Source organism: Danio rerio, chromosome 20 (assembly GCF_049306965.1).
Source record: "Danio rerio strain Tuebingen ecotype United States chromosome 20, GRCz12tu, whole genome shotgun sequence".
Taxonomy (NCBI): domain Eukaryota; kingdom Metazoa; phylum Chordata; class Actinopteri; order Cypriniformes; family Danionidae; genus Danio; species Danio rerio.
The window spans coordinates 38,227,501-38,345,931 of NC_133195.1; the positions used below are offsets into that span (position 1 = coordinate 38,227,501).

At 34.5% G+C, this 118,431-nt stretch overlaps 4 protein-coding genes and 2 long non-coding RNA genes across 18 annotated transcripts in view; 3 read left to right on the top strand and 3 right to left on the bottom strand.

Annotated features, from left to right (window-relative positions):
- snap25a (synaptosome associated protein 25a) overlaps positions 1-18,882 on the top strand; it is a 42,727-nt gene extending 23,845 nt beyond the window's left edge. The window contains exons 4-8 of one of the 3 annotated variants that reach the window (XM_073932144.1): positions 7,248-7,296; positions 9,234-9,684; positions 14,516-14,635; positions 15,566-15,710; positions 17,350-18,882. In XM_073932144.1, coding sequence (XP_073788245.1) covers positions 9,593-9,684; positions 14,516-14,635; positions 15,566-15,710; positions 17,350-17,418 — 426 coding nt within the window. In that variant the 5' untranslated portion in view covers positions 7,248-7,296; positions 9,234-9,592 and the 3' untranslated portion in view covers positions 17,419-18,882. 3 annotated transcript variants of the gene reach the window in all.
- An 11,611-nt stretch (positions 18,883-30,493) lies between these two features.
- Positions 30,494-48,477, bottom strand: sccpdhb (saccharopine dehydrogenase b). Its single transcript, NM_001005574.1, is given in 12 exon segments — positions 30,494-30,748; positions 32,681-32,762; positions 32,845-32,956; positions 33,073-33,129; positions 35,491-35,610; positions 38,463-38,580; positions 38,739-38,869; positions 40,981-41,030; positions 43,247-43,376; positions 44,800-44,880; positions 45,081-45,190; positions 48,075-48,477. Coding segments are annotated over 12 exon segments (1,290 nt in total). The 5' UTR covers positions 48,274-48,477; the 3' UTR covers positions 30,494-30,648.
- On the top strand, positions 48,059-54,535 carry LOC110438184 (uncharacterized). Its single transcript, XR_002456236.2, has 2 exons — positions 48,059-48,517; positions 54,076-54,535. It is a non-coding gene; the product is annotated as an uncharacterized lncRNA (long non-coding RNA).
- cnstb (consortin, connexin sorting protein b) lies at positions 48,075-81,738 on the bottom strand. 3 transcript variants are annotated; one of them, XM_073932905.1, is made up of 10 exons: positions 81,556-81,710; positions 78,397-78,630; positions 76,945-77,054; positions 74,027-74,057; positions 72,243-72,329; positions 70,913-71,030; positions 63,299-63,320; positions 62,959-63,213; positions 57,254-57,383; positions 48,075-48,481 (listed from the first exon to the last, which is right to left on the bottom strand). In XM_073932905.1, exons 2-10 carry the CDS (start codon positions 78,626-78,628, stop codon positions 48,420-48,422), a joined length of 1,047 nt encoding a protein of 348 aa, XP_073789006.1. In that variant the 5' UTR covers positions 78,629-78,630; positions 81,556-81,710; the 3' UTR covers positions 48,075-48,419.
- Positions 81,602-110,185, top strand: LOC137488670 (uncharacterized). 7 transcript variants are annotated; one of them, XR_012395958.1, is made up of 9 exons: positions 81,602-81,837; positions 82,144-82,327; positions 83,916-83,990; positions 84,148-84,322; positions 99,884-100,169; positions 104,869-105,023; positions 109,644-109,754; positions 109,846-109,907; positions 110,064-110,185. It is a non-coding gene; the product is annotated as an uncharacterized lncRNA (long non-coding RNA). The 7 variants fall into 7 exon arrangements; XR_012395955.1 differs by lacking the exon at positions 109,846-109,907 and having other exon boundaries at positions 82,144-82,319; XR_012395957.1 differs by lacking the exon at positions 109,846-109,907 and having other exon boundaries at positions 82,144-82,319; positions 110,147-110,185.
- kif26bb (kinesin family member 26Bb) lies at positions 83,732-116,144 on the bottom strand. 3 transcript variants are annotated; one of them, XM_002665745.7, is made up of 15 exons: positions 115,702-116,144; positions 115,229-115,561; positions 112,461-112,832; positions 104,237-104,394; positions 103,982-104,153; positions 97,681-97,866; positions 97,285-97,378; positions 94,462-94,724; positions 91,359-91,533; positions 91,023-91,167; positions 90,060-90,219; positions 87,079-89,737; positions 86,835-87,004; positions 84,127-84,277; positions 83,732-84,006 (listed from the first exon to the last, which is right to left on the bottom strand). In XM_002665745.7, exons 1-15 carry the CDS (start codon positions 115,750-115,752, stop codon positions 83,807-83,809), a joined length of 5,289 nt encoding a protein of 1,762 aa, XP_002665791.3. In that variant the 5' UTR covers positions 115,753-116,144; the 3' UTR covers positions 83,732-83,806. The 3 variants fall into 3 exon arrangements, with proteins under 3 accessions (XP_002665791.3, XP_073789627.1, XP_073789626.1); XM_073933526.1 differs by lacking the exons at positions 86,835-87,004; positions 87,079-89,737; positions 90,060-90,219; positions 91,023-91,167; positions 91,359-91,533; XM_073933525.1 differs by lacking the exons at positions 97,681-97,866; positions 103,982-104,153; positions 104,237-104,394; ... (1 more) ...; positions 115,229-115,561; positions 115,702-116,144 and adding an exon at positions 97,469-97,568.
- Positions 116,145-118,431: the final 2,287 nt, after the last annotated feature.

Genomic DNA, 118,431 nt, shown 5'->3' on the forward strand with positions numbered 1-118,431 from the left:
CAGACAGACAGACAGACAGACAGACAGACAGACAGACAGACAGACAGACAGATAGATAGATAGATAGATAGATAGATAGATAGATAGATAGATAGATAGATAGATAGATAGATAGATAGATAGATAGATAGATAGATAGATTATAATTATTTATAACTGCATGCAGATGTCTTTTAAGTTACAATTGTGTAATATATGATCTGCATTATTTTTGTATAAACCATTTCAATGTTTAGGGTAAGTAAGATAATTGACCAAAAGAGAGAGTAGAGGCTTTTTTAATTGTTACAATAGACCTCCATTTCATTTAAATGTGTTTCTTGAATATTTTAAGCAGCTACTTGTTTTTCAACTCTGAGATTTGAGCTCAAGGCTAAAATGTTGAGCACTAAATCCCATATTCAGACTTTAGGATCCTTCAGATTGTTTTTTCTGATCATGTGACACTAAAGGAGTAATGTAACTGTCACAGAAATAAATTAAATGTTAAAATATATAATTCTGCAGAAAATCTGTATAGATAGAGTAGGGCTGAAAAATATCGGAAAAATCTGATATTGCAATATTTTATTTTTCTCTTGATTTATATTGCGATATTAATACAGTTTCACCAGATGGTTTGAATAGCTCTATTTGGCAGTTTTATGTGGAGTCTAGCCAGCATTTATGTATAGAAATGTAATAATCACAATGCAAAAAAAATGCTTTTCTTACTTTGCTTTGTCTCATTTCAAGTCTGAATATTTAAAAATTATAAGATCAAGTAAAAATATTGTTTATTTTTTACCTTCAGAAGGAATACTGTAAGTTTTAGGAGTAGGAGTTTTTCCTTAAAACGAGCACAATTTTTTCTGCAAATGGGTTCAGTAAACTAATAATAATAATAATAATAATAATAATAATAGTTCCTTACATTTATATAGTGCTTTTCTGGGCACTCAAAGCGCTTTACACAATGGGGGGGATCTCCTCATCCACCACCAGTGTGCAGCATCCACCTGGATGACGCAACGGCAGCCAATTTGCGCCAGACCACACACCAGCTGATTGGTGGAGAGGAGACAGTGATGAAGCCAATTGAATATGGGGATGGTTAGGAGGCCATGATTGACAGAGGCCAGTGGGCAGATTTGGCCAGGATGCAGGGGTTAAACCCCTACTCTTTTCGAAGGACATCCTGGGATTTTTAACGACCACAGAGAGTCGAGACCTCGGTTTAACGTCTCATCCGAAAGACGGTGCTCACTGAGCAGTATAGCGTCCCCGTCACTATACTGGGGCATTAGGACCCACACAGACCGCAGGTTGGGCGCCCCCTGCTGGCCTCACTAACACCACTTCCGGAAGCAACCTAGCTTTCCCATGTGGTCTCCCATCCAGGAACTGACCGGGCGCAGCTCTGCTTAGCTTCAGTGGGCAACCATGTGAGAGTTGCAGAGAGCTAGCTGCCGGCTAAACTAATCTTATTTTTGCTTTGAAATTTAGGTTTTTGGACTAGAAATAAGGTAAAAATGATAAGTTAAAATTTTATTTTGTTGCATAAATTGTACAAATAATTAAATGCAATTCATCTGTTACACCTACAAACATCATAATTAATAATAAAACCCAAATGTTTAAAATTTTCTTGAAATTCTTAGTCACAGCCCTTAAAAACACATGCAAATTATAAACTTTTACTCTATTATGCAGTGATTCTAATAACATGTGTTTTGTAGCTCCTGGTCAACTATGATTCCGACTCAACATTTCAGTTCTTGCTATGTGTGTTGCAGATGCGCACATTGCGATATCAATGCTGAAACTATATATTGTGCAGCCCTAATATGGAGGCAGAAAATATTAGAAAGCATAGTAATACTTCACAATATTACTGTTTTACTGTAAACTCTGGTTTAATACATGTAACCTAAATGTGCTAAAGATATTTTGACTACTTTAAAAATAACTGAATAAAGATATTATAGACTAAAATTACACTAGATGAACTGAATGCAATACTGTGGTCATACTGAAAACAAATAGAAGAAACAGATCAATACGAGGAAAACGATAAACCTAGTATCAAATTTGATACATTCTAATGTCTTATGTTCTGTCGTGAAAGCTTTATTCTGAGTTTAAGCTGGCCTTGATTAATCCGGATGTTAAAGAGAGACAGAGGAAAGGTGTGCACTGTAAATCTGAGGGGAAGAACTGATGAATTCTCCGCAGCATATCTCAAGGTCATATTGATATCCACAGCCCATATCTCTGCACAGAGCACCACCTATGTCCATTACTGGCAGATCAGGGGAGTGATAAGTCGCCTTTGAATTGACATGTTGCCTGAAGACTGACAGACTGATAGACGCAAGAAAACTGGAGAGGGAGGGTGCACATAGATCAAGAATAATCCGTCACTGCTGACACAATCCGTCTAAGATAGTACTGATGTCAGCCCATATCAGCCATTTCATGTTTCAGTAAGACTAATCAAATGTTCTCTCAGCACTTATAGACGATCAGCAGTATCCCTGCGTTAGGCCAAAACGGAGGTAAATCACATTCATTATTTATACCAGTAGAAGCATTGAGTCTGTTCCAGGCCTTTTACTGCTGCGTGGAAATTCAGCGGTTTATGGCACAAACAAATTAATCCCCGAGGATCCATTTAGGGCACATTGTGATCCCATCCGGAAAGAGGGAGGGTGCTGCTTCATGTCCTGCTGATTTATACACCACCAAGCCTTACGATTATCCCGAATATCGATATTCCGTTCCCTTGAAAGTGTTGAAGCCGCACTTCCTGAAATATGTCACAGCTGCCTGTTATTTTCCAAACTTCAGGCAAAGCAGCACTGAAACTCACCTTGCTGATCATTAGGTGTGCAGAAAATCATATTTTATGAAGTTGGATGCCACTATTTGGCTATCTATGAATCAAATATAAGTCCTAATTCCTCTGATCCCTGGCCAAAGTCATTACTTTTTGATTATAACTTTGCGTTCACTGACAGTCAATTAATTGGCAATTAAATTATGTTGATTTTGAGGCACAGTCCCGAAGTTGCTTTAGACAACTATCAAGCCAAGAAGAATTTTAAAAGCTCAAAACCTGATCATCTAGAAATCTGTCAACAAGCGCCATTGCTCTACACAGATTATCTTTGTTTTCTCCATTACCAAGACAAGCCATGATAGAAAGGAGTGCTGGAGAATATTTTTGTTTGTTACAGCAGTTGCCAATTCAATTCTGCATGTAAATGTGGCTCACATCAATAAACATATCATGATGATGTTAAGTCTTCCTGCATATAGGCATAGGCCGGTACAAGATTCTGGTGGTATGATAACCTTGGATAAAAATATCACTGACACATGGTATTGTGTTTACTACACTAAAAAAAAGTTATTTTTTAATGTCTGTGTAAAAACAACAACTTTTTGTTGGATATAAAGTAAACCGATTTAAGTAAAAACAACTGGTTCTTCAAATGTTTGCTGAATTGTGGACTGACCAGTAGCTTTTGATGTGGATGCTCATTTTCTGCTGGATATACTGTTGTCCTAAATAAATAAAGACAATAGTCTTTTACAACACTTAACAGAAAAAAAACTTGCATATACTGTAATTAGGGCCAGATTAACCAATGGGCATTATGGGCACAGGTGCAGGGGTCCATGCACACTTGGGGCCCCTGCAAGGGGGGGGGGATGCAGATTTTGGAGAGTCTATTTAGGCTAAGTGCAAATAGTGCACCTCAATGGAATAAGCTAGTTGAATGATTCCCGCTCATCACCGTTTGATTGACAGAGACAACATAACTAAAGAGCGCAATAGATAGCAGCGTGAGTGGCTTAGTTCGTAAAGCACATGGCAACATGTTTTGACGCGATCAATTATGAATCTGGTTCGAATACAGCGTCTGATGAACACATTTTTATTTTTTCCCCACTACATATCAGATATTTCCTACTCTTCATCTCGAGGAAGACAAGTACGAATCATTCACAAGTGTTTGTATTATGGAGGAATCAGATTCATAGAACTGGATTGGAGAGGTGTTATTTCCAAATCATACGTTTGTAGAAGTTATACATTTAAAATACCCTTAAATATAAATTTCAGTACTGCTTCAGTGAACCTGAACAAGTATATTAAAAGCCATTAATTTTCACTAGTTGTTTTAGCTTTTTTTTTTATCAAAGTGTGCTTTAATTGCTTTAAAAAAAAGTTAAATCTATGTAGACTAGAAATATATGTACTGTTTATCATTTATTTTAAAAATGCGGGCAATACATTACAGATTAATTCTATTTAAAAAAATATTATATTAATCTCATTTTTAATTCAACTATAGGGGTGTGGCTAGGTAAGGGGCCTACAAGACATTGTGCCCAGGTGCCTCTGAATTCTTAATCCGGGCCTGCATGTACTGCAAGAACGGTATAACAGAACATTTTTTCCAAACCATGGGAAACCTTGAGACCGGTTATCGTCCCATACCTACAACTGTATATCCTTTTTAATGAGACTTAACTATCGCACAGTCTATCAGTACTGTAAGATTCCACAGTATGAACGTTTGACAAGAAACAACTAATAAGGACTATAAAAATATGTAAAAAAGGGATAGTTCACCCAAAAATAAGAATCTTTAACCCTTCAGGTTATCTATGATTTTTTTCATATAACATTAAAGGAGGTTTTTAGCTGAAACTTTCATCTGACAATTTATTTAGTCCAGGGGTGCCCAAACTTTTTCTTATGAAGGGCAAAAAACCAAACTTAATTAAGGGTGGTGGGTCGAAGCTAAATATTCCAAATTGTATTACAATAAAGTTGCCATGGTAACTTCCTAATTTAATATTTAGAAATATATCAATAAAATACTTTAACCTTATTAACAATTATATACATTGTACATTACAAGTAATTAAGTCTTAATTACAAACTTGTGTGTGCAAAATAAGTAAAGTATTTTCTAAAGCTTTTACTGGGGCACAGTTGATTTTTACTGCACACGTTTCTTTTTTTGCACCGTCTTCCTGTGCTGCCCCCTTCAAGATGCTGCACTGAGCAATCGCCCGTACTGCCCATGCCTTAATCCGCCACTGAGCTCAGCAATTAAACAATTAAACTAAAGATTATTTAAAATTAGACGATTTCTGATTGAGAGATACACTACAACCTTCCCCATTATTCGTCCATTTCTTCAAAGGTTACCATAGGCAAACTTTGGCCTGCAGGCCCTAGTCTGGGCATCTCTTATTTAGTGAATGGCTACTGGCACTTTGACAGTCAAAACAACATATAGAAGCATGAACAGAAAAACAAACTATACCCTTGGCTCCAGATAATTCACTGAGATCTTATTAAATAAAAGATTGGTCTGTGGAAGAAACGCTCACTAAGCGCCTTTATGACAGTCTGGAATGTCAGTTACCTGTCACATAATGATGTATGGGTTGGTGCTGATGCTGCTTATTTGCAACTTTTTTACATGTAGATTGCTAATGCAGAATAATCAAGAGTACAATTTAAGACCACATAAGAAAGCTCACTGTCCGTGACTGTGAATTAAAGGATATTTTTTGTGCCATATGTTTAGTTGACTCTCAAATGCACTGTCATCGACATGCATTTTACAAATCATCAAGAAGCACAGTTTTAACTTAAATCTTCTTTAATGTTCTTCTGAAAAAAATGTAATCTACAACTTGCACGGCCTGAGATTGAGGAAAAGTTCAACCAGAAATTAAAACTTTGCTGTCAATTTACTCCAAGTGTTGGATGAGATCTAGGATGCCAGTGACCAAATAACAATGCACATGGAATGCTCAATGATGTTTCTCATTAAAGACCAGCGCAGCGGAAGCTGATTTACAACACAGACCTTTGCAGAGCACTATTAAACAATAAACCCGTCATGGAGGAAGCAAGATATGAATAAGAATCTCAGAGACTATCTGCACTGGCCTTCACACCTTTGTGCAAATGCCTAATAATTTAAACAAGGGTTTGGGAGCAGATCTGCTCTGTATGTGTGGCGCCTCACTTTAAAAGCTTTGATGAAATGCCAGATGATTTGTCGTCATATTATTGGACAAACCAAATAGAGTTTAATGGAAAGTCATCACTCGTTCTTAGTATCACCTTCAACAGGATCATAGTTTTGTTGTATTGCCTAAAAATTTGGTTAAAATACAACATTAATATAAGCTGTTTAAACAAAAAAGCTGATTCATTGCTGTTTTTTCAGTAGAATACCTCACTGATGCAGAATTAAGCAGTTGAAGTGTTAGTATGCCCTACGCCTTCAGTGGTTAATACGGAATATTATCAAGCTGCACAAATCCTTTGTGTACGTAAAACAAATATAACGACTTCATACAACAGTTTCTTCTCCTTAGTGTCAGTATATTGTGCATGTTCACTAGTACAGAGCATTGATGTATACTACTCCAGGATGCCGCTGCATGACTTCCTCTGTTTGAAACAAAGTGTACATCAGCAGGCAACCAATTGTAACACATATACCAGGGGTTCTTAAACTCGGTCCTGGAGGGCTGGTGTCCTGCAGATTTTAGCTCCAACTTGCCTCAACACACCTGCAAGGATGTTTCTAGAAAACTTAGTAATGGGGTTGGGGTTGAAGCTAAAATCTGCAGGACATCAGAACCCCAGAATCGAGGTTGAGAACCCCTGACATGTAGTATTCTCCTTAACATGCGCAATACACAGATAAGGTCTGTTTTGAAGATGTTTTTTTTTTTTTCGGGAACTTTGCTGTCTATGGAGGGAGCTCTCGGATTTCACCTAATACTTCTTGATTTGTGTTGTAAAGACAAACGAAGGCCTAGGGGTTTTAAAATGATTTGGTTTAAAATGTGGTTGACTTTATTTTCATTTTTTGGTGAACTAACTCTTCATGGGGTAAACTGTCTTAGGCTACAAAAGCTCGGAAAAGACTAATAGAAAAGAATAGATTCTGTCTCAGATTAGTGTAGAGAGTGCGTTTACAAAAGATATTGATCAGAGCTGTGTGCTCCACAGTAATTAGCATCTGTAGAGTAGAGCATTATACAGTTTGAAATGTCATCAGTAGATCCTAAAAAGACTGACAACTTTGCTCTGTAGAACTGCCTCTGAAATGAGCTGTGTTTTGTGTGCTGACTCTCACCTTTTTTTTTTATTGTCCACTTGTTTTCCATGCATTTACCCTTCACTTCCACCATTCTTCACCGTGGCTCTTGATCGATAGAGTAAAGATGCTGGTATCAGGACTTTGGTTATGCTGGATGAGCAGGGAGGTAAGTGTGGACGCATTTTAGATGATGATGATGATGAAACAAATGTCAGACATTCTTGGCACATAAAACTTAATAAACTGTGTGCATGCATGTAAGCTTTTCAAATGATTTAAATGTTTTAGAAATACATTTGTTTTGATTAGTCAGACATCATAATAACATATCTGATTTTTGTTCATTCAGTTGACCCACAAAGCTATTTACTTCTCTTCAATGTAACTGTAATTCCTTCTGCTTTTTTTCTGAAGTATTTCTAAACCTTTCACCTTTTTGCAAACACGTTTCTTCTTTAATTTAATGTTGTTTTAAATCTATTGCTTTAGCAAAGACACAGGACTGGCCACTGCAATGCTTGCATTTTGTTAAATATATATATATTTAGTGTTTTAGGCCAGCTTGTACCAATAAACTTTTAAGGAAACAATAAAACAACGATCGATTTAGCTGGTAATGACAAATGACACTCTTCCCCATACACTGCACTAATACTCCATTTGTATAATCCCTGGCACAATGCTAATATTATAGGAAACAGATATTACCTATTGTAACAGGGCCATTTAAGTCAGTAAAAAAGCCAACGAATATACAATGACGAGCTGCAACCAGCTTGCCTGTAAGTTTAAAGCACACCTTGGCTTAGTGTGATTAAAAAAATTACATAATTGGCCTTGCTTTAAGCATTAGCCTTTTAAAAGCCCTCTGATTGGCTCCCATGTGCAAGAGCCCCCCTGTTTGCTGCCAGTAATTAGTCTTTTCAGAAGGAGAATGAGATTTCACTCCTTCATCCACTCAAACTGCCGCCTAAAGCCTATTTAAATGAAACTCTCAGCCCAGTGGTGACACTAAGCTAGCCTTATCAAGGAACGAGCTATGTCAAAAGTTCAACTTTTTTAAATCTAAAGAATTCTGACACACAAAATTAAAATGCGTCTTTAAGTTAAGTGTCTTCCAATGCCAGGGATTAAACAAATGTAACTGATGTGGTAAGCTTGTTTTCCTCTCGAACCATTCCCAGTTTGCCTCTTTTTTTTCCCTGTGACTGATATACCTAAACGTCTCAACAATTTCGAACACACCCTGTCTGCACGAAAAAACACGCCAGACTGCATCACCACGGGTCACCCACACCTCAGCCATATCATCCCCTTACCACACAGAGACAAACAAAAACCATAAGCTGCACCCTCGTCTATTGTACCGAGGTGAAAAGGAGGCAGTCCGCTTCCAGCAAATGAGTCAGCTGAGCCTTGAGAGAGATCAGGGCAGCGTTTTATGCTGCCCCAAGGTCTAATTAAAGAGACACTGTCGCCCTCCTCCAGTGGGAGACTCTCTCTGCTATCGCCCACTGGGATCAAATTCAAGCTAGAACTGCCTGTGTCCACTGTGACTTCATCCCCTTGATGAAGTTTTCCAAATGTTATATGTAAAAGTCAACATTATTGCAATTCACAACCCATTTTACTTCCGTAATGTGACGTATTTTAAGTGACAAAAGATAGTGATGTGTTAAATTGTTGGGGAATTTCGGAAAATAGTGGTATTAAAATCAGAAATAAGATATGAAGTTTAAAACATTCTTCGCTACTGGTTAACATTATCTAATAGCCTTTGTGGCCTTCATTTAGTTATTCATTTAGATTAAAAGTCAATTTAGAATTTTAATAATTAATATTTTAATATTAAAACAAAAATGTGCATTAAGAAAGTAAATAGGGTCTGCTTTGATTTCATGTTGACTTTGGTGCATTTTGAAATAATTAATGCTATATTTGAACTATTTCCTAACTCTTCTTTGCTCATGTAGGTTCATTCTAATGCATGCGTCCCCTTCTAGATGCACATTCCAGTTCAGCAGTACTCATTTCTCATATATTTCTGTAAAACAAGAACCAGTAAAATTCATTCCACTGCTGTCATCCCTTTGTCCTGACCAGAACAACTCGATCGTGTTGAAGATGGCATGAACCATATCAACCAAGACATGAAGGAGGCCGAGAAAAATTTAAAAGATTTAGGGAAATGCTGTGGCCTTTTCATATGTCCATGTAACAAGTAGGTACTGACCATGTGGCAGAAGGGTCTTACGTATGTGGTGGCGTCCGTTTTTTTCCCCTTCCTTTTTTTTTTTTTTTTGAGTTTCCTTTCGTCACAGTGACTGTCTGAAGTTTTGTCTTCTCTTCTTTGTCCTCTCTTTCCTCCCTCCCTCCTTTATTTTTCTGACACCTGCTCTCGTTCTGTGGGGGATAAATTACTTGTTGTTTAATCAGAGCAACTGGAACGCATCGAGGAGGGAATGGACCAAATCAATAAGGACATGAAGGATGCAGAAAAGAATTTGAACGATCTAGGAAAATTCTGTGGTCTTTGTTCCTGTCCATGTAACAAGTAGGTGCTGCTTGCCTTGCCTGCCTGCCTGCCTAAAAATTAAACATATTCAAGAGGCCTGTAGCCCTAGTCAGGCGTGCCCAGGGTGGCTCGTCAAGTACACTACCCATGATGCAAAGCACAGACAGTGAGCATGAGGCATGGTCACACATGCTCACAGACGTAACCCAGTTACCTTTGTTAGATTATGAATGAAATATATAATAAAATAAGGCATGCTGCACAACCCAAGGCCACCTTCTCTTAAAATCAAGAAGCCAAACAACTAAAACTGCATGGATGTGCCAAAGTTAAGTTCTAAGTCACTACAAATAGTTACAAAAAGTAGGTTTTAACATACTGTATAAGAGACATTCTACCAGAAACGTAAATTTTTACTTATAAAAATGTGACAGGGGCTGACTTTTAGCTTGTCGTCATCCTCAAAAAGTAAAAAAAAAAAAACAGGCCTAAAATCATACAATTCAATGATAGAACACATCCTTGATCACTGTCAGCTTCTCCTCCATCAAATGATATCATTTCCCAGTCAAAGCCTTAAAGGTGTTTTGCACGTATTATATGTTCAATTTAATGCAAATGTTACAGGACTGAAAGAAATATGGAGACAATTGTAAATGTATTTGTATTATATATTAGTATTTATTTGTAGAATTTATTTAATTTCATGTTTTAATCAATGGATGTGAATAACAACTTAAACTTGCAATTTCTGAAGTTTTTCTTTATAAATAATAACAAAACTATTAAAGCTGTAGGTTCAATTGGGTTGAGGACAAGGACAGGGTTTGATTTGTAAAGTGTTTTTAATAAAGAAAAAAAATCTGAGAATCAAATGAATGACATATTCCTTAACAGAACAATTCACAGTAATCAACCATCAGTCCATTTTAGAAATCTTTGGGATGAAATACTTTTTATTCACTGTATTTATGTTTTCATTTTAGGGACAGATAATGTACATTTCTGGTAGAATGTCCCATAAATTACTCCAATGTATTTTAACTTTGTTTTTATCCAGCCCATAGGAAGGATACACTTATCTTTTTGAGTCGTTTGCGGGCTAATGCGCCAATTAAAAGCAAACAACTACTGTCTAATGCTTTGTGTTGGCATTGTTACAAACTGTAGACCGTTATTTCACATTTAAAATGGCGTTTTGGCCCTATTTTATGTAGTATACGGCGGAACGATGTAACGATAGTTAACTGCTTTTGTCAGCGCGAGCGATTTTATTTCTTATACAACTATAACAGTGAATAATATTGTTGAACATCAAAGGGTAAGTTTAAAGACATAATACAACTTACCAAGGTGCATCTTCCGAGTCATGTTAATCAGCGTTTTACTTGCTGGAGGATGTCAATAAACAAACAAACAGCACGTCACGTGACGTGGAATCAAACTAACCTCAGCCCCTAACATCATGCCGCTAACTGCAATACCCCATTATAAAATATAAACAGGAATTCTAAAACAGTCCCGTAGCCAGCCTGGTGAATGGGATGGTTCTTTTTTCTTTAAAAAAACTGGACCTTTTTTAGCTATAAAACTCATTTTTGTTTAATTATGCGATTTAAATACTGTATTTTAGTTACATTTTAAGCACTTTTAGCTGAATTAGCTTGTCGGATAGTCAGCATAACCACACATTTTGATATAGGCTACCAAATATATTTCCTAAAAATTTAGAATAAAACAAATGTGAAAAATACTTATTTTTAAAAAACTAATTATCGTTAGAAAAAAATAGGAATTTGTAGCCTATTTTCATTAGGCAAATAACAAATTAACCAGCACTTTCAACTTTTTCTCAGTTTATGTTTAAAAAATAATTAAAACATAATGAATGATGATAATAATAAGAATGCAGAGCTACATACATTTTGTAGCCTCTCTTGTTTTAAAAAAAAAGCACATTTAAAAAGTCATGGATAACAACAATAGCCAAAATATTCAAATCAGTTTTAATTTGGGCCACTTTTGGTGCATCACACCTTTTTATTTTTTTATTATAATTTTTTTTTTCAAGAGTAAGGCTAAGGTCCAAGGTTCAGAATAAAAATTACTTGTAAAATGTTTTCTCTAGTTTAAACAATACAGTATCAAAATATTACTTAACTGAGGTCAGAATGTATGTTTTCTGGATGTTGGACTCATGAAAAATAATTGTTTGTATTGGCCAAAACTGATTAGCTGAAGTCACATCGAAGTGACAGCCAACAGAGGATTTCGCTTGATCTTAAAGCCTTTTTCAATTAGTTATTTTTACAATTTATAATGGCATAATAGTCAAAATAGAACAAATGAGCTCATGTATGGGACAAAATTCTGGAACTTTTTCACTGAGGGGTGGGTCTTCCAAACCATCTGAACCCTCCCTGGCTACAGGCCTGTAAAATGCATTTAAAAATATGTTGCTTGGTCAAAAACGACTCAAAACGATAGGGTTATTCAAATTAATATAGCAAGTTACTATAACACTAGCCTATCTAAAAATGTCAAGCAATATTTTTACAACTTTGAATGCACATCCATCAATGTTACCTGTATGACTGCAATAGCATGTCCCTGAATGCCAAATGCATGCATCTCTTGCTAATAATGTTGCTATTTGTTAAGAACAATATTGTATAGCAATGCTGATGACCTACTCCTATTGAAAGTTATTCAGACCATTTAACAGTTTCACGCCTGTCTCGCTCATACTGAGTTTGGCAAAGAACAGGACGCACAGTCCAGTCTGTAGCCACAGTAAAGTGAGAGAGGGCCAGTGCTTTTGCTGGTTCCCCAAGGGAGCAGACGAGATCTAGGTCAGATAGAGAAAGATACAGTGAAGAAATTCACATTTCTATGTGACTGCCGGTCAGAAAGTCCCAGACAGATATAGAGGTGCAAATTAACCCATGCATTAAAGGATGAGGAATTCTTGGGTCAAATTCTGTGAATACTATTAACTCAGTTCATAATTTAAAATTAGACCATTTTTAAAAACAAACTATATTTACAGTTAAAGTCAGAAAATAATTTTTGACTAGATGTTTTTCAAGACACTTCAATACAGCTTAAAGTGACATTTAAAGGCTTAACTAATTAGGTTAACTAGGCATGATAGGGTAATTAGGCAATTTATTGCACAATGATGGATTGTTTTGTAGAAAAAAATTATAGCTTAAAGAGGCTAATAATTTTGACCTTAAAATGTTTTTTTTTTTTTTTTTTAAACTGCTTTTATTCTAGCCGAAATAAAACAAATAAGACTTTTTCCAGAAGAAAAAATATTATCAGACATACTGTAAAACATTACCTTGCTCTGGTAAACATCAATTAGGAAATACTTAAGAAAAGAAAATTCAAAGGGGGGCTTCAGCTGTATATTTTATCTATAAGATTATAAAATTATTTTAAATAACATTTACATTTCCAATAGATTCTTTTATAGCTTGAATGCAGCATATTCTTGCTTCTAGGCTCCAACTATCAATATTTTACAGCCATTGTTTGCCAGTTTGAGTATTAACTGCTCCTTCACTTTAGATAAAGCTCAACATGCTGTTTAGAGAGAGAGCGGAGGGAAGGCAGCCGGGGGAATTGTAGCTTTAGTCCGTCTCTATAAATAATACTGCAGTGGGAGGCTTGGCCATCTCTCTTCAGATAAATCAAGAAATATTAGGACTAAAATCTATATCAGTAGCCCACAGCCAGAACATCAGTTGAATACATTAGTCTTCTTTATGCTAAATATGCAATCTAGATTTATATTGAATATTTATTTGATTTTTATTAAGGAAAAGGTGCCATATTGATTGACTGTTAAATACCATTTTAATTTCACTAAAAGGTTCTTCAATTGCATTATTGTCAAAATCCTTATTGGTTCTTCTTAACACTTTTATTTTTAAGAGATTGCTACTACTGCATTATTTAATAATAATGTTACTTTCAATATATACTTACACATTATAAATTCAAACCATAATGTGCTGTGAACTAACATGAATAATTAGGATTTATTCATATTAACAAAGATTAATGAATGCTTTAAAAAAGATTGCTTGTTATGTTATCGTTATTGTAAATTATTGCAATTATTGTTTTTCTATTCTTCAACTCTGTCCTCCGAATAATCAGAAGATCCCACTAGCATGTCTACAACAATAATTAGCAATAATCCATAATAGGTTGTTGTCATATTTGATAAGATTGCATATAATTGCCATGCGTAAGAGGCTATAATTTGCAATAATTGATAGTTTGATTCATTTGTGGCTCTGGGCTAATTATCAAAGCAACACTGATTTGTCATTGTCGTTTCTTGAATTATAATATATCATTTGAACACATATTTAAGGGTTAGAAACACAGGTGAGAGGTAGCCAGTGAAAGTTCAACATAGGATGCGCTTCTCTTCCTCCAGTTTCTTTTCTGTTGAAGTTATTTACACTTGTCTCCACAAATGTGGCAGTCCTGTTATTACATGTTTGTCTGTCGCCAAGGCCTGTGCTTTTTGTTATTTGTCATCATTTGAGACGGGGGACAGCTCATGTCCCATGGGGCGTCAGAGGTGACCTCCCAGTCCCATATCTCTCTGTTTTAGAAATGGCTGTCCACCTCTATTTATGTCCCCCATTTTCAGAAAGGTATCAGCGTCAAGTACATGTATGTTATATGTAAGCAGGATAAAGCATTGCTAATTACAAAAGCCCCTATAGGAGAATGAGCCCATCCCTGTTCTGCTTGCCTGGTAATCCATGTTTGTTGTTGATCTGTGGGCACAGATATGGAAGTGTCCGGTTACTGTAGAGCTCATGCTTCCCCTGACTCTGTGCAGAATGAAGAGTGGCGCCAGCAAGGCTTGGGGAAACAACCAGGATGGAGTGGTTGCCAGCCAGCCTGCCCGCGTTGTGGATGAGCGTGAACAGATGGCCATCAGCGGAGGCTTCATCCGCAGGTGAGACGCACAGGTTTCCAGAACACTCGGTTAAAAGGGTTAGCCGGAATAACAGAGCGCTTTGATTGGGTTGTTGAGGACTGGGCGGCATGCCGATATCTATCATAGTGATGACATTAAGTATATGGCTAACATGAAAATATGCAGAACAGATGCAAATTTAAATTCTTTAAATTTGGAATTCACTAATGATGAGATAGGTGGATCATTTCGCTGAAATAGGCACATTTTACAGCTGCCCTAGAGTTGAGTTTTACCCTTTTTGAATTAATTCACAGAATCTCCGGGTCTAGCGAAAGCACTTTTAGCTTAGCTTAGCATAGATCATTGAATCGGTTTAGACCAAGGGTGCTCAATCCTGTTCCTGGAGATCTACCTTCCTGCAGATTTCAGTTGCTACCCATATCAAACACACCTGCCTGTAGTGTTCAGGTCCTAATTAATTGGTGCAGGTGTGTTTGATATAGGTAGCAACTGAAATCTGCAGGAAGGTAGATCTCCAGGAACAGGATTGAGCACCCCTGGTTTAGACCATTAGCATCTCGCTCAAAGATGATCATAGAGTTTTGAGGATATTCCTATTTAAAGCTTGACTCGTCTATATAAGACCAACAGAAAATGAAAAGTTGCCATTTTCTATGGTTAATGACTATTCTCTCATTCTGGCGTAATAATCCAGGAACATTGCTGCCGTACCATGGCTGCAGCAGGCGCAAAGACATTACGCAGCTCTTGAAAATCAGGTAAATTACGTCAACATAACCAACATGACTACTTTAAGCGTAAGCTGGTCACGTTGGAAGGTACCTAGCTTTGGAGTATCTTCAAGCACTGGGGAATGCCATTGCGCCTGCTGCAGCCATCATTGGCTCATGTATTCGAGAACTGATTTTGATTTAAACTGACAGTCCACCATGCTTGTGTGTGCAGGGTAACAGACGACGCCAGGGAAAATGAGATGGATGAGAACTTAGAGCAGGTGGGAGGCATCATTGGTAACTTGCGCCACATGGCCCTTGATATGGGCAACGAGATCGATACCCAGAACCGCCAGATCGACAGGATCATGGAGAAGGTATGGATTGGCTCTCAAGGCCTGTTTATTTATTTGTTGGATTTTCCACTAAAAACCAACAATAAAAAATAAAGTGCTTTAACAAAATGAGTGATGACTTGAATATCTGTTTTCAACCCATATTACTTCCATGACATAAATTATTGGGAATTACTACATTACCAATAAATATTTTATATATAATCTTATGTGTACTGTGAATTTTACATATAATTCATATCATATTAACTTCATTAACTGCATGGACAAATAGATTATAATTATTGATAATAATTATTGATAAATTAAATACAGTACATTATGAGTTAATGTTAGCTTTTAAATTTTCAAAAATATATATTTTACATTTACAAAGCACTTGTTGAGATATTTCACTTGTCGTATTGGATTAAAATCTTTTTCATAATTCCAAATAAAAAGTAGGAAAAAAAAACACTATTAAAAGTAATTTGGATTTCATAAGTATTATTTTATTTCTCCTTGCTAATAAAGCACTATTTGAACTATGTCTCCTTCTGAGTTCTTATATTGACTGTAAGAAACTAATATGTTTAATAGGTTTCAAAAGGGAATTATTAAATGTGTATTTATACATTTTACTTTATATTACATTTTTTATACAATATATGGTTTAATTACACAAGTACTGTATATTTTATATGTAGAATATGTGTTTTTCGTAACACTTTACAATAAGGCTGTTTGATAATGAACAATCCATTTATAACAGTATTTATTCATGTTTTTAATGCTAGTTCTTGTTAACTCACAGCGCATTTTCTAATATTATTACTATAATACATTTTATACATATACCTATATTCACTCACTGGCCACTTTATTAGGTACACCAGTCCAACTGCTTGCTAAAATTTCTTATCAGCCAAACACATGGCTGCAGCTTAATGCATTTAGGCATGTAGACATGGTCAAGACGATCTGCTGCAGTTTAAACCAACAATCAAATTGGGGAAGGCAGATGATTTTAAGTTGACCTGGGTTGTTGGTGCCAGACGGGCTGGTCTGAGTATTTCCAAAACTGCTGATCTACTAGAATACTAGTTAAAACTAAGATGTGCAGAAGAGCATCTCTTAACGCACAACATGTTGAACCTTGTTGAACCACAAATGGCCTCCACAGTCATTAGATCTCAATCCAATAGAGCACCTTTGGGATGTGGTGGAATGGGTGAACGCATCATAGATGTGCAGCCAACAAATCTACAGCAACTGCGTGATGCTATCATGTCAACATGGGCCAAAATCTCTGAGGAATATTTCCAGTACCTTGTTGACTCTATGCCATGAAGGATTAAGGCAGTTCTGAAGGCAAAAGTGAGTCCAACTCGGTACTAGTAAAGTGTACCTAATAAAGTGGCCAGTGAGTGCATATTACCTATAAGCAAAACTTTAGATACATTAATGCATTATAAGTATATTAGTTCATGCTAGTAAATACATTAACTAATGAAACCCTTATAGTAAAAGTATGATAAAAGTATTCCTTGGAACAACATGCACTGATAAGGAGAATGTTCACTAATAAATTAAACAGGGTCCGACTTGATTTCAAGCAGATAATAACTGTTAATTTAAGGAATGCACATTTGCTAATAAAGCGCTCTTTGCACAATTTCAGGCTGATTCCAACAAGACCAGGATTGATGAAGCCAACCAGAGGGCCACAAAGATGCTGGGCAGTGGCTAAACCTCTGCTCTGCCTGCTTTTACCAACTGTGCAGTTTGTCAAAAGGCAATGCGCTTATCATGGTATTTACCTTCTAGGTTTGCACACATGCACATATCACCCGGCCCCCATTGTAAATGTCGTTCTATGTGTCGTCTGTCAGCTTTTTCAATGATTGTCCTCGTAAAATGATTTCTTATACTCTGTATCATTCTTTCCAAAGGTTGTATATAGTGCTGACTCGATGGCTCTTGCTCACTTGTGAAGTTTTTATTCTCTTTATTGCCTGTATACATATATGTATGTATGTATACATATATCCGCTTGTATGTGTATACATCTAGCCTATGTGTATATACATATATATAAATATATATCTCACATTTTTGCTGGAGGAACTATATAGGAATGCTATACAAGCTGTCTTTCCTTTTCAGTATATCTCAGTATCGTCTTGGTAAAACTGTGTCACTCCACTCGGCTACTGTCATGCTCCTTATTTTGATGTTGTCATGACTATGAAGAATGGGAAAAAAGATTTTGCAACCGATACTAATACGACGAGCACTTACAATCAATGTCTTTGGTTCATATCCCTCATCACGACCATAATCAGTTACTGTTTAGACAATGTGCAACTAGATTCTGTAGCTGTAGTAGTAAAAACATTGCATTCCAAGTGATGTGAATTGTGCGTTATGCATGACAAATGGTAGATCTTAGCGTCTTATAAATAAAAACTTGTTTTAAAAAAAGATGACCAAAAAAAACAACAAAGAAACACACAATAAATCATGGCAGTAGCAAAATTGACAAAAGCATGCTCAGTATTAGGACACAGTGGAACGTTCCATATTACTGCAAGTTTGCAATAGTGCCACCATTTCAGTCGATATATATATTTACAGACTGTGACTTTTGTTGTAAAATAATGCAAAGTGACTTAAAGAAGCCGTGCGAAGGGATGGAAACAAAGCTGGAGTGGTGGTCCTGCAAAAACGACTTGTTTTCTAAAAATGAATATGCAGTTTGGTGTAGAAAATGGTGTTCTGAAAGGTGGGGACTGGTTGTTTACTGTATCATAGGTTTTGGATGCTCTGAAAAAAAAGAAATAAATCATTTGCAATGTAAAGCAAAGACGCATATTTCTGAGAGACCTTACTTTTATAAGAAGACTGTATCCTGTTAGTTTACTTTCCCCGTGTGGTTTGTTATTGGTAAAAAATGATAATAATCCATAACAAAAAAAAGTTTTTTTTTTTTTGTTGCTTCTGTACTTAGAGCTATGCACACCAAATCACTAAGATGTTGAATAGTTATTATAAGAAGTCAAATAAATACCTTACCTGAATGACACATAGGTTAAACTGTGAGATTGATGTCCTCAACGCATGTAATATTAAAACTCCCTCTGTATCCTGTCAGTCTGTGAAGTGGTTGACATTTTGTAGCTAGCTGAATTGATTAAAAGTAATAAACCCCTAATCGCTGTGGGTTTTCATTATTGTCTCAAGCTAACTTCATTGTCGCTTGATAGAGCTGATTTCTGGGAATTGAGTTAGCTATTGTTTCACTTTTTTTTTCTGATCACATCAACTCATAATATCTTGCTGTTTCTTGTAAGCATGTATTGCAGTTTTGTAAACTGGACCATTAAATGTTCAAGCTCTTTAAAGCAGGATGGATTCTGATTGGCTGACAAAGCTATTATCATTCATTACCTTAAAAAAACAAAACTAATCAATTACTGTATCACTGAACCAAGCCACTGTTTCACAGTTGGATAAGAAACGGAGAGAGAACATCAACAATCTACTGAAGTTGGAAAACAAAATAGGAACTCATTAGGTTCAATTGGAATCATTAATAACTTTTGGACAGAAAAAGCGGAGAAACTGGACAAAAATCAGTCCTTCTAGTGTGCATTCATTCTTAAACAGAAAGGTTTTAAAAGGTTTTCTTTAGTGAACATCTAAAAGTGTGAAGAACATTTTATTCATCTAAAAAGCTCCATTTACCACGTAGAACTGAATACACTGATGGGCTACGCAAAAATCATTTACCAAATCAAAATTGGACAATAACGAATCCAATTCGTTCTGTGATAATGGCAACCTGTCACGTTAGTTCTCAGTGCCAGGTCTCTGTGTAGTAAATAGTTCATGTGGAATTACCACACGTTTACTCAAAACTCACCTCATGACTTCAAAAGTTTGAAATGAATCTCTCTGTGTCCGTCTGTGAGATGATTCTGTAGCCATGTGTCTATTAGTCAATGAAATCAATCAATGAAAGCACTAAAAACTTCTGTTTATAATACAATGCTTTAGTGATTTCCTGGGTTTCTTCTTCATGGCTGTTAGGAGTTTAAGAGTGAAAGCGCCCTCTAGCCAAAGGAGATTTACGACCGATCACACAATAAATACCCTTGATGAAACCGTTTTTACCTAATATTTACCCTTGATAAACCATTCTGTATGGGGAGATGTTGTTAAAATTTTAGATTTTAGATTGAGAAGATCATCACCTTAAACTGTTTTGTTTTGACTGCACATAATTATTAAGCATGAATTTGCTGTAGTGATAAAATTACCATTTCAGCCTTATTTAGTTCCATTATTGAGTGGAACAAAAACACAACATGTTAATACCAGACACACAACATCATAAGATGTTAATATTAGGTTAGATTTAAGTCGTCAGATGTCAGATGACAAAAATTCAATGTCTAGCCAGTGTCTAAGGACAATGTTATTTTAACATCCAAAAACAGCACCAAATAATGTTGACATTTGGTTGAATTTTAGGTTTTGTTGGAAAGTGGCCAATATCCAACATCTTAAACCAACGTAGGGCTGGACGGTATGGCGAAAATGTATATCATGATACATTTCTTAATTTCGGTCGATACGATACAATTACCGTATCGATATGGACAATATTAAAAAGCCAGGAAAAAACTGGCAAGACCACACACAATGGATGTCTGTACCCACAAATTTCTGAAAACTGAATTTGCTAAGTCTATAATAACAACCAGGCTCTTATAACTTTTTCTTTTTTAAATAAAAATAATACAAATGATGATATATGTTATTATACATATGATAAAATATATATGCAACCTTCTATCGAAATACCAGAAATGAGTTTAAAACTCATATCACCGTTATTGAAAAAAAACTACCGCGATATATATTATATCGAACTATTGTCCAGCCCTAAACCAACATTATATTGATGTCAAATACTGACATTTATTCATCAGGTATGGCAACCAAAATCCAACGTCTGATAGACGTCATAGTGGTAACATCAACACAACATCAAGCTATAACATCATTACACGTTGATATCTGATTGATTTTAGGTTGGACATTAGATATTGATGTCGGCCTGATGTTGGGTTTTGATGGGTTCCGATGGTTTTTATTTGCAAACAAAATGCAACGACCCAGTGACATTGGGTCAATCTGACGTTATGTTGACATCTTGTGCCTGCTGAGCGTAACACAAAACCAGCAAGATGTGTGAAGTTTATACCAAAACTTCTTCAGAAGCCTAATAAGAGTAATTATCACAGTACCAAAACCTTTCATCATAAATGTTTTTTAAGATTCCTAAATAAATAGTTCACTCAACCGTTTGCATTCATATTTTTTAAATCTCGTTATAACTAACATTTTAATAATCTAAAAACTAAATTTCAATAAATTAAGTTATAAATAAAATCAAAAGGTTTGAAAGGTCACCTGTTTTTAATTTTGCCAACAAAAATGTCCTTTACACTTAAGTCAGTAGGTTATACAATATTTCATAGACAACCTTGGAAGTCAGGAATTGCTTTTATTTGTTTTTAAGTTATTACAAATTATATATTTATATAATAGCTTTATTTCACAGGCTATAATAATAGCTATTACAGTTATTAACACAAGATTTTCACATACTGGCAATAAAAAAGCAATTAATAAATAAAAGTTTGTGCAAATAGCTTCTTTAAGAACTAATGTAGTACAAATTCAGAGCTGATTAAAAATCATCTCATGCAAAAGATAATGAGATGTAAAACAATGGGTGCTCCATTTATTTATTCAAAATAGGCCTCGCTTCAAATCATTTTTAGAGTTGCAATAATTAAACAATGGAGATAACAGGACTCCGGCTCATCTCTTGATCAACACACACTTGCTGTATGAGACATTTAGAGAAGGTGTTGCAATATCAGGCAACACCAAGCCACAATAAATAATCATTAGCATAAAAATATCCACACTGCGGGGAGAGAAAGCTGGACAGACTTTCTGTTTACACACCATTTTCAAAGCAGAGCCGTCTCACAGAAAAGAACAAATTATGCGAATGAGATATTATATGTGTGTTGTTGTGTCAAAATATTGCCTCTGCTGCTGGATTTCTATAGGCCTGAGTGTTTGTAAACAAACCTGAATGATCTTATATGTGATGATGTCGGTTACTGCATGTTGGCAGGAATAAATGCTCTGTGCGTCACGTTTATTTGCAATCTGTGAGTGCATGGGCAGATGTGCGAGACAGAAGCGCTGCATCTTCCTCAGTGAAATGCAACCCTTCAGCTTAATAAAATGGAGTGCTGTGAGCTGCATTCCCTCCCGAGGAAAAACAAATGTGATTTTCTCTCATTTTGGCCTCGAGTGTGAGGCTGGCTGATGAACGAGGAGCTGTTGTGTGCGTTTCTGCTGACCCAGAGGTAATTAAAGATACTGGAGATTTACGACAAAGATGCAACCTCTCTCAGCCGCAAGTTTAACTTGAGACACAGCAGAATGCCTTCGCAGACCGGCTGTTGCTTCACGCCATCCTAAACTAAATCTGCAATGGTGTCCCATTTCTAAAAGTATTTAAATTGGTGTCAAATAACATCATTAATATGTACCTAAATAGTTTAATTTTCCAATTGATAACCTAATGCTTTTTTCATGAATGATAGTTAATAGTGCTTATATTGAAATGAAAGTTGAAGCTCTTTTTGGTTTAATGTTAAGAATGTCTGTTTTTTTTTACTAAGAAATAAAAATAATGTGAGAATGATAGTTAATTAATAATTGATAATTTGTATCAAGAAATAAAATAGCGTCATAAAAATATTAAATATTAAAAGTGAATATCTTTTCAGCAACAAAATTTATTATGCAACTGTTTTTAACATTAATTTAACCGTAACATTAACTATAATAACATAAAGACATGAAAGAAATTAACATTAAAAAGTTTATTGGACATAAATTAAGCTTATAAAATAATGGCTCCTGGAAATGTATCTTTGCAAATGCATCACAGAAGTGAATGACAGATTTGAATCTGCTGAGCTTTAAATATAAAAATAATATTAAAAATATCCCTGCAAACACAGAACATTCAATCATTAATTTTCTTTTCGACTTAGTGCCTTTATTATTCAGGGGTTGCCACAGCGGAATGAATACCAAATTATCCAGCATATGTTTTACGCAGAAGATGCCCTTCCAGCTGCAACCCATCACTGGGAAGCATCTATACACACTCATTCACACACATACACTATGGACAATTTAGCCAACCCAAATCACCAATAGGGGAATTACCAACCTAAATCACACATTACATCACATGGGATCAACCATGCATACCGGTTGCAATAAAAAAGACCAGTTGCAATAGCAAACATGTCGTGTTGTGCAGTAGGATGCCAAAATCGACTTAAGTTTTACTGTACACCACACTGCTTTTAATGCAAACTGCAGACGTCTTTGGCTAACAGCCATCATAAGAGCTAAATGGAGTGAAGACCTTATTAAAATTGCTCGACTCTGCAGTTCTTATTTCATATCAGGTAAGTTCCTGCTGTGCTGAATCATACACATTACTCATTTTTGATAGCAGCAATGATTTCAGCAAACACAGGTAAATATGGTGAAATAAACTGCGGACACTGAATGCTAAGAATGAAATTTAAAAGTGTAAGTTCACATACCCTGCCATACAGGTGCAGTTCGCTGTGAGAATGCAGTTGTTTTGCTTGTTGATGATTAACCAAGCCTTGTACAGTTGCGTCTTCTTTCCCTGTCTTTGGCCAGTCAGAACCTCGATTTTTACTTCTACAAAGTTTTGAATCTGGTAATCATGGAACATTATTTCTTGCACATGACAAAAAATTGTAGGCATCCAAAAACTTGCTGGCCTTAAACTTCTCTTGTAAAATCAATTAGAGTTTCAATAAGATAGTTGTATATTTCAGGCTGGATGCTTGGTCATTTTGTCTTAGGGGAGCGTGGGGCACACAGTAGCGCAGGAATAAATGTAACATGGAGTTTTAAGGTATTTGCTCAGGGTTAACCATGGAATGCTTCCGAGGTTTTCACCACAGTGTTAGCAGACATCTTCCTGCCAATTATTGAAAACTTTCGGCGAAATTTGGATGAGAAACACAGGAGAAACTATTTTTACACCATAAAAGTATTTTTATATATAGTCGATATTTTTACTGTCTTCTAGGCTAAAAGATGAAACTATTTTGAAAGGTGTAAGAAACACCATGAACATCGTTTTGAGGAAAACATGACACAGCGGGGTTAGTTGTAACAGGGCGTTACAATTAAGCCACACACTGATGGACACCAATTAAACAAACAAAATATTTTTTTAATTTTGAGTGTAAAGTTGGGAACTTTTGATATAAAAGTTTTTTTAATAGAAAATATTTCAATAGAAAAAAATATACTTTATTGCTAATAATGCAAATACATTATATATATAAATGGATAATAATATATATGTATATATATATATATATATATATATATATATATATATATATATATATATATATATATATATATATATATATATATATATATATATAGAGATAATGGATAATAATGCAAATAGATTCAAATGTGTTTACCCAATAAACAAATAATACATAAACATATTGTGCTATGTAGAATAAAAAATTAGCCAAATTACTAAGGAAATATAGGTACTATTTAAAGTTAACTGAATTTAAATTAATTGTGTGAAATCTGTCTTTAAATGCATGTGTTACAACTAACCCCCTGTATAACTTGCCCCGCGGTTGGGGTAAATAGTAACATTTTTACTTCTGGCACTTTTACTGCACAGAAAACATGGTCCAGCGATCATAATTCCAGTGCTCATTTGTAGGAGAGGCTTTTGTTTGGTTGGTAAAAAAAATGGTTTGACAAACGCCATTACTTTGTTCATTATTTGGCCAAAACCAAAAAGTATTACTTTTGTGCCCCGCTCTCCCCTATCCAATTTCCTTTGGGAGGGTGCTATCGCAAATAGACCAGACGAACGTCGCTCACTTTAAGGTTAATATTGCAGAATAACTGTGCTTATGATTGGTTGACAAGCTGTTATTATACGCTGAAAGCATCAAGTAAATAATATATATAACATGTAAGAAATAACTTATCTCTAATACAAAAACAAACTCTGTATCGCATCGGATGTCATTCCATCGCTGTACATGCTAGCACTCCCGTTTTTTTTCTTCAACCTCGATGCGTGCGCATTCTGAATGTTTACGAACCGGTAATTTGCCTATAGCGCATGTCTTTGGACTGTGGGAGAAACCAGAGCACTCAGAGGAAACCCACACAAACACGGGGAGAACATGCAAACTCCACACAGAAATGCCAACTGACCCAGCCGGAACTCAAACCAGTGACCTTCTTGCTGTGAGGCGACAATGCTAACCAATGAGCCACCGTGTCTCCCCACTTTTATTTTTGTAAAATGGAAATAATTCCTTGTTAATCAACATATAATGTCCTTGCAAATTAAAAAAAAATGTTGATACAGATTATTGATTGTCATATTTCGGAATTCTTGCCTAAAAAGTCCCTATAGTCTCGACTACAACATCAAAAATGAATGCTTTCCGTGTCCTTCTCCCCACTGCCCTCAGCGCTCATTCTGTCTCTCAGCTGTTTGTGTCCCACTGAACCAACATGTTCCCTTCTTGTCACATTAAGTCGACACGTCACGCCTTTGCTGTGTCTTTGAGTGAGTCTGACTGAAGTTCACATCCTCATCTTCTTCTCAGTCACCCTCCCCATCTCACTTTCTCCAGCACCTCCCTCCCTGCCCGTGGCGGTAACCGATGCTGCATCATGCGGTGGTGCGCTTCCCCCCGCCCTGTGTCCTGCGACCACAGAACAAGCCCACTATTAAGTAGTCAGCAGAGTTCAAATCATACGGCAGATCTTGCACTTGCGCCCGGCGCTCTCAGCAACACATTAGCGCGGCTTCACCGGATCTGTCCATATCTTTGACACGTTCCTGTGGCGAGCCGAAAGCAATCACACACTGTCCAAACCCTCCAGATCACGCACACACACACATATACTGACCGGTTGAAGCGCTCCACCGGACTACAGACTACAGAGAGGGAGGATGAGATGAAGGGAGATGTTTGGGCAAAATGAGGCTCGAGAAGGGAGGGTGACTTACATAAGGCTTTTGCGGTAGAGGCACACGGTGGAAAGCCGTTTTAACATTTAAAGTCGAAATGAAATCAAAATGTAATCTTATTTTTAATATATTGCTTGTTATAAAAGATGTGTAAAAATTTCCAGTGAATTGTGACTGATACTTTTTTATTATTTGATACTAGCCATTATTGGACACTTATAGCTTAAATAGTAATTACATAAGAACTCATAATATAGTTTGATTTATACTCTACTCTTATTGATTAGTTACAAATTCTTATTCAAATAGACAGTGTGTTTATTAAATAGTAGGCTAGTACTTCTTTTTAAAAGTTACTTGTAAGATTTTTTATTTTAGTATTGTTTTATTGACTAGTTCTTCTGAGTTCTGACACAACACGTTACACAAGGACCATTAAGAATGTAATAAATAAGAACTAGTAACTAGTTGAAAACACTAGTTTGAGTAATAAAAGCAGAATAAATATGTTTGAATACCTAATAAAAAAGTAGTGGTCTCTATCTGTTAAGCCAGTAGTAGCCTATAGGCAAGGCAAGGTAAACTTTATTTATAGAGCACAGTTTTACACAACCATAGTTGATCAAAAGCGCTTTACAATAAAATAAAAAATATATAAACTAAAATACAGATGTGAAATAACATGCATGCATGCATCATTTAAAGGCAAGGAAATAAAATTAAGTCTTTAAATTAATTTTAAAAGCATCTAATGATGGAGAAATCCTAATGTTCAGAAGGAGACTGTTTCAAAGCCTTGGGGCTGCCGCACAGAAAGCCCGCTCACCTTTTGATTTGCAGCCTAGATTATATGTTAAATTGGCTTGCCATAGATGTTCTAAAACATGGCATGAGAAACGACTAGTTCCTCTGGAGGACTGGAAAGAGGGAGGGAGAAGAATACGGAGTACAGAAGACTGATGAGGGTTTATGTACAATGTGCACAGTCGGTCGGCGAGAAAGGCCTCAGGACTGGATTGTAGGCTTGGTGGAAAGCAAGGAAAGCAGGAATGGGAATGGCTTTTGAAAGATAAAAATGTGGCAAAGAGCAAAAGAGAGTGGGAGAAATGTGGATGAGGATGCGACGGGAAAATGGGAATATCAAAATACAGCAAAGATAATGTGAATCAAATAAAGACAGGAGTTTCCGATGAACAAGCATCAATGGGATCATCATTTTGAAAGTTTCAAGCAACAAAGTGTTTTCTTGGTAGTTTATTTGGTGAACGATGTATACATTTCATCCTGTGTCATGTCATGTCCTCAAAAGGCTATTCATTCAGTCCCCATGTGCACCTGTAGTGTAATTAAAGGATTTATTTCCCCAAACCATTCACCATTAAATGAATGGTGACTTTTTTTTAAGACTCTAAAATCTCCTTCATTTCATGTAAAGGTTAGACAGAAATCTCTTCCATTTCATGTTAAATTTCTCAGTGATCCCTAAAACTTTTCCTAAAATTTCTTGTAGGGTTTTGAATGGCAGAAGTGTAACTAAATAATGACAGACTTTTTATTTTGGGCTGAACTAACCAATTAAAAACCATAATGTCACAATCACCAGAGATCCAGGCTTGCAGATCGCTGGTAAGTGATGTTTTGTAAACAAATTTCGGGAGGAGCATGCGCAGAAGTTTCAGTATCGAATATGTCATTGACAATTATCCCATCATCAAATCAGTTCTTGAGCAACCCCTATATATACCAAAGCTGTCTTACCTGCAGCATCTCACGACTTTAGCATCCCTCCCCCACCCCGTCACCTCACCTCTTGCATTACATTCCCGGGGGGAGCGTTCTGGGGCCGGACTAGATACTTCGCTCGACTCCCAACTCCTCTTTGTTTCCTGATAAGGGGAATAACTTGAGTTGGGGTGTCTCCTCGAGCTCAGAGCCATCCCCCCAGACAGCATGCCAAATATGCTTTATACTTAAACGAATGCAAGTGTGAACTCGTGAAAAATGCGCCACCACACCTTATGAACTAAAAATCCCGTCATGCACCTCACACACACCTGTATTCGGAACTCCGATGATTACACACACACACAGCTGGTAGCTGATCTAAAACTTATTACTGATATTTATATACTGATTACATGGACTATTTATTCAGCTCACATTCACACACACTTTGATGAGTCTGGTTGTTTGATCACTGTTAGCATTACGAAATGGTTTCCTTGTCTTACCATGTTTTTGACCTTTGTTTTATTTTATTGTTTATGCTGGTATGAGGCTTCATGAAACACTGAAACAGTCAAAGCTTCTCTACAGTGGCACTTTTTGGTCATTGTTTATGTATTGCTCTAGAACAGCTTCAGCAAAGAAACAGTAGGTAGAATTTAGGTTTCAAGTGATTTAGTGAAGCGGTGAGAGTTCCAGACTAACATGCTGAGATAATTGGTTCGAATCCAGGGTGATGCAGCTATAGATGTTAGCTTTAAATGCACTGTTCTTGTAACTTGTTTCGTTTTAACATTGATCTCACATCAAAATGATCACTTTGTGAAAAAAATTGTCTTGTTTTGGTCATAAAATGTAACAGTTACTCTGAGCACATGCACGATCCATTATTTACGACCCTGTCAGTCAAATGCAGGGTTGCCTGGTCTGGAAACATTTCTGAAATGACCGATGCATTGAATTGTTTTGGTCACACAACCTAGTGTTTCACGCAACTGTGTGTTTCAAATCACCTTAGTCACGTGAATGTGTTTCGAATCACCTCACGTGACCTGGGTAATTCGTATCATGCTTCGATGCAGTTTTTCGTAACACTTGCGCTTCGAGATCTCGACACTGTGTTGAAACGTCAGTTTCACATCAGCCATCCCTACTGTTATGCCGTCTGTCGTAAGCATTCGCCTGTTATTTTGACCAGGCTCTTAGGATTGCCCTCATGCTTCAGTTTGTACCTGCTTGAACATTGCCTGCCTGACTAATCTTGTATATTAAACTGCACATGGATCATCTCTGTGGATCCTCATCTAACACATAAAGATAAAACTGTATTCTCAGATATTCATGGAATAAATTTCATTTTAAGTATTCTTTAATAACATACACTTTTTAATAAAGTTAAACTTGTTAAACGCACACTTTTAATTTACTTTTAAAGCATCAATGTCAAATGATTGGTCTAAACATTTTAAATAAAATCTGTACATTATTTCCATTGTGTACGAGTGTTGTCTTTTTGGCTAACAAAATGCAGTACTGAGATCATCTTCCAGGAAGCGACATGACTTTTACTTGGCAAATAACAGCGCAAACGTGAGCAAATTGATAAAGACTCACGTGGCCTATTTGACTTCAAACTTAAAATGCTTTTTAAAATGGCAGCATTTGCAATTTAACAATACATTTCTTTAAAGGATCTTTGAGATACTTGTAGGACAGTTCAGCTGAACATAAAGAAGCAGTTGAACATGAATTAAAAAAACACTGGAAATCGAAACCCATTGACATTCATAGTATGAAAAACAAACATAAACAAAACCAGTGGTTACCAGTTTTTAACATTTTTCAGCATATCTTCTTGAGTGTTCAGAACAAATAAACATAATGACTTGTTTGTTTGAAAGGATCAAATAATGATGGAATTAAATTTTTTGGCTTAACTATCCCTTTAAAAGTTTGTTAGGCAATGCAGATCAAATATCACCCGAAACTTCTGTTTTTCTTTTTTATGCCACCATGTTATTTTCTCTAACAATTTACATGAGTTTAATCCATGTATTCCACGTCTTTATATTTGTAACACACTTAGTTGCCAACTCTTCAGTCAAGCGTGACAATACACATTAAATTCTCCTGATTAGCTGCGAGACAGTGAAAGCAGCTGAAGCTGAGTCATAACCATCTTCTGCCAGCCTAGAGCGCGTCAACATTCACCCGCTGCGACCCTCAGACACGTTGCTTCTTTTCCTTTAAAACGTAAATCCACTGCCTTTTTAAATCTCCCCCAAACAACGTCTACACCAAATGACCTTTCCTGTCATCTCCAAATAAAATAAATAATCGGCAGATATAAAAATGGGAAAAGGAGACCTCTAGTGGGTGAATCCCGTCAAAAGGCAGAGAGAGATAAATTAAAAGGATTTCCAAAAACTGAAAATTGTCATAATTTACTCAGCCTTTACTTATTCACTTGAGTTTCTTTATTCTGTTGAATACAAAAGAAGATATTTTGAAGAATGTTGAAAACCTGTAAACACTGACTTCCATAGTAGGCCTATTTCTTCCTACTACAATGCAAGATGGTTCTCGGTTCAAAGTATCTTGAGGGTGAGTGAATTTTTTTTTATTTTTGTATCTTATTAACTCAAAAATATAACTAAATATAAATAGTTATATAAATATAACTTTAAAAGTTAGTTTTCAGGAACATAAAAAGTTTGTCACCATTTACTAACCCTCAAGTTGATCCAAAACTAAAAGAATAATCAAAATATGGCAGAATCTATACACCTAAAATGTACTTCTGGTCTTACTTTTCCTGCTAGTTCTTTCCCTGCTTGAAAGATATTCATTATTACAATATTTCAGTAAAAAGAAGTTGGTTCTAGAACAAATTTTCTCATGTTTTACAATCACCACCAATTTCTCCTCATGTTTATTTAATACAACATCATTGAAGCATTTAAAGTGCGACACAAACAGCATGCCTACAACACACATTGACTAAATTATTTTGGTTCATTATACACCGGCCATAAGCTGTGCTGAGTGAATCTGAGTACTCATGATTATTTACTGTGGGTTCTTGATTGAAAACTGGATGCCATGTTTGTTGAGACGCTCAATTAGGGTGCTTCTTGCAAACACTGAGCCTGGAGTGAACACACCACCTCTATCAGGACAAACAAACAACCATAGGTAAGAAAGGGTTTATTCCTAATTGTTGCTCAAATAACATTTAGTATGCATAACGGAGAGTTGAAATAATTTTTACACATTTACATGTTATTTTGTATGAAAGTTTAGAGAAAAAAAAAATCAAACATCAGTATTTGGATTCAACCATAGCAATTTTATGAAATAATCCTATCGCATACACTACCTGACAAAAGTCTTGTCGCCTATCCAAGTTTTAGCAACAAATAATAATTTGACATCTAGTTGATCATTTGGTATCAGAAGTGGCAAAAGCCTCTAGATTACGCTTATTTTACCAAAATAAAATATGATCATGCCTTGATTTTTAATTATTTAATTAGGACAGTAAGGTCTGACTTTGCTTAGGGAAAATTCTTGTCACTTAACAAAAATAATGTACAGTATAGAATATAAAGTAATTGTGCAGTGGAAAAAGAATTAATATTGTGCTTGACCCCCTTGAGCTTGGAGGACTGCATCCATACAGCTCTGCAATGACTGCAATAGTGTACATGTCTGGTGACTGCAGATCTTTCGCACACCCACATACTGAATGTAACCCCAAACCATGATTTTTTCCTTCACTAAACTTGACTGATTTCTATGATATTCTTGGGTCCATGCAGGTTCCAATAGGTCTACTGCAGTATTAGTGATGATTGGGATGCAGCTAAACAGATAATTCAAAGGAAAAATCTATCTTCTGCCACTTTTCCAAACGAGTAACTAGAAGTCAAGCTATTATTTGTTGCTCTTACAACTGGGATAGACGACAAGATTTTTGTCAGGTAGCGAATATTGATGTTCATCTTTTCTTTATCTTTATTTCTATAGCGCTTTTACAAAGTAGATTGTGTCAAAGCAGCTTAACATAGAAGATTATAGTAATTTGAAACAGTAAGTAAATAAAACAATATAGAAAATGTTAAAATATGACCAATGGGATCCATTTTTATTAATACTAAAATAAAAAAATCAATTGTACTAGAAATTTAACAGCTTTAATAAAATTATAAAAATGATAAAAAAAAAACATTAAAAATGATATAGTGGGTAAGATTATTCAATGAATATTTAATATTTCAATATACTTTCTAACTACTGTTTATGCTTACCAAGGCTGCATTTTGTATTTAAAAACAGAAAATATCATAAAATATTATTACAACTCAAAATAACTTCTATTTTAATATATGAAAGCTGAATACTCAGCAGCTATTAGTTCAGTTTTCAGTGACATGGTCAATACTGAAAACAGTTGTGCTACTTAATATTTTTGTGTAAAATGTGCTACATTTTTTCAGGGTTCTTGATTAATGGAAAATACTAAATGAAGCTCAATTCCTTTGTAACCGTATAAATGTCTTTACTGTCACTTTCATCAGTTAAATGCATTCTTGCTGAATAAAAGTATAATAAAATACGAATAAAAGACAAATTCTTTTATAATGCATTTGCAATAATAACTTTGTTCATGAAAAAATATATGTAAACTACAAAAATATTACAAGCCTGTTCCAATAGAGTTGGCTTTAAGAACCAAAGTGATTCAAGATACTAGTATTCAGCTTAGAGTGCAATTAAAAACTTAACTAGGTTAAATAGGCAAGTAAGGGTAACTAGGTATATCGTTATAATGATTGTTTGTTCTGTAGACAATAAAAAACATGTTTTAATTTTGACCTTAAAATGGTTATAAAAATAATTTAAAAACTGCTTTGATTCTAGCCGAAATAAAACAAATAAAACTTTCTCTTGAAGAAAAAATATTATACAAAATTCCCTGCTCTATTAAATATCACTTGAGAAATTTTTGAAAAAAAGAAAAGAAAAAATACTAAAAAACTAAAAGGGCTAATAATTTTGACTTCAACTGTATATTATATATTGAGTCTACATTACTCACTTGTTAGGGAGACAGTGTGGTTCATTCAGCAGTGTAATAGCAGCCTGCACCATGGCAATCGGTGTTGCGATGTATCCTGGCTCTGCAAATTACAGCAGCAGTGCGATATCTGAGTATTTGGGGAGAATATTTTGAGTCAAATCTAATGGAGAATGGGTCATTACCTGGTCCTGTTACTTCGGTGCTTATTGTGGAATCTGGCTTGCCCTGAGAGGGGTCCTGTCCTGAACTGTAGCCCTCCCCCCAAAACCTCATACTGAAGGAGGTCCCATCCATCTGAAAGTAGACAACAAGGGCAGGAAAACATTAAATATGACTTCCACAAAAAAGCCGAGGTCAGTGTGTGATGCAGTGGGTATTGTGTTTTGAGAATTTCAATGCATTTATTGTACCTGCTTTTTTGATGGTCCACTCTTGGAGAACAAACCAAAGGAGAAAAATTCTGGAAACTAATGAAGAAAAATATTGTTGATACTCATGAGTTTATTTATAGCACTTCACTGTAAAAAGTGATTGGTGGCTTTACGTAAAGAAGGGAATAAACTTGTTGCTTTAGATGACGCTGACTTCACTTTTAAAAAAGTCAATAAACCTGTTATAACTTTGAATTTTTAATTATGCACATAGTTAATTAATTGAGACAACTAAACAGCTTAAAAGCAATGGGTTTCCTCACTTTTTAAAGAAAAGTCAACCAATCATTTTAAAATCAGAGGGTTCACTCACTTTAAAAAAAAGTCAACTAATTACTTTGAAAGCAATGAGTTTACCCACTTTTTAAAGAAAAGTCAACTAATTGCTTTAAAAGTCAACCAATCACTTTAAAAGCAATGATTACTCACTTTAAGAAAAGTCAACTAATCGCAATAAAATCAGTGGGCTCTATTTTAATGATCTAGGCATAAAGTCCAAAGCGCAAAACCACTAAGGGTGTGTCCGAATCTACTTTTGCTATTTTAAAGATGGAAAAATACACTCTGCGCTGTGGCACAAGGTCTAACAGGGTTGAGCTTATTCTCTTAATGTGTTCTGGGTGTGTTTTGAGAATAAACCAATCAGAGTTTCATCTCACATTCCCTTTAAGAGTCAGTTGCATAGCGCCATGGCGCATTACCTATTACATGGTGGATTTTGTAAGTGGAAAAACTGAACGCTTCACTAGTAAGAAAACAGTTAAACAGCATCTGCACGAGAGGATAAAAAAACAACCCTCCTCCAATCGGCCTTTACTTTTACTTTCACTTTCTCTTTCTCGCGTATAAGGAAACGTGCTGTATGCACAGACATCCATTGACCTACATAATTAATTTTGTTTGTTAAGCGCAAAGATTTGTCTCAAAACTATTTCTAAATTCAGTTTTAATTTCCAGCAAACTAATAAATGAGCAATAATAACAAAGTGTTGTCAAAAAACTGAGTTATATCCAAACACACATGCTATGCCCCATATGGTCTAAAACCTGACAGGTGGGCAAATCTTTTTTTTTAATAAAACAAACATAAATATGCATATAATAAATAATACTACAAATAATAATAACATTATACAAAAGCAAGTTGTCATGAATAAACTAAAAATGCCTCCTGAGATGAAGAAGGCATGAAGTCGGTGGTTTTTATATTTATGTAGAAAATAATAATTTAAAAAATATTTTAATCCTTTAATTCTTTTTCATTTGTAAAGATATTTCTGTATTGCTGTACATTCTGTGTGTTTTAAGCAATGTGTAAGGTAGGCGCACAATCAACGCGCTCTGCCCTGGACTTTAGACCTGCTTTCTGCAGGTCTATTTTAGTTCCTCAAAATAGCAACACGCCAATAATGTGCCTTAACACACCTCCATTCTAGACTGAAACACCCATAAGTCCACAAAGTGGCACAAATCGATTTGCTATTTAAACAACAGGGCAGAAAACTGGAAAATTAAGGTTGCGTTGGTCTGAAAATAGCAACACGTTGTGCAAACACGTGTTTCCCCTTATTGCGCCGGAGTTATGATAGATAGGGCCCAATGAGTTTACCAACTTTTTAAAGAAAAGTCAACTGGTCGCTTTAAAAACAAAGGGTCTATTCGCTTTTTAAAAGAAAAGTGAACTAATTGCTTTAAAATCAAAGAGTTTACTCAATTTAGGAAAAGTCAACTAATCACCTTAAGTCAACTAATCACTTTAAAATTAAAGGGTTCACTCACTTTAAGAAAAGTCAACTAATCGCTTTAAAATCAAAAGGTTTACTTACTTTAAGAAAAGTCAACCAATCGCTTTAAAGCAAAGACATTACTCACTGTAAGAAAAGTCAACTAATAATTTTAAAAGCAATGAGTTTACCAACTTTTTAAAGAAAAGTCAACTGGTCACTTTAAAAGCAAAGGATCTACTCACTTTTTAAAGGAAAAGTGAACTAACAGCTCTAAAAGCAATGTGTTTACACTCTTAAATTAATCACTTTAAAAGCAACAGATCTACTCACTTTTTTTAAAGAAAAGTAAACTAATCGCTTTAAAAGCAAAGTGTTTACAGCAATTAACTGACTTTTCTTAGATATGGATTTCAACTCAACCAGTTTACTCACTTTTAAAGTAAAGTCAACCAATTGCTTTTTCAAGATTGATGACCAACACATTTTTTTGCTGACATAAAATTAGCTTTTAATGGCGAATTTGGATAAACTATCAAAATATGAGGAAGTGTTCTATTGGCAAGAGAAAAAGGAACAAACTACATGTGTACAAACAAACTACAAATGATCCTAGAACAGGGTTTTGAAATTTTTATTTATTTATTTTTTATTTCTTAAAATGGTATCATACCTGAGTCAGCAATCCTCTGCCGAGACTAAATTTGACCATTAACCAGAACATGATGCCTGCAAAGAGGGTCTTCACCACAGAAAAAAGCCCACCAATACCCACGTATGCCATGTACTGAACCTGAGGAAGAAATACCATAGAGAAAACTAATTTAACCTTCAAGCCAACAGCCATCTGATTCAATTAAATGAAAGTACACAAACAAAGCAGGTTAAACACTAAACTACACACATTTACGAAGGTTACATTATTAAATAAAATTAACATTTACTCATCATTTACTCATACTCAAGTTCCAAACCTTCATGAGCTTTATGAACTTTATGAACACAAATCAATGGCTGTTTACAACATGCTTCAAAATATCTTCTTTTGTGTTCAACAAGTATAAAAGAAGTGTTGGGGAGTAAATGATGACAGAATTTTGGGTGACCTATGCCTTTAACACATATTCCTGAGGCCAGAGCAAGACATCAATGAAAACTCCAGCCCGTCTGATGGCATCACCCTGTTGACCCTCATGACATCACCCTGTGCACTGTGGACACTGCTATGGAGATGAAAGAGCAGGACGGTGAATCACAAAGGCTGTGAATCATCTCCTGCTCTTTCCATGCGGGCTTTCAGAGCACTATCACTGTAATCACGCTTACACAAGACAAGAGCCCAGAGAAATGTCATTACAACTGGTAAACGGCGTAATTGTGTTTGGAAAGCAAGGCGAAGAAAATGTCAAAGACCGTCTTTTATAAGAGGATGCAGATGGGTTGGAAATAAGCCATTAGATCTTCACTGAAATAACACTTTTGGACACTGAATGCTGTTATTTTTTTGTTGAGAAACTGGTTTAAAATTGTTCTACTCACAAGACATTTTGACTTGTTTTATTCAAATTACTATAATTTACTATGAAAGAAAAACTTTTAATTTTAACGGCACCTATTTTAACCATTTTTTAAAATTTAATATAAATCTTTTGTATCTCAGGAACTTGTCTGTAAAGTTTAGCTCAAAATACCCATCGGATTATTCATTATACCTTTTTAAATCCGGGACATTCGAGCTGTTACCACATTGTAGCTGTTTTTGTTGCCTGTGCCTTTAATGCGAATGAGTTGGTTTTCCCTGCCCACCGTTCCCATGTGCGTGTCAGAGCCGTAGCCTTCATGTAGATAAACAACACGATGACAGACAAGAATAAAGCAGATCTCCCTTATTACAGTAAGAACTTTCCCAACGGTTATTTGTTATATTTGTTGTGGGGTCAATGCAAGCCTTTCTGCAATGATGAGTCACACACAATATCATTATAAAGATTGCTTGTGTGCATAAGCGCACACCCAGACTCACACACGTTTAGCTTTGCATTTTTGTACGGAAAATGTGACTGGATACACGTTAATATCCACTGCAGTATGGATATCCGTTATAATAATATACAAAATTAACCTGATTCAAGTCCACAAAGCACGACTGAAGCGTGTTCTTTTATAATGGCACTGACTGTGGCTGTGGTGATGAATTATGTATCTATTTTATCATTTCCCTTTATTACGAACATGCACTGTTTTAAAAACATGTTAAACTTGTAAAACTCACTCTTGATTACATTTGAACAGAGCTGAACAGATCTTTTAATTCGTTACCTTTTGCACGTCCTGTCTTATGGATATGATTATACGCGTTACTAAGGAGATATGTTGATATGCGCCTGTCAATCAATTCAGTTGGCGGGAAAACCACATTCCTATGTCACGTTGCGGTGGGCCTCAAAATGGGAGCGATTTGGATCCTATTTTAACGTCAAAGATTTATTGTGTTCATATCACCCCAATATGACTGTGGACACACTATACCTACACACAGTTCAGTCCAAAAAAGTACAAAAGATGATTTTCATCATAGGTGGCCTTTAATTAAAAGTTATAATTGATAAAGCTATAAGTATATTAAAATACATGCAATAACATTGTTTTTACTCAATTTATTATATCTTTTCATTTTGAATAATATACAATATATGTATAAATATATATAAAAATATATATAAAAACACATCAAATTTAAATAGACTGCGCACCCAAAAATGAAAATTACCTCATCATTTAGTGTCCCTCAAGTGGTTTTAAGCCTTTGTTGATTAGAAAAAAATATTTTGTAAAATGCTGGTAGCTGGCACCCATTGACTTCCATTGTCATTTTGTTCCATCTTTGGAAGTCTATGGGTGCCAGCAGCCAACATACTTCAAAATATCTTCTTTTGTGTTCAACAGAAGAAAGAATTTTAATTTTAGGGGTAAACAGCTTTAAATTTAAATGTCTATGTTAATGTTTCTTTGTGAAGGTTGTGTAACAATGGCAGAATTTTCATTTTTGGGTGACTTATCCATTTCAATAATTTACATTTTGAAGGAAAATCAGAAGTTCACAGAACAAATCATTTATGTAGAATTGTAAGGAGTCTCTTAAGTTCTGTGTTCATTCATTAATTATTTTCTTTTCGGTTTAGTTCCTCTATTAATCTGGGGTCGCCACAGTGGAATAAACCGCCAACTTACCCAGCATATGTTTTACAGAGCAGAAGTCCATAGACATGCGCTATAGATGAAATGGGTAAGCTAAATTGTGCGTAGTGTGTGTGAATGAGAGTGTATGGGTGTTTCTCAATGATGGGTTGCAGCTGGAAGGGCATCTGCTGTGTAAAACATATGCTGGAAAAGTTAGTGGTTCATTCAGCTGTGGCGACCCCTTATTAATAAAGGCACCAAGCCGAAGGAAAATGAAGAAATGAATTTTATAATTGTTTTTTCTTAGCTGAAATGAATATCTACACAACAAACAATATAACAAAACAAACAAAATAAATATAATCATAATAATCTTAATAATTATATCAACAAATGCACCAATTAATCGACTCAAATCACAAGTGTGTCAAACGTGTGTGAATTACTGTCAATCTACAAACTCACAGGACTGTGTTTTTGTTCCTCATGCATGAAGCGCTGGGTCCGTCGCACCACAGACGGATCTGAGCCCATGAAAGGGATGGCATACTGCTCAATCTCCTTACTGAAGAATACAGCTCCCCTGGGGTAACACCGAAATAGCAAGCAAATTAACACCAGTACAGATTTCTATCCTTACAACCATTCTCCTCCGCTCCTCTGGGAGTCAGCAGCTATATAAAGCACACGAACCATAGTATTAATAGAAGGAAATGTTATTTTTGAAAAACTCAAAATCACCTCTTTTTAATGCGAGCACCGACAGCTGGCAGAGGTTTATGCCCAAACTTCTTCCTTATTCTTCTGAGGTTGCCACTGTCAGCAAAGCCAAAGATGGCCGACTGCCATGTTGCATCATGGGCACATCCTCCCTGATGAAGAAGACAAGACAGCAGAATAAAAGCCAAGATGTCGACTGCTTTATTGAGGACATGCAATGCGACACAACCTGCCAGTCAAGTCTTCATGACCCTTTAAAACAGCAGGAAAGACAGGGATGGAACCCTAATGGACATTGACAAAATTGATTTAACACCATATATAACACATTGCACAAACCCTGTTTAATTAAAAAAAAAATCTACATTTCCCGCCAATGTTTGTTTGTTTTTAATTAAACAAATCACTGTTGAGTGGTGATACGGTAGCTCAGTGTTTAGCACTGTCGCCTCACAGCAAGAAGGTCGCTGGTTTGAGCCCAGCTGGGTCAGTTGGCATTTCTATGTGGAGTATGCATGTTCTTCCCGTGTTCATGTGGGTTTCCTCTGGGTGCTCCAGTTTCCCCCAGTCCAAAGACATGCGCCAAAAGTGAATTGGGTAAACTAAGTTGTCCGTAGTGTATGAGTGTGTGAATGAGTGTGTATGGATGTTTCCCAGTACTGGTTAGCAGCTGGAAGGGCATCCCCTCTGTTAAACATATGCTAGATAAGTTGGCAGTTCATTCCACTGTGGATGAATAAAGGGACTAAGCTGAAGGAAAATGAATGAATGAATGAATGAATGAATGAATGAATGAATGAATGAATGAATGAATGAATGAATGAATGAATGAAATCATTGTTGACTCTACTTTTGAGCATGTTTTACCTATGAATGATCAGTGTCGTACTGTTAGAGAACATAGAGAAAAGTCATTTAAACCAAAGTAATAGCCAACTGATTCAATTCAATGAAGGACAAATGTACAAACAAAGCAGGTTAAAAACTGAACTGCACACATTTGTGATGGTTTCTATTGATCATTAGTTATGGCTAAACTGCCCACTTGTATTTGATGTTGATGCTGCTCTTTTTGACCACATTTTTCACTCAACATTGAAAGTTCTTATAATTAGCTGCGTGGCCATTACCCTTCAAAGTGGACAAATTGAAATTTTGAATCGAATATATAATTGAAGGCAAACTTATTTGCCCTTCCGTGAAACCTTTACTATTTTTTAAACATTTTTTTAAGAGATGTTTAACAGATCAAATATTTTTTGCGCTATTTCCTATAGTATTTTTATTCTGGAGAAAGCCTCGTTTTCTTTATGTTGACTGGAATAAAAGCAGCTTTTGAAAACAAACCAGATTTTTAGGTCAATGTTTTTAGCCCCTTCAACTGGGTATAGAACAAATCACTATCATCCAATGACATGCTTAAATAACCTAATGTGACTAGTTAACCTAGGTAAGCCTTTAAAATGTACCTTAAGCTGAATACTAGTATGTAGTAAAATACTAGAACTAATATCTAGTAAAATAACTACCAAAATATTATGTACTGTCATCATGGCAAAGAGTTATTAGAAACTAGTGTAACACTTTATTTTAAGGCACAATTCACAGTATTAACAAACCATTAAATAACACTACTAGCTTCATTGTTTGTTTGCTTGTTTATTGATTGCCATATCAGCAACTTATGGCTATTTCGTGGCAAGATTAATATAAATAAAATATTATATGATAATAACAACTTCATGTTTAAATAAGAGATGATACACCAACAAATGTATAAATAGAAATAAATACATAAAATTCATAACAAATGTATAGTAAAAGTTAAATATGATCTTTCAATTCAATATTTGATAAAAACCTTAAAATGCTTCCAGATGATACCTTTTTATAAACATGCATCAAAGTGTTTTTATTATAAAAAATATTGTGTAATAGTACATAATCTTTCACATTCGAATAAAAAACTAATTAATTTTAACATATTATTTCTTAAAGACAAATTTTGTTTTGCTTATGAACAAGACAAAATCTAAGTAAGAAAGGCATTTTTGCAATGCAGAAATTCTTAGTTTAATCCTTTGGGATATGAGACTTCATTGCATTATTCATTCATTAGCAGCTGCAACTGTGGATTCCCAGAGTTTAATATTAGCACTGCTTTATTCCTACATCTAACCAAAGCTTTGAATTTTTAACAACAGTCAGTCAAATTCTTCTGGAACGTTAATATGGATCTGAAACGTGGTGAATTATGGCTCACCTCGGGTCCAGTGCTGATGGTTAAAAAGCTCTCCACAGCGGTGAGAGTTCCTGTGAAAGCCAGACAGAGGAGAAGTCATGCATCTGCTGCTCTACAGGCACATTTGCCCACAGCAGCACTTCAAAGAGCAGCGACAGACATGCACATCCTGAATGAGCTGAGCAGCTTTGCCTGTGTCACTGATACATCCCACTAATTGGGATGGGATTAAAGAAACTGACTGCACAAGGGTTCGTGTGATGCAAAGGTCAAAGGCCATTCACAGGGCAAATATCACAGTGACATATGTCTGCTTTAACATTAGGACACAAATACACATTAAACCTTTAAACATCTGTTTTTTTTTTTGTAATAGATGGGTGTTTCGTTGTATTGTACATCAGAAGGCATATATAATGTTGTGACATGACGTCGTATTTAATAATATGATTAATATACTATTTGTTTCATAGCAATTTGTAATATAAAATATAGTTATGTAATATGTATAATAAAGAAATACAGTTGAAGTTAGAATTATTAGCCCCCCTGTTTATTTTTTGGCCAATTTCTGTTTAACGGAGAAAATATTTTTTCAACACATTTCTAAACATAGTTTTAATAACTCATCTCTAATAACTAATTTATTTTATCTTTTCTATGATGATAGTAAATAATATTTGACTAGATATTTTTCATGACACTTCTATACAGCTTAAAGTAACATTTAAAGGCTTAACTAGGTTAAATAGGTTAACTAGGCAGGTTAGGGTAATTAGGCAAGTTATTGTATAATGATTGTTTGTTCTGTTGACTATTGAAGAATAAAAATTGCTTAAAGGGGCTAATAATTTTGACATTAAAATGGCTTTAAAAAAATAAAAACTGTTTATATTCTAAAATAAAAGACTTTCTCCAGAAGAAAATATATTATCAGACATACTGTGAAAATTTCCTTGCTCTGTTAAACATCATTTGGGAATTATTTAAAAATAAATAAATAAATTCAAAGGGGGGCTAATAATTCTGACTTCAACTGTATATATAATTGATTGTCCATAGCTATATTTATGTTTTAAATGAATTATAAAACCTTGACTTTTTAACTGCATTTGATGTTGATTTATTTTTTTATTTTTTTTGCAGATGAATACCTTTTAAGACCTTTTTTAAGTCTCTTTGTAGACATTTTAAGATCTCATCACCAATTTAGGTTTCAATCGGGAACATTGCCGACATTTTGACTTAAGTTGGGGAAAAGGAATATATTTTTTTTTATTTTTGTCTCTTTTTTGTTCATTAAACAATTGTATTGGTATTGCTTAAGGTGAAATATTAACAGAACTTCTTCTGTTGAGTGCGATATGTTTTGCATACTAATGAAACATTTTTGCAGAAGTAGATGAAACTGATTGTCTAAAATTAACTTAATCGCTGCAGCGAAACTTCCAGTGAGCACAGAATATTTACAGTTGAGAAAGGCTTAGGCTTTTAATATTGTGCAGACAATTCATACAAAAAGAGGATGTATGTATGTGTGCGGCCAATAGAGGACTGCAGAATAATTGACAAGTGATGAATTTCACAAAACTCCACCTGTTAATATCAGCTGCCTATAAAGGCTATAGTCAGGAAATGAAAACTGTTGCGCACCTCCTAAATGTAACCTTTGCATTGCATTGAGGATAACAGAATTCTGTAAATCAAATTATTTATTTGTATCCAATAAATTGCTAATATGTTAAACCTTAAAGAAAAACTCCTGACTTTTTTTATTGAACACTTAATTATTCCAATTATGATTGATTATTCCAATGCTTACAGTATATTTAATAAATATTGATTGCAATAAACTAATCCTAAACTAAAACTGTATTCATCTACTAAATAAAAACGCTAATCCAACAGGTGGCGCCTTTATAACAGCAGGAATAATAGTGTTTCCCTGGTTACTGCAGTAAACAAAGCAGCAGCAGGATTTTATTGATTTCATAAACCACACAGCATCCGAATATTCAAAAGTTTAATTCAGGCAAACTTTGGCATACTGATGCAGGATTTATTACCTTGTAAAATAGCATTTTAGACTTTATAAGGGCCTTAAATTTCTCTAAATTAATTTATCAACTTTGAAGGATTTTCAAGACCCACTGGACACCCTGTAATAATACATAATACAATCACATTTTACTAATACAATTTAATTATATGTTTTTTTTATAAATAGAATTATAATGAAAAATTATATTTGTACCGATAATAAAACATTGACAGACGCGCAACCCACCTTGAAAGTGATTCCGTGTATAAATGATGCCCATGTCTGCAGGTATTGAATCAAACCCACAGCTTCCAATGACATACACACCGTTCTCCTCAGCTTTACTGTGGTACATCAGTTGTATCCCCTCTAAAAACTACAAAAATCAATAACAATTTCCCTAAATTAAGCAGCACAACTGAAACACTGAAAAAAAAGTTTCTTGAACACAATGATTTCTGCAGGATAGGGTTGTTCCGATACCGATACTAGTATCAGAAATACTCGCAGATACCGATGCCATAACTTTTGCAGTATCGCTGTGTAGTTCCGATTATTGAAACCATAAACTGATCCGACACCATCTTTTTAAATGAGACATACAGTATGATCGCTTGCTTTGCTTAACACTGCAAACCCGGTGTTAGTTCTTCTTTGAAGAAGAATAGGGTCACGCACTATATTATTCATACTCATTTTTTTCATTTCATTACTTTGTTGCACTGATTTTTATACAGTTATACTATAAAACTTATAATATATAGATTAGATTTTTTTACAGTTTAGTTTTTGATTTGTGGTTGAACTTGATGCAGTGAAACACAGTGAATAAGATTACTATTGAATGTCTGATAATAAAAATACTTTACTGTATGTATTTGTTTTATTACTGAATAAATTTAAGCACAAGCACAATTTAAATAAATTATATTAATTTATACACCATCGTTTCTACAAATACACACTTATGTATCGGTTCAGTACTCTGTATTGGCCAATTGACCTTATTCTTCAATGTGGAAGTGCGCTGGTTTTTGCAATTAATTTAGAACTTTCAATTAAGTTTCCTATGGGAGAAATGACTAGGAATAATAAACTGCAGAATACGGTCAAACTACTTGCTCAACAAACAAGTGTTTGCATGGCTATACAGACAAAATAGAATAATATAATAAGTAAATATCATTTTGCAACATCAAGAAGCATAAAAAGCTGTTTTTAACATCAAAAAATGAATGGAAGTGAATGAGCCAGAAGTCTCGAGCCAAAAAGATTCAAATGGCTGCGCCTGTTCAAACACGAAGAATAAGGTGAATACCTTGAGCTCAGGTATGACAATTAGTATCGTGAAGGAAAAAAGGTAGCGGAACATCCCTACTGAAGGACAGTGGTTGCTGAAAATTCACTTTTACCATTACTAATTACATACTTCATTACATTTTAAATACATTAAAATAGAAAACAAATTTTGTTGACAAAATGTTTAAGAACATTGGGTTACACTTTATTTTAAGGTGTCTTTGTTACAATGTAACTGGTCATTTAACTACTGAGTAACATCAGTTCAATTACATGTACTCATTACATAATAAGGGATAAGTTTAGGTTTACCAAACATTGCAATTAAGAATCGAACATTGCAGATTTTGCTATGATTTTAAAATAAAATAAGCTGAGTTTTGGTAAAAAACAAAACGTTAAAAATCCAAATAATCCAACCAACACCAAATCATCAAACTGTATTTTGTCAAAAGCAGATTATAGAGCTAAAACAGGGTTTAGTGAATAACAATGGCTACCTGCGGTTCTCCACAGATGTCAATGCAGTGAGCCCCATTCTCAATACAGGCTTTCACCACCGGCTCCCCGTAGAAGCGATACTGTTGAGAAAACGTATCTGAGCCTCATATACTTCCATATATGCAATATGGCATTTTTCAGTCAACAGTTAACCCTCACAATAACACAGCTCCAATTATCATTTTCTGCATTCAGCCATAATGGCACTGCAGTATGAATGCACAGATGTGTAAACTGACCTCTTCCTGTCCTTTTTTTACAATAGACTTTATTGACTTACTGGTCCCACACAGTTGAGCACAATGACAGCTTGTTTGCACATGATGGCCAGTGACTCTGCCTCGGCTACATCTGCAACAATAACCTCCACAGACTTCAGTTCGGGTTTACCTGCACACAAATAAAGAGATGTCAGAGATAAATGATTTCTCTCCTTTAACAGAGCAAACTGCTGCAGTTTTTTTCACTTAGCTGCTGGTTATTGCAGAGTTCAAGTAAAATTTAAAGACCTTCATGAATGAAATTTAAGACCTGTATGATAATGTTTTCATAATACAGAAAATTAGATTTGGACTAGCAAAAAAAGAACAATAACAACAACGACAACAATAAAAGCAACACACATTCTAATGTGCTGTTAAAAATATCACTGTATATTTGAGGTTGTTTTACATAGAACATGTATTTCTTTTAATATTATATAAGACCTAACACAATACTTCAATGAATTTAAGACTTAAGACATTAAGAAGTTTTTATAATTATTCTTTTTACATTTTTAGGCCCCACAAAAACTGAGTAATGCACATATTTATTTATTTGAATTGTATTTATTTTATTGTAAATAGATATTGTTCGCTGCATCCTTTTACTCTGCGACCTTTTGCACAGTTTTCAAATCCTGGAATATGAGTACAGGCAATTTCAGATGAGGATTGAATTGCCCAAACATTATGCCTTTAATCAACAATATTCTCAATCCCTGTAATCCCATCAGATAATCTCAACTGACAAAATCCTCTGAAGCTCATCTAATACCATGAACTGACTGTTTCATGTCTGCTCATAATAACAGTATGGATATATTAGTGTACACTTAATACAAGTTATGACCCATCTTAAATAACATATGTACATAGTAATTCTGTTTGGCCTAGTAATGAAGTACTGTGGTGTAGCATTGCATTAAAGTAAAAATGTAGTCTTGCCTTATCGTCACCTTAGAATTATAAGGTTCTTTCTGACTTCTTTGTCAAAATTGAGTTATTGACATATTCGTATTAAATAACAACTAATTTACATTATGGGATTTCTACATGATGTTTTCTCATAAGTTTTTACCATTTTAAGACTTTTTATTGAAAAAACAGATGTTACACATACTGTTTGCTATGGAATGCAAAACCTTTAAAGTTCAATATCTCAAAATCATTCAGAATGCAGATAGAACCCTACAATTCCAATATATATGCATTATTTAAAGCTTATTTAAATTTCTAATACATGTAAAACTCAATTAAATACAGAAGTTAAAATGGGGGTGACGCGGTGGCACAGTAGGTAGTACTGTCGCCTCACAGCAAGAAGGCTGCTGGTTCGAGCCTCGGCTGGGTTAGTTGGCATTTCTGTGTGGAGTTTGCATGTTCTCCCCGTGTTCCGTGGGTTTCCTCAGAGTGTTTCGTTTTCCCCCACAAGTTTAAAGACATATGGTACAGGTGAATTGGGTAAGCTAAAAAATTGTCTGTAGTGTGTGTGTGTGTGTGTGTGTGTGTGTGTGTGTGTGTGTGTGTGTGTGTGTGTGTGTTTGTTTGTTTCCCAATGATGGGTTGCAGCTGGAAGGGCATCCGCTGTGTAAAACATGCTGGATAAGTTGGCGGTTCATTCCGCTGTGACGACCACAGATGAATAAAGGAACTAAGCCGCAAAGAAAATTAATGAAATGGTATCTCAGAAAACTTTATTTAAACATTAAATCATTTTAAAAAGTTGTATTATTTAAATATTTTTGATAATAAAATAATGTACAGTAATATAATAAAAGTATAGTAAAGCTCAATGAGATACCATTTATTTTATATATATTACATTTTGTGTTTTATCTTTATTTAGATTAGGGGAGAGTGGAGACAGTTGCAACACTCCTTGCATTTCCTCCAGTTAATCAGATTTTTCTGGAATCTCAAAAATTTAATATAATAAACCCACATCTCTTGGACACCCACTCCCATTGCTATAATATGTGTACATATGATAATATATGCAGAATTTAAACTTAAACAGACAAAGTCAAACATTGCAACTGACCCCGAGCAGTAGGACAGTTGCAACAACCCACAGGGACAGTTGCAACACTCATTGAAATGTAATAATTCTTTTTTAAAACATCAGGTTGAATTTTTTATTTACTAAATGTAAATGATTTAAAACGTCAAATTGGCCATATAAACACAGATTATTAAAATAACATGCAACAACCAATTATCAGGCATAGAAACACTCAAACTCTACACTGAACCTTTACTAGACTACTTCTTTGAACTTTGAAATGCGTTAGTTAATCAAGGAAATCATTTTTTTAAATTAAATTACATTAAAACTGTGATAAAATATAATATGTACATTGTTATGGCAAACTTTAAAAATTTATTTTGTAATTGAGGACCCAATTGTCAACCCTGATTAAACTGTCTATGCTGAGATACAATAGCTTTAATGCTTGATAGCTATTCCTATTTAAAGCTAAGAAAACAGTGACTTAAATTACACAAATGAATAATGTTTCAAAAAAAACAGTTTAGACAGTTTAAGAAATTTTCTGAACATATATATATATATATATATATATATATATATATATATATATATATATATATATATATATATATATTTTTTTTTTTTTTTTTTTTTTTTTTTTACCTAAAATTAGTTTTATACTAAAGGAATGGTCACATTAAGCTGATTTCAGGAGGGTCTGAGGATTGAAGAATATGTAGTAGTTATGAACATCATCACTAGCTCATTCCTGAATGGAGGAATAAGTCTTGTTGCAACTGCCCCCACTCTCCACTACTATATGCTGTAGCTATATATTGAATGTGTTTTTTTTTTTTTAATCCTTACTTATATGTACAAAACTGATGTTTTGTGGCACTAATTTTAAACACAGTAAGCCTTTTTGTCCTATTCAATTCGTTAATGTTTTAAATTGTTATGGACACTGAGTAAGCTGATAAGTTCCTGTCAAACGCAAATGTAAACAGTGTGAAAGACGTACTCAGAGCGTCAGCTGCCTGACTGAGGGTTTTTTCCAGTCGGTGTCGACTTCGTCCCGCTACAGCCCACTGTAAAGTCCCGCCTGGACCCTCTTCAATGATCCGCGCGACCTCCTCCACCACGAACTGTCCGGTGAAGCCGCTCGCCCCGAAAACTATGAGGTGATACGGTCTCTTGCTGGACGTTTTGAGCGCCGCCATTGTGTCTGAGATCCGAGTGACGTGACGAGGTTGGGACGATCACTTCTGCTGCACCTCCAGGGTCAGTCACTGCAGTATCAGTGCAGAAATACTGCTGAAGACAGTTTTTGATCAGATTGTGTTTCTGATAAACTGCAGATCGGCCATCAACCGTTTGTGGTGCAAAATCCAGGAACTGACACACGTTGAAGTAGAGCGACATCTTGCGCTGGAAAGACGATATTACAGATAATGATGCAAGCAGGTGGATACTCAGATATTGTGACCACATATTTTAACAATGTAACATATTTTATACATAAAAGTACGGAAAAAAATATTTAAATTCACCTGACCAAACAATAAACGCCGGTTGAATGTCAATTAATAAAATAGCTTCCTTTTATTAAATTAAATCAGTAAAATGCTGTCAACTTAAAAGTTAGACTGAATGTTTCTATTTATTTACATTTATTTTAAAATATTAATATTATTATTTTTAATACAAGTTACTTCATATGCATTCATCTGATTTAACCACAACAGCACTAACCTTCCCACATAAAAAACACTATAGTAATTTGTAGAAAACAGTTTGGTTTTTGTAATGTTTGTGCTTTATTGAACCATATTATTGTAAAGTACTTGAACTAAATGTTGTGGTAATTCTATAATTGCTATGATAATATAATAAAATCTAATATAACATAAATATAATACAATATAGGTAATAGACAAATTACATAATAATGTACAGTAAGTTTTGTACAATTATATATATCAATATATATATATATATATATATATATATATATATATATATATATATATATATATATATATATATATATATATATATTTATATATATATATATATATATATATATATATATATATATATATATATATATATATATATATATATATATATATATATATATAGCTGAAGTCAGAATTATTAGCCCCCCTGTTTATTTTTTCCCCAATTTCTGTTTAATGGAGAGCAGATTTTTTTTATACATTTTATCATAATAGTTTTAATAACTCATTTCTTATAACTGATTTATTTTATCTTTCCCATGATGACAGTAAATAACATTTTACTAGATATGTTTCAAGACACTTCTATACAGCTTAAAGTGACTTTTAAAGGCTTAACTAGGTTAAATAGGTAAACAAGGCAGGTTAGGGTAATTAGGCAAGTTATTGTATAATGATGGTTTGTTCTGTAGACAGTCGATAAAAAATACTATATAAAATGAATCAGAAAAAAATTAAAACTGCTTTTATTCTAGCCGAAATAATACAAGACTTTCTCCAGAAGAAAAAATATTAGCAGACATAATGTGAAAATTTCCTTGCTCTGTTAAACATCATTTTAAAAAGAAACAAAATTCAAAGGGGGGCTAATAATTCTGACTTCCACTGTATTAGGGTAGCAACATAGATAATATTGCATGTGAAACAGCCACTAAAATACTCACACATTTGTGGAACAGGAGGGACTATTTTATTTTAATAGTCTGTGGAGTTCTTTATGGTTGCAAAACTGTGTAGAATTCGCACCTTTTATTGTAGCCTATTGCACATTTCTAACGCTTCAGTTCAAATGCACATCTAAATCGGTTCATTTCTGTTCCTCTTAATATGATTTAGTAGCTACAACAATCCTGGCAATCTTTAAAAGAATTCCCAAAGTAAAATTTTAACTTACTTTGGATTGTTACCTGATAGGACTGATTAAAAAACAATAGATGAAAACCCCAAAATAGCAACAGGAAACATTGAAACTATTTTTTGACCACTTCATATAACCTAATTTTGTTGGCAAACATGCTCTTTTGTAACAAATTTCATTAGGTATAATTTGTACAGTTATTTTAATGTATTTTTGTTGGCCAGTTATCTACAAAATAAACAAAAGGAATAAATAAATATTAGGTGAAGTGACATGCAAATAATACTTTTTGGCCTTGAAGGAATTATGAATTAAATTTAAGTAGGCCTATTATAATATAAAATATAGCATAATTTGATTTATGTTATGACTTATAGTATTCAAATACTACTTGGTATGGCAAGGTAGCTGGTATAGTATCGTAAGATTATTAATGGTATCGCGACAACCCTATATATATATATATATATATATATATATATATATATATATATATATACTAAATTACATCACAGTTTACTGCAAGTATTTTACATGATTTATTACAGTTTATCAGTTAATACTACAGTATGCTGATGCATTTATCTACAAAGAGTTATAGACTAGAATAGATACAATATAATATACTTTACTATAATGTGGTTCTAAAACACTATAACTCATTTACTGTAAATTATTATATAATTTTTTCATGTGGGTTGATTTCGTGAGTGCACAAATAAAATAACTCTAAATTACTTTTAATTATATAATAAACTTTTTCACAAGAGTTCATTCCTTAAAACTGAATTAGTCTGATTTAAAAAAAATATAACAGTCAGCTTTCTGTTCATAATGACACTTCCATATTCAATGTGTTTTTAGACTTTTATGGCATGTTTTTGTGATGATTCACATTTTGGAAAAAACTAATTAAACATTGTGAATTAACTATACACCTATTTCAAGCATTGTTCATTTAGCATTGCGGTAATGGTTGTTAAATGATCAAGAAGGAGCACTGTGTGGCAATTCCATTTCATTTCGGGTCATTTTCCTTTCATACAGAGGAGTGATCGACATTTAAAGGTTGAGCTGCAGAATAAACCTACTTTCTAAATATATTTGAAGAGTTTATTTGCAAAAAAAAAAAAAAAATACATTTGTTTTGTAATTTTTCAATATCATGTTGTTTTTGTTGTGCATTGAAGAGTAAGATATTGATTATTTAGGAAAACCACTAATTATGAGTTTTATTTTGTTACTTTCAGAAATCATGGTTTTATAGTTGCAAAAATCTTGATTTCTGACAAATTCTAGAAACAGTGGTATCTGTTTTTGTAAATAACTCTGATATTAAATATTTAAATTGACTCTTATATATACAGTTGCAATCAGAATTATCCTACCCCCTTATTCAATTTTTTTCTTTTTTAAATATTTTCCGATTTATGTTTAACAGATCAAGGAAATTTTCGCAGTATGTCTGATAATATTTTTTCTTCTGAAGAAAGTTTTATTTGCCTTATTTCGGCTAGAATAAAAGCAGCTTTAAAATTTTTTAAAAACAATATCAAGGTCATAATTATCAGCCCCTTTAAGCTATATTTTGTTTTCCATAGTCTAATTACCCTAACCTGCCCTGTTAACCTAATTAACCTAGTTAAGCCTTTAAATGTCACTTTAAGCTGTAAAAAGGAGTCTTGAAAAATATCTAGTAAAATATTATTTACTGTCATCATGGCAAAGATAAAATAAATCCGTTATAAGAAATTAGTTATTAAAACTATTTTGTTTAGAAATGTGTTGAAAAATCTTGTCTTCGTTAAATAATAATTGGGGAAAAAAAATACACAGCGGGGCTAATTATTCAGGGGTAATTCTGATTGCAAATGTATATGTATAATTTTCAGTCAAAATTCAGCAGATATCATGTACTAGTTGGGAAGAAAAAGCAGAAAAACGCAGATTCTGATTCTGACGCATAAGCAACATTAATATTAAAATATTTAAATTTTCAATAATTAATTTTCTATATCTAAAACAAGTGATTGCTTCTGTCTTTTACAAGATTACACAATTTTCATATTTATTCTAGCGAACCATAAAAAATAAAAAAATAAAAAAGTCCATTGCCATATTTGCACTTCTTCAGTCTATTCATTATGTGCTTTATACAGTAAACTCATCATAACGCATCTACTTAAGATAACACTGCTAAATGCTGTAAACCCATTTTTTGCTTATTATTTTTTATACTCTATGAATTTCAGTGGTTACAGCACCAATATACTGTAAAGTGCCAAGTCAAAATATCTTAAAAAATAAAAATATCATATAAACATTAACAAGGTATGTAGTGTCCTGAACTGGCCTCAAAGGCAGTTTTCAATGCGAGTAGTTATTGTTACGAGGAATGGCAGTGGTATATTAGGATCATCTGCAATGGCCTATTTACACCAAGTATATTAACTAGCTAAAATGATAAAGGTTTAGTAAAAATATTATTCAAATGTAAGAGCTTACAACACGACTATCACAAAAATCTGATAAACAATAAAACACTGACACTCAAACAGAATCCACCCTGCTCTAAAAAGCTTGAACATTTAAAGAGGCAAATAGCAAAACTGAGTGCATGTTTACGATAAACAAATCATTGTTGTGCATTGATACAGATAGTTATTGTTTTAGTTAACATTCACTGAAGGCCTTAACCCTCGGGTATTGCTCATTTCTGGTCAAAACTGACCAAAGACAATATAATAATTATATTTCTATGAATATTTAGTTTTTTAGTCAATATTGTGATGTTTTTATTTTAATATTTCATATATTTATGGGAATTCATGCAACAAAATAATGAACCCTTTATTCAATCATTTTCTTTTCGACTTAGTCCCTTTATTATTCTGGGGCCACCACAGCAGAATGAACCGCCAACTTTTCCAGCATATGTATTCAGTAGTTATTGGGGAGTTTTGTTCTTTATGTTTAGCATTTAGATGCATATTTCTTTAAAGATCATCAAAGATCATTTATTTTTCTGATTATTTATGATATGAAGTATCATTATTTCCATAGTGTTTTCAGTCATATCAGAAGACAAAGAAAGCTTTTGTTACTCATAATCTAGTTTAAACACCAAAAATCAGTCAGAATTGAGCTGAAAATAACAAACATGTGATTTAGTCTGTTTCTAAAACTGTGCGTGTTTACTTGTCCTAATGCCCTCGTAAAAAGTGAAGGGGACACTGTACTGTCAGTGAGTGCTGTCTTTTGGATGAGATGTTAATCCAAGGTCTTGACTCTCTGTGGTCATTAAAAAACCCTATGTTACATTTCGTAAAAAGTAGGGGTGTAACCCCTGTGTCCTGGCCAAAATCCCTCTATCGGCCTTTACCCATGATGGCCTCCCAATCATCCCCATCCACCAAATTGGCTCTATCACTGTCTCTCCACTCCCCCAATAGCTGGTGTGTGGTGAGCGCACTGGCACTGTTGTCCTGTGGCTGCCGTCGCATCATCCAACTGGATGCTGCACACTGGTGGTGGTGAGGAGAGACTCGCTCATGATTGTGAAGCACTTTGGGTTTATGGCCATACATGATAAATGCACTATATAAATACACTACTTACTTACTGATATTCATTAGGTTGTGGGAAAAAAAACAGTTAATGAATCATATCAAAAAAGTTTGTGTTGTTGTTGTTTTTAGAGGTAGGGCTAAAATTAAAGGAGAAAGTATTCAGTTTGTAATTTATAACAATCATTATATCATTACTTTTAATAGGAAATCCACATAAAACATGGAAGTGTGTGTCTGTGTAGTGTGAAAGTTTCACCCTTTCACTATTGTATACTTGTTTGTGTATTGTAGCCGAATTTTAGATTAAACCTTTCAAAAAATGTCCAGTATTTTAGTATTTGAGTGTGTGTGTGTGTGTGTGTGTGTGTGTGTGTGTGTGTGTGTGTGTGTGTGTGTGTGTGTGTGTGTGTGTGTGTGTGTGTGTGTGTGTGTGTGTTTGTGTGTGTGTGTGTGTGTGTCTGTGTCTGTGCAAGTGTGTGCGCGCTGAGTTTTGTACAAAACCACTCAAGTAATTATTTAGAATTCAAAACTTTTTTTTGCATTTTTGTTTCATTTCATTGTCAGTGTTTCCTCTAGGATTTTTTCCAGCTGTGGTGGCAGGCCTTTTACACAGATCTACCAACTACCTATGGCATTTTTTCAATGACAAATGTAGCGAACGCTGTATTACAAGTTGAGATCGCATTTATGTAATACGAGCATGCCAATCTTTTTGCTTGTGCTCCAATTTTCCTTCTTTGTGCACAAAACTTCTTGCACGGCCTTAAATATACGCTGCTCAAGCACAAATTTTCTTGTGCACTCTCAAATAAATGCGACTAAAGTACAATTTAGTGCGTTTATGTGACAAGTATGTCTACAAAATGTATTAGATTTGCTAGGAATATGTAGGTCTCTATTAGACCTACAAAATGGTATTGATGCATCCTAAAGTAAAGTGAAGCAGCCATAAACTCCATGTCATTGTATGCAGAACAATAGACCCTTATCTTTAAATAAAGTATAATTTTGGACACTGTGTTCATCATAACTAAAAGCTGTGTTTTGTTTGCTAGCCTCACGCATCATGGATCCCTGTCAGTCAGTCGAATGTAACCTTAAAGGGTTAAACAAATAACGCACAGCACTACTATGATTCTAGAAAAGTTTGCTTTGTTATAATTCACTTATATTTAATATGTTTTTGCGCGGTTATAACCTGCTATTTAAAACAACTGCAACAACTGAAGGTTTTGAATGATAAGCTGTAGCCGTGTAGCCGTGGTGGGATTGAATGTTGGTGTGACACCCCGCCATAGAAGAATAAATGTAGCGGAAACCATCATTTTGTTTCTTTTGAATGAACAACACCCGAAGGTTAAAACACAGATTTTGGCATCAATATTAAACACATTACACAAATGTAATAATGCATTAGGAAGCCCTGTGTGATTTGTAATGACTCTCTAAAGAAACATTTAATAAGGCCAGTCTGGTATTGTGCATTAGTGCATATTTTTTTCAACAGAAATACTGTTATCATCGGAAAATTAGTATAGAAAGTCAGAGTTCCACTTAAGTTAGCTTGAAGCAGCTGCTATGAAGCACCAGAAGTGAACCACTGTGTAAGAGCAGCCACTGTTTGTCGTACAGGTCCAAAGTAAAAGTCCATGTTCTGAGAGAAGTCGATGCACACATTCGAGTACGCTTCTCCAAGCAGACAATAGAGAGCCGTCCCACCCAGACTGACCACCACCGTAACCACACACATGAGGAGAAGGATGAGGCAGGACGCTCTGGCCGACTCTTCTGTGTGCATGAGATGAGAAAAATTTGCTTACAGTAGATATTTCAATCGTTTGTGCAAATATATATCAGTATAAAACAGTTGAAGTCAGAATAATTAGGCTCCCTAATTTATTAGCCCCTCGTTTATTTATTTCCTCAGTTTCTGTTTAAATGAGAGATTTTATCAACACATTTCTAATCATAATAGTTTTAATAACTCATTTTTAATAACTGATTTATTTGATCTTTGCAATGCTGACAGCGCATGATATTTTACTAGATATTTTTCAAGACACTTCTATACAGCTTAAAGTGACATTTAAAAGCTGAACTAGGTTAATAAAGTTAACTAAGCAAGTTAGGGTAATTAGGCAAGTCATTGTATAACGATGGTTTGTTCCGTAGACTATCGAAAAAAAAAGCTTAAAGGGGCTTGACCTTAAAATGGTTTATAAAAAAAATAAAAACTGCTTTTATTCTAGCTGAAATAAAACAAATAAAACTTTCTCCAGAAGAAAGATTTTTTATCAGACATACTGTGAAAATTACCATGCTCTGTTAAACATAATTTGGGATATATTTTAAAAAGAAAAAAAGGGGGGGCTAATAATTTTGACATCAACTGGACAGTAAAAAGAGAGAATTTGAATATATTTTATATTTATAATTTATTTATAAATTATAATTTACATTTTAAGAGAGAGATCATTGTACATTCATACAGTGCTCTCCATTAATATAGAGAGGAAGAACTATGAGGTTACTCTGTGGGCCAATCGGCTGTTAGCATTACACTGGTTCCCTCGATAAAATCCCCATATATTTTCCAATAGCCTTTTCTGTTATTGCAAATAACTGTGCTGTGCTATTGCTATGTTCAAAGACAGTTCATTATACTTAAAAAGTTTAATCCATTAAGATAATCTTCACATATTGGGAGTGTAACTGATGTGTTTTATGCCTTCGAATAAAATGTGAATGTATTTAGAGTTATTACAGACCTTATTTAATCAGTTTACCTGAAATTCTGTTAAAAAAAACTTTACTAATGGAACCAGAAGTGCTAAAATACTAATTTGCTTACAGGTTTTTGCATACAAATTCTGTTTAGCTACTAAATGTTTGTCTATTGTTTAGCCTTTTGGTTTTTTCCTCGAAGCATTAGGAGTTGAACGAGAGTTGAAGCTTTTTTCTTGAAAGCCTTTCAAGCAATTTGTGGTGTTGAAGATGAGACTTTCTGACCCAATAACTTACATTTTTAGAACTATTCTTTGGGACAGACAGACACACAACCTTTTCCATTCTGAATCATTACACTTCCCATGGGCCGGAGTTTCTTCCTTACTCCTCTAGTGGTGGTCATTTTCAGCGTTTTTGTTATTTTCCTAAAGGGATTGTTCACTCCAATTTTTTCCCCATCAGTAATATAGCAGGAAAAACAAATCCTATGTAAATCAGTGGATACCGATTTACTACATTCTTCAAAATATCTTCTTTTGTGTTTAAGAGAAAAAAATTACAATATAAGTTAAACTAGTATGGAGCACGTCACGGGTGAGTAAATAATGACAACATTTATATTTTTGGGTGAAATATGCCTTGCTTTTAAAGCCATTTCATATTATATGAAGCCCAAGAAGCTTGCCATATATCATTTTACCCGAGTGTTTCTTCATATTTATAGCCTTGTAAAACAGCAGGTCAAGGTTGAACAATTTTCTGTTCCAAGTCAACCAGATTTAAAATACCAATGGGAAATACTTAAACATATATTGCTTACGTATATGAACTCATAGGGGTGCCATAATATTTTGTATTGAATTAGGTTTAATTGCTATATTTAATATTTTGTAATAATGTAATTTACTAATTTTGTTCAAAGGTTTAACATTTAAGAAATATTTTCATCAACTTTTCATATTTACCAAGGGAGCCAATATTAGCAGAGGACCCGGCATAAAGGCTTTAAAATGTGGTGAAATCTTACCTTGTTCAAAGGTATTGTCTGGCTCTCTGAAGCGGACTTTGCGTTTGCTTGAGTCTTTTTCTGAATCGCCGACTTCCTTTATGCAGATTTTCTTCTTTAAAATAGACACTAAGCCATTTGAAGGAAACATCTACAGAAAAATCAGAAAGACCGTATGAAAGAGGCTGTACTAAATCGATCATTTGTAGTAAACATATCTAGAAAATAATGTAATACCACTCATTTACCACAAGAGGTCGGTAAGTACAACACCATAATGAAATAATAGGAATATTCCACTCCCGATTCAATTCATTATGCTATGCTAAGCTAAAAGTGACCCTGCCAGAAAAAGAAATTTGCTGAATGGATTAATACATATTTTGAGGCAACTGTTTATCTCTAGGGGACTTGTAAAATGAGCCAAAAAGTGGACTGTTCCTTTAAGTGTGAACTGAACATAACATTACCAGACACTTGACTGCATGTTTCCAGTAAAAGAAAAGCATATTATGGTTTAAATATATACAGGCCCTACATTTTATTAGGCGTCTTTATTAGTTTGTAGTCATGTTGTATTGTAAAACACGTTTACTGCTGTTGAACTGGCATACAGGTTAAATGGATGAGTAAGATTTGAAGTTTGTTTCAACAGTGTAAAACAAAATACAAGAAAGACTTACAGATGTATCACATGCAGGCATTTTTAAATATAAGTACAATTGAAGTGATTTCCTTGTTTCCACGTTCCATATAATAAATATTTGAACTAATATATATAGCAAAAACAATAAACTATGCAAAATTACACGCAATTAACACTTAACCTAACCCACATCCTCATACAGCTTTAAAATAACTCAGTATACAAATGTGTTGTTTCACACTGTAACAAGGATACAAAATAGTGCACTGCATCAAATTAATCAAATATATTTGTATGATGATGTTGCAAGTTAGCTCATTTAGTAGAAATATGCAAACATTTGTAAAATGAGTACAGTAGAGTACAGTTAAAAATAATTTTTAGTAGATTATTGTATGTTCTTATAGGATTAATAAAAGAAGCATGCTCTCTGTTATGACTCTAGAACACTCTGTAACATACAGTGGATCTCAAACTTGATTCCCGGAGGGCCGCAGCTCCAACTCTAATCAAACACAGCTGACCCAACTAATCAAGACTGTTCAAATCTACTTGAGACTATTAAGCAGGTTTGAGTTGGAGGTGGTTGGAGCTAAACTATCCAGAGCTGTGGCCATCTAGGAATTGAGTTTGAGACCACTGCTTTATAACATTCCATTTTTTTTAAATCAATGCATCAAAAATCTATAAGAAAATTTGAATACCTACATTGATATACATATCCTCTATTCTCTTTTCTAAACATTTATATCAAAAAGTTACTTGGATTTTTTTACACTTTACACTATTTTACCCCTTTTTAAATATTAAAAATAAGTCTTTTGTGTCTCTAGAATGTGTCTGTAAAGTTTCAGCTCAAAACACCCACCATATTTATTATACCTTTCAGAATATTTGATTTTTCTGCTCTAAACGCAATTTGCTGTTTTTGTGGCCTGTGCCTTTAATGTTAGTTCTTCCCGCCCACCGTTCCCACATGCCTGTCAGTGTACCTCAATCTCCGTCTTGGCTGTGTCAGATAAACAGCACAGTGACAGACATGAAGAAAGCAGATCTCACGTAACATTTGTGAGAAATACTACAATAAGAACTTTCCCAATGATTATTTGATGTATTTGTTGAGGAGTTAATTCAAGTCTTTGGATAATTCACACACAATATTGTTTCATTGTTTTTGCAGGCAAAATGTGACAGGATACACGTTAATATCCACGGCTGTATGGATATCTGTTATGTTAATGAACAAAATAAACCTGATTTAATGTCCACAAACCGGGATTGAAGCATCTTCTTTTATAATTGTTCAGACACGCGGCTGTGGTGATAAAGTAAGGCTGAAGTAAATCGCTGTAATTCATTACAAACATGCACTGTTTTAAAAAAAACGTTGTGAACTTGTTAAACTCATTCTTGATCACTTTTGTTGATTGATGATCAGAGAGCTGAACAGATCTTTTAATCCCAGTTGCTTTGCGCACATCCTGTCTTGTTGATACAACGGAAACAGATTAATACGCGGCTGTCAATCAATTCGGTGGGCGGGAAAACCGCACTCCTACATTGTGTTCCAGTGAACCTCAAAATGGCAGGGATTTGGATCCTATTTTAACGTCATGAAATTAAAAAAGAGACTTATTGTCTTTAGATCACTCTAATATGACTGTGGACACACTATACCTACACAGTTCTGTACAAAAAGCTTACAAAAGTTGATTTTCATCATAGGTGCCATTTAAAATACTTAAGATGAGTATAAAACTATTTCTCTTTTAATTGCCCAATTCATTTTGCCCAATTCAAGTCTTTCATAATACACTTAAGTATTATGTATTTTAATAATATAATGCTATCTATATTTTGAAGTCCACAATTACTTTAATTGAAAACATACTTAAAACAATAGTTCACCCAAAAATAAAAATGCAGTTATCATTTCAGGCCCATAGCCAGCCAGGTAAAAGAGGTGGTTCTTTTTTCCCAAAAAGTCAACCTTTTTGCGCCCTCCTATAGGCTGCTATTTAATTATGAGATTTAAATACTGCATTTTAGTGACATTTTAAGCTTCTACTTTAGCGAAATAGATTGTCGGACGGTCATCATAACAAAAAAAGTACATTTGAAAATTCATGTATAACAACAATAGCCAAAATAGTATTCAAATTAATTTTAATATCGTCTCCTTTGGTGCGTCACACTTTTTCATGGGTCATTTTTTGTTCCAAGATTTAGATAAAAATTACTTATACAATATTTTCTCTATTTAAAAGCAATAGTCTAGTGAAAGATTACTTCACTTCATTAGATTGTATGTTTACTTGCACAGCTGGATTTCATGAAAAATAATTGTTGCATTGGCCAAAACTGATTAGCTGAAGTCACACCAAAGTGACAGCCAACAGAGGATTCCACTTGGTCCTAAAGCCTTTTTCGATGGATTATTTTCACTATTTATGATGGCAGAGCAGTCAAAATAGGACTTACAGTCAAAGTGAAGGTGGTCCAAAACGTTATACAACCCACTTATTTTCATTGTACTGTCAAACTAAGGTTCAGTGCAACAACATGAGAGCTAATAAAAATGGCAGGATTTCTCATTTAAGAGAACGTTCCCTATAAAGTTTATCCTTAAATGCTAGTTTTTATAATATCCCAGCCTATTTCTAATTTGGTAAAAACAAATCAGAGGCCCAAACAAAAGTGCTGAGAGTCTTCAAAACACTGTAAAATAACTGTCTGCAACTAAAGTCTGAGGGGCATCTTATTTGACTCAAAATATCTCTTTTAGTGAGTAGCATGCAATAGAAAGTGTTTCTATTTTTGGAGCTGTGATGTGCCAGCAGTTTCTTTTTTGTTGTTGTTTTAGTGGTGGAACACCCTTGCTGAGTTTTTGGCTAATGGAGGTGCATACTTTTGTCTAATTGTTGCTGTACACCAAGTAAACAAACAAATCTTGCAATCGTAATTCTGTGTTTGTTGACTGAAGGACTCTCTGAAAGTGTGCGTGTGTGTGTGTGTGTGTGTGTGTGTGTGTGTGTGTGTGTGTGTGTGTGTGTGTGTGTGTGCGTGTGTGTGTGTGTGTGTGTGTTTGGCAGTGCTGGAGAAGGTTCATGCAGTCGGGTTGTTATTTAAGACAACCACACCCAACAGCTTTGGGAAACCATACACTCCCCAAACGATGCTTTTTTTAAATTCCTGCATCTGGCTGCCATAACACAGCGATGACATCACACTATCTGCTTTCCATAAAGCAAAGAAACCCTGCGGCTAAGAGATGTGGTCTGAGAGTTGGAAGAAAGCCTTGACTGACCTTTCACAAAGTCATAAAAAAATCCATTTGGGGACATGAATTAATACATCACTGCACTACGGAACACAATCCATTCAGAGAGCGACTGCTTTGCGGCAGGGATGGGTAAAAATGCATTATAGATATATAACAGATATTAGTCAATCATCTTTCATATATATTCTGTATCCCAAGACTTTTGAAGTGTGTTTTTTCTAAGAGCAAATCGGGGGAAGCAGGGCAAAATGATGTATAGAGGAAAAAGGAAGACAAAATGATATATAATAATGTCAATCGACAGATGTTTCTATATACTTTTTCTGTATGCAGAGCAGAAATGATTATATCAGGATTTCTGCAGATTTCACCAAGTCAAATTTAAGCCTTTTTAAGACCTTTTTCTTAATATTATGAATTAAATTTCAGACTTAGACCACAAGCGCTGAGGTTAGAAAAGATTTTTACTGGGTCCATCAAAAACAAATCAAATTTATTAATTTCTTAGCCACATATTTTAAATAATGTGTCAAAACAAGCAAACTTTAGTTGTGAGCATACTCATTTATTTCAACATAACTTCTTTTAAAATTAACGAGTTTTAAAAACCATAATAAAACTAAATGTGTGCACAATAGTCTGTATAGGTTAGTGTCCTCACCAGAAAATACATGGAGAACCTTTTAAAAATGATATTGTAATATAATCAGGAAGATAAACAAACCATATTGGTAAATTGAGTTAACAAATAACACCTTTGGTTGAGTGGTAATGTGCTGATTGTGTAGCTGTACATGGACATAGGAAATTAAGACCTGTTTAAAATTATTTAAAACCAACAACACAATATTTCAGTAAATTTGAGACTTTTTAAAACCCTTCATTATACAGTGCATCTGGAAAGTATTCATAGCGCTTCACTTTTTCCATAATTGTTTATGTTGCAGTCTTATTCTGAACACAAATTTTGTCACAGTTTCGGAGCACACTAGCAAATAGACATCTTAAAAACTAACAATACTGATACTAACATCTAAATAACTTTAATTTCATGGGACCTTTAATGTTAGTTAAAGTGCAGAAAGTCAAAATTTACAATATTTATCTTGCTAGCACACATTGTAGTGTTTTGCTGGTTTATTTAGTGTATTCTTACTTAAAGTAACTTCTGAACAGACATTTTAGAAGTTACTATAAGTCAAACGATAAAGACTATGCATCTAATTTTACTTTACTTTTAGGTTATATATGTAGATAGAAACACAAATGTCATGAGAAAAGTGTCTTGTTGTTAACACTTACTACGTCTATAGGTGCTCTAGATCTGCAGATTATACATTCACAATGGTATGAACCGTTATAGGCATGCTGAAATGTATATTTATCTGATTTTTTATTAATATTTAAGAGACAGAGAAACCTATTTCTTACTATTAAAGTGCTGAGCCCTCCCCTATACAGTACATCTTGTTTTAACGTCCTTCAAAGGGGATCAAGCAATAATTAGGAAAGTCAACCCCCCCCAAATCCCCCTGTAATTCGCACCCTGGTTCTAATGCACTCATAAACCTAATATATAGTGTTTACTGATGTTTAATTAGAAATATCAATAACCAATTTAATCAATAATTAGATCGTAAGAGCTTGTGAATAGGAATGGAATCAGGACATCTGAATCATTACCCAGCTCTGGTTTGTTTGAGACTGCAGCAGACGGATGGTGTCTCAGCATGCTTGTTTTTTCTCAAGGCAGATGGTAATAAGAGAGAGATTAACATGGCTCCTGTGGTGGCGTACCTCTTCTACCTGAATGAGGTTGTCCAACTCGTCCACAGGAGTCTGGAGCTCCGTATCCTCCTGTAGCTCCTCATTCCAGCACTCGTCCTCCTCGAGACCTTCATCCTCCTCTTCCTCCTCCTCACTGAACTCGCCATCATCTTCTGGCTCGCATTCAGCCTCCAGTGAGATCTGGTTCACTGAAGCTTGCTCTTGTTTTGATTTGCTTTCAGTCTCATGGGTTGGGCTAGTTTGCAGTTTTACGGCCTCCATGTTCTGCAACAACAGACACTTCGATCACACTCACAGAAAGAGAAAATAAAATGCATCAGAGGAGAATAAGGAAGTTGTAATGTTTTACCTTTTGCACAGAGAGGTTTGGTCTGAAAGAAAGATTTGTCAGATTATTAATGGAGAGATGGATTTTCGTTTTGTTTTGTTTTTTACAATTCTGTATGTACACAGAAGGCAAATTTTTTTTAACATAACAGTGTTAATAATACATTTCTAATAGCTCATTTATTTTGTCTTCCCTATTATGACAGTAAATAATATTTAGCTTTTTTTGCAAGACACTAGGATTTAGCTTAAAATTCTAAATTAAGTAATTCAGCTAGTCCAATTAAGTTAATTAGAGTGGCAGTGATTTGTTCTGTATCTAATCCCAAAAATTATAATTTCTTCATTTATGCATTTTTTTTTGGCTTAGTCCCTTTATTAATCAGGGGTCACCACAGCAGAATGAACCGCCAACTTATCCAGCATATGTTTTACCCAGCGGATGCCCTTCCAGTTGCGAAACAACACTGGGAAATACCCATACACAATCATGTATTTTGGTGCATTTAAACAAAATTGATTAAAACAGATATATTTATTAAAATAGAATTTTAGTCACAGAACATCTTCAGAAACAGAAAGATAATACATTTAAACTCATATGAAAAACTGCAAAAACAACAACTAAAAACTAACCCATTTCAACAAAATTGTATATATTTTTTGTTTCTTTTGATTTTACCTCTTTTTTTATTTTTATTTAATATTTTCACAAATATAATATTGTAAATTTAAAAGAGAGATTGTGCGGGGTATACTCACATATGCTGAGCACTGTGTATAATAATATATATATATATATATATATATATATATATATATATATATATATATATATATATATATATATATATATATATATATATATATTATACACAGTGCTCAGCATATGTGAGTATACCCCGCACAATCTCTCTTATATATATATATATATATATATATATATATATATATATATATATATATATATATATATATATATATATATATATATATATATATATATATAAATTTCAAGTAAAAAGAAACCTCATTTAGCTAAAAAAAAATTCACGTAAAAAAAAAAAACAAGTAAAAAAGATCCGATTTATGTCATTGTTCTTCCCAATAGTTTTAACTTGATGACACAAGGTGAGGTATTGAACATTTTAAGTAGGAAAAAAACTTATAATAATAATAATTATAAATATAGCTGCAAGCAGCAATTAACGGGGGTCAAGCAGTTTAGCAGGGTAAGGTCATATAGCAGTTAGGACGCCTGTAAGTAGTTTATTCGACAACGAAATATACGATTAGAGTGTTAAAGTTTATAGATGGAGCTAACAAATATTTGATTAAACACTCCAGAGAAGCAACTTCGATTTTTACATATTGACAAATTTTTAATGAACATTTCGAGTGACCGCTTTTATGTCAAAGTGACCAGTATAAGCAGCCCTATGATATAATGTGTACATCGAGTCATGGCACTTTAGACAAAGACACGACATGTCAAATTTTAAGTTAATCAGATAAATGGTTAATCAGATACAGTGATTTTACAATGTATAGCGCCATCATGTGGCCATTGTCTACGAGTTTTATGCTATGAGCTTAGACTGAAATATTTTAAGCATATGTGTAACAAGTTTGGTGAAGATATTTTAATTCATTCATGAGTTATGGCTATTTTAGCTCTTCTTAATAAAAATGACAAAAGAGCAGTGAATAAGCTATTAATGATCTCCTACTGCCATCTAGTGGCCACAGTGTAATTTATTTATGTGATTACAGCCATTTAGGTGTGCATAAACATATCCCTTCTATAATTGAGCATGTTCTAACTATATAAAATTAAAATTTTGTATTTTATTAAAATAATTAAAAATCTACAGAGTAAAAAGTGTGACAAGCTTTGACTAAATTTGATCTTAAATGCATTAACTGTGTTCATGCCATGTCAGTTTGGGATTCAGAATGCATTACATTACATTACATTCTTTGCTATAGAGCAGTAAAATAAACAATAAGTGGTCTGTTACTGCCATCTAGAAGCCACAGTTGTGATTTTCTTTACATATGTTTTAAAACAAGGTGTTTAATCATAGAACCAGTTTTACCTATTAGAATTTTTATGAAGAGGTTAACTGGGACCAAATTAGATGTTTAATGCATAACAGTGTTTACATCAGGTCAAAATATGATTCAGAATGATCCTAAATGCAATTTCCCTGACTTTAAACTCAAAAAATGTAAAACAACAAAGGTATGCAAATGTTTTGAACAATAAATAAATGGTCTTGTTGTGACATCTAGTGGTTAGAAATGGTAGGTGACAGTTGAAAGTCTGTTATAGTAGCTAAAATGATAGAATATTGAAAATGTGTTTTTGAGACCTTTAAACATCCAAGATGGACAAAAAAAACAAACTTGTAAATCATTTCAGTGATAAGTGTGTAAATGAAGCACATTTACTTCATTTTTAAGCCATTTTAGCATGTTTTTAGAACCATTTCCACTATAATAGCGCCACCTATAGCCCGATCTCCACAAAATTTTTCATGTTTATTCACATTGATATGCCACATCTGCTCACTAATTTCTGTGATGTTTTCGGTTTTCCTTATTGGTTTACAGACATGTAGGTTCATGTAGACACGCCCCTTTTGTTAATGAGCCAGTTACAGCTATCTAAAATGGAAAGTTCAACTTTTTTTTGATAATTATTGATCTACTCAGTCCAAAGGTTCATACAACACTGGTTTCGTTGCGATTGAGTTAAAAACCAGGGACTAGTTCGCAAAAGTAGGTTTTGTTTATATTGATGGTTTTTTAATGAACAGTTTGAGTGACAGCAGTGGTTTTAGTCTCAAACTGTTCAGTATGAGCAGACCTATCATATGATATGTAGATTAAGTGTTTTTTCTGAAATAGTGTGTAAATGAAGCAAATTTACTTTATTTTTAAGCGATTTAGCATTATTTAAAGACTATTTTTGCTATTATAGCGCCACCTATGGTTTGATCTTCACAAAATTTAGCAAGTTTCATCTCGTTGACATGCCACATGTGCTCACCAATTTCTGTGTTGTTTTGGGCTTTCCTTATTGGTTTACAGGCATGTAGGTTCGTGTGGACACGCCCCTTTTGTAAATTAGCCTGTTACAGCTAGCCAAAGTAAAAAGTTCAACATTTTTTTGATAATTATTGATCTACATAGTCCAGAGATTCTAACAACACTGGTTTCGTTGCGATTGAGTGAAAAACCAGGGACTAGTTTGCAAAAGTAGGTTTTGTTTATATTGATGAATATTTAACGAACGGTGTAAGTGACAGCAGTGGTTTGAGTGTCAAACTGTTCGGTATGAGCAGGCCTATCATATGATATGTATTTTGTGTGGTTGCGCAAAAGGTTGTGTGATACACAACCCATTACACACTAAAAATACGTAAAATCGCCCCCTAGTGGCCGATTTTTTTCAAAATTCTTACAGACCTCTAGGACCATGAGTCGAACATGCCCAGCGAGTTTCGTTTCGATCACTCATCGTTAACCTTGTTAAATGGCTGCTCAATTTTAATTGGCCAATGGCGGCCATGTTTTTTGAGATATGCCAATGTCCTTATAGTATGTTATGACAACTTGGTCAAAGACACTGCATGCCAAATTTCAAGCTGATTGGACTAATGGCTGTAAGGTTAGAGTAATTTTTATGTTTTTTTAGCTTTATAGCGCCACCATGTGGCCAAAGTCTGCGGGTTTTGCAGTGTCACCTCAAATTGAACATATGCATGAGTGTATTAAGTTTGGTGATGATATCTCATTTCGTTCAAAAGTTATAGCTCCAATTAGCATTTAGCTTCAATTAGCATCGAACATTGTTGTGTACTGTTTCGAGTGAGAATAAAAATGTCAACTTTTTTTTGATAATTATTGATATTCAGTGTCCAGAGAACATTTGAGAGCTGGTTTGGTTTAGATTGAGTGTAAAACCTAGGACTAGTTCGCAAAAGTAGGTTTCGGACAAATCGCGATGTAGCGGGAAAACGGTGCGTCGTAGAGCAAAAAGTTCAGCTGTGCACTTTTGTTGGGGCTAACCCAAGGAATGAAAAAATGTAAAGTTTTTGAGTCTACGACAAACGGTGAACGTATAGCGGTCAAAAATGTCCAAAATCTTGGTTTTTGGCGCCATAGCGCCACCTATGGTCCGATTTGGTTGATCTTTGGTGAGAACGTAGTGTACCGGAGTACTACCATCTGGCCAAGTTTCAGCTCTCTCGGCCTTACGGTTTGGTCTGGGCAATAGTGACTTCGGCAGAATAATAATAATAATAATAATAATAATAATAAAAATTTTAACAAAAACAATAGGGTTTCAGCGCTTCGCGCTTGACCCCCTAAATATAGCTGCGAGCAGCAATTAACGGGGGTCAAGCAGTTTAGCAGGGTAAGGTTATATAGCAGTTAGGACGCCTGTAAGTAGTTTATTCGACAACGAAATATACGATTAGAGTGTTAAAGTTTATAGATTGAGCTAACAAATGTTTGATTAAACACTCCAGAGAAGCAACTTCGATTTTTACATATTGACAAAATTTTAATGAACATTTCGAGTGACCGCTTTTATGTCAAAGTGACCAGTATAAGCAGCCCTATGATATAATGTGTAGATCGAGTCATGGCACCTTAGACAAAGACACGACATGTCAAATTTTAAGTTAATCAGATAAATGGTTACTCAGATACAGTGATTTTACAATGTATAGCGCCACCATGTGGCCAATGTCTACGAGTTTTATGCTATGACCTTAGACTGACCTCTTGCATATGTGTAACAAGTTTGGTGAAGATATTTTAATTCCTTCATGATTTATGGCTATTTTAGCTCTTCTCAATAAAAATGACAAAGGAGCAGTGAATAAGCTATTAGTGATCTCCTACTGCCATCTAGTGGCCACGGTGTAATTTATTTATGTGATTACAGCCATTTAGGTGTGCATAAACATATCCCTTCTATAATTGAGCATGTTCTAACTATATAAAATGAAAAATTTGTATTTTATTAAAATAATTAAAAATCTACAGAGTAAAAAGTGTGACAAGCTTTAACTAAATTTGATCTTAAATGGATTAACTGTGTTCATGCCATGTCAGTTTGGGATTCAGAATGCATTACATTACATTACATTCTTTGCTATAGAGCAGTAAAATAAACAATAAGTGGTCTGTTACTGCCATCTAGAAGCCACAGTTGTGATTTTCTTTACATATGTTTTAAAACAAGGTGTTTAATTATAGAACCAGTTTTATCTATTAGAATTATTATGAAGAGGTTAACTGGGACCAAATTAGATGTTTAATGCATAACAGTGTTTACATCAGGTCAAAATATGATTCAGAATGATCCTAAATGCAATTTCCCTGACTTTAAAGTCAAAAAATGTAAAACAACAAAGGTATGCAAATGTTATGAACAATAAATAAGTGGTCTTGTTGTGACATCTAGTGGTTAGAAATGGTTGGTGACAGTTAAAAGTCTGTGTTATAGTGGTTAAAATGATAGAATATTGAAAATGTGTTTTTGATACCTTTAAACATCCAAGATGGACAAAAAAATAACTTATAAATCATTTCAGTGATAAGTGTGTAAATGAAGCACATTTACTTCATTTTTAAGCCATTTTAGCATGTTTTTAGAACCACTTCCACTATTATAGCGCCACCTATTGCCCAATCTCCACAAGATTTTGCATGTTTATTCACATTAATATGCCACATCTGCTCACCAGTTTCTGTGATGTTTTGGGTTTTCCTTATTGGTTTACAGGCATGTAGGTTCGTGTAGACACGCCCCTTTTGTAAATGAGCCTGTTACAACTATCTAAAATGGAAAGTTCAACTTTTTTTTGATAATTATTGATCTACTCAGTCCAGAGATTCATACAACACTGGTTTCGTTGCGATTGAGTTAAAAACCAGGGACTAGTTCGCAAAAGTAGGTTTTGTTTATATTGATGGTTTTTTAATGAACAATTTGAGTAACAGCAGTGGTTTTAGTCTCAAACTGTTCAGTATGAGCAGACCTATCATATGATATGTAGATTAAGTGTTTTTTGTGAAATAGTATGTAAATGAAGCAAATTTACCTTATTTTCAAGCGATATAGCATTATTTAAAGACTATTTTTGCTATTATAGCGCCACCTATGGTTTGATCTTCACAAAATTTTGCAAGTTACATCTCGTTGACATGCCACATGGGCTCACCAATTTCTGTGTTGTTTTGGGCTTTCCTTATTGGTTTACAGGCATGTAGGTTCGTGTGGACAAGCCCCTTTTGTAAATTAGCCTGTTACAGCTAGCCAAAGTGAAAAGTTCAACTTTTTTTTGATAATTATTGATCTACACAGTCCAGAGATTCTAACAACACTGGTTTTGTCACGATTGAGTGAAAAACCAGGGACTAGTTCGCAAAAGTAGGTTTTTCCTATATTGAGGAATATTTAACGAACGGTGTAAGTGACAGCAGTGGTTTGAGTGTCAAACTGTTCGGTATGAGCAGGCCTATCATATGATATGTATTTTGTGTGGTTGCGCAAAAGGTTGTGTGATACACAACTCATTACACACTAAAAATACGTAAAATCGCCCCCTAGTGGCCGATTTCTTTCAAAATTCTTACAGACCTCTAGGACTGTGAGTCGAACATGCCCAGCGAGTTTCGTTCCGATCACTCATCGTTAACCTTGGTAAATGGCTGCTCAATTTTAATTGGCCAATGGCGGCCATGTTTTTTGAGATATGCCAATGTCCTTATAGTATGTTATGACAACTTGTTCAAAGACACTGCATGCCAAATTTCAAGCTGATCGGACTAGTGGCTGTAAGGTTAGAGTAATTTTTATGTTTTTTTAGCTTTATAGCGCCACCATCTGGCCAAAGTCTGCAGGTTTTGCAGTGTCACCTCAAATTAAACTTATGCATGTGTGTACCAAGTTTGGTGATGATATCTCATTTTGTTCAAAAGTTATAGCTCCAATTAGCATTTAGCTTCATTTAGCATCGAACATTGTTGTGTACTGTTTCGAGTGAGAATAAAAATGTCAACTTTTTTTTGATAATTATTGATATTCAGTGTCCAGAGAACATTTGAGAGCTGGTTTGGTTTAGATGGAGTGTAAAACCTAGGACTAGTTCGCAAAAGTAGGTTTCGGACAAATCGCGATGTAGCGGGAAAACGGTGCGTCGTAGAGCAAAAAGTGCAGCTGTGCACTTTTGTTGGGGCTAACCCAAGGATTGGAAAAATGTAAAGTTTTTGAGTCTACGACAAACGGTGAACGTATAGCGGTCAAAAATGTCCAAAATCTTGGTTTTTGGCGCCATAGCGCCACCTATGGTCCGATTTGGTTGATCTTTGGTGAGAATGTAGTGTACCGGAGTACTACCATCTGGCCAAGTTTCAGCTCTCTCGGCCTTACGGTTTGGTCTGGGCAATAGTGACTTCGGCAGAATAATAATAATAATAATAATAATAATAAAAATTTTAACAAAAACAATAGGGTTTCAGCGCTTCGCGCTTGACCCCCTAATGATAACAATAATAACAACAACAACAATAATAAAAGTATTATTTTCTGTTGGTTTGGATGGGGCCTCACCTCTTGTGCGTTCTGCAGATGTGACTCAACACTTCCATTCGCTCTCTCTCTTTCTCAGCTCCATTAGTGACTAACGGAGAGTTACTTTCAGTTTTATCACTCATTTTCCTCTGAGCCTCTGAAACCAAACACACGCATTTAAATGTTTACCCAGTGTGTCTCCTTTTCTCTATTCATCCGTTACATATAGTTGAAATCAGAATTTTTTGCTCTCCTGAATTATTAGCCCACCTGTTTATTTTTCCAACTTCTTTTTAACAAAAAAAATTTTTCAACACATTTCTGAACATAATAGTTTTAATAACTCATTCCTAATAACTGATTTATTTAATCTAGTTTCCATGATGACAGTAAATAATATTTTACTAGATATTTTTTAGGATACTAGTATTCAGCTTAAAGTGACATTTAAAGGCTTAACTAGGTTAATTAGGTTAACTAGGCAGGTTAGGGTAATTAGGCAAATCATTGTATAACAGTGGTTTATTCTGTAGATAATGGAAAAAAATATTGCTTGAGAGGGCTAATAATATTGACCCTAAAATAATTTTTAAAAAATTAAAAACTGCTTTTATTCTAGTCGATATAAAACAAATAAGACATTCTCCAGAAAAAAGAACATTATAGGAAATACTGTGAAAAAATTCCTTGCCTTGTTAATCATCACTTGGGAAATATTTGAAAAAGAAACAAGAAATTCACAGGAAGTCCTATAAGTTTGACTTCAACTCTATACTGTATATAATAGGTCTTAAATTTAATTCCAGGAGGGCCGAAGCTCTGCACAGTTTTGCTCTAACCCTTATCAAACACAGCTGATCCAACTAATCAAGGTGTGCAAGACTAGAGACTATTAAGCAGGTGTAAGTTGGAGGTGATTGGAGCTAAACTATGCAGAGCTGCGGCCATCCAGCAATTGAGTTTAAGACCTATGCTGTATATGCTCACAGAATACATGAAGGCTATATAATAATGCATATCACTTTCTGCAAAAATGTTCTAACAAGTCTTGCTCTCTGTGACGTTCTTGATGTTTCACTTTCACAGTGAGCTCAGATAAGAAGGGAGAGTCTGACCTCTGGACTTCAGTGATATGGTGAAGTTACAGAGACTGAGTTGGGAAATGAGTACATTTCCTCAGATCAAACCGTACAGCTGCTGTTTACTTACACAGGATGAGACTAGTTATTTAACATACAACAGTACTGGCCCACTAGGCTCATCCTCAAAAGATAAAACAATACTTTCAGGAAATCCTCTTGCATGAACAATGCAGCCTCGTTAAAACCTTGTTTTTTTATTATCAAGCATTATCATCTGACATTCTTACCCCATTTCTCTTGTACGGAGGCCAGATTAGAGAGCAGTCTTTCATGATATAGTTTTTCCAGATGAAGAAACTCCACTGCCCACTTATCTGAGATGGTCAAGGGTTAAAGAAATGCATGCTTAAAAATATGTTCTATAAAAATATGCTTTATAGCCAAAATATTCTTACCTAAGCTACAAATAGGTTTTTCTTCCCTTTTCTGGACACATGTGTGAGTGATAAGTCTTGAGTGGTCAATTCTACATAGTTTATGTATAACCTGATTGTGTCAATTTTCAAATTGGTAACTATTTATTTTAATTCACTTCATACAATTTGTTGTTTATGTATTCATGTGTGTGTATAGTACATACAGGACCACTTTAATGTTTGACATATTTTATTTGATTATTTATTTATTTGTTTATTTTAGAATTTAGTACTTTCATTCAACAAGCATGCATACAAAGATATAATAAAGACTTGTCTATGTTATTTGTAATGGATGTTGAGCACTAAAATAAAGAAAAAGTAACATATAACATGTAAAAATGTAAATGTATTAGCATTTTTATATTAGAAATCTTCTAAAATGTTATGTTTAAATATGACAATATGTCATTAAATGTACTCATTTGCTTATATTTCTAGCAGAAAAACAAATATGCAAGTCAGGACATAGGATGAAGTCAAGTTTATTAATTCATTCATTTTCTTTTCGGCTTAGTCCCTTTATTAATCTGGGGTCGCCACAGCGGAATGAATCGCCAAATTATCCAGCATTTATTTTACACAGCAGATGCCTTTCCAGCTGCAACCCATCATTGGGAAACATCCATACACACCATTCACACAAATACACTAGGGACATTTTAGCCTATAATTCACCTGTACCACATTTTTTGGACATGTGGGGGAAACCGGAGCAACCAGAGGAAACCCACGCAAACACGGGGAGAACATGCAAACTCCACACAGAAAAGCCAACCTACTCAAATCAGCGACCTTCTTGCTGTGAGGCAAACGTGCAACCCACTGCGCCATTATGCAGCCAAAGTCATGTTAAGGTTTTAGTTATTATTTCATTGTTTTGACATATTAAAGTCAATGCTTTTTTTTACAGAGGGGCATTTTGGGAATCAGAAAATACAGTGTAGAGCAAAAATAAATACATTTTCACAGTATTCAGTAGAAAAAAATGTTGTATATAATCAGGAAACCTACATATGAACACATCCCTCTGTATAAAGCTTAAGAATGTATGGCTTAGTGAAAGAAAAATTAAGAAAAATATCATTAAAAAATTGTTGTTAAAATTTACAGACATTGATAAAGTGTTATAGAATAAACATTTTACTGTGTAATTTGTCTGTTTTCTTTACATTAGACTAAAAAAAACACTTTATGAAAAGTCACAATTGACAGGTGCATGAAAAAAGCACTTCACATTGAGACAGAAAACAAAGTAATAATAATATTTCACTATTACACTGTTTTACTGTCCTCTTGATCAATTAAACCTAGTACCCAATACCAAAACTTAATTTAAAAAGAAAGATCATATAATTATCAGAGGTGAAACACCTTTCCGCTTTTCTCAAAACGACTTCAAAATCTATCAACATCCTTCCTTTAGCACAACACCCTAGAAAGTCAACATGAAAAGACACACCCTAATGAGCTCCCTCATGATTACGCGTGCCCTCGTCAACATGACAACATCATCAACAGGGACCATTTATTGATATTAAAGGAAAGACAAAGAGGAAACAGACAGAAATCAAGTGTAATATACAAAAGGATACAGTCCTCTTCAAGGAAGTAGCCCTCTGCTATCTGTTATAAAAGAAAAACAAATATTAAGCTTACCAATTCCTGGATTGTCATTTCTATCTCCCAAAGACGATTTACATGCCTCTCAATCTCCGCTAATAGAACTCAGATTAAGAAAAACTGAACTAAAGACTAACGCTCATGAGGAGTTTTAATGCCAGTGAGTGTGGATGAGAACTGAAATAACTGCTTTATCTTTGCTTATCTAATGCAGTTGCTTAATGTAGGAAAATGAATCGTTTACTCCTGTATTGTTGATTTTATCTAACTAAAATAATCTCATTTAGGGGAAATTCTCTCTTCCTATTTATAACTCTACTGGGAGATTATGAAAACAACTCCAGTGAGAACATTTCGCTAGTTTGTCTTGTTGACAGATCTGATTATAAATGTGCATGGTGTTTAGTCCAAAAGTTTTAGAGTTTTTTTACATGCAGTCAAAATTTGAAGAAAAAAATGACTACTTTTTTAGTAATACATGTACTGTATCCTGTTTAAGCAAAAGTTTTAGAGTAAGTTAAGAGGAAAAAGGGGTTTAAAGAATATGATCACTTAAAGGGGACCTATTACTTAAAAATCATAGGAAATAAATCTGAAAAAATAAAGAATTGTGTTGTTTGAACTCATTTTAAATAAGTAGTTTAACAAGCAGCAAAAGTCATTTTGAGTGCATTTTCATGGATTAACACAACAGCTTTGCCAGCAATCTTTTCCTCAACCCTGACTTATTCTGATTACATACCCCTATGTACAATTCAGGAGAGAGCAAAATCCGTCCCAGGAGCTATGTTTTTTTTGCTTTCTCGAATCCACCAGAGGCCGCAGTGTACGCATTTTTTAGATCTCAAATTCTCTTACGAGTGCCTTTCGCGCCTGCTGTTCTTATGTAAATCCATCAGAAGTCACATGTCGACAGACTGATTTACTGACTGACCAACCGACCAATCCCCTGACCCCCCTTTCCCTAAACCCAACCAATAGTGTTTTAAAATGTACTGATTGACCCGCTCACCACCTTCCCTAAACCCAACCTGTGTTTTAAAAAGCAATCCAGAAAAAGAAAAGCCCTGTGGTTTTATCACGTTTTCAAATTTTACCACATTTTTTAGCTTTTGTTTTTGTCTTCCCTGATTTCTGGAACTGTTCTTCGCCGGACCCAAACCCCATTGATGCAGTCAACTCCGCTCTGCGTCTCAAGTCCACCGACGTACATGTCAAGCTACCGGAAAAAAAAACTAGTAACAGTGGAAAAGACGTCCATACAGAGGTAAGTGGTCAGCTGGTAAGCGCGAGAGCATCATTATACCACCCCGTATCGTTCATTTTAAAGACGAAATGCAGCCATACGTAGCTTTGGCTACACAATTCGCAATCTCCAGAAAAGTGTATAGGGCTACGTTTTCATTATGAGCCTACACTGTAAAAGTGCATGGTTTCACACATTTCATTCACGTTGTCCCAACACAAACTGATTAAGTTGACTTAACACTTTTAACAAATTTATATGGATCGACCATAAAAAAATTACGTTGTCCCATTGAAATCTCAAGAATTGTGTTGTTTAAACAAATTTTAAATTAGTTTAAATGAACAAAAAAAAATTTTTGAGTGTATGTTGGTCTTTTTACTAAAGAAGGTTGAAGTGTGACATAAAATACCTTCGTAAATAAGTACAAGATAAATTCACATACACTGTAAAAAATGCTGGTTTCCACAAAAATCCATCACATTGTCCCAACACAAGTAAATTAAGCTAAAACTTAATTGTCTTTACAAATTTAAGTGGACTGAACATAAAACAAAAATCTCAAGAATTGTGTTGTTTCAACTAAGGGTGCTTTCACATCTGTAGTTCGCTTCATTTGGTCCAGACCAAGGGTAATAAATGATACATTGTTGCATCTTCTGTCGTCTTTGGGTCGTTTTCACACCACACTGCTGGCTTTGGTCCAAACCAGTTGAAACGAACCAAAATGCAGTCATCTGACAAAATCCACATCTCTCATTAGCCAGATGTTGTTGAAGATATTTCGTAAACTGCTTATTGATTGGTCAGAATTCACGTGCGGGAAAATGCCAGTGAACTCCCACAGGTAAACAAAACCTTTTACTCTGGAGGGACGACTGCGCTGACTGATTGTATCCCTGCTTTAGACAAACTATACATTACGAAAATGAAGCGCGGCCGCAGCTGGAAAACAGTGTTTAATGCATCGCTCGTCACTTCAGGAGGAGACGTGAATTAATTTAGCTGAAATACGACATGGTCATCTTGCTGAAATATTACCAACGATCTATCAGGTAATATTTTCCCCTCTCTCTCTCTCTCTCTGTTGGTACAGCGCTGTCAACAAATTTTTTTCCTCCATATCCCATAATGCACAGCGCATCGGCCTACGGCAGCTGAATTAGTCCAAAACGCGCAGTACTTTTTGCGGTTGGACCTGTTTTAGTACGGATCATATTCTCACCACAAACTAACCGCTCCAGGGTTCGTTTGAAAACGTACCGAGACCACCTCTTCAAGCAGGTCTCGGTACGCTTATTTTGTCCGCTTTTGGTGCGCACTAGAGTACGATTGCTGCATTCTCACCTGCCCAAACGAACCGTACCAAAAGGGGAAACAAACTCTAGTGCGATTCAATCGAACTAAATAAGGCAGGTGTGAAAGCATCCTAAGTTATAGTTTGAACTATGAAATATTATTTTTTGAGTGTATCACACAATGAAATACCATCTGAACGAAACATATATGCTTCCTTCAAACTGAAATCATGGTGAAATATGTTGTGGAGTCAACTTTGCAGGGCACTTACGGTCAAAATAGAACAAACTTCTGAATTGAAAAGAGAAACATTAATTAATATTAACTCGTTCAAAGCACACACACCTGGTGTAAGGAATGTGGAAGGAGCATGTGATCATTGTGTTCAACCAGAGCATGCAGTGAAGCCAGAAGAGAAGGACTTGGTCCAGGTGCCAAAATCCCAGGGAGACCCTCTGAACAGAAAGAGAGAGATCACCGAATGAGAAAAGTCACAAGCACTGCAGAATTATTACTTCAGCACATTATTAAAGCAGGTGGATTTTGACCATCACTGTAAAATAAAAGATGTGTTTTTGTGTGTGTACTTGTTTATGTGGTTTACGAGGACAAAAGAATTTGTAATGAGATGGGTATGACCTTGGTGTTACATTGTTAAGGTGGTTTACGAGGACATGTCTGGTGTCCTCGTAATTCTAAAAGCATAAAAAACATATTTAACAGAGTCTTTTCACAATCAAATTTGCCACAGGGTTTTGTGAGGGTTGGGTTTAGAGGTGAGGCCATATAAGGTAAGGTAAGGCCATGTAATAATAAGTGGCTTTTACAGTATAATATAAATGATGCCCAAGGAAAGTATCATAAACCATATACTGTATACAAGTGTGTGTTTACTAAAATAGGATTACTAAGTTACACAAAATTACTTGTTTTAGGACACTTTAGGTAAGTTTATTCTGTTTTGGGAAAGTTAATTTGGAAATGTAATTGATTACAGATTTCCCTATTTAAAATGTAACCAGTAGTGTAAATTCTTTCAATTACTTTATTAATGTAACTTATTATATTTGATTACTTTTTACATTTTAATGAGTTTTCAACTGTTAACCTAACAGTAGTACTTAGTACTGTCAGACATTCCTATATAATATTATAGTAATATTAATATCTTTTAAAACACACCCACCATAAAATTGTAATTTGGAAAATACATACTTAAATTATTGATAGGATTGATGGGTATTATTCTATTATTATACTATACAGTATACTGTTATTATATTACTATAGACTAAGGGTGCTGTAAATAAAGATGAGATTCCAATATTTAACATATCCTAGGTTTTATAGTAAAATGCTTAGATGTCTCTTTAACATTTTCATATATAACTGCCATTTGATTTCCTAAGTAATCATGCTTTTCTCAGTACATATACATATACTACTATATGATATAAACATATACTATATATACTATACTATATAAACATATATTTACTATACTATACTATATAAACTATATATACTAGACTATATAAACATATATTTTTTAATTTATGTAATGCCATTACATGTAACTATTTACTCTAAAACATGTACATTACAAGTAACTATTTACTCTACTAACCATAACTTTCTGGTCCACATCTCATTCCAAACTTGAAAAATGTTAATTAATATTTTAAACAAGTATAATTCATCAGTGTACTCTTAAATATTGTGTTAAATTGAATTTTAATATACATTTTTGTCTGAATTAAAGTTTTTATTTATTTATCAAGAGAAGAAAAAGCTTACTATGATCTCCAGAGCAGCTCTGGCTCTTATTATTTGCTGGACATCTCTCTTCTGGGTTTATGTTCTTGAGCTCATGTGTATCATCCTCCGCGTTCATAACTTCTGTTTCTGGCAGTTTGTTCTGATTCTCATCAGAGACTGTCAGGTAAGAGATGATCATGTCCTCTGATGCTTTGTTGATTCCACTTGTCTCTTTCCATCTCACCGATTTCCTGCTTTCGGACTCCCCCATAACTGTGATGTGATGACAAAGAAGATAGACCATAATCAAAATGAAACCATATCTATCTTGAAAATGTTTTTTTAAATTCTTCACCCTTCTGTTGCTTACGCATGTCATATCAGCCATCAAAGAAAGAATTCAGAGAGGAAACACTAGAAGGACAGGTTTTGTGTTGCTAAACCTTTTTTTAAGGCAGATTTTTGGGCCTTACTTGAGTTGGTTTGTTTTTTCCTGACAAAATATATAGTAAATTTTTGTTAAACATATTTTCTAACTTCTAAGTAATTCAAGAAATATGTATAATGTATAAATATTCAATAAATATATATATTTATCAATATAAGAAAATACATTGCCAAGACAGTAAGTCATTATTTAATCAAAAAATTGTTTAGATGCACTGCATTCTAAAACTTCTAACAAAATAGAGTAACATAAATCTGAACGTTTGATAGACTGTCCTCTAGTGGTACATCCCAATGCAATTTCTTATAAAATAACAGGGCAAATATATTGTTACATGACTTTATGTACAATGCCCAGCATAAACAAGTACAACCCAATTTCATTCATTCATTTTCCATCGGCTTAGTCCCTTTATTCATCAGGGGTCGCCACAGCGGAATGAACCGCCAACTTATCAAGGATACGTTTTACACAGCGGATGCCCTTCCAGCCGCGTCCTAGTAGTTAGTTTATTCAATTCACCTATAGCGCATGTCTTTGGACTGTCAGGGAAACCGGAGCACCCGGAGGAAAGCCATGTGAACACAGGGAGAACATGCAAACTCCACACAGAAATGCCAACTGGCCCAGCCGGGGCTCGAACCAGCGATTCAGTGTTAACCAATGAGCCACTGTGTCGCCCTACACCCTATTTTGAATATGAATATTTTTATCCATTTCTCAGTGAATGCAGACAATCTACTTTAGTGCATTTGAACAAAACTGATTTATTAATCGTTACTGTTATGTCCATTAAAATAATACTTTGGTCACCCAACATTTTTCGAATTAGAAAGAAAACAGAAAAAAAACATACTACAAAATCTCAACTACATTTTAGATATTTATGTGTTTGTCTTGTTTTTTCATCTTTTTAAACATTTTATTTAACATTTTCCCTATCATACAAATTTGGGTGTACAAATTTCGGACTGTTTTCCAAAGTTATTTTTGCTATAGATTAGCTCCAGATTTGACTTTAGTACTGACAAATCTAATGTAATAATATTGTAATACTGTAAAGCAGGGGTGTCAAACTCAATTCCTAGAGGGCCGAAGCCCTGCATAGTTTAGTTCCAACCCTGCTCCAACACACTTACCTGTAGGTTTCAAACAAGCCTGAAGGACTCAATTAGTTTGATCAGGTGTGTTTAATTAGGGTTGGAACTATGGAACTGTGCAAAGCTGCGGCCCGTTTGGAACTGAGTTTGACACCTGTGCTGTAAAGCATCCTATAAAAAATATTAATTTAAAAGACAGATTTGTAAGGAGTGTCTTCATATATGCTAAGCACTAATTGTCTTGTTTTAAAATATGTTTTACAAAATGCAAAATATGGCCTAAAATCTATTGGTATAAAGTATATTTAGCAAAATAAAATTTAGTTATATTTCAGCAAATTTTTGGATCATTTATTTGGATTGTGAAAAATAGTAATACTAGTATATACAATAGTCCCATTTAGAAAATAAAAGTAAAAGATTGATACATATATCTTATTTTTCTAAATGGCACTCATGAAACTGCCACAAACACAAACCGCCCAGGTGTGTTCAAAACCAGGGCTGGTCATAAAAGCAATGAATAATTCATAAAGTGGGGGCTCTTGTCTTTCACTCTATCTAGGCATTTTGAAGAATGGTCACTGAAACCAAAGACAGAGAGATGGAAGAAGGTGTCGGTGAGTTTTTGCATCGTAAATAAAGTGTTGTTGTCTGTGTGGAAACAGAAAAGGGCAAACAATGAGGTGAAAAATGCTGAAAGAAGACATGACCACAGCTGGCCAGATCAGTGTCAGTGAACCAAAAGCAGAGTTAACATCTATACAGAATACTTTGATTGACACTAAACCGAAAAAAAAATTTGTTCGCACAAATCAAGATTTGTATTTTTTAATTCTGAGATTTTTTATAATATATAAATTTCAAATAACTTATAACAAAATAATAATAAAAATAATAATGATAATAATACAATTGTTAAAAAAACTAACATAATTCTTTTAGAATATTTATTTTCTCCAGACTTTTGTAAGAATAAGTCATATGGACCACTTTTTATGCATTATTTGGTTTTTACAATAAATTCTAAGACCCTGAACACACCCCTGTGGGCCTCTGGCAGTTCTTAGGTTAGAAAACCACTGCTAACATGATTTAATATAATCTGGCAGTCAAAATCATTAATGTGTGCTGTTACCTGCTAAGTAAAGTCAGGACATGTTTGTTTAACAGCTGCCAGGTGTTCACCAACATGCCTGAGGGAGACTGTACAATCAATAAATAATATAATAAAATTGAAAAGAAAGGAAAAAAAAAGAAAAGAAAAGAAAAGAAAAGAAAAGAAAACGGTACTCCTTTTGGTCAACTATGAAGCGTAACCTAATTAAACTTCTAGCCTAATATGTGCACATTTTAATCAATGCGTCTGCTAAATGATTAAGTGCAAACATAAGCGGCTTAGATTGAGCCCAACATCATAAGGCAAACTGGTAAATTGCATTTATATTGACATTACAGCCCCAATTTATTTGCAAACAACGCTGCTCTGCACAGAAACACGCATCATTAAAAGATGATGGGCGCGTGTCGCTGTAATATCCCGTAAACATGTCACTACGCCTTGCCCTTTATCACTATTTTATTTTCATCAGACATTTCACAAACGACACACAGACACACCACTCACGGAAATGTCTTTGTCGTACTTACGTTTAGTTTATGTACTGATGTTACAGGAATCCGCATCTGTACGCGCGTGCACGCGCCGCGGTCATATATCTGTTCTCAGAGCTGTTCATCCAGCGACCCCCGACAACTCTCAGTGAAATACAGACCGATCTCAAATCAGTTTCGACACCCCGACTGTCTGTCTCCGCATCTGTGCAGTTGTTTATGATCCAAACAGGGGCGTTTCTTTTCAAGGTTTCGATAACCGGTCTTGCTGGGCGTTTAGTGCCACCCATCGGTTCAACAGAGCACTCACCATTATTGGTAATGTGTATTGAGCTATGGTATTGAGATATACAAAGACGTCTTTTAGTTTTAAATCTGCATCTGAATGTCTCAAATTGTCTTTTTGTACAGAGGATATGAAGAAACTAGCCGCAACTATGATGTATTAACGTTAGCACTTAACGTTAGCCGCTAATTGTTAGCCCCAACTCAGATGGTAACGTAGCTTGTGAAAATTACTAGCATTAGCCGACTTAAAGTTCCTAGTTTTCATGCCAAATGAATTGAGAAGTGAATTAATCATACACTTAAGTTTTAATTTATATTATTCATTCTGACTTATAGTGCGAGACGCGGTGGCACAGTAGGAAGTGCTGTCGCCTCACAGCAAGAAGGTCGCTGATTCGAGCCTCAGCTGGGTCAGTTGGCATTTCTGTGTGCAGTTTGGATGTTCTCTCCGCGTTCACGTGGGTTTCCTCTGGTGCTCTGGTTTCTCCCACAAGTCCAAAGACCTGATACAGGTGAATTGGTAAGCTAAATTGACCGTAGTGTTTGTGTATGGGTTCCCAGTGAGTGATGGGTTGGGTTGCAGCTGGCATCCGCTGCGTAAAACATGTGCTGGATAAGTTGGCGGTTCATTCCGCTGTGGTGACCCCAGATTAATAAAGAGACTAAGCCAAAATGAAAATGAATGAATGATTCTGAATAATATGATGTTAAAACAAAGAAGCATAAACTCCTCAGACTGTTTAAATTAATAATGGAATCAAATGGACTGCCTGTATATACTGTATATAGTTTTACCAATCCCTCAGCATTACATTAAAATATTTAATACCTTAAAGAATCTTTTTTGTTCCCTCCCAAAAATAAATAAACTGTTATGGGCTGAAATTACAGATTGCGGGCAAACATAAATGAACAGAATACGCAGGAATTGGAGCAGAAAGTAAACGCAACCCTTTGCAAAATGGAGTCATTATGGTGGCTTGCTGCAATATGTCCCTGACTTAATAATAGGGCAGTTTCTGTGCTATCGTAACATCTTAGTGAACTCTTATAAGGGCTGCACTTCATCATAGCTGGGAAAGATGTGTTGTGACAGGTCTATAAGCTGATCTGTTGACTTATTTTTAGGTCTGAATGTTTTAGTATGTGAAAAAATAAATAATTTTAAAAAGAAAATCATGCTTTTAATAAAATCTAATGATCACAGTGAGTATTTAACATGTCAATAAATTGCTATAATTTGAATTAAATAATTTATAACTTAAAGACAATGCATACAAAAGTGCATAACAACTTTTTATTTTAGCATACACAAGAAATAAATAACTTTTACATTAGGACTTCCAAATTATTTGCTGTTAGAGCATCAGCAAGGGCAAAAAATACACACTGGGTATTAAAATTACCTTGAAAGGGATTATTTTAACTCTCAGTTAAAGTTGCTTTTGCAGAGGTCTTTTTCTAACCCATTATTTTACCCCTTTTAAAAAGGGTGTAGGCTAATAGGTTAGTTTTATTTCACACCCTTTCATTTTATTTTGTACTTATTTATTTTATTTTCAAAGGAAGTGGGTTACCACAACTTTTAAGTTTAGGCCAAAATATATGCATTTCTGTGAAACAATAAGGTGCTACAGTTTTTTTTTTTCTTATGCAGATAATCATAAAGTTATGCTTCAGAGAGAAACTGATTAAATACCTATACAAGCAGTTATATTACAGACAAAAAAGGTTATACAAATGCAAAAAAACAAAACACGATTGTCCAAAAACACCACCCTATACCTTAACAGTTTCAGGCGTGGAAAGCCTATCAGCCAATTTAAGTTTAGCCAGTATCTGCAACCTATTGTTGTTAGCTTTAAGGCTAATGCTAACAGCACAAACCATTTACAGCAAATTAAATTTCAAGTAAATGCCAATGGAAGCTTTTGAGATCATTTAAAGGCATTGATTTGCATACAATTTCAAACAATGCATAACATGTAAACACTGCATGCTATATTCCTACAAATGTAGTATGATCTATGGTGGGCCGATGCCTCCACTTTAGTCTGCACTTGGGTGTAACATCAAAGCTGGTGACCATCAACACATGTGCTTTACAGAGGTTAACATGACGCTCTAGTCGCTCCGTGACCACCTCCAAGGCCTCCAAATGCTCCAGGGAGTCTACCTCAAAGGTTTGCCATAAGTCAACTGCAAAATACATGAAACAAACAGCATCATAATTAATGAATAATCACAATCTGGAGTTTGTGATTCCCTACAGTGTTCTTAACATTTATTATTATGCATGAGCAATATTTTAACTCTTACATTCACGGGTCCATTTTGCAGGGTCCAACATCAGATGATGCTTGGCATGTTCCAGCTCCCGCTTGAGAGCACTATACTTGAGCCTCACCTCTGCTATTCTCTGCTGTCGATGCTCCAGAAATTTCAGCTTTGCACTAAAGAGGACTACACCCTGAAAACGGGAATGACAAAATGTCAGTTTCCCTCCATATGAAATGTGAGTGATCTGAGATTAGCATCACACCACAGGTTTACCATTACAGTTTTTTTAATTCTACATATCATAGTACAAACAATTCAAATATTGCCTTTAAATGAGGCACAAAGCCATCAAATACACAGATACACCGAATTACACACTGTGAGATTTATTTAAAACAGCACAATGAATGAGCAACTGTACATTTGAAACTTTGCAACAAAATCCTACTACATAAATCGACTAAACAGTCACGTAAAAAAGCAATTCCTGAACATACAGTTTTGGTTTCTGTGATAACAACATTGTTTTGACAAAATGAAGCACCATTTGAGCAACAGTACAGAATATTAACAAATAATTAAATGAGAATTAATAGGAATAAACACAACAATGTCAAAGTTTCCTGAATTTGTACAGTACATTGCTGAATATAAACTTAAATCTTTTATTAAAAATGATAAAAAGACACATTTGAAAAACAATATAATGTAAAAAGTTTGCATATTTTTCAATAATGATAAAAAACATGTATATAAAAGTCACATTTACTCTGAAATGATTCTAATCAGAGTTAAAAACAAAAAAGAAACAGGTTTGCAGGTTGTCGAAAACAGGTATATTGTTTAGGATTTGAAGAAATTAGACTGGAAAACACTACAAGATTTGAGCACTTCTCGCTCATTCTCATCTCACATTGCGAGGAGGAACATGTCAAAAGAAATAATACAGTGCGTACAGAAAGTATTCAGACCCCCTTAAAAATGTCACTCTTTGTTATATTGCTGCCCTTTACAAAAATCTTTTAAGTTAATTTTTTTCCTCATTATTGTACACACAGCACCCCATACTGACATAAAAGCATAGGTTTCACAACAACTCAGTGACTGTTCTTCAATGGCTCAGCCAGAGCCCTGACTTTAACCCAATTGATCATCTTTGGAGAGACCTAAATATTGCTGTCCACCAATGTTTACCATCCAACCTAACAGAACTGTAGAAGATCTGCAAGGAGGAATGGCAAAGGATCTCCAAATCCAGTTGTGAAAAACTTGTTGCATCTTTCCATGTGTTATTTCAGTTTTTCTTTTTAAATAAATCTGCATGAATGTCAACAATTCTGTGTTTTTTTTTGTCAATATGGGGCACTGTGTGTATATTAATGAGGTAAAAAAATGAACTTCAATGATTTTAGCAATGGCTGCAATATAACAAAAAGTGAAAGATTTAAGGGGGTCTGAATACTTTCCGTACCCACTGTTTATGCTCTATATCCAAAACAAAATATCAAGCATGTTTAATATCACTCAGGATGTATTTACACCAGGAAAGTCCACTAGTTCAATTGCTTTGGTCGGGACCAAACATAATATTGAGATTTTTTAATTGGTTTGCATTCACATTACACTTTTTGGAAGTGAACCAGAGATTCTAAACTAAACCATGTCTACTGAAGTCAGACATTTATTGGACAGAAATGCTTGTACTCCTGTGGCATAGTGTCTGCCATTCAGCACTTAATTTGTGCCTGAACTAGCTGGATCTGGCACCTCTGAAATCTTATCCTGCACCTCATTTTACCGATCCCCTCCTCACATGCATCCCTGCCCGCTTTTCACTTTCTCCTTTGACTCCTTAACCCTCTTTACTTCCGTCCGGATCCTTTACATATTGTGCCTTTTGCTTGCACAAGCTCTTTGCTTTGAAATGTAGACACACACAAAAAAAACGCTCAGTCGTAAAACGTGTATTAACCTGTATTGAAGTGTGTAGTTACCTCAGACAAACACAGAACAGACGAAAACTGCAATGCCTTTTTTATCCATAATAAAACGTATATTAGAGCTAGAGTTGGGGCATAGATTGGGATTTGTTAGTGGTGGTTCATTAGAGAGTGTGATTGAAGGTTGCTAGCATCAGCAGACACCTCGGGAACACAACTCAAACTACAGGATCCAGATAATTCAAAAGGCACAGGGATTTCTGCAAATGAGTCGGATTGAGGTCTGATAATATTCACACTTTAAGTGAACTCTATTAGAGTTTGTATGGAAGCAGACTAAGTCCATCACTACTGCTGGGTTTTTGTCCATTTATTTGGTGCACATCAGAATGCAATTGCTATATTTAAAACCTGACCAACAGATCAACACCAAAGGGAAAACAAACTTGAGTTTGATTCAGTGGAACAAAACAAGTGTGAATACACCCTTAGTCTTGCATTGTTTTGTTCACTAAAGAACACCCAAAATTCCACCTGACTGATATCTTAATAACCAATTACAGTTTGGTTTGTTAAGCATAAAAATAATAGTGTGTTCCAGCCTTTACTTTCAGAAAAAAGAGTTGCAAAAAAGGGCACTTTACAAAACAGTAGCATTTAAGCAGCTGATAAAATGGGAGTTGAGTCAAGCATTACCTATTTATTGGACAATACAAAGGTAGCCGTTTTTGAAAGAAATTCAAAAGCAGACAGGAAGACAGACAGACAGACAGAGGATTTGTTTCATTGACACATTTTAAACCTCACCTTGTTCCCTGCCCCACCTCTCTTCTGTACGCCATCTACATTATCAATCTCATAGACTTTAATTTCATAAGAGTCAGAAACACTCCGATCCACTCGGTGTGTCTTGGGCCCGCTTAAGGATCTCTTCAGTGACATGAGGTTCTCTTGAGATGGACGTCTTACACTGGACCCTGTGGATAAAGACAATGAAGTGAACAACCTATTGTATATAATGCACATTGTGTTGATTCTGAACACTTCTCACCAATGTTGCTTCTTTTCTTGGTACTTCTTGCCCCTTTTGCAGCACCGAGTGAACAGCTCTGATCACTGATGGAGTTGTGTGTTGAACTGCTGCTGATTGTAGCCTCACTATCTCTAAGCATGCTTTCATAGCCACTACTAACCATACTGCTTCTGTTATAGAGTAAAGCCGTTTTACACATGGCAGGAGGAAGCTCACCACTGAGTACACTCGTGGTATCACTGGCATGCCCGCTGCAGTGTGGTGCCCGTGGAGCTGTAATCCGACTATACGGGGACGGCAATGTGTGAACAAATGGCTCCATTGTTTCCAATTCCTCATTTTCATCTAAATCAGACCCACCTTGACTAAATGCAGAAAGAGAGTCTCGACTGCTTCTTAAAAGCTCAACCCTTCCTTTCCGTATTGCTCCAGGGGACTTCAAACTTCCATTGTTTTGACTTCGGGACAGGGAGTGTGTGGTCCAAGAGCTTTGGTTGACAGGTGCTCCATTTGGAGAAAAACTTGAGCTTCTGTTGAGCGGGTGTCTGGTGGGTTTGGGAGACAAGTTTGGCATCTTGTGGATCTTTGAACTAGTGGTGAATTTATTTCCAGTGGTTGACTTAGAGTGACCATTTTTAGATGTCCGGGTTGTGTCATTGGCATCATGCATTGGGAAGAACTGTGGAACCCTTCCAAGACTCTGACTAGCTCGACACCTCACAAAATCCTCAAAGTCTTCTTTAAAAGGAAGAGGGCTGCGTTGAGATGGAATGGATTCTTCATCTAATATGCATTTAGGAGCCACGTTGATGAAAGCAGTCTCTTCAAGGTACTTGCTTTTAAGTCTCGGAGAGCTAGAATTACCTTTCAAGCTTCCTGTTAAGCTCCCGCTATTACTCTGATCCCAAGTTTGGCTCCTACCGCATAATGCTTTCAGTTTTGCATTAAACAACTTACTGCTCTCTTCAAAATGAGATTTCGTAGCCTGGTTTAGCATTGCACTTCTGGCTGTTCTAGCCTCTTCTTTTGCATCTTTCCTTTTTAGATTGGGACTGTTGCTTGCAGATTGACCATTGGTAAATTCTTTTTTAGTATATTGTTTTTTCTCAAGAGTGTCTTTGGGACTGCATGAATTCTTGTGTTCTTTGTTTAAGTGTGGACAATCTTTGACATCTTTCTTTTTGTTTTGGCACAACCAGCTCTGCTCAGGTTTAATTTCACAAGCAAATTGTCTGGATTTCGAGATCTCACAGTGAGGGTCAAGTTTAACCTTGGCTTCTTTAGGTATCTCCTTCACATCTTCTGTTAGACGCACTTCAGGCCAAGTCTCATGCTGCGACAGGCCTTTTGAATCAATATGTGCATTGATTTTAGTATGTCGGGCAGCTGTATCAGACGAGGCCGTGGAGATTTCAGTCTCTGATGTCTGTGCATTAGAGGTGCAACTATAAAAACCCTCTGTTTGTTCTTCACCTACACTACCGATAATCCTGACAGACTGATTTCCTGGCGTTAAAGCCTGGAGAGAGTGTGACTCATGAATACTTAATATTTTTGCCTTTCCTTGATCAGTGGCCCCATTTATTGTTACCTCCTCAACCACAGTATACACAAGTTCATCTTGTCCATTAAGATCCAGTGGCTGCTGAACAGTCACAGTAATGGTGGCCCTCATTTCTCGTTGGTTCTTTAAGGTACAAGGTGGAACGTCTCCATTCAAAGAGGCAGAAACAGCTGGGGAGCTCAAACTGGAAGAGAGGGATGACGAAAAAGAAGAAGAAGAGGTAGATCTTGGAGAACTCTTGCCAATGGGAGATATTCGTGTTTGAGTTTGCATTGTGGAATCGTCTGATACTCTTGTTTTATCTTGGTCTTCAAATTTCAAAGGTAGTGAAGTGGGCGTCGTATCCATTTTTTTATTGTAAAGCATAGATTTGCTTGGAGATTGGCTAGACAACATGGAATTGATTGGTTTGACAATATGTGACTGTTGTGGACATGTGTTAATAATCTGTGAATTGGTGGTACATGAAATTTGTTCACTGTTGTGAATTATGGCAATTGTTTTTGATGAGCTTCCTTGTCTGGTAACTTCACATTTGCTTGACTCTTGATTATGCAATGAATTAGATTTTTTCTCAGCGTGATTTAAGTGAGGGTTTTGGTTTTGGTTCATGGCATGCACTTCCTGATCTTTGCAAGGGTCCAGCTCTGTTCCATCTATATTTCCCAGTCGATTTTGGAGTTCTGCAAATGTGTTACACTTTAGACACTCAAAATCTGATTTATTTTGCAATATTGTTGGTGTTGGCTCTTCTTTGCCCTTTTCTTTTGATATCTGCTTCATGCGATTGCCAATTGGTGGAGAGATTTCACAAAACCTCATCAGCGAGAGCTTCTTGGTCTCTAATTTGTTCTTGAGTAAAGATGGAATAATAGGCAAAACCTCTCTGCTTCTGTTTGTAACCTCTTTATCCAGGAGGCCAGACCGATCCATTGAGATAATAGTATCACAAGAGTTGTCGCTCCCAGGATAAAATGCTGGATCACTAGAGAAACCAGGAGAGGAGAGATCTTGATCCAGGGTTCCTGTCGATTGGAATCTCATTTTGGTGGAATTATTAACTTTCCTCTCATTGCCTAAGCTTCTTCCTCCAGGTGAGCTTGAGGAAGATTTCTGGGTAAAAAAAAGTAAAAATAAAACTAGATCTTAATTCACTGCATTCAAAAACAGGACAATACGACTGAATTAAATTAAATTAAATTAAATTAAATTAAATTAATTTTAATTTAATTTAATTTAATTTAATTTAATTTAATTTAATTTAATTTAATTTAATTTAATTTAATTTAATTTAATTCAGTCGTATTTACAAAAAATCAATTAAATTACAAAAAAGAAATTAAATTAAATATTTACTTATAGATATTCAATATTTAATTATAGAAATAAAAATATTTTAGACAATAAAATATAATTTCTTAATATAAAAGATTACCCTTGTCTTCTTTTTCTGCCTTCGCATTCGAGACACAGTCTGCATTGTACAGAGGCTTTCTGTGAGGTCTTCAGATAAAGTGGATATATGGGCAATAATTGTAGTGCAGCAGTTGACATCATTAAGAGAGTCTTGCAGAAGCATGGCTAATGTATTTCCCCTGTAATAAACAAATTATCATAGATAATCAAATATACTTAAACTCACACAAAAATTATTATTTCTGTCATCATCTACTCACCCTTGTTACATAAAAGTTAGAATTTTTAATGTACTGTTGAGCACAAAAGAAGATATACTGAAGAATGTTGGAAACCTATAACCATAGACTTTCATAGTAGGACAAACAAATACTATGAAAGTCAATGGTTACATGTGTACAGCATTCTTCAGTATCTTTTCTCTTGTGCTCAACAGAACAAAAAACTTCATTTCAACTTCAGCTCCATTCAATACAAAATTTTGGCTTGAACTATCCATTTAATTTATTTTTTCTTTGAAAAGAAACTTTTCACAAGATGTGATATAGGTGGGTTCAAAATTTGAATTTCAGTTCAAAATAACACACAGATTATTTATTATGCCATGCGTTAAATTCCATTTTAGTATATGTGGGTCTTTAAATAAAAATGAGCTGCTCCCCACCCTCTATCCGGAACAAGGTGGAGCATGTGTCTCAGACATTCTTTCACCTGATAGTTTAAGTCTTGTTAGTTTAAAGTCTTGATAGACATTTTGATGAGTACACACAAGCTTCAACAGAGACAAGCAAATTAGTTTCAATTTTATCATCATAGCTTGATTTTTTTTTACACCCAGTGTATACAAACATCTGTGTTTAAGCACAGTTTAAGAACATAAGTTCTGCATAATGGGTCCCCTTTAATGAAATAACTGTATTTTATGTCAAAATAAACAGTTAGTAAATTTCTGCCTTTATAATTGAGTTATACATAGACATACCTATTAGAAACATGTTTATGTCTGTTGAGATTGGCTGTGATAAAGTTTCCCAGCTCAGCAAGGCAGACCCCACAGTTGCTTTCTTCTCTTTCCCCAACGCAGCTCCCTAAATCAATCAGGCTCAGCTTACTTTGATCCACATTCGCTGAGGAAAACACAAGTTATTAGCACAGGAAGTTAAACAAGTGATATAAAAGAAACATAAATAGAATATTAGGATGAATAGCAAAGCACTATTCCATTACAACTACTGCCCAGTAGGCCTCAATACATCCAATTATCAAGAACTGGACTGACGATCCCTAATTAGCATCATAAAGAAGCATCTGAACTCACTCCCAGATTTGCTGCTGCTTCCTATGTGCTGTTGGCGAACATGCAGGGTGAAGAACATGTGACAGCAGTGCTTCCCTTCACTGTCCAGCGTCCCACTGCGAGACGCAATAGCCGCATCCAGCAAGAAAGCAGCTCTCTCTGGAGTCTGAGCGTTTAGTACATTGTGGCTGCAGAGCTGGAATCAAGATAACACAATCCAATAATGAGACTCTCAAGTAAATGGAAATGTCTCAATTAACATATCAATGAGTCCGCATTAGATTTGTATTGATCGCAAAGGGTTATAAATGGCATGCAAAAGGCGTCTTAAAGGAATATTTGGGGTTTGGAACAAATTAAAAGAAGAGTTCATCTGTTAATGAAAATCTCAAGTCTTCCTTTTGGTCAATGAGCGACATGATGTGAATATGTCACAACATACATCATGCAAGATGTTGTGGTCTGAGGTTGTGAGTCAGACCAAGGCGAATATTTCGAGAACACTTTAGTTTAAGGACCAATTCTCACTAATAATTAGTGGCTTATTGTCTGCCTGTTACTGACATTGATTGTTTATTGTTATCCCTAATCCTTCTCAATACCTAAATCTAACTATTTCCTAAAGGGAGACCTTTTATGCCCATTTTTACAATATATAAATTAAGTATCAGATATCTGTTAATATAAGTTTCAGCTCAAAATAGCCCACAGATAATGTTTTATAGCTCTATAAAATGGCTCCTTTTAGGCTTTGACCTAAACCATGTCATTTTGGTGACTGAGATTTTGATAGAGGGCAGAGCTACAATTGTCTCTGTGATAATCTGAAAATTTAAAAAGAAGTGGCTCAGATAAAGGTAGTCGCTCGCTCACATTATCTTTGGCAGGTACGTCTGAAAACTCGAACGGCGGACTGCTGCTTCTCACTCAGGGCTATTTAAGCTAATAATGAGAGACTGTCACTAATAGACCAGGCTTTCCCTCTCTGATGACATGTACAGCGGGAGAATGTGTTGGGACAACATGAAGGAATTAAGTTAATTTATTCATGTTTACAAATTTTATTTAAAAATTTTATTTAAAATGTAAAATTTAAAACAGGCGATGCGGTGGCACAGTAGGTAGTGCTGTTGCCTCACAGCAAGAAGGTCGCTGGTTCGAGCCACGGCTGGGTCAGTTGGCGTTTCTGTGTGGAGTTTGCATGTTCTCCCCGCATTCAAGTGGGTTTCCTCCGGGTGCTCAGGTTTCACCCACAGTCCAAAGTAATGCGCTAGGTGAATTGGGTAGGCTAAATTGTCTACAGTGTATGAGTGTGAATGAGTGTGTATGGATGTTTCCCAAAGATGGGTTGTAGCTGGAAGGGCATCCGCTGCGTAAAACGTGCTGGGTAAGTTGGCGGTTCATTCCGCTGTGGCGATCACAGATTAATAAAGGGACTAAGCTGAAAAGAAAATTAATGAATGAATATAAAACAATTAAGTTCTCCCAATGATAACTTAATAAGCTGCAAATTATGAGTATATTGAGCTAAACAGTTTAAAAGTGAGAAGTGTACATAAAAAAGTGTGGCCAGCATTTATAATAAAAATTATATAATGAAATATATATGAACTTTTTTTAAATTAATTATTTGAAATATATATGAACTTTTTTTAAATTAATTATTTCACTAGAAAAGATGATTTTGTGAATTATTTTTAAAATGCATAAATGTTGTATTAAAAATTGTATTATTGAAACAATGCTATTGGAACAATATACATACTACTTAAGAAACAAGTGGGGTGTCTTTTGAAAAAATATGCATGCCTCTAATAAACCTACAACTGTCTGACCACCTCAGATGTATTTGCATAATAAGTGTGACTTTACTCACTTTCTCAGAACTTTGTTGTCAGATTTTTGTATTCTACTTTTTTTAAGTGAAGTTTATTTATAAACTAATTTCGAGAGGATCACGTGCTTATGATTACCTACGGCTGGTCACACATTATCCAATTTATGATTCACCAATCAGACGATTTCTAAGCCACTATAAATACCCTAAGTTCCATATAACAGCCATCTTCATTTTGAAGAATCCCCCCTTTCCACTACTCTTCCTCCTTTCCTATGGGTGGCACGGTGGCCCAGTGGTTAGCACTGTTGCCTCACAGCAAGAACGTCACTGGTTCTAGTCCTTACCAAGCCAGCCGACGTTTCTGTGCGGAGCTTACACATTCTTCCCATGCTCATGTGGGTTCCCAGTTTTTCTCACACTGTCCAAAAATATGAAACTTAAGTTAATTGACTAATCCAAATCGGCACCATAGACATGCACCTAGTAAGTAGTTTTCTCTGAAGAGCAATCACTATTTGTTCATTAGCTACTACAGCAGGGGAGTTCTTCAGATCTACCTGAGCTCAAACTCCCCTCTCGCCTTGCAAATGGGAGGGAGCCCCGGGCTCAAGGATCTTTTGAGCTCAAGGCTCTCCCAGGACAAGATGCCAAACAAGCTTTATAATCAATCATCAGTGTGAACTCTTGACATTTTTTAAATGACTTTTGTTACTTAACTTGTGTTTACTGGTATCCTTGTTTTTGTCCTTTTTTTGTTTGTATGTTCATCTTGTTTTTGTTTTGTTTGTTTTAAAAAATTATTTAATTTTAAAAACAATAAACAATGAATTAAACAAAAAAATGTGTCATTGAGCCCAGTTCACTTGAATGATGTTCCTTTGCTCCAAGCACAATTTTCTTTTTGGTGACAAAGTACAGAAATCATATTTGGACAAGTTATACTGTTTGCTTTTTATAAAGCTTTTAATATTAGTGTGTTATTTCACGTCACTATTTGGACGAGTGCGAGCAGGACATTTTTCTTTTGTTTTTTGTAAATTAGCTATCCTGATGTGGTCTAGCAATAAAAAAACCAAACATACAGCATTAAATTTAATCATCCAGCTAATTAATGCAGGATTTTGTTTTTGTTCATGCAACTGTGCCCTCAGGTTGTAAGGTACTATTTTAGCAAAGCTGATTTGAAACACAATCATGTGCAAAAAGAGTTGCACAAATAAATAATAAAGTAAATGTGCAATATTAAAACAAACATTGCACAAAGGAAGTGCACTCCACACTTGCCTGTACTCCATAGACTGGGTCCTCAGTGAGGTAAGCATCTGGCTTATAGGTCTCCTTGCAGTTGCTCGTGTCAACATCGCAGAGCAAATCCCTGATGCCATTGTTTTCCCCGCAGACCTCCAGAGCTGACACAGAAACTGAGATGTTCGCCCATGTCTTGTCTTTCTTCCTGTTAATAAGCTTGAAAAGCCACGAGATTGCGCACGGAATGACTCCAAGGCTTTGAGTGCAAGCATCGTGGCCGATCATTGTGTAAGACATTCCTGTGAACCAACAGAAAGAAAGCGAGAATGCCATTTTTCATAATAGATAGTCATTAGAAAAGCCTCCCATTGGGGTTGTGCCAAATAAATCACCATTCAGAATGACAAAAAAGCCACAGCCTGAAATATGCTCAAATTCGTGGCCAACAACTTTACAAACTGGGGTGTAAAATGCGTTGTGGCAATGTCATGACCAATTAAATGTAAAGCACTTTACTGGCAGCCAAGCATGGGCCGGTTTAAAAGATTTATGATGTCTGGCTGGGAGCCAAGGGCCAACATGGTGGCCGGGTAATTCAATCTAGCTAATAGAGAATGATGTCATACCTCAAATGCCATGTAGAGGTTCTTGTCAGGATTTTGGGCGGATAACAATTAATAATCTTAAAGGTAAATGACCTGTGATGACCCAATGTGTAGTCTCTACGCCGTCCATTAAAGGGACAACATTTCATGCACATTCATTAAGAAGCCCTACAAGTCACACAAGATGGCACAAACATATGTAAACCTAAACCTTTTTGTGTCAACACCATGAGTAAATGTCAGTTTTGAGATAAAGATCCAGATTATACTTATAAAAACTACTGTCAGGATTTACTAAAGACACATAGTGAAACAATTAAAAGCCGTGTTGCCAGATATAGCTGATTTTTTTCCCAGCCCAAAAGCTGTCCAATACTCGCCCAAACTCACAAAAACACACTCAAAAGATAAGATCAATATTTTATTTTGATTCATTTAGATAACCTAGTTACTTTAACTGGCATATTTTTTTACCATACAGCAATCAACACCTGCAGTCACAGAACAACGACATAACCAGATCACATGAAAACAGTAAAACACTGCCCCCACTAATGTTGTGTAAATTACACTATGTTTTACTTTTATCTATGTTTTACTTTCGAAATGGGATATAAATTCATACCATTTGGTGTTTTAAATTCTATTGAACATAATTCTTGTGTTCTCAGACAATGCTTCTATGTTTGTTCTTGCCGTCAATTGTGGAAAAAAATGATTGATAAAAGTGTCATGATAAACAAGTGTCATGAGTTTAACTGCAGGCACATGCACACAAAGGGGAATCAGATTTGTCCAAGAAGTCAGATTTTAATACAACTTTCTTTCACCTCCTCTTGTGGGTGGGCCCACATGTGTGTGCTATGCGCTGGTCACTACTATCTGAATGGAGTAGGAGCACACAGTTATGTTTTGTTAAATAAGTTGCAAATACAATTTACATTTCAAAACCAACCACATTTTGTCAACCCGCCTTTGCCATTTCTTACCACCACAATCAAATTCAAAACTGCCCAATCTGGCAACACTGCCCATGGATAGTTATTCTTGCAGCTGACCTTATTAAATATGCATTTGTGGGAGTTTCCCTTTCAGACGCAATATTTATGGGAGGAGAATATTTAAATTTAAAGCATGTACAGTAAAGTGATTTAGTATGGCTCACAGCTGTCAGTTTACTGGTATTTGTGCCATTATCAAATGCCCTCAAAAAGCATGTATTAAGCCTGTGTTGTTTCATCATAGGCTTTTTGCATTTCCTTATTTTTGCATATTGCAAATTTGCACATTTGCATATTGCACGTTGTCTTACTTGCAAAACTTTCCACTTATATTGGGGCGTTTATGTAATTGCAAGCTTTCATGCTAATTTGCCTTTACTGTGTAATCTGGCCCATAAAATCATGCTGCAAAATATCATATAGTGTTATTCAGATGTAGAATTGAGATTGTGAGACTAATAAATATATATTATTATATAATCAATTATATATATATATATATATATATATATATATATATATATATATATATATATATATATATATATATATATATATATATATTATACATATATAAATACTAGTGCTATGCAAAGATTAATCACAATTAATCGCATCCAAAATAAAAGTTTGTGTTGACATAATATTCAATATGTGTGTGTATCGTGTATATTTACTATGTATGTATAAATACACACATGCATGCATATATGATTATAAAAATGTTTTTTTTATATAAAATATATACTGTATATGTGTATGATACAAATTATATATAAATTAAAATATCTATGTTACTAAATACAATAAATATAATAAATATTTATAATTCAAACACACAGATATTATGTCAATTTTTATTTTGGATGTGATTAATTGCAATTAATCTTTGCTCAGCACTAATAAAAATACAATGGGAAGATATTAATTAGCATTTAAAAGTAGTTTTTTTATCACAAAATGAAAAACACATATGAAATGATTAAATAAAGCTAATTATGACTTTTTTTAATCTCATAATTCTTACTTTTTCCTTATGTGAGTTTATGTCTCACAATTGAGATTTTTCCTCTGAGATCTGCAAACTAATTTACAAGTTAACATTGCGGAAAAAGTCAGAAATGCAAAAAATATAGCCCAAATTTAAAGAATTTCTTTGGTTTTGTAAAAATAAATATATTTAGTTATTTTTTTAATTTTTGAAATCCTGTCAGTTTTATAGGTTTAAACAGGTTTTAATATCACTCACTTACCCACATTGTTTTGTCCAAAGCTAAGTATGCAACCATCCGCTCCTGCCAGCACACACTGAAGCACCTCACACAAGCTGTTCTCACAAACCTCAGCCTGAAAAAAAAACAAATAAATAAATATGATGCTTTATGCTTTATGTTTCATAATTTCACACCATTCACATCTTATATTCTGAATACTCACAAAAACTATCCTGCAATGTGGAATTATTTAGCCAAATGTGCATCTAATACTGAGTGAAATGAATTTTATTGATTGTACTGGATGAGAATATCCAGATATTGAATATCCGCACTCAAGTGACCAGATCCCTGCATGCTCTTATGACTCAGATGGGCTCCAGACATGATCAGTTTTCAGTCATCAGACAGAAATAACACAGCAGTGGGCCTGACCTGAGCTGACTCTTGGCCAAACACAGCATCAAAACTGAAGGTCTTGAAGGAAAGTGAAGCAGCAGAAGTCTGTCTCTGAGGCACATTTAGCACCGTCATCTGCCTCTTCTGGGGGTCCAGTTTGAAAGAGTATGATTGGGATGGATCTGATACAGGCGCTGAACAGACTCGCAGCATCACTTTCACCTGCAATTGGGGAAAAGACAAACATGTCTGGGTATTACATATAAATGTGGATTTTCTTTACATTTACATTAAAACCTTCAACTATATAAGATCTCCATGTGTATGTTCACCAAATATCTTTTACAAATGTCACCAAATGTTTTTTTTCTCTGGTGTTTATTTGATAAATTATTTAGTGTGAACCATCTTATCTACCAAAAGTCCTTACAAGCAAAGAAAAACAAGTAAATTTTGATTTTGTGGGGACAATTTTTGGACCCCTTAAGAAAAAAGGCTTTTAAATCCCATTAAATGCTGTATTTTTGGGTTTGGGTAGGGGAGAGAATATACAGATTGTACAGTATAGAATATAATATAAAAGTCATTACGTCAATGGAAAGTCCCCATAAACATAGCTTTAAAAGTGTGTGTGTGTGTGTGGTTGTGTGTGTGTGTGTGTGTAATGTTGTTAAATTAAAAGACTATTTGAAGGTTTAGCTATTGGTTCAGTATGTATAAATGCTTATTTCTTTTTTTATTATATAAACGTTTGATAATTGTGCTTTTAGTCCATCTGATTAGTCCTGAACAGTTTCAGCTGTGTGTGTTTGCAATCAAGGGGAATCGGGGCCAGGTGTGTGAATGAAGTGCATGATCGGATCTGTAGTTCATGGCAGATTTGTAGTTCTCCAGCAATCTGCAAATGCTAGATCGCTGGTGATGGTGACAGGTACTTTATTTGTTATTTTACGAAAAAAAAAAAAAAAAGTTCTAAACAACTATTTAATTCGAAATTTGGAAGAAATGTGATCAGTAATTTACAGAACAAATGACATTTTCCTCAAAAATAATATATATATATATATATATATATATATATATATATATATATATATATATATATATATATATATATATATATATATATATATATATATATATGACCAATATATATATATAACATATAACTAATGGCCATTATATTTAAATAGATATAACATAAAATATATCTTATTTAAAAGAATTATAATATATATTAATCTTTATTTCTATGTTGTTCATCTATTGAAGTGGATTTTATACTCTTTAAAGTGTGAAGTTAATATATATATTCAAATTGTATGTATATAATCTGCTTGTAGACTTGCATACCATTAGAAGAATTACCATATCACAAGAACTGGATAAGTTATATAGTTACCAGGTTTGGGTCAGGGGTTAACCTAGGTGGAAATTGAGGTCAGGGGTTAACCTAGGTGGAATTTGTGTGATAAATGTAGAACTAAGACAAAAACAGATGACAGAGGTGGAATTTGGAGTCAAGGGTTAAACTAGGAGGGATCTTGTGTGACATATGTACAACAAAGGAAAAAACAGACTATTTAAACGGGCCAGAACCTGAGTGAGACAGAATTTTTCAGACAGAGATGCTACTGGGGGTCTCCTGAAAGTTCTCCTTTGTTGTCGACAATAAAGTATATTCTTCTGATATTCATAACCTACAGACTGAGTTTGATTTAGTAAGAGAAAAACCAAGAAAACCACTACACTATCTAAAATGTTTGACATTTGAATGTTTCTGATTTATTTTTATTATCAATGTTATAATCATTATTATTATCGTGACTATGCATTTGTCTTTATTACCAGTAATAAATTACAGGATAAGACAGGTGAGGAAACGCTAAACCACTGTGGCCAATATAAAAATCATCTACGCTAATGCAGTGCTGATCATAAAGTCGGTGAACGTTCTATGATTTAATACCATCTACATTGCAGAGTGTCGATATGAACTGAGACATAAATATTCTTATTCCTGTAACTACAACCACAAGGGTTATATTCAAAATGCAAAGCATCTCACTTTTTACAAGCATGACGTCACTGAACACACATGTAAACCGGGTTTAGGTTAATGCTCTGTCTGATGTCTAATGCGTTTGTCTAGTGATATTATCTTCTCCATCCCGACTCTGTCAAATCATATTTACACGAAATGAATTATTTAAGAATCCATTATCTCTGCTGTGTGCAGGGCTGAGTGCGATGGCGAGCAGGTGCTGCCCCGAGAGCGATTGAATGTGAAACTCAAGACTCGTCCCATCAGTGTCGATGCGGAGGGTGAAGTCGGGCTGAGCAGGCAGTTAAAGTGATTTGGCTTCTTCGAGGAGACGGAGGAGGAAGTGTGATGGAATGAGCCGCCATTAGCATCACTTTTAAAGGTTACAGTATGAGCGGCGTCTCTAAAGCCTGAGATCAGATATATCTCAATGACAGGCTGAAGGACATCTAAATCAACTGATCAGAGGTCTGGATTGCAAGTAAGAGACATTTTTGCTCATTCAGAAAACTGGATTTAAGGCAAGACACTGCACAGTACTCCTTTGGTTGATTAATTTAGAATTGAGCAATTCCATAGAAAACTCAACCAAAATAGCAAAAACGTTTTTTTTTTTTTTTTTTTTTTTTTTTTTTGTCTAGGCTTGCATTTTACAGTACTTCAAAAATACTCAAAAATGTCTCTGTCAGTGTTTTCAAACAATTATATTTGATTTACTAAAGTCACACAATAAATACTAGTACTTATTTATTATATACCAGTACTTATTCATTAGGTACTAATATCTATTTAATATTTACTAGTTCTTATAAATCCTTTGATGCACAAGCTATAAAATAGATATAGAAAAAATAAGCTTAGACTGGTCACTTTAGACCCATGTAGTGCATCAAAGGGTTAAATACATACTGGAACCAATTTATTAGATACTAGTATTTTTTTATTAGACACTAGTGTTTTTTATAACTGCTACTAGTAACAATTCTTATTTTACCCGTCAGTTCTGCATTTTACTTGTCTTATGTTATGACTAGTCCAAATGGAAGAGTAGAGTTTAATTAAACATTTAACATTTCAAACAAGTACTAGTATTAAATAAATGTGTACTAGTAAATTGAATAAGTAATAGTATCTATTGAATAAGTACTAGTATGTAATTAATAAGCACTATATATATATATTAACTAGATAATAGTATTTAATGAATAAGTACTAGTAATGAATAAGTATTAGTATTCATAAGTACTAGTATCTATTAATTAGGTACTAGTATGTAAAAAATATGTACTAGAATCTAATGATTCACTAATAGTACATACGATTTCCTAGGCCCAGCTAGAATACATACCATACTAGTCAAAACTGAATAGTTGATATCTCAATGACATATCCCATAAAAATCAATGAAACAATTTAAATGTATTACTAGTAACAACAGAATAGGTACTAGTCACTATTAAAATAAGTACTATCTATAGTATCTAATAAATAAGAGCTGGTATATATTTAATAAGAATTTGTATCTAATGAGTAAGTACTTGTATCTAATGCATACTAGTATTTGTTTAATAGGTACTAGTATTTAATGAATGAGAACTAGTCACCGCCACCGTCATATCCAGCATATGTTTTAGGCAGCGGATGCCCTTCCAGCTGCAACCCATCACAGGGAAACATTCTTGCACTCTCATTCACACACATACACTATGGACAATTTTAGCTTACCCAATTTACCTGTACCGCATGTCTTTGGACTTGTAGGGGAAACCGGAGCATCCAGAAGAAACCCACGTGAACACGGAGAACATGCAAACTCCACACAGAAATGCCAACTGACCTAGCCGAGGCTTGAACTAGAGACCTTCTTGCTGTAAGGCGACAGCACTACCAACTGCGCCACTACATTGCCCATGAGTACTAGTATCTAATAAAAAGAACTGGTGTCTAATGAGTAAGCACTAGTATCTGAAGAATAGGCACTAATGAATAACCAATGTATTTAAAGAATAGGCACTAATGAATACTATAGATACTAGTGCTTATTCTTTAGATACTAGTGCTTATTCAATATAATGAAAAAACACTAGTATCTAATGAATAAGCACTAGTATCTAATGAATAAGCACTAGTGTCTAATGAATAAGCATTAGTATCTAATGAATAGTACTTAATGGAAAAGATACTAGTATCTAAAAAATAAACACTAGTAACATAAAAATAGATACTAGTACAGGTTATAGATTAAATGTCAAAACGGCATGCCATAGTCACATCCATAATGAAGCTTTTTCCTCATAAATGTAGAACAAAATAAAATCAATGATTGTTGTTTCATAGTGAGCCAAATCCTTTTGATTAGCATTATTATTTGGGTTGTGCAGTTTAATTCACAGAATCTCTACAAAGTACATGTATGTTGTGTACTGCAAACCTGCGTACCTTTTTGGTCACATCTATAAGGCATCCTTATTTTCCTCATTTAAAATGTAATATACGCCTACAGATTGATATTTTTATGAGCCCATAACTGTGGTTTGTAGTTTTGGAAAATATGAAGAGATGTTTCAATATAATGTTAAACTATCCTCTATTTTTGTTTAAGTTTTACTGCAAATATCAAATCCGTAACACTGGAATTGCTCAATTACAAACTTTTTTTTTTATTACAAGTTTTCCTCAATGTTTAAATGTGCAAATGAGGCAGTGTATAATTAAATACATGATTAACAATTTCGTGTCAAATCTACAGTAACTTACTATAAATCAATTACAGCAAAAATACTGTATTTACATTTACAGCACCATTTACCTTGCTGTATGTGTATTTACAGTATTGCTTATCTATTATTATCATCATAGTGCAACTAAAATACAGTAACATACTGCATAACTGTACTACGGTAAAACACAGTTCTTATAACAGTTAAATACTGTGTGATTTACCAGAGTATGGATTCATTTGCATGTATTTTTAGCACGTCTTTTTTTTACACAGAGTCAAACACATTACATTTAGGGTATTTTGGGAATCTCAGAATGTACAACAAATAGGTTTTTCCCCCCACATAACATATTCTTCTACCAAACCTACAGAATATAGATGAATCAAATTGTAAAGTTTGGTTTAGTGCTATTAAATATGAATTTTAAGACAGTGAAGGAACACGTTACTCATTTTGAGAAAATGGACTATTTGAAATCTACAGAGACTAAAAGAAACACATAAAAGAGTTGATGTTTTTGATGTTTTCTTTACATTAGACTAAAAGAGGAAAAGCCATCCCAAAATGTCAACAGGTGAATAAAAGTGTTGGGCCTGTAGCACCTTGCCTTAAAATGATGCACACTCTCTTGAGATGAAGAAATTAATAGATAAATAAATTAATTAATTATTAATAGCTGTTTAATTTTACATGAAGCTCATTGGGGCCACCATGTTGACATTACGTGACCAGCCAAATAGTATTTGCTTTGTCTTGGTGACCCCATTATTGTACATATGGACACACAGAATAAAATATTAATGGTTGTATATGAAGAGCACTTCATTTGAAGAGGAATTTTGCTTTACCATAAAAGATGTATGCTGACACTGAGGAAATAAGTAAAAAAAAAGTATAGCATTTCAAAGATTTGAATTCAGATATCAATCAATAAGTAATTCATTATTTTATTAGGTATAGCTGCATTAAAGGGATGAAAAGTGACTGAAAAAAGGTCAGAAACTAACTTAAATTTATGATTTCTGTTAATAACTGAGGAGCAAAGTGAGTAAGTACCATATATAGAAATACATTTGAGAATTATTTGATTGTGGGTATCTGGTCTAATCATGATTATGTACGTTAATCACAATAATTGTGTAGTATAAATAGGAAACTGAAAGAAAAAAATAAAAATACTGGTGTAAAACATATAAAGACAGATATATATCTGTCTTATTTCTGTATATATTATATTATATTATATTATATTATATTATATTATATTATATTATATTATATTATATTATATTTTATTATATTATATTTTATTATATTATATTATATTATATATAATAATATATATTATTATATTTACAGCATTAAACAAAATCATACTGGCCAATTTAACTACAAAAAGTAAGTGAAATATAATAATGAAACAAACATATTTTTGAAATGAGTAAAAAAAAAAAGCTAATGCCACACATAACACGGTGCTTAATAGTTGTTTGATCACCCATACATTGTTTGATGTTTCATTACTACTTTACATTAAATAACAACCACAATTCAGAGTGTTCAGCCATACCTTTCCCATCCCAGAAGTTTCCTTGCCTTTCCCAGCGGTTTGAAAGATGCTGGCCGGTGCTGGAGGAGGAGATTTCTGCAGGACACCACTAAAGTTTGTCAGATGTGGAGAAGCGCCGCTTTCTGAGAACGACCTTCCTCTCCTGACCATCCCATTCAACTTTTGTGCAGCCCTGAGAACGTTCAATAATTTAGTTTAGCTTAAACCATGATCCTTCTAGTTGATTTTTAGTTAGATTTTTTTAGAAGCGCTTACTTGACAAAGAAGGACAAGGCGGCGGAGGTTCCAGCGGGGAGCAGAGAAGACATGCTGGATGAACGGGACGGCCGTGACGGGCTGTAGTTGCACAGAGCTGTAGAGGTCATGTTCTCCTTCTCACACACCTTTCCTGAATGCGAGGGACTCTGGGAAGACTGAGAGAGGTTTATCGTCATTGAGACTGTGGATTAGTAATTACAAAAAAATTAAATATGCTGAAACTTTATACATATTCAGGTTATCCACAAAAAAATACAAACCAGGCTCATTCTGAAAACATACCCCTATATACATTTCTGGAGAGCGCCAAATACATCCCAGCAGGTACATTTTTTGCAGTTTTTGTCCACCAGAGGCCGATATGTACGCTTATTGAGATCTCAAATTTCTCTCACAAGTGCCATTCGTGCCTGCTGTTCTCACATAAATCCTCCAGAGGCTGCTATCGACTGTTTGACTGACTGAATGACTGACTGATCGACTGACCCAGTCAATCGTGTTTTGAAAAGCACAGATTTACTCGTACCCCAACTTCCCTAAACCCAACCAACAAATGTAAAAAGGATTCCAGAAAAATAAGATTTTACCACATTTTCATCCTGTTATTTACTCATTTATTTTATTTTTAGGATTTTGTTTTAGTCTTACGTGTTTCTGGAACCGTTCTTCACCAGACTCAAACCCTGACGTCATGGTCATCTCCTCTCTGCGTCTCAAGTCCACCGACATACATGGTGAGCTAACTGGACGAGCTGGTAACAGTGGGAAAGCCATCCATATGGAGGTAGGTGGTCAGCTGGTAAGCGCGAAAAGGAACATCATCATACCGCCCTGTATTGTTCATTTTAAAAATGAAATGCAGCCATACATACTTCTGCCTACATAATTTGCAATCTCCAAAAACATATATAGGGCTACGCTTTCAGAAAGAGCCTGTGTTGCAAAAATAACATATTTAAAATGACCTGAAACAACACAATTTTAGAGTTGTTTGGGAAAATCATATGTTTTTATGCTTAATCCTCTCAACTTTGTAAAAATTAGCGAGTTAACTTAATTCCTTCATGTTGTCACAATACAAATCAATTGTGTGGAACCCAGCATTTTTTACAAAGCATGAACTAATTTTAAAAGCTTAGGGTGTACTCACACTATGTACAGTTGCCTTGAACTGGGCCAAAGCACGCTTGTACCCCCTCCCATCTCCCCCGACGGGCCCGAACTCACATTACATTCGGGCCTGGGCACACTTACGTCATCGATGCTGCGCTGTTCAGTAAGCGCTCTCATTCAGCACAGTGGAGATTTCTCTAGTCATATCATTTAAGTTGTTTGATACGCAGTGACACGCAGTCAAATATTTAGCAGAACAGATCGCCCACTTTTGACGCTCATAAACAATCATAAAGTCCTAGTTCTGCAGGAATTTGGAAGTTTGGTGAAGGTGCAGCTGTCGTGCAGTGAGGGGTTTGCGTCTTAGATAAAATACGACAGTTTGCGTTCACTGAACAGTAGGAATGATTAATTAATCCATGTGAAACAGTCCCTTAAAAGTCACGCTTCGCTTCCAGTTTAGGGGTTTGGCGCGTTTTGCACTCACACACAAGCGTACCGCCCTAAAGCTCAAGTGAACCCCGCTCAGGCACACCTCTTCCAACCGGGCCAGGGCCGGCCAAGTGAACCGTGTCGGAGTCCGATTCAGAGTACTCACACTTCTCAAACGATCTGGGAAACGGGCCTGGGCACCATTCGGATAGCATAGTGTGAGTAGGTACATACTTGCTCACATTACAGTATCAGTTAAAGGAATAGTTCACCGTTTACTTTCATTCAAGTATTTAATTTATAGTAAAATTATTGTTTCGATTGAAATTTTCACTACATATAAGAAGCAAATCTTCAACTTGGATAACATATTTGTACATTTTCTTTTCATTTTTTTGGCTGAATCACTCCATTAGCAGTACTCATTAGTGTTTTCTGTCCTAACTGAATGTCTTTCTGATGTAAACATGACGTCTGGGTGAACTCTACACCATGAACCTGACTATGTGTAATGCACTGCAGTCGGTCAGACACTATTATTAGGGAATGTCACTACAAGCTGAGTCAGATGTGCAGATGAAGTCATGAAGCTCTTTATAAGTGTCTCAGCAAACAGGCAGTGAGTGCCTAAGGGCCTGCAAGTCATACTTTAGTCCAAAGCCTAACCTCTTCAGACTGCTTTTTTCTGCCTCTGCTCGAGTAAACCATGGCTTGCCTGCAGTCATCCTCATATCCAGAGAGTCTGCCGTTATGTCTCATCAATGCTTTAGTCCAACCATGCGAAATAGGAGCCCCTTCTTTGCCCCCCTCTATTGGCAGACTGTAACGCCAATTAGCGCTGGGATCAACCCTCGGGCAAAGCCAGCAATATTGGCTCCACTGTTATTCTTTTCTCCATCTCTTCTTCCTTTCTTTCTCACTTGTCTGTCCTCCAGAAAGAATCGGAGATTTAATTATGTGCACATCTGATTTCCGCTGTTACGCTTTCGCTTTCTAAAAAAGCATGCCTATCAGTGGTCTGCTCACTATTTCAGGGAAATGTATCCCTTCTGCTTTTATTTATGATTATTTAAGTTTTACTACAAAGACTTAGTTTAGCCACTAATGAAAAATTCACTGTTAATTTACTCTCTCTCTCTCTCTCTCTCTCTCTCTCTCTCTCTCTCTCACTCTCTCTCTCTCTCTCAGGCCAAAATTTGCCTTTTTTTCCTCCAGCAAGGCATTAAGGGCTTAGTTCACCCAAAAATGAAAAGCCTGTTATTAATTATTCACCCGAATGTTGTTCTAATCCCGAGATCTTTATTCGTCTTTGGTATACAAATTAAGATATTTTAGATGAAACCTGAGAGCTCTTTCATCCTCCTAGACAGCAATGGTCCCGAAACGTTTAGAAAAGGAACCAAAAATATTCCATGTGACTTCAGGGGTTCAAATGTAATCATACACACTCAAAAATAAAGGTACTGTACAGGTGAACATCAGTACCTTAAGTGTACACATTTGTACGTTTAACCATGAGGTTCACATTTGTACTTTTTAAGTATTAATATGTACCTTTAAGGACCTGTCAGGAACAAAAATAATAATTAATAATAATTCCTTACATTTATAAAGAGCTTTTTCTGGACATCTTTACACATTTTTGGGGTATCTATCTATCTATCTATCTATCTATCTATCTATCTATCTATCTATCTATCTATCTATCTATCTATCTATCTATCTATCTATCTATCTATCTATCTATCTATCTCTATCTATCTATCTATCTATCTATCTATCTATCTATCTATCTATCTATCTATCTATCTATCTATCTATCCCTGTCCATCCATCCCTGTCCGTCTGTATCTATCCATCCGTCCCTGTCACTATCTATCTATCTATCTATCTATCTATCTATCTATCTATCTATCTATCTATCTATCTATCTATCTATCTATCTATCTATCTATCTATCTATCTATCTATCTATCTATCTACAGTATCTACAGTATCTACATCTATATATATATATATATATATATATATATATATATATATATATATATATATATATATATATATTTGACTGATTTCCTTTTTTTTTTAAATGGCTTAACTTGAAGTGCTGAAACAAAAATTTGCATTTTATATATATATATATATATATATATATATATATATATATATATATATATATATATATATATATATATATATATATATATATATATATATATATATAATACTTTATAATATGTTGCAACGTCCAACAATAGATCTAACTTAGAAATTTCACATTTAAAACTTTTCTTATAATTAATCATTGTGTTGTTTAAAATGATTTAATTGGTGTTGCAGTATCATACACTTTAACACAGAATTATATATGACACCTTATACATACTTTCCAACAACTCATATTCCAACAGCTTTCATTTAATCCATTATTTTTTGCTGAATATTATTAAAAACAAACATAATAATGTATTATCATGTATACAACATACAGTAAATATAAATATTTTCTCCAGTAAATATTATAATAAATAATAACAAGTCTAGTATATCCAGATGCATCAGAATACTGTAGCTACTAGTTAACAATATTTATATATTATACTATATACTGTACTACACCTGTCTTATCTGCCTCTGAGCTAACTTACCTGAACTGTCACTATCAAATGTCCAGTCTGCATCATTCTCATAGTCACTAAAACCCATCTCCTCCTTACTTTCATCTACAGGAAGGCCAAGTTCTGTCATTTTCTTCTTTCGCTTACCATAGAACATGGTGGTGCTCACTAATACACTGTTTGCTGTATTCATATTCAAAAGTAGTATTGCGATTAAAACTAGATTTTATCCATAATCCAAATGTCATTAACACATGACTAAAAAAACATTTTATTATTAGCATTCATGTTGTTATTGTTACAACTTAAAAGTTCACAGCTGACCTTCCTAGCTAACTAACCCATTGCAATATCGCAACGTTACACTATTAGACAGTGTTGCTATTTGGCAACACAAACATTTGATCGATTTACAAAAAACGAATTTGATAAAAAAAAATTTATTTGTGAATGTCATCATAATTGACTAAATGTGATGTTTTAGATTTTTTGTGGATCTGACATAATTTGATCTTTTGTTTTTATTGATGTTTACATTTGCATTTAGCAACTACTCACAATAATTGCCAGTCTGTCAGAAATCGCTCTACAGAAAAACACAGCACGTCATGTGACTTAACCAAAGCACATCATTGGCTATACTAAGGTCTTCTCTTTCCAAAAAAAAAAAATAATGTTGGTCTAAAAAAACAGTGGCAGGGAAATTAACATAAGTATCATGTTGCCGTATGGTTGTACCATGCAGTAGAGGGTTAAATATACAAAACTGGATACACATTTGTGTCTTTATGTTAAGGTATAATTAAATTGTACTGCCCCATGCAGTGACAAGGGTCTGTTCCTTCTTTGGTACAATATTGTACCTTTTTTTCTGACAGTGTATAATACATTTTCTCTGCTTTGAGAAGTAGTTTTGTATTGTTTATAATTGTTATTATTATTTATTTATTATTTTTTTATTATTTTGTGTTACTTTGTGTTTTTCTCTGTTCTTTCTTTTTACACTTTTATTTTTTATTTAATAATTCAACTAAATAAATTGGATGTTTATTTTTTCCCCTTGAAATGTAGAGATAAAAATCCCATGATCAAAACAATTAAATTAAATCAAGGTAATAATGTTGGAAATAGTGTTCTGTTACTTGCATACACTAATTGTTTCCCTTCGTATGCGTGTGAGGATCCATGAGTATCAATTATGTTTTGCCTTTAAATGTTTTTTTTTTTGTCTCTTAAAGTAGCCAATGACTTCCATTTTATAAATCACCAAGGACTAAAACAAGTAAAAATCTTCTTCAATGTCTGACTGAAGAAAAAAAGGAGTCACCAACATTGTGGATGCCCTGAAGGTGAGTAAATTACAGCAAATAAATTTTAGTGTGAACTTTTCCTTTAAGCACTGAGTGAATCCACCATGGATGTTTGTGTAATGAAATGGAGCTGGACTAATGGACCCGAGTGCCGTCATGCCCTCGCTCTGCATCATCTAAAGATCTGCTATAGTGAGTGCTGATGGAGCAGTCTGGAATATTCACTCTCGGCCTCACTTTCATAATGCATTCTCATTTCATCTGTATTTACGAGCGCACTGTATGAATATTTCACTGCTCATTAAATATTACAGCTATATCGATCAAGCTTCTTGTTTTTTCTAACAGGCTTCTCTGTGGTGTGGATTGGATGTGGCTTTCACCATTTACCAGCAGCATTCCTGTATCTGCTTCCTCTGTATTTTATCAAGGTCAGCTTGGGCTGTATATCGTGAGATGACACACATGTGGTGAGCAGACGCAGTTATGTATATTTAATGCATACACTCTTACATTATGCACATGGACGATGCACTGGATATAAAATATGAAGTGGAGAAATGGTTTCTCTCTTTATCACAAGTGTTTGGAAAAGGAATACATTTACTAATATTGAAAAGTTTGGGGACGGTAAGAAAATTGTAAAAAATATTGTAAAAAATTCTTCAACAATTGCACTAAAAGGCCAGATTTATTAAAAAACACAAAATATTGTCAGACGAAATAAATTTATTTGACTTTTAATCTGAATTGTCAGATATATAAAGTGATTTATGTTTTATGCTGCATATCAGTCATATCACACATTAAAGTGAATTTTTTATAAAGCCATGGTGTTCAAATGTTTATCACTAATATTTTTTAAGTACAACAGAACAAACAAAGTCTCAGAATATACACTCTATGAAGGTAAATATAATATGAACTGCCATACATGTGGGTTCAGCTGTTAGAGTTAAAAAAAAGAAATGTAGTGTGTAGTCATCAAAAAGTCCTAAAAGGTAGTTTGCCAGTCAGTTTTTTAGGGTTTCTGGATTTGGATTGGGATGTTTTAGGTCTAAGTATGCGAGAAAGGGTTCCCAGGAAGTAGAGATTTTTCCATTAGAATTGGACCTTATAAATTGGAGCCTTGCCAAATGGATGACGGATGCCATATCAATTAAAAAAAGATTTGAAAAGAAGAAGGTAAAGGGGATTTCCAGTATTTTAGATTAACCAGCTTGGGCACAGTCAAGCGCTGTGTAGTGGAGGAAAATGTTATAGGCCTTGGAGTATAAATCAAAAATGCTTTCCAAAAATTGACTTAAGAGGGGCAAAACCAAAATGCATGAGCTGTGGTGTGCTCTGTAATTTTACACTTATCACACATAGGTGAAAGAGAAGAAAAAATTGTTTAATTTGGTTTTGGTATAGTGTAGGCGATGAATACATTTTGCTATCATGATTTTTGATATTACATATAACTTTGTAAACATTTGTTATTACCATTTATGGAATCTCCCCATACATTTTGATAGCCACTTCGCATGACGTCACACTTATATGTGTATGAAACAATCACATAAGTATATGACATATGGGGAAAGTTCTTAATATAACTTTTGATGCAGATTTTATGATATAACATGTAAGTTTACAAAAATCAGATACAACAGCTAAAGGTGTCTATTGGCACAAAATTTACTTTTTTTTAATTGTTATGTCTTTAAAAACTGCTTGTGTCATTTGAGCATCTGCAAAGCATTGCTCCCCTACTAAAATTATGCATTTTAGAATTTGTTTTATCTATTTCAAAGTCAAAAAAAGACATAAAGACATAACAAAATATCCATAATTAGAATACAGTCAAAACAGTCAATGTAAATATAGCTAATAGTCCATTTTATACAAATATACATACATATGTCAGTGATACAAATCAATCTAAAAAAAAGTTGATTTTATGCTCAAAAAACATTTTGTATAATTATAAATGTTGAAAACCATGCTATATTTTTTCAGGGTTCATTAATGATAAAAATATTCAGAATTCATTTAAAATACTTGAGATTATAGTTTTGAATTTATCCCTGATTAATTAGAGATTTAATAAAGTGTTCAACAACAACAAAAAACACTGAAACATTTAAAAATATATATTTTCTCTGCTGTTTTAAATGCAAAAAATAATGACAAATCTGTGTGTGTTTTTTTACCTGGTGTCATTGTCACAATCACCAACAATCTAGTCCATACAGATCGCTGGAAAACTACAAAAGAACTACAAATCCCATATTACCTGTTCACACACATCAGTTCTTAATCACTGATGATGACACACACACAATCACTGATGATGACACACACACATTGCTGAGTCTTGTTTTACGCCGTGTTGTCTTGCCGTGTTTCGATCCTTGCATTGTTTAACTGGTTTGAACTCTTTTGATTCTCTGCCGCCACTTTTGCCTGTATTCGTACCACGTATTTTGGATTACCTTTATTCTTCTGTTTTGCTCCTCTTTTGACCATTGCCTGTCTGACTACTATTATTATTAAATTACAAATAGCTTGAGATTGCTTTGTATTTTTCACATTAGCTAATTCAACGTGAAGATTTCTCTAAAATAACCTAAACAAAGCCTAATAAATTAGTTGTTTATTGTTACTTGTATGCCACTAAATGCAAAAACTAATATTACAAACAAAACCTTATCATAAAGTGTAACCATGTTATCAAATAAATACACAAAATCCAAGACTTACCTTCTGGGATTCTGGATGAATTCCTTTGCATGAGGACAGGGGCCACAGGGCCTCAAAATGCTGACGGCCCTTAATCCAGCAATGAGGAGCTGCTTCACTGGGCCTCTGATGGGGGTCTGAGACGACAGATCGGTGGCTCCAGGTTCTGGGGAGCGTTTGTGAGCCTGGGTCTGGGGTTGTGGATGGGATGTTGGCAGTAGATGGGGGAGTCCATATGGCTCGGTCCTGGGTAAGGATGGTGCGGATGGCCTCCTGCTTTAGCTGGCTATAGTGAACGGAGCAGACGCTGCATCGGCCCTCCACACTGCCCCAGGACTCCACACTAGCAGGGGCTTTCATGCTCTCATAAAGATGAATGGAGACTTTGGGATCCTGGGGGTAGCATGGAAAGATGTTGTTGATGAGGGTTGACTTGCTTGGAGAAAAAACAACAACTACTAAATGGATATGTATTTGTTTAATTAATTAATAATTGGTAATATGGAACTTAAAGCTTATTTGAATTGTGTCAGGTATTTATAAATGTAAAAATATTTCATAAAATTTTAAAATATGTCAGTAATTGGTAGCACTTTAGGTTTGATATTAGTTCATATTTGATTAACTAAAATAATGATTTTATTATTTTATGTTATTGTTAGTTCATGACAGTTCAGGGATATTAAAAATATTCACATATATACTACTCTCAAATTATACATTTTTCAAAAATATTATTTGTCAAATATGTACTTTTTAAAATATATTTTACTTTATTATAGTAATTATTAAAAATTTACATTTTATGTATTTTTTTACTTTTAATTTAATATTTTATCAAATTCAATTAATAAATAATAACAAACAGGTTTTTTATTAAACTATTTACATTCATTTGTTTGATACTTAAGAATTTGTTTTTATCTTAATAAAATAATTTATAATATATATTTTTTACCTTTTAAAAGCTTTTATTTTTACATGCCAAAATAAGTAAGAGACTATGTTTAGACATAAAGAGTTTTTTTCATGTTATACAGAGCAAACAAAAACAAAACACCCCTTTCCCAGACCACCAGACATAGGAACAATATAAAATATTTCAATATGCTCATGTCACTGGCCCATGAACATTTCCTGCTTGTTGTCAAACTATTTCAGAACTGTAACAAGAGGCAATTTAATCATAACTTATAATATCAAAAGAGCTATCATAATATTATTTATCTATATGTGGCTCTTTTTGGATTCTTAAAGGCTATAGAAATTAAAAATGTAAAACAGGAAATACATTGGGACTATTGTTTTTGTTACAATCCTTAATGAGGTCTATACAATCAAATGCCCATAGAGAAAATAAAAGATGAAAACATGTCATAAAAATAAAATATGACATTAGTTCCATTTTTCTCATATTGTCATGTTGTGTGCGTCCAGTTCCATCACAAGAGCTAAAAAAGGTTGCCAGACCTTATAAAATTTCTCAACAGACCCTTTGATAGCATTATTTTCTTAAGATGAGACATCACTTCTCTTATCCATTGATTATGTGTTGGTGGAGTCTTTCCATTTTAACAATATCATCGTCTTCTAGCCAGAAGAAAACTAAATTAGGCTAACATTTTAATTTTGTCTTATGTTAAGAGGAGTGTTCTCAGGGGCCACCCTGAACACCACAAAAAATGAGGATGGCTCTACTACCACCCTAAATGCCTCGGAGAAGGTCTCAAAAATACTAATCCAGTACATGTAAAGCTTTGGACATGTCCAGAACATGCGCAGCAGAGTAGCAGGAGCCTGCCCGATCGCATATGAGATCAATGTAAGCTTTAATCTTAGAGAGTCTGACTTTTCACCAGTGCAAATTGATAAACAATTTTAAATTGGATGATGGAAAAATTCCGTGTATTATTTTGTGCCAATTTTCATCTGAGATTGATTCATCTAAATCTGTCTGCCATTTATCTTTAAGCTAATCTAATGATACTTTATCTTGCATGTTGAGTAATTCAAATATTTTATTATTTAGACTTATTTTCCATGATTTACATTGTATTTATTAATTTATTATTTATTGTTTTTACATATATGTATATATATATATATATATATATATATATATATATATATATATATATATATATATATATATATATATAATTTATATATATATATATTTTTTTTTTACCATTAGTAAACACTGAAATTAACATATCGTAAACTAGTCGTAACAAATATATCATTATTTAATTTAACTAAAGCAGGATATGTTAACAAATAGAAAATTGTTAACAAATTGAAACTTAAAATTACCCAATTTTTTTACATTTTAAAACCTAGATTTACCATAAATTCCATAATTTCTCAAAAAAGGCTTAAAAAAGTGATCTAGTACCCTATTTCTCCCCACATTCACCAAACACTGAGACAAATGCCACCAGCAGCAAATGCATTTGTGCCTCAGCTGATCGCATTATGGTGTCATTTACTTTATTGTTCTCCTCAGTAGAAACTGAGTTTTCATATTCCGCCCATTACGCTCCATATTCTGTAATCAGGGCTAGCCAAGTGTCACATGAATCACAAACCAACTGCAAAGGCTAATCGATTTAAACTCGTTTCAAGGGAAAGGAAAGGGGAAAAAAGCATGCGCCTCATATGTAATTGAAATATGAGACAGAATCTGTGCTGATGGGGTGGAAATGCAGCTCACTGACTCAACACCACCCTATAAAGTGCATTGCTCTCAAATGCATGCGATTTCTTTCTATTTGAACAAATATACTTACTTTAGTAGAAAGGTTTCCGTCGATTACTTGTTTTAACGCTTCCCCTCTGAAGACGTTGAAATGAGAGATGCACTTTTTGCATAAATGCCCGGTGTCCAAAAACTCTCTTTTCGTCCCAGTGGAGCTGTATTCAGGCTGGTAACCGTTTAAAGTGTCTTTGGGCCATTTTGATCGAAGGAGAGAGTTTGTGAGGGGTGTCGGCAGCGAGCCTGCAAACCCTGTCCATGGTGCTGCATGGGAATCATAGGCTGAAGATCCTGCGCCTTCGGGTGCGGGACGCTCCTTCTGCGCGGCGGGACCCCTCAGCACCGGAGCCGTTTTAACATTGGCCATCTGTGAAATTAGATATAAATGTTAACGAGTTATATTCTTTTAGGGGGTAATTTTATTCTGGCGTATATACACAAGTCATTATGAATCATATTTAGTCATGATGCAAGATAAATGATGTAGAAAAGACCAGTCACACTTACCGTGAAACGCTGACCGCCTGTTGTTTCACAGTATCCCGTTTGATTCCTCATATTCTGAACAAACAGATGCTTAATATATTCATCTGAGTTCGACCTTTACAAGTTTCCATTCGTTGTTTCACGACAAAACAATCCGACTTCACCTGGTTTAAAATGATGAGATGTTCTCCTCACATGAAGTGATTGCCCTTTTTGTTCTTTGAGGACTTGGTGATTTCTTGAGTAGAAGTGAAATTAGATCTCCGTTTACGCAGATGTTAAAAGTCCTTGAATTAAAACCCCTTGCGAGGTGTTCGTTTGATTAGTGTTGTTTTTAAACTCGTTAAGTTTCTTTTAGAAAACTCTGCATGCATAGCTCGTATTGTTAAAAAAAGCTTTTTATATTAGTCCTTCGGTTGTTGTTGCATTATGTCTTCATCTTTTTTGTTCTCCGTTACAGTACCACCCACTTGTCATTGCTCTAAGGAATAGAGATCACGCTGTTGTGGTTACGGTTTAGTGAGATTAATCATGAGATAGCGCCACCCATCGGTTAACATTTACATCTGCAACAGGCTGCGTGTGGTTCACACAAGGCATTGAATGCAAAGTTTGGAGATTAATGCATTTTAGTGAACGAGAAAAGAAATTTAAAATTTAATTTAATGTGACATTTAACTTTTTTGTTGTTGTTGTTGTATACACTGTAAGACCCAATAAGTTAAGGTAACTCAAACCATTTAAGGAAACCGATTGCAACAAACCATTTAAGTAAAAAAAAACTTGTACTGAGTAATAAGTAACCAGAACTTAATCCATTTGAGTAAAAGAAGCTATTTGAGCACAGTAAAGCCCAATAAATGAAGAGAACTGAGTACTGTAAAACCCGATGAGTTAAGTCAACTCAAACCAACTGAGTACTGTAAAACTCAATAAGTTAAGTCAACTCAAATCGTTTGAGGAAACCGATTGCAACAAACTATTTGAGTTAAAAAACTAATCTATGAGTACTGTGAACTTACTCCATTTAAGTTTAATTAATGAGGTATTTAATTAACTCATTATCTTCAACACTGAGTTCAAAATCATTTCAAATGAGTAGAATTAACTTTTTAGTAAATTTTGAGTTAACTACGCTCATTTTGTTTTGATAAAGTTGACTGTTGGGTTTTACAGTGTAAGGGAGAGCAGGAACGAAAGTTACATTCATTTTCATGAAAACCCAATTTTAAAAGATAATGTTTTTATCAGAAATAAATGTTTTGCTGTGGTTACTAACTCACAAGAGTGGTCTATCAAAATCAGGTGTTTTTTTGTATCAAAAACTTCAAAATAATCTCATTTTAAACAAGTTATACCTTGTTGCTTTTGACCCCGTCAGCAGGGATTTTTTTATTTAACATTTCACTTACATCAAATGTTTCAAAAGCAATCCAACAATGCAAAATGTTTAAAATTCAATACAATTTTTAATATTTTTTATTATTATTGGCTATATGCATTAATCTTAGAACATCAGAACACTGCAAACTCTAATGTGGAAGGTAAAAATGATGCATGGCTATTAGCAGTGGACATAAATAACAGTGTTACTTTTGTCCAAAATGGAACTCTTGCCATTTAAAGCTGATTTACAGAAAAACTCAGACATTGCAAACTCAAGGATGTGTTATTGCACTAAATAATCTGTAGATTGATCATTAGTGTGACACATGAAAAGAAAAAAAACAACTTGTAATAAGGAAAAAATAACCACTACAATAATTTACTTTCTGCACTTAAAAACTGAAATTTGGAGCAAAACATTTTTTCAGCAATTAAAAGTAAAGGTAGGCCTACTCACTCTCAGGTCATACAAGATTTAAGCTTTTTTTTTTTTTTCTTTAATTGAACTTTTTAAACCATCATTTTTTGGTATGCCATGCATAAAATATATGTGTGCATGATGCCGATCCTTTTGAACACAAAACAAACAAACAAACCAAAAAGCCAAAACTGTGAGAGATCTGATAAACCACTTTTGATTGCGGATCAATAAATAATCATGAAATAATAGTTGAATTGTACATTTTTTCAACCCAGCAACACGGTTGCTCAATGGTAAGCACTGTCGCCTCACAGCAAGAAGGTTGCTGGTTCAAGTCCCGGCTTGGTCAGTTGGCATTGCTGTGTGGAGTTTAAAATATACTATAAAATATACTATAAAATATATATTTTTCCATATCAGGACAAATGATATCTGATTGAAAAATGAAAAAATATCTGATTCTTGGCAGGTTTTTAAATTTTGAAAAATAAAACCTCAGATGAATAACATAGCATTAAAAAAGTCAGGCAATTCCAATCAAATGCCTGAACTGGTGATTATCTGCAGAAGTTGGTCTGAAGCTTCAGTGTGTGTGAACACAATGCCCATCTCACAGCTGAAGCTCCGCCAAAACTAGGTCATGCAACCAGACAATGATCACCAGCAAATGTACAACAGAACAGCTGTAAATAAAAAAAAAAATAATCAAGGTGTTGCAATACTCCAGGCAAAGTCCAGACCCTATTCTGACTGAAAAAACTCATCCAGAGTGATCTGTGAGAGTGATTAGTATGCTACAGAAAATGCTTACTTTAACTTATTACTGCTAAAATGGATCTACATGCATCTATCTAAATCAAGATGTCCTAAGTTTGTCACCCATGGCTTTTCTGTTGGCTTTATTTTTGATGAATAAAGAATAATAGTGTAAAATGTCATGTGAT

Excerpts from the sequence above, each read along its gene's own strand:
- cnstb (XM_073932904.1), bottom strand. The coding sequence starts at position 78,628 with ATGGGGGAGTCCGAAAGCAGGAAATCGGTGAGATGGAAAGAGACAAGT. Across the intron at positions 72,330-74,026 it reads CTACTTCCTTGAAGAGGACT|ATAAGTGGGCAGTGGAGTTT; the intron begins GTATCCTTTTGT and ends TGACCATCTCAG. Across the intron at positions 63,214-63,298 it reads CAAACCTCTCTGTGCAAAAG|AACATGGAGGCCGTAAAACT; the intron begins GTAAAACATTAC and ends CTGTTGTTGCAG.
- kif26bb (XM_002665745.7), bottom strand. The coding sequence starts at position 115,752 with ATGAGGAATCAAACGGGATACTGTGAAACAACAGGCGGTCAGCGTTTC. Across the intron at positions 91,534-94,461 it reads ACCCAGTCTATGGAGTACAG|CTCTGCAGCCACAATGTACT; the intron begins GCAAGTGTGGAG and ends TCTTGATTCCAG. Across the intron at positions 91,168-91,358 it reads AAGCAGCAGCAAATCTGGGA|CGAATGTGGATCAAAGTAAG; the intron begins GTGAGTTCAGAT and ends TGTTTTCCTCAG.